The 144,179-nt window shown below is 28.9% G+C and overlaps 10 protein-coding genes across 14 annotated transcripts; 7 read left to right on the top strand and 3 right to left on the bottom strand.

Annotated features, from left to right (window-relative positions):
• The first annotated feature begins 1,986 nt into the window (after positions 1–1,986).
• Positions 1,987–5,800, top strand: LOC107172450 (uncharacterized). The gene is made up of 5 exons (XM_089215042.1): positions 1,987–2,482; positions 3,538–3,978; positions 4,144–4,320; positions 4,366–4,658; positions 4,730–5,800. Exons 1-5 carry the CDS (start codon positions 1,987–1,989, stop codon positions 5,798–5,800), a joined length of 2,478 nt encoding a protein of 825 aa, XP_089071168.1.
• Positions 5,801–27,758: 21,958 nt separating this feature from the next.
• peng (Pumilio and CPL domain-containing protein penguin) lies at positions 27,759–39,256 on the bottom strand. Its single transcript, XM_015515961.2, has 12 exons — positions 39,098–39,256; positions 34,688–34,987; positions 34,402–34,616; positions 34,106–34,336; positions 33,194–33,402; positions 31,738–31,921; positions 31,541–31,669; positions 31,310–31,464; positions 30,617–30,762; positions 28,290–28,457; positions 28,136–28,226; positions 27,759–28,059 (listed from the first exon to the last, which is right to left on the bottom strand). Exons 2-12 carry the CDS (start codon positions 34,959–34,961, stop codon positions 27,912–27,914), a joined length of 1,950 nt encoding a protein of 649 aa, XP_015371447.1. The 5' UTR covers positions 34,962–34,987; positions 39,098–39,256; the 3' UTR covers positions 27,759–27,911.
• Positions 39,257–39,445: 189 nt separating this feature from the next.
• LOC107167071 (small glutamine-rich tetratricopeptide containing protein) lies at positions 39,446–44,100 on the top strand. The gene is made up of 7 exons (XM_015515960.2): positions 39,446–39,763; positions 40,663–40,875; positions 41,070–41,188; positions 42,622–42,771; positions 43,262–43,495; positions 43,583–43,648; positions 43,857–44,100. The coding sequence occupies exons 2-7, from the start codon at positions 40,663–40,665 to the stop codon at positions 43,993–43,995; spliced, it is 921 nt and encodes a 306-aa protein (XP_015371446.1). The 5' UTR covers positions 39,446–39,763; the 3' UTR covers positions 43,996–44,100.
• A 580-nt stretch (positions 44,101–44,680) lies between these two features.
• LOC107167070 (pickpocket protein 19-like) lies at positions 44,681–75,330 on the top strand. Its single transcript, XM_015515959.2, has 10 exons — positions 44,681–44,877; positions 44,968–45,171; positions 50,926–51,085; positions 54,018–54,160; positions 55,413–55,569; positions 56,834–57,128; positions 60,991–61,044; positions 61,731–61,866; positions 62,588–62,709; positions 75,188–75,330. The coding sequence occupies exons 1-10, from the start codon at positions 44,783–44,785 to the stop codon at positions 75,328–75,330; spliced, it is 1,509 nt and encodes a 502-aa protein (XP_015371445.1). The 5' UTR covers positions 44,681–44,782.
• A 3,583-nt stretch (positions 75,331–78,913) lies between these two features.
• LOC149061586 (sodium channel protein Nach-like) lies at positions 78,914–106,268 on the top strand. The gene is made up of 10 exons (XM_089217269.1): positions 78,914–79,119; positions 79,788–79,991; positions 82,184–82,346; positions 82,466–82,608; positions 93,027–93,180; positions 102,972–103,266; positions 104,501–104,554; positions 105,146–105,281; positions 105,588–105,706; positions 105,996–106,268. The coding sequence occupies exons 1-10, from the start codon at positions 79,022–79,024 to the stop codon at positions 106,241–106,243; spliced, it is 1,614 nt and encodes a 537-aa protein (XP_089073395.1). The 5' UTR covers positions 78,914–79,021; the 3' UTR covers positions 106,244–106,268.
• A 76-nt stretch (positions 106,269–106,344) lies between these two features.
• LOC107167073 (uncharacterized) lies at positions 106,345–114,598 on the bottom strand. 3 transcript variants are annotated; one of them, XM_015515963.2, is made up of 16 exons: positions 114,459–114,598; positions 113,835–113,877; positions 110,591–110,767; positions 110,470–110,515; positions 109,996–110,201; positions 109,842–109,932; positions 109,680–109,768; positions 109,434–109,570; positions 109,181–109,364; positions 108,915–109,111; positions 108,695–108,854; positions 108,523–108,609; positions 108,350–108,442; positions 108,188–108,282; positions 107,470–107,618; positions 106,345–106,619 (listed from the first exon to the last, which is right to left on the bottom strand). In XM_015515963.2, the coding sequence occupies exons 3-16, from the start codon at positions 110,747–110,749 to the stop codon at positions 106,561–106,563; spliced, it is 1,752 nt and encodes a 583-aa protein (XP_015371449.1). In that variant the 5' UTR covers positions 110,750–110,767; positions 113,835–113,877; positions 114,459–114,598; the 3' UTR covers positions 106,345–106,560. The 3 variants fall into 3 exon arrangements, with proteins under 3 accessions (XP_015371449.1, XP_015371448.1, XP_015371450.1); XM_015515962.2 differs by lacking the exon at positions 113,835–113,877 and having other exon boundaries at positions 114,459–114,597; XM_015515964.2 differs by lacking the exons at positions 113,835–113,877; positions 114,459–114,598 and adding an exon at positions 113,924–114,058.
• Positions 114,599–114,630: 32 nt separating this feature from the next.
• Positions 114,631–125,266, top strand: LOC107167075 (uncharacterized). Of its 3 annotated transcripts, none has more exons than XM_089217285.1 (6): positions 114,631–114,778; positions 119,472–119,538; positions 119,614–119,774; positions 119,854–120,006; positions 120,089–120,217; positions 123,045–125,266. In XM_089217285.1, exons 1-6 carry the CDS (start codon positions 114,631–114,633, stop codon positions 123,191–123,193), a joined length of 807 nt encoding a protein of 268 aa, XP_089073411.1. In that variant the 3' UTR covers positions 123,194–125,266. The 3 variants fall into 3 exon arrangements, with proteins under 3 accessions (XP_089073411.1, XP_089073417.1, XP_015371452.1); XM_089217291.1 differs by lacking the exon at positions 123,045–125,266 and adding an exon at positions 120,407–120,791; XM_015515966.2 differs by lacking the exon at positions 114,631–114,778 and adding an exon at positions 114,791–115,235.
• Positions 125,267–127,105: 1,839 nt separating this feature from the next.
• On the bottom strand, positions 127,106–136,642 carry LOC107167064 (uncharacterized). The gene is made up of 5 exons (XM_089215041.1): positions 135,485–136,642; positions 133,949–134,089; positions 133,535–133,814; positions 133,274–133,399; positions 127,106–127,829 (listed from the first exon to the last, which is right to left on the bottom strand). The coding sequence occupies exons 1-5, from the start codon at positions 136,640–136,642 to the stop codon at positions 127,267–127,269; spliced, it is 2,268 nt and encodes a 755-aa protein (XP_089071167.1). The 3' UTR covers positions 127,106–127,266.
• LOC149061585 (uncharacterized) lies at positions 131,491–132,958 on the top strand. Its single transcript, XM_089217303.1, has 3 exons — positions 131,491–131,790; positions 132,403–132,622; positions 132,790–132,958. Exons 1-3 carry the CDS (start codon positions 131,532–131,534, stop codon positions 132,803–132,805), a joined length of 495 nt encoding a protein of 164 aa, XP_089073429.1. The 5' UTR covers positions 131,491–131,531; the 3' UTR covers positions 132,806–132,958.
• Positions 136,643–140,855: 4,213 nt separating the features above from the next.
• On the top strand, positions 140,856–143,666 carry LOC149061584 (zinc finger MYM-type protein 1-like). Its single transcript, XM_089215039.1, has 4 exons — positions 140,856–141,137; positions 141,659–141,808; positions 142,206–142,298; positions 142,710–143,666. Exons 1-4 carry the CDS (start codon positions 140,856–140,858, stop codon positions 143,664–143,666), a joined length of 1,482 nt encoding a protein of 493 aa, XP_089071165.1.
• The last annotated feature ends 513 nt before the right edge of the window (positions 143,667–144,179 follow it).

The raw sequence follows: 144,179 nt of genomic DNA, 5'->3' as shown, positions 1-144,179 counted from the left end.
TAATTCGCCGAGGTATTTGATTTCAATATATATATATATATATATAATAATAATAATAATAATAATATTATTAGATAAAGAAGTACATAGGTGAATTTAGTTAACCAGTCTTAAAAAAAAGGGCATGGGGGGATACGACACCCAAATCCCCCCCGTAATTACGCCACTGTACCATAGATAAACTATATAACATGTATGCGTTTAAATACTGTTTACGTTAAAATGTTTTGTAAAATTTCAATTACCTTACCGTGGTTGTCAAAAGCTAGGTGGTTACCTGCATAGGTTATAAACATGAATTTCTGATGTATAAATTTTTGTTTATCAAAAATAAATGTATTCTTGTATATATTTCAATAAAGGACACCAGCATATTATCCGCATTGTTAAGGGGATTATTAGGTACTAGTAATTTCAAAGAAAACTTAAATTTAAAAATTTAGTAACCTATACATACATTATAGATACCTTTAATGGTTCATAGATGTTCATGGAATATTATAAATATATATATTATATAATATTATATATGCATATTTGAGAATTTTCCGTGAATGATAAATAGGTTACATACTTAATAGGTATATAGGACTCTTGACAAATATCCAACTTAGATAATCAGATGATAACTTAATTAGTTCAATTATTGTGACTTATCCAATTGGGGATGGTTTATTCAAACATGAATATGTACTACCTACTATTTATCAACTTTGTATCACCTAAAATTTAAAATATAAAAATTTATAGGTAGTTGTATAATAATAATATTAGTATTAGAATATCTACTGAGATATTAATATTATTCAAAACAATAAATTCACGAAAGGTTGAAATATCTTATTTCACATTATATGACTGCAGATGATTAAAAATGTGTCTATCATACCTACATGTTTTGATGTCCCATTATTATACCTTTTCGAGAATAATCAATAATATTCACTTATTGTGCAGTTTATTATTGGACAATCGCTAAATCTAACTGATAAAATATAATCACACTATTAATAATTATTTGTTTTATTATAATTATTTTTATAGGATGAAAATATGTATATCCTTTTTTCAGCCTAAAATATGTTACTCGTTGTTATACCTATTCGTATTTTATACTTATAGGTGTAATACATATATTCACCACAGAAACATGATTTTCCATTCTTTTATACTGTTTTATTATACATTTAAAATAGTTTCATTTTTTCAAACTCTTTCGTATTTTTACATTTGTTACTATCGTTTCGTTTCGTTTTTTTCTTTTTGAACACGCATAAGTCTTATTGTGCAAACATTTCAAGGACATTTAATACGATTTTTTAGATTTGGAATACATTACGTTATAATGCAAAATACACTCTCATGGTTACATTTTGAATACATCCAAGCACGCAAAATAAAGAAAATATAATTCGTCATTTGAATTTTCTGACAATAGATTTTCTGACGATTTCAATCACGAATACTGCGTCAAAATATTCTAATATTCGATGTTTTTGTGATTCTCAAGAACATCTAAAAATGTTTCAACAAAATTAAAGTGAAATATAATATTTTAAATTTAGTTTAAATTCAATATTACCTACTAAACCCAACAGTTCTTAAATACCTATATATTTTTATTTTAAATAAAAAATGAATCATAAAAAAGTATCTACTCAGTAGTTATGTATCATCCGTATATTGATTACAGGCAATGTTTCCTATTTATATACTTAATTATGTGTACAGTAAAAAACAAATTATAAATTTACGAGAAATCACACAAATTATTACTAAGAGTCTAAGACATTAACAGTTTTTCATTTACCAGTGCTGTTACTTGTTTTATATTTATTTTCGTCTATATCTCGCACATTCAGGTATGAATTTATTAATATAACCTCGATTCATATAATCAGTACCGAGTGAGATCTCGGGAACAAAGAAACCGATTATTAGTTTGATAGGATTTTGAATTTGGTAAAACGACTATATCATGTTGCAATGATTACTAGTAAATCATTTAAAGTATTAGGGTTCATAATGCGTCTATCTAAAGACTTTAAATTGTCAAAATCATTTAAATCTTTATATTGTGCTTTAGTTCGTCCTATTTTAGAGTACGGGACCGTTGTCTGGGATCCATACACTGTTTCTGATATTAATCAGCTGAAACGTGTTCAACATAGATTTTTGAGATATTGTTGTTTTGTGTTAGGCATTTCCCATTTAGCTCTCAATTATACCAATATCGCTAACGTTCTTAGTCTGCCTACTCTTGCTAAACGAAGAAGAACATTAAATATAAAATGTATTCGTCGTATAATTACTAACCACATTGATTCCTCTTGTTTGCTATCCCAAGTTAATTTAAAAGTCCTTTCGCATGTATCTTGTTCTCAAGTGACCTTCTATATTCCTACTGGCAACATAAATAATCTGCAAAATGAGGCTCTAAGGCGGATTATGTCACTTGCCATCGAGGACCCCTCTTTTGATGGTAATTTGTTCTAACATTTCTCCTTAAACACTGTTAATAAAATTTTAAGTTTAAAAGCGTTTTAATTGTTTACTTAATTACTGTTTTATATAATTGTACTTCTGTTATTTACATATAATATTTATATTTCTTTAATTTACTAATTTATCTTAATTGTACCGTTACTTTAATGTTTTAGAGGAAACCCGTGTATTAGTAAAAATAAAATAAAAATAAAATAAAATAAATTAAAATTCCCTTTGACAAAATACGCTCATTAGATTTTTGAATTCTTCACGGTGGTAAGTACAAAATGTTTTTGCTTGACTCCAGCCACGGTAATACTATTGTATAATATTATATTCATTGTCATATTATTATGTAGGTATATATATTTATTCTGTACATAGCATGTACCTAATAATTATACTATTACGGCATCCAATAGCTCGATTCGGAGTATATTAATATGCATAGGTTGTGGACAAAGTAAAAAACTGGAACTAATATCTAGCGGGCATTGTAAAATATTGTTATGGTATCACTGCATATTCAGTGATAATAGTTTTTATCTTGAACTGGTAGTCAGCCAGTTTTGTAATATTATATAAGATTCCATGTTTTCATTACAATGTGTTAATGGCACGTTTATACTGTATTGTAAAATATAAAATGATTTAAAAAGCAGATTTGTGTTCTTGTGTTTAAAATATACACTTAAGTATAGTTGTCATAATAATATGAGACAGGACAACTATAACATGGCGCAGTCGATTATGAACCAAATAGAGGATTGAGTGGATAATTGAAGATAAAGACATATAGTATCTACAAAGAAATGTCGTTGGAGTTCAACAGACCGAGAGGTTTATGCCTTTAAGGTAATATATCTGAGAATTTTAAAGTATTCAAACAGGAAATACTAATATATTTCAAAGCAACGGAGACTGATAAGAAAGATACCGAAGTGCAAGTGGCTCGGTTATTGAATTTATTGGGTCACGATGGACTAAAACTGTATAATACAATTAAAAAAGAAGAAAAAGAAACAGTTGATACCATATTAAAATCATTAGAAACATATTGTATTCCGAAGACGAATGAAATTATTGAGCACTTTAACTTTTTCAAGCGTAAGCAAGGTGAAGGTGAACAATTTGATATCTGGTACACTGATCTGAAGAAATTAATAAAAGGATGCAACTTTGGTGAAGCAGAAAACAAAATGTTAAGAACACAAATAGTTTTGGGTATTTTTGATAGAGAAACTAAAACAAGATTGTTAAGGGAAAACGTTACATTAGATAAAATTGTGACGTATTGTCAATCAATTGAAAGGGCTGAAAGTAACAGACGAACATTAGCTTCAAGTAAGGAAGTGGACAAAGTTGTGTATGGTGTTGGAGTCAAATCAAAATGGGGAATCGACGATTCACGGAACAGGAACAATTCATATCAAAATCGATGGAAAGCTAATGATGCAAATGATCGTCAAATGGATAATACCGAAGAAAAAGGTAAGGTGAGTATTAAAATTAATTGTAGTAGATGTGGTCTAAAACATATGTATAGAGATTGTCCAGCGTATGGCAAAAATTGTAGAAATTGTAGTGGTTATAATCATTTTGCAAAGATGTGTAAAAAAAAAAAACAAGTTTATGAAAAAAATAAAATTAAAAAAGTGCAAGAAATTAGAGTTGAAAGTATAGATGAAGAAGAAAGTGTATTTACAGTTCAGTCTATTCATAGAGTATGTGCAATTCAAAATGAGTGGTGTAAAGTATTTCAAGTAAATGGAAAAGAAGTGAATTTTAAACTAGATAGCGGGGCTGAAGTGAATACATTAGCAGAAAGAGATTGTGAGAAACTGAATTTAATGAAGTTAATTAAAAAATCAAATATAGTGTTAGAAGTGTATGGAGGTTTTAAAATGAAACCAATTGGTGAAGTTAAAGCAATATTGACATTAGGTAATCAGAATATTGAAACAGAGTTTGTTATAATAGATAAGACATATGACAGTAAATCAATAATAGGATTACCAATGCTAAAAAAATTTGAATTATTAAAAAATGTCAATGTAATAGATAAAGGTAAAAATGAGTTAGATAAAAATAATTTTATTGAAAATAATAGGGATATCTTTGAAGGAGTAGGTTGTTTTCCTGATGTTTGCAAACTTACAGTAAAAGAAGGAGTAACACCAAAGGCATAGCAAGAAGAGTGCCAATAAAAATTAAAGATAAACTGAAATTAAAATTAAACGAGTTGGTAAAAAAAGAAATAATTACACCAGCAGATGAACCAAGTGAGTGGGTGAACAATCTGGTAATAGTACAAAAGCCAGATTTGTCATTGAGAATTTGCCTAGACCCACAAGAATTGAATAAGAGTTTAGTCAGAGATCAATTTTTAGTACCGACACTAGAAGAAATTACTCCGAAGCTAATAGGAAAAAAATATTATAGCGTTTTTGATTTAAAAGATGGTTATTATCACATAAAATTAGATGATAAGTCAAGTAAATATTGTACATTTAGTACTCCATTTGGTAACTATAGATTTTTGAGACTAGCATTTGGGTTGAGTGTGGCACCGGAGTTGTTCATGAAACAAAATGAAAAATATTTTGGTGATATTGAAGGTGTGATAATTTATTTTGATGATATACTAATTGCAGCAGAGTCGATACAGCAACATCAAATAATCATAAATAAAGTTATTGAGAGAGCTAGGCGGTATAATATAAGGTTTAATGTAACAAAATTACAATATAGTCAGAGAGAAGTAAAATTTATGGGATTAAAATTTAATGAAAATGGTATGAGTCCTGATGAAGAGAGAATAAAAGTTATAAAACAATTACAAACTCCACATAATAAAAAAGAGTTGCTACAAATTTTAGGAGTTGTGAATTTTCTAAGGCAGTTTTTACCTAATTTGTCTGAAATAATAGGACCAATAAGGGAATTGTTAAAGAAAGAAGCTATGTGGAATTGGACAGAAGAACACTCCAAGGCACTGGAAAAAGTAAAGAGTTTAATTAGTGAAAAATCCTTGTTAGTGCATTTTGATGCCAAACAGCCGGTACAATGTATACAAATACAGTGTGATGCTTCAAAAAACGCCATTGCTTGTTGTTTGTTGCAATCGAATAAACCTGTGTGGTTTGCATCCAGATCATTAACGGAAACAGAGCAATTGTATGCGATAATTGAAAAAGAGTTGTTGGCAGTGACATTTGCAGTGAAAAAATTTCATTATTATATTTATGATCACAATGAGGTAAAGATTTACACAGATCATCAACCATTAGTATCAATAGTAAAAAAAGTTTAGATAAAGTTGAAAATAATAGACTGAAGAGGTTAAAATTAAAGTTAATGAATTACAGATTTACATTAGAATACTTACCTGGTAAATATATGTATATAGCTGATTTATTAACAAGAAATATAATTTATAAAGAAGAAAATGAGGATGCGTCATTAAGAGATCTCATTCATACAGCAAGAGTCGCAGAAATAAGATATAGCATAGATAAAATTATTGAACTAAAATTAGAAACAAATAGAGATAAAATATTAAGTAGAGTAAAAGAATATTATTTAAATGGATGGCCAAAGAAATTGAAAGAAGAGAGTGAAATTAATCATTTTTATAAAATAAGATCAGATTTAACAGTAGAAGACGAGTTAGTATATTTTGATAATAGAGTAATAATACCAACAATTTTAAGATATGGCATGTTGAAACAGTTACACAACAGTCATCAAGGAGTATGCAAGACAAAAGAATTAGCAAAGCAGCATATGTATTGGCCAGGTATAATATCAGATATTACTAACTTAGTTCTGGCATGTGAAATTTGTAATAAGTATACCAGAAGTAATAAAAGAAATGAATTACTAAACCATGAAATACCTGATGTACCATTTGACAAAGTTGGAGCAGATATAGCTAGTTATGGTGGAAAGGATTATCTAATCATTGTAGATTATTATTCAAAATGGGTTGAAGTATGTAAGTTGAAATGGAAAACAGCACAAGAAATAAGCAAAAAGTGTAAAAAATTGTTTGCTAGATTTGGTATTCCTAGTGTGTTTGTTGCGGATAATATGCCGTTTAGTAGTATACAGTTTAGGGCGTTTGCAAAAGAATGGGGAATACAAATAAATAATAGTAGTCCAAACTACCCTGTGAGTAATGGGTTAGTGGAAAAATATGTAGGCATTATAAAAAAAATGTTGAAGAAGTGTAATGATACAAATGATGAATTTGAGAATTACTTATTAAGTTATAGAAATACTCCTTTAATGAATATTGGTAAATCACCTGCAAATCTACTACAAAATAGAATTTTAAAAACTAAACTACCCATAAAAATTAGGATGGATGATAATGATACTAAGTTGATTAAACAAAAAATGGTTAAAAACCAAGTAACACAAAAGATGTATTTTGATAGTAAAGGGACGGTAGAGGAAACTGATTATAAGGAGGGAGAACAAGTATGGTTACAGAATAAATTTAATAAAACTTGGAGTGAGGCAAGAGTAATAAAGAAATTAGATTTACCTAGATGTTATCTAGTGAAAGATAATAGTGGAAAGGAATTAAGAAGAAATATAATATTTATGAGAAAAAAGAAAACGCTTAGCATGGAATTAGACGAGGAAGAGGATATGAGTGATTAAGTACGAAGTGGAGGATTGATAAATAAAGATATTAATGGTGATATGGTGAGGAGATCTGGCAGAACAATTAAGATACCAAAAAGATTTGGATATTAAGTATTATTATGAATTGATAGTTTTTTATATTTGGTATTGTAAATAAGTTCAATCTTATTGGGAACTACCTATTAATTTATGTAGGTACTCATTGTTTTAAAAGAAAAAATATATATTTTTTGTAATATGTTTAATTAGTTATGTAATTCTTTTCCATATTGTTAAAAAAAAAAAAGAAAAGATTTTGTATAATTTTGTGAGTATGTAAAAGTTATGTTCATATATATAAAAAAAAAATTATTTAGTATAACATTATTAATTGTTATAAGCATAGTTATAATATTGTTACAAATTAATATTTACTTTAAATATAAATAAGGAGGATGTTATGGTATCACTGCATATTCAGTGATAATAGTTTTTATCTTGAACTGGTAGTCAGCCAGTTTTGTAATATTATATAAGATTCCATGTTTTCATTACAATGGCACGTTTATACTGTATTGTAAAATATAAAATGATTTAAAAAGCAGATTTGTGTTCTTGTGTTTAAAATATACACTTAAGTATAGTTGTCATAATAATATGAGACAGAACAACTATAACAAATATCAAGTTATTATAGATTATAATTTAATTTAATATTTAACCACATCACTGAAATAATAATAATGATAATATTTGGGAGGAGGCTAAGCTCCAGCTTACGTGCCCCTATGCTTGGATGACTATAATATAACCTTTTTCCTTATTATCAATACTTATATTTATCCTTCATAGTTTACAGTATATGTAACGGAGTCACACATATGTGATCCACTACACATTGCCACATATTATGTGTGGTTTTTAGTGTCTGTACACGATAAATTATTAGAAAATTGTTTACAGATTTAAGATGTCTTCAAACAGTGGCATCATTTCAGTGTTAGAGAGGGAGGGAATTTTTACCAACCCATAATAAAACTGAAAAACAACGATATTCTCTTATTATCTAATAATCATAAATTATAAATACATAATATGCAGATAGAAGATCCTTTATAGATATTTAAGTATTTATTAGCATGAGCCTCGGAATCATCATTAATTTTTTTATGGCAATGACATGAACGTCATGAACCATGTTTATGGACTTGCGGCCCAAAACTATCCAGACATCAACCCATAATTCGGCCTATTTATGATAAAAGGCAAATGGCTATACCATCCTCAAATAACGCCACTGTCTCCAAACAATGTAACAATGCAAAAAAATACACGGAGTAGCATGGAAATTTGTAAAATCATAGCCAATTTTGAGTTTACAACAAAAGTTTTGATTCATCAAAATGTCTTGAAAAAATCGATCAATCCGAAAATTATATTTAAAATAGGGGTTTCCATTTTAAAAAAAAATGAAGTAATGTTGCACATGCGCAATAAATACATGAGTTGTACATTGCTACCTAGGCACCTAGATATTATAATAATATAAGTGTTATTTTGGATTTTGAGAGTGGTAGATTTGATTTCAAACGTATCTTATAAGCTATATTATTAGATTTTGAAGTGAATAAAACATTGATAAGTTAATATAATATAAAGGCTATATTTGAAATACAAATTTGAAAAGTATGGTGTGAATAAATGATTAACTATAAAAGACGGAAAAGCGAGAATTATCACACCATACCTAAATTTAAGGAACGCTTAAATTTGTGTGACCAGAACATATTTATTAAAGAGACAAATCATAATTATGCACCAGATTCAGCAAAAAGAAACGTCTATCGCAATTTGCAAACACCTGAATTGAGACCACGAGAATTTCAAAGATCACTAATAATTAAGTAGATAAACTACATTTTAACTTTATTCTCATCTTATTATACTTTGTATAACTCATGGGGAACAAGCCATAGGAATTTATGATCGATTAGTCTAGTTTAATGTCCCGCAAACAGAATTGAAAGATATTTACAGGGTAATGATAATGAATGATGAAGACGTATACCCTTTTTTATGGGACACATGGTATAGCTAATTGGAAATACAGCTGGATGAGGACTTCTGGACCGATAGCTTGGCCTAAAATACAAATTTAACTCTAACTTATTTATTCATAAATAACATTTTCAGTTCTCTCTTCCAAGTACCCTATATTCAATCATAAATAGTTTTATTATAATAAAATATACACATTTTTACAATTTTTACAATTTGGAAAAAATCTTTTTTGTTTCAAGTGAGTTTAAACTCTCTGTAAATCATTGAGTTTTTGAAGTAGCAGTAAAGTTTACTTAATAAAGCTGCTTAAAATATTTTTTCGAATCTAATGTTACAAACTTACAAATACATATTGTTGTTAAAAAAAAAAAAAATACAAGTTATATTGAGCATGCGCACTCTAAAAGGACTAAAAATTTGAAAATTATCAAAAAAGGTGTAGGTATTCCAATATTTTCTATCACTCCCAAATTACTCCATTTCAACCCGAGGTCACTGAACAGATGTAATATTTAGTGTTACCATCTGAATAAAATACACCATAATATAAGTCAACACATAATTATCTCCTAAACGTAGTAATCTACTCGCTATGACTATATTATTAAGTTCATTATCGTAGTATATATTTTATACGTAATATATTATTCATATATATGTAGACTCCTACTATGCGTGCTGTCTATAAAATACAATGAGACATGAGTCGAGTCTCCTTTAAAGCGTAGGTGAGCAATAATTTATACAACGAATGTACCTTTATAGGAATAGTTCTGATGACTGTGATTTTTAATTCTTTCCAATTTTCGTCTGCGGTATATTATATTATAATAATATGTTCATGTGCAAATATGTCCCAGTTCAACGACAGGAAATGATTATTATTATTATTATTAATATTATTATTCAGCTTTCAGCTTTCGAGTACTTTATATTTGAAAACCGGCAAACCGAAATACCAAACACTATAAAATATAATAATGCTGCCTACTGTTTTGACTCTATACCTATATAATATAATATTATGTTATGTTATATCACTTTGTACTATCACGTATAAACGCCGAAATAATGCCGTTTATTATTATTAAACCATTAGGTACGATTAAGTAATTTATTAATATTTGTCCTGTGCACTATTACCGCGGGCTAGAGACCAAATCCATTGAAGAATGATGGTGGGCGGGCCACACTAAGTTTTTTTATTTGTGGGGCACTTGTTGACTAGTCGTCGTCGGCTGTTGTCTATTTTCCCGCAGTCGGCGGTCATGCTGAAATTTGTCTACTTTACGATTATCTTATATTATTATGTTTTTATCTCAAAAGATTGTATAAAACTATTTCCGCTTCGGGCAATTGTCGTTAATCGCCACGTATACAAACTACAAAGGTAGTAATAGAATGTTACGGTATGTCTACATGCATACTGAAAATGAGAGACGACTCTTCATATTGTATTACTATTATTTAGACTTTGATTTTTCCTTTATATGTTGTAATAACTAATAACAGACTTGAGGACCTCAAGTTGAGGTAGTATTACGATTAAAGTAAGACAGGTACTTATTTGTCTTTTAGAATACAACTGCAGTTTCCCAAAACATTTAATATTGTTGTACAATTGTACCTACCTATTCTGAATAAGTATCTACTTTTTAAAATATTTTGAATACTATTTAGGGATTCAGATTACTTATAATATCTATATTAAAATAACGTTTTTTATTTTAATACTTGTCGTATTATCAATTAACGATATGTTAAAAATTATATAAATTATCAGAGTCATTTATGCAAATGATATATACTCAATAGGTATAATTTTCAAAAACAATGTTGTACCTACAACCTACTACTATTTTAATATCAAGATGATGCAAGAAGAAAAAAAATGTTATAGGTATTTCGAATATATTATAGTATTTGGAATAAATATAAAAATTGAATATTTAAATACATATTCAGAGTAATATTTACAACAGTATTAGAGTATTTAGGTACTCCAAATACTTTTGAAAAATATCCTGTCCATGTCTGTATATTTAGTAAGTATATTATATTTTAAACATTATCATAATCGCATAAAATTAAAAAAAAAAAAACCTACCTATGCGATCTACCGACATTTTTCAGCTCAGATATGAGGTTTATATTATTATGTATACTGTGTAGTAAGTTATGCATAGTAGTACGAAGTACCTAAATAAATAAACAAATTAAAATAATATTTAAATATTATAGTTATTTGTGTATTAACAAAATAAAAACTAATTAATTATACATCTATTATAGGTACGCCTATATTACGCATAATCGATTATCGAATAAAAATTTGTATCTATAATATTTTATACTCACGAGTAAATAAGGTACTATATGAAATTTGGATCATATAAAGTACCTATCTATTGTAATTATTGTTGCAGGATAATGAATATAACCTGTTCAGAAGTGTCCTGCGTTGATATAATATAATTGCATAAAAACAAAACGTTTATTATAATAGTTCGATATAGCATAGGTTTCGTATTTTGTTTATAATGAATTGTAATTATGTTTTGTTTGCTTACTATAAATAATATTATGTAATAATATGTATGTATTATATTATGTGTATATCTATAGATAAGCAATTAATGCGTATACATTGCGCTTGCACAAATGAAACTATAACTTATTGAGCTATTTTATGTAATTATTAATGTTTAATTGTGTTATATAAGTATAACTTATGTATTATACATACTTTCCTAAAAATACAGTCAACCGTTTTTAAAATAATCCTCTCCCTCCCATCGTTTCTTAGTGTTAGCTCTGTGATGCGATATCAACCACCAAGGTGTAAAAGTTGTCTTTATCTTATTATTACACTGTTATTGCATATATGTATGGCATATAAATAATATATTTAAGTCCATTAAACATTAGGTATACCTATTATAATAGATGGAATGTTATTGGCTTATTGCACTTCTTTCCGATGCCTATAGTAATATTACGAGCCCGAATATCTGTTTCGCGTTTATCTAAATATTTTGTTCAATAATCTATGCATATAATATAATGTAGGTATATATAATATACAATCATAATATATTCTTGCACTGCTTAAATATATACGCACTTAAGTGAGTAACCAGCTAGCTGTATAATGTGTGTACCTGCATAATATTTAGACTTTAAAAACGGTTTAATTTTGTATTAAATATGTACTTTACAAATGACAGGCAATAATCGTTCGACCGGTAAACACTCATCGTCAATAAAACGTCTCAATAGAACCTATAGCCTAGTATGTACAATAGTATACCTATACAATATATTAAAATTATATTATTATTATTATTATTATTATTATTTGAATATGAAGATATATAAATATTCGTTTATGTTCGTATTATATTGGACACTAGACAACTACTGTCGACTGACTCATTTATATACCTGCAGTAATACACAAGATTTTAAATTTATGTCGTACGTATGCTATATACACAATACACATTAAACATTTATACCGTTAAAATTACAATATATATCGATTAACCGTCAGTCACGGGACTATTAATATATAGATATAGGTTGACAGGTTGTATAGGAAAATGTCAATCCGGCAAAAGACTCGTGGTAGAGTTGGTATTATTTTGTTATGAACTCGAAGTGGCAGGAAATAAGTATGACAGTTCCATACATGAATATTTTTTAGGAATAGTCAAATTAGGTATGTATATCACTGATCTGAAATTGCACTCACGAAGCTAACATATAAATATCACAATTCAAAACCATTAATAAAAAATTGTTCTAACACAACTTCAAAAGTTCAAGCAGTAGCGTGCTCGCCTTTTTGAGGATATGAATTTTGACTATAGTCTCGGGCCACGTCTTATATTTTTATATGGGTTTATCACTAAATACAAGACAGCTGCCTATCACCAGTGCGGTACCCATCGTCAAAATATACCTATATCTAAGCCCGCGGAAGTGGTATACCTACGGGTTATGGCATATGCTATATAGTTGCTCGAGAATACACAATAAGACTTCGGGTTGTCTGTGGCTGCACATGTGTGACTACCTACCATATTGGTAGGTGTATGTGTAGTTTATATCTACAGCTATTCCGTAATATTACCGTGCAATAGGTACTTGCACATCCGTCTAAAGACAATATTCATTATAATATTATACGAACCCTCGCAGTTTCCGGCCATGCGAAAGTGTTTGAACCCTAAGGGACGGTTCCTATATACATAACCTTCACTATAATATTAGAATAACACATATTATAGTGTTCCTCGAATCCTATCGTGGGCGCCAAACAAACACCTGTTTGGACCGCGGACGTCGGGATGCTGCTGTTTCAGTAGATACTCATAACAAAGGATGCAATTTCAATGAAAAAGGTACTGATTTCCTCACAGTTTTTTCTATTAGTTGTAAGATCAAGAATAACACAACGAGCCACTTTCTCTCCTCCATATACACACATAATTTAATAATCATAATAATATATACCATAAGCAGCATGATAAATACATATCATAATATACATATAACTTTATTAATGTGTAATAAAACTATTGCTGAACATATACATACGTATTTCATACATTTATTACGAGAGTGCTAGCTAATTTCAAAACTGGGAGCTATGCCTGCAGCCGTTTATGACATTCATTGTGACAAATGCCAATGGCTAGGTATATAAGACGCTTAAAGTTGTGGCTATTATGCCCCGCACACCAAAAGACTTTTTTTAAATATCAGAATTGTTCGAAACAATTGTGAACATTTTTACTCTTCTTTATTTTTACTGATATGATTATAAGACGTACCTACTACCAAAAATTTAAAATATTATATGATGTTATATTGTAAAATAAGTATTTTTTCTACTATTTCTGTATTGACACAAGGCACACAAACGTTTTTTTCACTTTTTTTAATTTTCAATAGTTATAATAAAGTGTGTTATAATGTTATATGTTATATGATTGTATTATTGTAATGCGCTTTAATTCCATCGACCCAATTGAAAAATAAGATCGCCTAAAAATGCACAATTGGCTACACAACACGCGTTAGTTACTCTTTCAGGTATAATAATCATTATTACAGGAACTCGAACAACATCGTATAGTCGAAACAAATGTTATACTGCAATACCTAACATTTAGTGTCAACTACGTAACTGGAACATTGAATATTATAATTTATATTTCCACTTATTGTCTATTATTGGTAATGAATATTAAGTATCATAATCAAATATTTGTATAATAAATGTCAATAATACTTTATTGGAGCAACTAGTATATTGTACTATTATTAATACAAATATAATATATATTGAATCAAATTAAAATGACAATAAAAATAATTAATAATGCATTTAAAAAAAACAAATGACGTATTAATGTACTAATGACAACAACTTAAGGTTACACGATTCACGAAAAAAAATATTAAGCAATAATAACGAATTAATTGTACATAAATAATTTAGTTTGAAAATACAATTATCTAATTAAAAATGTAGGATAGAAGAAAACGCTGCAATTTTCAAATTATTTTGAACAGTGTCAACGGAGTTAAAAGCCCATTCAATAAAAAAAATTATTGCAGTCTATTTTAAAAAATGTATTGGATAATAAAATAGCTCCTTAAAATACATACATCTGCAACACAGCACGCAACCTTGCAGAGTAATTGCAGGAAGTACCTACCAAAAAAAAATCATTGAGAAAGCATATAGGATTTGTAGTAAAATTTATTAAGTTTGAAGATATATTACACAATAATCACATTATAAATTCTCCGTTGGTGGGAATAACACTACACTATTGAAATCACTGCAAAACCAATTTATGTATTATGTATTTTTTATGTTCCTCAATAAATTATATACCCATTGATAACTCAATATCATGTAGTTGATTGTCACATAAATGAAATTAATTTTAAAACCTATACAGAGACATAATAATAATAATAATAATAAATAATAATACAACAAACATGGCAAAAACCTACTGTTCATTTAAAAAAATATTGTAATGAATACCATTACAGCATAATACAAGAAGTATGACGTATTTCGCAAATACTTGGTAGTTGATAACCGATAACTGGATGTTTCAATTTTCCAGAGTCGATGTTCGCCCCTCACAGAACTTCAGTGTATGCACAATGCACATAGGCGTGCGCAGGCCTCTTTTTCAGGATATGCAGAAGGCTGACAATAGCTGCGTTTAGACCAAGAAGATTAAGGACAGTTTTGGAACACGCCCTGAAAGTTATTTTAAGCTCGTAAAATTCTGATAATATGTATACACAATTCACAAATATTGAAAAAACCTACTGTTTAATTAAAAAAATATTGTAATGAATACCATTACATAATACAAGAAGTATGTATTTTGCAAATACTTGGTAGTTGATAACTGATAACTGGATGTTTCAATCTTCCAGAGTCGATGTTCACCTCTCACAGAACTTCAGGGTATGCAGCTGCATACCCTGCATACCCCCTGCGCACGCCTATGACAACAAACTATAAATGAGTAATATACCAACAAAAACAAAATTACATAAGTCTTTTAACAGCCATAGAGATCATTCATATTATAATAGTCTGCTAATAATTAAATTTAGTTTACAAAACTATACTATAATTCATGGATGTTACTCGGTATTTTTGAAAGGGTGGGGGGGGGCTTAATTTTTTATCATGTAAAATATGAGTTTACATGAATAGTGGAGACCAATATAAGGAGAGAATATTGTAGTGGCGGTCGGGGTGTGTACCACCAAATTCTACCAAATTCCATCTATCAAAATGTGGTTATATTTTTTTTTTTTTTTATATATATAAAAAATATATATTATTTAAATTTATCATTTTTTTTTAAAATCATCATAACTTACAAAAATTTAATTATAAAAATTATTCATGATTATTTATCTCTTTTAAGCTAAAAGCTGGTGTTAGAGATAGAATAAATAATAAATAATTAATACAGTCTTAAATAAAAATTATAAACATATATCAGTATATAACAAATTAAAAGCAAACAAAAGGAAACAAGTATAAACAAATAGTAATCAAATTAAATACAGCAGTAGATTTTGAAATATTTTAAATTATTTGAGAGAACAACCAATTATACACTAACTTTTTATTATTATTTTTAGACAGCTGAATATTTTTTTTATACTGACATGGCATAGAGCTAAAAAACACAGGTCCTAAATAGTTGACAAAATATTGACCAAAAGATTTGTATGGGTAATCAACAGGTATATTATACCGTTTATTTTCTCTTTTGTCCACGATATCTTGACCGTCAAGGCCTTTATTGAACTTTTTAAAGATGAACAGAATAACAAATTTTTTATATAAAAATTTAACAGGAAAGACACCAAACTCTCTATAATTATGCGAGATAGAACCTGATAAGGAATGTTTATTTAAGCAAATATATTATTCTGATTAATTTGTATTTGATTTAAAAAACAATCAGCCGATCCTCCCCAAATTAAAAACCATATTGAAGTATGGATTGGTACAACGCAAAATAAACTACACACAGTGGCGCCGAAGTCCTAAAAATCTAGTAGGACGAAAAATATTTCAAGAGGCCCAACATCTTAATATCGGATAAAATAGCATACCGTGGAGAGGAAAATGGTCAATATGAAGCGGCCCTATCTTACATTTTCAAAATAAGTCGCGCCATGGGACACATACTAGTTGCAGACGAAATTATTCAGGTCAATATTGTAACATAACAAATTGCGGACACCAGTTTCGTTATCGTAGTACTAGTTGCGTACAGAGTTTTTTTTCTCAAACACATTTCTCAAATCAGGTGAGTTGCGGACACAAATATTTCCCTTCAACACTTTTTCAGGACTTAGAGCAAGCTACCAAAAAGTTGGTAGGTGGGGTTAAAAATATTTGTGTCTTGTAAAAGAGCAATCGTTGTTATTAAAATGTTGTTAAATTATTTAATGTTTTAATTTTGTAACAAAAATTGTTTATAAAATACTTATAGATTATGGTCATTATTTATCGTCATAGTATTTATAGATCTTTTGGTAAAAACGTTTTTGAAACAGCCTGTATATATGATATTCTACTGATTTCACCACGTGAATATTGCAAAATTTGATTGCTAATAAATGCCTCTTTTTCAACAGTTATTTTTGCTCGTTTTAAATTTCGCACTGCAGAACAATTCATTTTCGTATAGCTACTATAGTCTGTACTTCATTTAGGGCATCAATCAATTGATATATATTAGGATGACTTAAAAATAATAATAGGTAATTTGTCCGCAATTAGTATCTTATATTTGTGTCCGCAATTCGTATGTTACCTTTTTAGATTTCGTCCACAACTCGCATGTTTTTACGGTTTTTGTCCGCAATTCGGTAACACCGGGGCCATGGCCCGACCTTAACATAGGGTTCGGCGCCACTGACTACACACATTGTGTGTTTTGGTACCAGATCTTTTAATTTATAGAATTTATAACGTAACTTTCCTACCAAATTATGAATGTGAAGGTTCCAGCGTAAATTATCAAAAATTATACCTAAATATCGCGTAGGTACTTGAAACTTCTTTAATAGTTAAGCAAGTATTAAGTCACTACCTACAACTCTTATCATCGTTACATCTATGTATTTTAATATGATTAAGTGTTTGAAAACTTTTGCAAATTGAAAAGGTCATAAACATTGATTTATTTTCGTTAAGCGTCTGATTTCTGTCACATAGGATTCGGTATATATTATTTAATCCAACAGTTGCTTTATGATGAACGCCGGTCCAAGTTTTATCGGTAAAAAGTAAGCAGGTATCGTCAGCGTAAGAGATCACCAAACCATCAATAATTAAATTACTTACTGCGTTGATATAATATAATAAAAATAAAATTGGACCTAAAACGCTACCTCGAGGGACTCCATATTCAATTGAACCTACCTGACCAGTAATGTCATTGATCCTGACCATTTGTTTCCTGTTCGTTAGGTAGCTTTTAAACCAGTTTAAGCTATGATTATTAATACCGAAGTTTGGTGAAATTTGATATAAAATTTTATGGTTGACAGTATCAAATGCCTTAGTTAAGTCCAGGAAAACGGCAATTACCTACTTTATTACTGTAATCTAATTCTCTATAAATAAATTGAGTTGTTTGATATAAAGCATCTTTAGTACCTATACCTGGTCTAAAACCAAATTGGTTTTTTGATAAGAGTTTGTTAGCTTCTAGAAACGAAATTAATCTTTGTTTAATAATTTTTTCAAATATTTTCGCAAAATTAGTAAGCAATGATATAGGCCTATAGTTATTAACATTTTTTTTTATCTCCAGCTTTGTAAATAGGTTTGATCACTGATAGTTTAAGATTATCCTGAAAAATACCTTGCTGTATACAAAACGATTTGTAATTTGTATGTTACCTATCTATGTTACACTAATATTTTGTTTCGAAATGGCGACGTTGCATTTAACATTATGAAGAATCTTATATGTATATCAATGGTTATTAAAATCTTCACGAAATTGCGGAATCGTTATCCGTCAGTTTTCTCGATCACCAATTTACGCCAAATTTACCTACGTAAACATGACTTGGTAAATTCATATATTTTAAAGATGTTGTGTCTGTAGCGAATAATAGAAAAGTTATTTTTATAAGTAAATTTTTAATTTTAATTACAATTATAAATTTATAGGATGATATGTTAAAAAAATCTTATTTTATATTTTATTATAATTTATAAAAATGTGTGAGTAATTTAATTCATGATCGAGAGAAGTGGCATGAAGTTGTGATGGCGGCAAAAACTCTTGTAGAGTAGATAAAGCCAGAAGAAGAAAACCTATATACTATATTATAGGTTATATAGTCTATAGTTTTTATAAACAGTTTGTAAAATATAAATACAATGGTATTGGTTATTAATTATTGTTGTTATTTTATTTATTACTATTTGAGAAAGAAATATATTACTTTATTACAATTATATGTATTACCTATCAGGTAGATTTGGCACGAATGGACCAAAAAAAAAAAACAATACCTTTTTTTATTTTGGCACAAATTATCATCTATACCCAAAATGTATTTTAGGTGCAATTGAGTGATTCATAGTGACTCGTGTTTTTATGTTTTCTTCTGAACAATAAAAGTAATTCAATAATGTGTATAAGTGTCGTCTTATAATGCGTGTAGCGTCAAGATGCCTAGCGTAATTAGTAATTTACCACCCAAATTTCGTTTTAATATTTGTATTTGCGTTTTTATTGTTTTTATCACAAGTGAATTTTAGTGTGTTTTACACATATCAAGTTTTAGACATTTTTCTTCAGATTAGGTATAAACTTTTACGACCGAAATACTTTGTGCAAATCGTGCAATGGGTCTGTTGTTTTATACATCATTCGATGTGAACGTTTTTAAGTAGTGTATGCGGTTTTACACTTAGCATTTTACAAATTTTTCATCAATCAATTTTTTTTAGTGTTAATTTTTTTATATTTTAACTTTAGTAGGAGTAACAATTATTTCATTTATTTCAGATAAAATAATCAATTTAGTAGGTAGTATAAATTTTCTGATCAAACACTCCTAATAGGTACTTTAGTTTTCTTACTACCTATAAATTTAATAAAAATTCTTTCTAATTTAAATTTTCTGTAATTTTAAAATAGTGGAAATTATATAATTTGAGTTAAGAAATAGTTAATCAAAAATAAAATTGTATTACGTCCAAGAAGAAATTTAGGATTATTTAATTGTTATTTTCAATTTTATAGTTTAATGAGTCGACTTAAAGACCCTAAATCGAATCTTCAAGTTAGATATCTCTATTATCTCCAAACACCATTTCTTATAGAATAGATATTGAAAAAACGGAAATCTAAAATGTACAGGAAATACTGTCAAATCAAGTAAATAGGGAGAAATCGATTTGGGCGTATGTAATTTGCATCAAAAGCAACACCTCAAAAAATTACGAATAATTTTTGTATTTTGCGCCACATAAACTAAATATAAAGACATTATGTAATCTGTGCTATTTCACAATTTAAAAAATTATGATTTGCGCCGTTATTTGCCTTACTTCATAGAATCTAAAGAGATGGACGGTGCTTAGTGAAAGGTTTTGAACCACGATGTAGATAATTACTGCCGATAATTTATTCCATGCGATATAATGGTTTCGCGATGTTTTAGTTGCGATAATTTGGTCACGTGATATTTTGTCGACGATTCTCCCAGGTGTAGCGCCACCACTGTGTCTATGCTTTACTCAAAATTTGATTTGCACCACTTCCAAATAACTAAACAATTTTTTTCAACAGATTAAATAATTAAAACTGGGGTGCAAATTTTCGTTAGAGAAACTTTGGAGGTGGAAGAATAGCAACCTTTGGCACTTCTTCAGCAATAGCCATCCGGTTCAAGGATCGGGCTCCATTAGGGTAGGACGAGGCAGCTGCCGGACAAAACTGACTGAAAATCACTAGACCAGATGTTATAGGTGCCAGCAGCTCGGTCACGTGGCTTTGAACTGTACTGCAACGATCGAGAAAAGGAAGTACTATCGCTATCATCTGACAGGACACAACATCGCTGCATGTCCAAGCAGGTCAACACGAGGTGACATCGTAAACAAGGTGGTGACTGATACATCAAGCACCCAAGGTGTAGAAGTCAAACCCATAAGGGAGAGCAGGGTAATAATTAATTCTTACAAGTAAACCTGTACCACAGTAAGATGGCTCAAAACCTCATGGAATAGACAGTGGTCGAGAGGATGATAGATGTAGTTATAGCATCTGACGAAGCAAAAGGAAGATGGCACATCAGTGGTGGGACACATAGAGCGGCCATTGGAATTCAGCGACCACATCACTGTGGCAAAAGTCAACACCGATGATGAGTTCGTTGTTGACCAAATAAATGGAGTATACGTATTCAGCTGCTATACATTCCCAACGCCCAGATGGTCTTTTTCCGTGCATTCTTAAACTGAATGTCAGTGTGTCAGTGTCCCAGTGTGCGACAAACTGGGTAGGAACACTGAAATCATTATCGCAGGGGACTTCAACGCGAGATCGGCTGCATGATGAGATTGGCAAAACGATGGCAGAGGAGAACTACTGCTGCTAACCAAGCAGCTTGGCCAAGTAGTACGAAATATGGGCCAGGAGATCACGTTCATCGGCAGAAGGGTAGGATTAATAATTGACTTAACTTTTGTGTCGGAATCTCTAATACAACGAGTTAAACACTGGGAAGTGTTAAATGAGGAAAACCATCGGAGCATATTGTTAACTCTCGAGTCGGCAATCACCATACAAGATTGGTCGGCCACCATAGAACGAAAGAGTTGGATTACGACATTGATTGATTGAGATGCATTGGCCTACTGCTAGTGGACTGGATATCGGAAGCAGCAGCCATCAATTATGACAAAGAGGCTAACATCTTAGTGAAGAGGTTCGAGGACAAACTTACAATAGCATGTAATTTTGCTCTGCAAAAAGACTAGGAATGCCTAAAGGCAAACAGCCGAAACTTTGGTGGACTGTCAAAATTGCAAAGCTTAGGGCAAGCTATACAACAGTAAGGTGAAGGGTTAACGCGCAGCTATCAGGACAAATAGGCGCAACATAGAAGACGCGTCAGAAGAAGTTGTACTTGAAGAGGCAATATCCAAATTGAAGATAGCGAGAAAGGCTCTCAAACTTGCTGTCGCCCGGACCAAGAAGGACCAATGGAAAGAGCTTCTTAATACAATGAATAAAGACGTGTAGGGAAAACTTGTAAAATCTGGTGATGAGGCGTCTAAGAGGCCAGCAACGGTTAATCTCGAAAAAGCAGCTATGAAAAGAACCGAGAGCACTCTTTTCTCTAAAGGCAACGAATTGGAGGGAATAACGAATACCCCTGAAGACCAAAACACTCCCCCGTTTACGTCAGGAGAACTCGAAGAGGTGGTTCGGTGGATGGCACCAAAGAAGAAGGCCCCAACCCTGATAGGTTAAACAGCGCCATCTTGGTAACCACATATAGTACCAACTCGCATGAAATAGCTGAACTCTTCAAAGCATGCTATGCCGAGGGGAATTTCAACAGAGGTGGAAAATGGCACACCTAGAGCTACTCCGTAAAGGAACGAAACCGGTGGGTAAACCATCATCTTATCGTCTACTATGTGTCTATGTCTATTAAACAACATAAGTAAATGGTTTGAACTACTCCTGGTCAGGAGATTAGAAACCCACGTCAAAAGGAGAAATGGACTTTCCGAGCTTTGATTTCCGGAAATCATGCTCAAGGCAACCATCAATACAGTGCTAGAGAAATACGAGCTATGCGTAGCTGTGTGCTTGGATATACGGAATGCTTTTGACTCTATCGGCTGGAGTTAGGTACTAAAAGCACTGGATAGCTGTGAAACTCCAGAATACCTGATACTATTGTTCCGCTCGTATTTCAGCCAAAGATCGGCAACGACGGTATGCTCCTAGGCCACTAAAGAATATCTTAACGTATAAATACCTGCGGCGTCTCGCAAGGGTCAGTCGTGAGACCCACACTGTGGAATCTCATTTACTATGGCGTTTTGCGAACTAACTATCCAGAGAGCGCGCGCATAATAGGGTTCGCAGATGATACTCTGGTGATGGCATGGGGTAAGACGACTGAGGAAGTAGAAGAAAGGGTGAACGGAATGGTATCAACACAAATTTGAAGTCTGGGCCTCGTGCTAGCAGTGGAGAGTCTGAAGCAGTGTTTTAAGAGACAATATAAAAAAGAGTCTGGAGGAGAAGCCAATTCATATCACCAATACGATGACGTCATATTTGGGTATAGTGGTGGACAAGGACCTCTTGTTTAAGGAACACATTAAGAAAGCGTTGGCAAAATCCCAAAGAGTGCTCACATCACTGTCGAGGCTAATGCCTAACATAGGTGGTCCCACCGAATCACGTAGGAAATCGCTGATAAATGTGGCTAATGCACTATGAGGCACCGGCTTGGTTAGAAACGTCGGAATATATTTTAAGAGTCAACAGGGAAGAAGTATTGAAGGTTCACCGTCGTGCAGCACTGCGTAGCATTTATGCTTATTGCACTGTATCCTACGATGCTGTCAACATACTAGCCTCGATCCCCCCCCCCCCCCCCCATCGACCTGCTAGCCAAAGAGAGGACCCGGCTCTACGTGAAACGTCGGCAGAGCGTAGAGGAACTTAAACTGGATGATCCAAGAAAACGTACTATCATAAAGTGGAGTCGCAGGGCGAGGAGAGTCACAAAAGGCGAATGGACTAGATCAATCATTCACAACCAAGTGCATGGGTTGGGACTGTTAGAAGACACCATGGTGAACTGAACTCCCATTTGATGCAACTTCTCTCAGGACATGAATTCTACTGTTGCGAGAAACAGCCATTTTACCTATACTTTTTTTCAAAAAAAAAAAACAGAAATATAAAACACAACAAGTACATACACAACTATTGAATTTTGTCGAACTTGGATATTATGCTGAGTGAGCGTAACCGTGCGGCACCTGCAGGGGTTCACAACACCCCCGGGGCTAAACGAAAGCCCTATTGTCCTATGGGCTTCTTATTTTTAAAAATTATTTCGGGCAATAGGTTTTTCGCCTTTGCGCCTGTCGTTGTGCAAGCTATAAGCTTAGCCTCTGTATTGGTGCTCACTGTTGAAGATAAGACGTTAGGACTTCCGGTGCCCCGGGTCTCCATTTATTTTTTAAAGTACTTAATTTTATATATTATACTAAATATATTATAACTAATATAATTAGTTATTATTATTACAATTATAGTCACGGTTGTCGTTATGTAAGTGTGTCTTTGTTGATTATTATTGCTAATTAGCTCGGTGTTTATTTGTTCCTGTAAGGATTTAAAATGTTCCGCGTCCCTAGCTAAATTCATAAAATTATACTGAATGACATTATTTGAAACATGTCGTCTACCGACGTCTGCGGTATTATTAAAATTAATTGGAATTGCATTTGAAGAAATATTAGGGAAAAAGTCAATGAAGACTTTTGATTTGAATTTTCGCGTGGGAATCAGTATAGTATTTTTTGTGTATAGTTTACATATTGGGGTTGATACTTATTTTCCAGATGTTGTTTAGCGTTACCCTTATAGGTTGTATTTCATTTTCACATGGTATTGTAATGGCTTCGTTTTGGATTACGAACAACTATGTATTTTCGCCAGCTAGTCTGTGCCCGACTGTTGATTTTGAAAGGAAAATTTTTTTGTTGCAACTACTGGGTATACTATAGGTGGACTATAAAAAAATATTTTGCTCACAATTTTGCAATTGGTCATTGACATCGATGGGGTGTTCGTTTGGACAAAATAAAGCGTCTTTTAGAACTACAGTAGAGTCCCGCTAATCCGGTCGTCGCTAATCCAGACATCCGGACAATTTATGTTTCGTATTTAGTACACATGTATAATATTATACAATATAATACCTATATATATTCAGGATATTTATTTATTTATATATATGATTATGGTATTAAAGATATTATCGTTTCGATTAGGTACATATATGTATTGTGATATTATTTCGTTTAGTAGTGATTGTGTACTAGTGTAGACCGTTACGTTTATTTTTTCCTCTGCTTATTATAAAAACAACGTAAAATAACAACTTCGGTTAAACGTAAGAAAGTGATTGTAACAATGGAACAAAAACTCCAAGCTTTATTTCGTATTGAGGCTGGTGAATCATTAACAAAAATCGCGCAAGAGTTAGCAGTGGGTAAGCAAACCGTTTCTGATTGAAAACAAAACGAATAGAAATTGAAAATGTTTGTGCGAAAATTTTGAGCACGGGCAGCTTAGGTAACAGACGCACGTTAAGAAAACCAAACAACGAAGCTTTATATGAGGCTTTGTACATTTGCTTTTGTCGACAACGTGAACAAGGAGTTCCGTTGTCGGGTGTAACGTTACAAACTATCGCGATAAAATTTAATGAAATATTAAAAGGAGATCCTACTTTTGCTGCTAGTGTAGGATGGTTGTCTCGGTAGAAAAATCGACATGGCATTCGTGAACTTGGTGTAAGTGGTGAAATTTTATCAGGTGACAATGTTGCAAGTGAAGACATTAAAATGAAATTTGAAAAGCTTATTAGCGATGAAAACTTAATGCTTTGTCAAATATTTAATGCTGACGAAACTGGGTTGAACTGCAAAATGCTTCCAAAATAAACATTACTTCAAGACTAGATTCTGTAGCCAAAGGACATAAAGTAAAAAAAGAACGAGTAACTTTACTTCTTTGCAGTAGCGCTTCTGGTGATTTAAAATTTCCACTTTTGGTGATCGGAAAATCAGCTAAGCCTAGAGCTTTCAAAAAGTTAATATGAGTGCATTTCCAGCTTAATATACTTCACAACAATCTGCTTGGATGAACGGAAAAATTTTTAAAAATTATTTTTTTGAAACATTTGTGCCTACAACAAAGACATTTTTGAAACAGGAAAAACTTCCAGAAAAAGCTGTATTGTTTATAGATAATGCTCCGTGTCACCCTAGTGAAAATTAATTACGAGATGGTGAAATTTTTGCCACCTAACGTGACGGCATTGATACAACTAATGGATCAAGGTGTGATTGAAACGACAAAACGGCTTTACAGAAAAAAGTTGATCATGTTTATTTTATAATTTATAGCAACAAGAAGCGAACTCGTCCGTTAACTTAATGGATATTTTAGAAAAAGTAACAATAAAAACTGTTCTTTATTTAGCCGCAGAAGCGTGGGAAGGAGTTAAGCCAGAAACACTTCAAAAAAAGTTGGAAAAAATTGTGGCCTAATATTCCTCAAGAAAACTATAGACGAGATGAAACAACTTCAAATGAAGACACTAATTTCATTCAAATTTTTCAAGAGTTGTAAGGTTGTGCCGATGTAGGAGCAAATTATATTTATGAATGGATAAACGGTGACACCGATGTTGGTCATCAGCTTCTAAGTGAAGATGAAATTTTAAATGCATGTATTGAAAACATAGAAATAGAAGTTGACAGCTCAGAAGATGAAGACGATGGTACAGATCAATCAACGGGCCCAACACATGGTGAAGCAACTTCAATGCTGTATCAGTTGATGACTTACTTCGAAAAACAAAGTGAAACATCTTCTGCTGAATTACTGACTTTAAGGCGTCTAAGACATCTCACAGTGAAATTACGTCAATCTTCATTAAAACAAAAAAATCTCACGGAGTTTTTCAAGTCTTAATATGTAATAAAAATAATAATATGTACCTAATGTAAAATTGTAAATCAATAAATTTTGAATTCGTTTTAAATATTAAATACATCAGGTGTTTTTTGACAGTATATTTATTGTGTTATTATTTAGTGTTTATTAAATTACAAGTAAAAAAAAAAACGTCATTTCGTTTAATCCGGATTTTCGATAATCCAGAGAGTCCGGATTAGCGGGACTCTACTGTATATTTTTTATCAGCTGATGTTCCTCGAATGAAATAAAATTCTTTTGCGTCTTGTCCACTGCTAAGTATGCTGATTTAGCTTCGATTATAATCACTTGATCCTGGGTTAACTGCATAGGTAGTGGTATGACTTCATAGATCATAAATCTCATTCAAATTGTGATGTGAATATTATACCAGAGAACTAACAAATGTTGTCTAATGAGAATAACATAATAATTTAATAACTAAAAAACGGAGATATTGTATATTCATACAGTTTTCTGCACATTTTAAGCTACATGAAAATGGCCAATGCAATTAACGACACCGTCACACCGCTACACAATTTGAATTATGAAGAGTCTATTGAATTATATTTGCAGTTCTCTACTCACAAATAAAAATATAAGCAAAATATAAAATAACTAATCACTTAATTAATTTATTATTTTGTTTGCAATTTGCAAAACTAGAAGGAAAAATATGAATAAAGTCCCAATATCTAATCTGACCGTAATATAGATCATATAAAAAACTTATGACAAATCATGATGTTTGATACTTATTAATTAATTGGCAGAAAAAGACAATATTATGTATATAATTATTTAAGGCTTAGATTTTAAGTATAGTGTGTCTAAATATAAATTGTTCTATAATATTAAAACAAGAAGTTATAATACAAGATAAGGGAAAATAACAAACAAAAAACTACAGCGCTCATAACATATAGAGTACAATGAAAATTTAAAAATATTGAAAAGTATAAATACAATAACCAATTTGTAAATTAATTATATTGTAAACAACATTAGTTTTGAGGGGATATTGTAATTGCAGTTAAAAAATCATCCGTGATCATTTGAAATGTATTTAATATTATAATGTGCATTTAAAAATGTATAATAATTATTGTAGCAGTGACATGTATTTAAGATCAAATAAGTGTTTTAACTAACTTATGGTTCAATATTGACCAATATTTTATTTAAATTCGAAATTAGAGGGACAACATATATATAAAAAAATAGATGTAATACTTTATGTCCAATTTTATTCGTTCAAAAATAATTTTACATTTGTATAGAATCCTTAAATAAAAGAACATATATAACAAAAGAAAAACGTACATTGAATATTCACGAATAAATATTTTTATACGTAGATGTTTTTGAAAAAGTAAAACATTAATTTTTGATAGAAGCTTCGGGGTTTAATTTGGTCACTAAAACTTTAGCACCAGAAAATTTTTGTTTCATTAACAAATTTAACATCGTTGTTGAAATTGATGATTTAATTCTTTCTACAGCAGACTGGACATCTGATTCAATCATTCTGAAATAATTAAATCAAATTTATAATACATATCAATTCCTAAATTGTGTAGTTAATTTAGCATGCTATTACTCACGCGATAAGCAAAAAACAGGCACGGTTACATTGAATCCATAATTGTAAAGTGTCATCAGTAATAATTGATGACAATATTTCAGAAAATGTAGCTAGAGAAAAAAAACAATCAAATATTAATAGGAAAACAATTTTAACAGTAAAATGTAGCATACTTTCGTTATTTTTCACTAGGATCTTATCATGACCTATTATCTTTCTCAAAACCATATGAAGACCAGAGTGTTCATACACAGGAACTTTAACATCTTTATCTTCTACTTTGTTGTTAGGATCAATTAGATAGTTGGCTACTGATGTCATAGCTTCTTTCAATTTGTCTCCTAAGCAAAATATTATTAATCACATAAATAAATATAACATTTTACATAACATAAAGATTGTTAAATAAAAAAATTATATAGGTTTTGGTTAATTTAGGAGCAAGGCCCTAATATAATCCTTGATTTGCAGAAAAGTTATATAAACATTCATCAAAGATAAAAAAATATATATCTATATAATATATTAAAATGTTATAAAAAGTTACCACCACATTGTTGCTAATAAACATTATTGTACGGTAGTACCGTGCAACCTATAAGTTAACATGCCAATTGAACACTCAGTTTAATTAAGTTGCATTGAGTTGGGTCCAAAAATCATTACTATTATATATTGTGTACAAATCGGGTCAAGATATATAAACTATTTTGTACAAATTGCTTACTGGAGTATAGAATTAAGTAATTCACAATTAAAAACACTAACAAAAGAGAAATAAAATATTTTTAATCATACCTAAAATAATTAAATTAAATACATTATATATATAATAGGAAGGAAAATATTTTTTTCTCAGATCCAATTAGGTAGTGTAGTATTATTTATAATTATAATACTGGACTCAACTAATATAGTAAGAATTTTCACATGGTTTTCAATTTTAGTTCAACATTTTAATATATTATAATCTGGAACTCAAATAAAAAAATTACTATAAGATAAGTGATTAAAACTTCTGAGAATGATACCTTTATATAATATTGATAGATGGAAATATATTGAAAAATTTTTCATTAACTTTAGTAAGATAAGTGATTAAAACTTCTGAGAATGATACCTTTATATAATATTTGTAGATGGAAATATATTGAAAAATTTTTCATTAACTTTAGTATTAATTTATGTAAAATAATATATGTATCATGATAATATTACTGAATTGAATAATGTACATAATAATATAAAGATGTACTAATTACCAGATCAAAAATAAATAACAAATAAAAATAGGTTGTAGCAAAAACATAAATACATACATACAAGAAAATTGAGGGGCGAATTATTGAACGTTTGAATTATCAAGAGTCGACTGTATGTCTACAATAGCAGCATGCATAAAATTAATCCAAATATTTTGAATGTGTTATTATGAACATTAAATATAATAATCTACATAAGATTCAAATTTTAATTCCCCTAAAAATTATTTTTGATTTAAAACAAAACATCTAATTTTGTTATTCTTTGTTTAACTATTTTCAGTTGATTTTTTTTAGAATAACACTAAAAAAATAAAGAGATTTTGTCAAAAATTGGTTTTACATAAGAATTAACAGAGGAGATTTTCATTTTCATTTTTTTTTCTCCCCAGGAATTTAAAAAAATACTTAATATTGTCAATAAATTCTAATTAACTATTTAAAGTTATGCACAATTAGCCATTTAACCAATAATTATAAGCCATTATACTTACTTAAGCTAGTGAATAACACTTTGAATAACCTAACCGGGTGATTCTTTTATCATTGAACACTCATTATTTCAAAAATTACTAATGTTTTTGAAAATATTTTTTTACATAGTTTCAAGTTGTTCAAAAACCAACGTTTTTATTAAAAAATTATATTTTTAAATATTTTTTATCCTTATCATTTTTTAAGTTTTTTACTTTTTTGAATGACAACCTAGAGTTTTAATTTCATATTTCAAAGCAGAATATTTTTCTAAGTATTTTGATACTTAAAATTCGAATTTTGGACGAGTAGTTCATGAGTTATAAGCATTTAAAGTTTAGATTGGCGGAGTGGGGTGGTACGGGGTTACCCCGCAAATGTTTGTCCACTACTCCGCTTGTCTTAACTTAAAATACTTATCTCATAAACTACTCATCCAAAATTCGATTTTTACGTATCAAAATACTTAGAAAAATATTCTGCTTTGGAATATGAAATTAAAACTCTAGGTTGTCATTCAAAAAAGTAAAAAAATTATAAGGATAAAAAATATTTAAAAAAATAATTTTTTAATAAAATCGTTGTTTTTTTTAACAAGATGGAACTTTGTAAAAAATATTTTCAAAAAGATTAATATTTTTTGAAATAATGAGTGTTCTATGATAAAAGAATCACCCGGTATATAATGAGTGCATATTATTACAAATGTTCATATAACAATTATTTAATTACTTTAACAGACTATCTATTAACTAATTAATTACCACTGCCTGATTTCAGGATTGCTAGTAACACCATTGCAATGGATCCGTTACTTAACCAGAAGTTTGGATTCTCTTGGATATGCTGTAGAAAATGATCAGAAACTGTGTTCAAGAGTTCTTTTACTCGAACATTATCATCTTTTTTACTGTTAAATATTAAAAATAAAATAAAATTAGTATAGATGGTAAGTAAATAAAATTCAAATAATTAATTTTTTGAATTTTTATTATTTAACAAATAATCAAAGTTAATTTGTCTAAAGACGTAAAATTAAAAATATTGCCACAATTTTATTGTTTGGAAAATTGTTTTTTAGAAAATGAGAAGAGATGAAATCAAATTGTATTATTTTGTAAAAAAAATAATGTAATAACTATTGATAAACCAAATTAATATATAAAACAGTATAAAACTAAATGTATTCCATCACTTCCTTAATTCTTAAAAATGGGGCATTTCATAAATGGTTCCATGAAGTAAAACAATTTATCAATTTGTACAAAATAAATGTTTGTAAATATAGCATTAATATGCTTATAATTACAATAAATATATACAAATTATTACTAAAAACTATAAAGATAACAATTAAGTTTAACTGAATAATGCTTATATTAATTATTTTCCAAGGAAATAATATAAAATGTAAACTAAAAAATAATCATAAATTATAAATATAAATTAAATATTACCATTCTTTTATTGATTCTCCTTTTTTTAATAATTCAATATCTCGAGGATGGAAATATGAAGTATCTCTCCAAGCTACCAATGAAAATATAACCCTTCGGCCATATTCATCAGTGACAATTGTATCAATATTCTTTAAAATTTCAGGAATAATTGTCTGAAACCATAAAAACCCATTATTCTATTGATTCAATAAATTATTTTTTAAGACTACCAGAAGATTCTGTCTTTACCTTTTTTACAAGAACTGTATCATCAACAGAGTCAAAAAGAGCTAATAAAATTAAATATCCATGTTCTGATGTCGCCAAATCACGAGTAGAGGCAGTAGTCTTGATTTGTTTTAATATAGATTTTTTTTCCTTAATAAAATATTGAAATTTATAGTTTATACATCAAAATCTACAATATTTTATTAATCGATTGTTACCTTAGAGTTTGCAGACCATATAATGTACATAGCAAGGTGACAACCACTCTTGGATGTATAAAATATTTCTATTGGGAATTCTTTAAGTGAAGTGAATAGTTCATCACAATCTTTACCACCAGTATATAAAATGTATTCATATATTAAGGTATGAACTAATGTTGTCTGCATAGAAGTCTTTTGCCTAAAGCAATACACAAGATATCAATATTAAGTTATAAAAATCCCCTTGTGTTATTTAAAATAAGTAGAAAACGTCATACATGTAATTATTGTAGAGATTTAGTTAAACACTGAGCATTAATGATAAGTTTATTTCATCTTATCAACTTAGTATCTAAATGTTTTTAATTCCCTTAACTTTAACTAATTTGCATCCATATACACTAAAAATCAACTTTTAATTTTTATAATATTCTCAATTAATTTAAGCTTTATACTATCCCAAAAAATAGTTTTGTTTATGACAATTTATATTCATAATTAATCTTTAAAATATAGAAAATAAAATGTTATAGGAAATTACAAACAATTCAAATAATTTCATATTTATATATTTTATAGATAAAAATAATTAATCCTATTAATTACTATTGATATAGAGGTGTAACCTAAATAAAGATATGTTTCCCACAAATAGCATATGTAATACAATTATTGTGGATTAAGGGAGTCTAAATTTATATTTATCTATTATAAAAGTAACTTTAGTGGTATACTATAGAGTTAAACAAATTTTTTACTACAAAATTACTACACTACAGCAGTACTAAATAAGTATTCACTTTTTATTTCTAACTGTGATCAGTTAGTCTACTTATTGTTTAATAATTTTGAAATACATAGTAATGTTTAGTTTTAATATTTACTTTAGTAATAATATTTGATTAAATAAATCATTTATAGTTTCATATTGTTAGCTATAAAAGGGACAAAACTATGTAAAAAAAATGTTTATAATTAGTAAATTAAGATTTTTTTTAAAAATAATATTTGAGTTATTTTGTTAATTTTGTTAAATGTTTAAGAATTTAACATAAAATACATATGTCATACATAATAATAAATACATTCATATTCATTAGGAAAATATACTAAATTACTGTAAAAGTGAGTATCAAGTCTTATTTTAAAACTTAATGCAATTATTTGTTTTTAATTGTCCTAACTTATTAATCTTATTAATTTGAGTTGATATTATTTATCACCTAATTTTTAACTATATCAATGTGTTTAAAATGTCTAATCATATTACTGGTGTAGGGATTCAATCCCAGGTGTTTTATAGCAAAATATATCTATTTTATTTTTAAGTTTAAGATTTAAGTTTGTAAAAAAATATATATTTTTACTTGTATACATATTATAAAGTAATTCTATAATTTATTTCCAGCGTGTTCAAAAAATAAAAAATTTTTTAATAAAATAATATGTATTGTTAATATTTGATAATTACTTTAAAACAAATTTTTTTATGTGATCTTTTGTCTTAGCAAGTATAATGTCTTTTGTGTTTGGTGAATTCTTCAATACTTCAGTAAATGATAATACATTGGGCGAATCACACAAAATACTAGATGCACCATATAATTCATGCATCATCATATTCTGTTGTTCCTGTGTTGCATAAGTTGTATAAATCAAATCCATGATCTTAGCAGAATTCTATACAACGGTAAATTTCGAAATGAAAATACATTTTGTACAATATATTGATCACTTGGGATAGGATTTATATGCAATAAAAAATGACTAAATATGCATTTGGTTTATTAAAAATATGCAAAAATATGCTTAAATAAACCAAATAAATATTAGTTAAAAAACACATTTTCTATTTTTTTTTTTTAAATACCAATTAATAAAAATAAATATGTTTAACACTTAAAATAGAAAACATTAAAAAAATTCTAAAATCTTAAAAACTCTAAAATATTAATTGATAAAGCTACTCAAATGAATTACATGATGTTTTAAATTTTCAAAAATGAACGATTTTCTGTTAAAATATTACGTATCGTAGACATAGCTTTTAGCCTGGTATTTTTTTCTAACACATTTTTATATTTTTCGCCCATTTTTTCAGAGATCGGTCCTTTGTTTTGACCAAGTTTATATTTGGTGTTTTTAACGATTTCCAAATTGAAATATACTATAAAACATGCACTTTTTGTGTTTTTGTAGTCGAAATGTATAAAAATATTTATTTTGTTCAAAATATGCGAAAATATGACAAATAAAAATATCACCATTTACCTCAGAAAGAGCTAATTCATGGCCATTACTTACAAAATAAGTAATCAGAAGTTGCAAAAACAACATACCAATGCATATAAATCCTAGCCCTATTGATCACAATTATACTTACAGTATGTAATGTAAATGCATAGATTTTTCCCTTAAGGGAATTAATTATGATTTTACGCTGTTCTGCATCACCTTTTTTCAACATATTTTTAACACACAAACATGCATACTTGGAAAGTAACATTTTCGGAACATGTTTTATTAGCTCATTTATGACTTGTGAACGAATTTCTGGTGTTCCTAATTTCAACATCCATTGAACAATACGAGCAGTGTCATGAGAAAAAACCATCTATAGAATTAAAAACAAAATTTTTATAAATCAGATACCATAAATTTAAAATATATTAATCTTACTGTTTCTAAATGTGATATAGAGAACTTAAAAAGTTCATTCATTAAGGCTTCTCTTTTTTCCTTAGGACAATCATCACGGCGCACAGTTTCCCAAAGTTTTTTAGCTTTCATAACAGCTTCATAAAATGGACATTTTTGTGTCTTACGTTTAAGTCGAAGTTCTTGTTTTTCTTTTTTAAACTCTTTCCAATTAGGTTTTTCAGTAGGCTTATCATCTGTAAAATATAAAAATACATGTTAAGTTTTAAAAAAAAAATGATCTATGTACTAATTAAAATATGCTCACCATTTGTACTTTTAGGTTTTCCTTTAATTTTCTTAAATGATTTATTTCCTTTTTCAGAATTTTGTTCTGTTTTCTCGATGGCTGGAATTTTTTTTTTATTAGTTTTTATTTTCCCAATGTTTTCAGCAATATCTAATTCTTTAAATCCCGATTCAACTGTTTCAATATCTTCAGATGTTAATGATTTAGTATAGTCGATTGTATCTTCAGTATTTAGTATTTTTGGTTTTTTTTTAATACTATTTTTAGTAGACGAAGTTCGTTTCATTGTCATTTTTTTTTTAAATAAAACACAAAAAACTGAAAAATAATAAAATATTAATTCATTAAATCATAAAGTTCGTAAAAATAGTATTTTTTTTTTCTTAAAACAAGGTATGTAACTAATTTTTCTTTTTCAAATTTTCATACAAAAATTATGAAAATAAAGCGAAATAACTATAAATAATTCTGAAAATATTTACATATTATTCAGTTATTTTTTTTTTTTTCATATGCATAAACAGTTGGAGAAAAGATTGTTTATAATTTGTATACATATTATAGTAAAAAAAAAGGTTGTTTGTGTATATTCACATTAAGGTATCATCTAAGAATCCATTTAATTCTGTAATTTACAATACTAATGTAAATTAACCTATTATCAAATATTAAAGGCATACATTTACCTAAATTTTCTTGATGTTCTTATTTTGGATCAAGTTATTAACACCATTAAAACATAAAAAAAAAAACTCCCAAAATAATATACTTTGTTTTAAATGTGATAATAGGTTAATTCACTCTAATATTTAAAATAACATAGATTTTACTTAACACAAGAAAGATTTGGTACTTTTAACGTTAATGAAATGGAGACGGCACATAAAAATATGTATTTACTTTAAAATCTGTTCTACTTATAACTTATAAGTAACAAACTACAAATTATAATACAGATTACAACTACTGCAAATCATATCAACAGCACTATAATATTATAATAGAATATAAATACTACTAATGAAAACTTAACTTTTTCATCACTATATTAATTGATTATCAGTGCTTGGGACTAAAAAGTACTTAAAATCATTAAAATAAGTGCTTAAAAACACTTTAAGACTTCATTACAAGCACTTGATAAGCATGTTTTTTAATATTTTTTATCCTTATAATTTTTTAAGTTTTTTTACTTTTTTGAATGACAACCTATTGAGTTTTAATTTCATATTCCTAAGCAGAATATTTTTCTAAGTATTTTGATACGTAAAAATCGAATTTTGGACGAATAGACTATGAGTTATAAGTATTTAAAGTTTAGATTGGCGGAGTGGAGTGGTACGTGGTTACCCCGCAAATGTTTGTCCACTACTCCGCTTGTCTAAACTTAAAATACTTATAACTCATAAATTACTCATCCAAAATTCGATTTTTACGTATCAAAATACTTAGAAAAATATTCTGCTTTGGAATATGAAATTAAAACTAGGTTGTCATTCAAAAAAGTAAAAAAATTAAAAAATTATAAGGATAAAAAATATTTAAAAAAATAATTTTTTAATAAAAACGTTGTTTTTTTTAACAAGATGGAACTTTGTAAAAAAATATTTTCAAAAACTGATACTTTTTGAAATAATGAGTGGTTCATGATAGAAAAATCACTCTGTATTATATTATATCATATTTATATTTTATTGAATAAAATGTACCTATAATTCTTAATTCTCAAGTCACATAATACAAAATCACGTTTTCGATACAGCATTACAGCATTAATGACTAATAAAATAAACTAAATTTTTATAAGAATGCCTATATGTTATTTGGAGCTATATAACTATTTTGATAAATCTCTGCGGAGTATGCTCTATTCTTAACGAATATGGATAAAAAATGTATAACTTAAGGACAGACTTAGCTCAGAATTTTTTTCAGTGTTTTGAGCCTTTAATGTAGACTTTAATTTATTACTGAATTCATATTCAAAAGTTCTGGTCCTTGATACCTATTACCAATTACTATCAGTTTTTGACAAAATCAATTTTTTATTTCACAGTAAATTAAAAACAAATCATTGTAAATACTTGAAACCCAATGTTTATAATAGCGTTAGCTATTTACAGTAAAATTTTCAAAATTGTTTGACTTTTTTTAAGCTATTTATAGACAATTTAAATTTTTGATTTTTCTAAGTTTTTTTTTGAAATGCCTAAAAAAAAATGCAGGTGTCCAAAATATCTTAAAAATGTAATACAAGGTTTATTATAAGTTGTACTTATCGTAGTAAAAAAAAATAAAAAATCGTTGACCACAATATTTGTTTATAAGCCTTTAAAATTTAAATGTTTATAAAATATGTCAAAATCGTGAAAATTTACATGGAATCATGAAGTTGAAAATTCATAAATTTATTGTGATTTATATCTGAGTTTAAGAAACCCAAAATAAGGTTAGTTCTCCATAATTTTTTCTTCAAATAACTGTAAAATAAACTATAGATTCAATATAGAAAACATTTTGTGAGCACATAAAATATATTATAATTTAAATATAGTTAATATAATATATCTTAGACTGACATGTCTGTATAAATACCAGTTTAATTATTGAGCGTTTGGACTTAAAATTAAAATGTATAGTAGGTACTTTTGTTTACGTGTGACGATTTCACATCACGAACATTTATTAATAACATTTCATAATAATATTTATACCAAATAGACATAAAAATATTTATTTTTATGATTTTATTATTATACACAATATGTATTTCTTCAAATTATTAATTTTAATATTATAATGAATTATTGAATTAGTAATCAACATATAACTCATGAGTAATAAGCAAATTCGGAAATTTAATTTAATTATTAATTTATTAACAAACTTTATTAAGAGCCAAAGAATACAATGGTTAGGTCACATAGTGAGAAGAAGAGAGAACGAAGTAGTCAGAGTAGCATTGGAATGGAAACCACATGGGAAAAGACCTAGAGGTAGCCAGGTAGGCCTAGGAAAAGATGGATTGACGTGGTAGAAGAAGATTTAAAAACACTTGGAGTTGAAGATTGGAGAGAGAAAGCCCAAGCCAGAGATAGGTGGCGAAGTGTAGTAATGGCGGCAAAAACTCTTAGAGAGTAGAAATGCCAGAAGAAGAAGAAGAATTTAATATTACAGTGTTATATTAGTTATAAAATAGTCTAAATAAACTGTAAGTTGTATAATGTATACAATATCTAATGTGAATACGTCATGTTAGCAGATAGGTAGAACAAACTATTGCCCAAATTTGGATTTTTTAGAAATCAACGATATTTATTTGTAAACTAATTCATTTGATCACAGGATTATTACTAATTCTTATTCTAAAATCTAAGAATTCTTATTCTTTAATTTTTTCTTTTAATACTTATTTACTTATTCTAGAATCTATCTACCAAAAAATGAACCAAAATCATAAATTAAAAAACTAATTTTGTATTTTGAAAAAAGTACATCAATTAAACGTCTATTCAAATTAATTGTTCTTTATACGTTTGAAGACGTTATATATTGTTAATTTTGTTGGTATCAAAACCATACTATTTTATTTTGCCGGAATTTATCACAGACAAAAAATAATTAAGTAACTTGAACTAATGTTCATATTTGGTCAGAAGTTTTAGTTAAAGTATAGCTCTATGGAGTTCAATAAGCGGTTAGTGCTATATAAAAAACATGATTTTGTTTGAAAACTTGAGTATAATATTTTCCATTTACGTAAAAAAAAATTAAAAATACAGTATACATTCTTCATATTTAATCCCGTATCGCAATATCGTAGCGATTTTGTTGTTACAATGTCATTTAATAATATAAATAGCATTACCGTATCTTTTCTTATTTTCATACGATCACCATGGCTATAGAAACTACAATTATGTTACTAGTACATTAATATTAAATTATATACCTATACCTAAATTTCTGATGACTTAGAAGTAAAAAACAAATTTTTGGCCTAAGGTAAAAAAAGTTTGGCCACCACTGATCTAGGTGATTGAACTCGTACACCTAAGTATTTTGTAACTTAAAATACCAGGTTAATTAATGCAAAATTACTTGACTAGTTACATATAGTGTCAATTCAAATTATCTTACTATAATTTATGCCAAAAAAAAACGGACAAACAGCATCTGAATGGAATGAAGTAGTGATACTAAATGTATGATTGTCGTTACTGCAGAGCACATTTTGAATGCAAAACTCAATACCAAAACAATACAAAGCAAACAAATTATCCCAAAAACGGTCAATAGAATAGTTTCTACATACTTTAATGGTTAGATCATAGGTACCTGTATAGACTGTAAGTATCTACAAGTCTAAACATATGATGTGAAGTCCATCACAATTAAAATTAAGGAATGAACACGTTCAGTACTTACTAGACAATCAAAGTTTCAGTTTAGATGCGATCGTTAGCACTAGTATTTCAACTTTCTAGTCAGAACAGCGCAGGCAACGAAAATTTGTTTACTCACAAATTCTGAATCATCAGAGCCGACAGCCGACCATGTGGATTGTGGTTGTGGATGTTGAAGAAATGTTTATCATTATCACGGGCACAGCGTGTTTCGTGAAATTCTGTCGTTTCGTATTTGTGTTTATCGTCAAAACAGTCTGATAAGATCCAGTGATAATGTTTCGGTATCCCTTCGGCGACCAATTATCATGGCGACTACTTCAGATCAAATTGGTCGTGGTTATACGTGGTCGAACAACGTTTGTCGATCGCTATAAAAGTATTATTATTACTATTATTTTTATGTCCAATCAAATACATCACTGAACTTACCCAATAACCAACTCGTTATCATAGCTATATCACTTAAGTAACGAGTCATGACTGTTCACTTATTTTGGGGCTCTTATGTCATGTCCTAGTGTTGGCCGTTTGGACACTTTTGTTGTTGCCGTCGACGAAGTTATGTCAAGTGTCAATAGAATTCTGATATAATATTTATAACAACGGAGGACATCTGAACGGTTAAACAACACTTCCTATTGTTGTAATAGTTTAATAGGAGTTATCGATTAATCCATCATTTAAGGTATGTTGAATTGAATTTTAAAGGTGGTGTACATGTCGTGTGAATGACGCCATTATGTATACATTAAATTTGCTGTTGTTGTGTAAATGTTTTAAGGTCAGTCATTTCGAGATAAAATGTATGTTATTAAGGTATTATTTTCTTTTATTTAAACTGCGTTTTCAATACTGCAATCCCAAATTGTTGTTCAGACTTGATCAAAAGATTTAACCATTTGAAATCTGCGGATATTTCAATTTTTTCTACAAATCATAGGTGTATTACCTTGATTTTAAATACTCCCGATTCCCACAGATGTCATCACATGATAATGTGTGATCTACACCAGGGTGAAGAAATATTCTGGATTGTGAATGCCCACATTCAAAATTTTAATGGGTAACAGGGAAGCTTACTTTTTAGGCTAACAAGTGAAGTCAGGTGTTAGTATGGTAGATTTTTTGAGTATTGTGCAATACTGGCATTAGTTAAAACGCATATTGCTTTACAGATGATTTTCTCTGGTCAACAAAACTTATAAATTTTATCGAAGAAATATTAGTTATATTTGACTTATACTATTACTAGACTTATTACTTAAATTACAAGGTGAAAAATAAAATGTTTAAATGCATTTTTGAGTCTATATCAGTGTATAGTATAATAATTATAATAAATAAATATTATACCTAATATTAAGATGTCAAAATAGATATCATGAAAATAAGTTTAAATATTTAATAAACATTTATGATACCATAAATACTTGATTATTTAAATTAAAAATTATAAGCATAGCTATGGTATAAATAGTTACTAGTTACTAACATTACATTACAGTGCATGAATACATATATGTAATAATTAGGTACCAATTTATTTTATTAATTATTTCTATCATTAATGTTGATTTTTAACAGATGGAAGACAAAAAAAAAATTGCTCTTCTTATTGTAAATCATTTGAAAACCCAACTAAGTAATGATAGCTTCAATGATGAATCGTTGGAAAGTATGGAAGTAGCAGTTCAGTGCATTGAGTCAGCATATAGTTTAAATCCAACTGAATCTGATAATGTTGAGGTTAAATTGGAAAGCATTGTGAAAGAATATTATCAAGTTAGAGAACAAAAGGTAAATTATATATATGAGATTAAATCAACATAAAGATTATTTTCTTGCATTCAATTTATCAACACTATATTATTTATTTAATGTAGCATGGATTTAAGTGTTTTAATAAAATATTTATTTTTTTGATAATCATATTAATTATATTAATTTAAATATATATATATATATATATGTATATTATTATTTTATTATAGCCAATCCAAAAGGCAGAAATAAGTCAAGCACATAAAGAAGAAGCTGAAAATCATAAGAAATTTGGGAATGAGTACATGAAAATGCAAAATAATGATAAGGCTATTGAAGCCTACACTATGTATGTTAAAATAAAAACATAAAGTTATTAAACTCCATGATTAATACTTTATAATATTATGTTTTTTTTAAGAATAGAAAAGATATTGCAACTTAGAATGTTAATTGAAAACATTGTTTGTTTTTTATTTTTAATGTTCTTATGGTCACTCTTAAGAGGATGTCAGTGCATTATTTGTTTTTTCTCTCTGGCCCGCTATCAATTTAGACAAAATACATTTAAGTAAAATCATTGTTTCCATGTTTTTAAGTTATCTTAGAATCAAGTCACCTGTTTCAAAAAATATAGAAAATAACACTTTTGTGGAAATGACTTATTGATTTGTCTAAAATTGTCTCCAAACAATACAAACATAATTTAAATTTACAGCATTTTGGTGCTTATTTTGATAAACGAATACAAAATCAAACAAAAATATAGTATAATATCAATGTCATTTTATTTTTTTATTAGCTTTAAGTATCAATTATTATGGCTCGACAATAATACTATATAGATCGCGGTTCAATTAACAATACAAATATGTCAATTTTACTCAAAGATTACTTACAAACTTGGAAAAAATGATTCTACATCAATGTGTTTTGTCTATGTTGAGCATGGGCCAGAGAGAGAAAAAAAAAAGTGTGTTGAAATCCTTTTAATTTTAACTAAAACAATACTATATCAGTTTTGTTTTATTGTAGTACATAATTTACAAAAATAATTTAAATAATAAAATAAATACATTATTGTTAAATTCTAACTGTCAAAACTAATAGTTATTTGTCAAGTTACATAAATTAAACACAATTTTATTACTTATAACTTTTAATACAAAAATAAGAATTCAAAGAGTGTTAGCTTTTATGCAAAAGTATACTACTTAAAATATCAACTATTATTATATATAATTAGGGCCTGGATTTAAATGCACTAAAACCATAGAAATATTCTCTAAAAAATAGCCAAAAATGACATTTATATATTTTTTTATACAATTTGGAATTTAATATTAAAATATATTTATTATTTATTATTTTATTAAAAAAATAAGTAAAAATAGGAAAAGTTGACTTGATGCTGCTGTGTTGTTGATACTCATATTTTTTAGGGCAATATTATCTATTCTAAATATAGATACTAAAATATATATTAATAATTACGCTAAATTTCTATAGTATAATGAACAAATATGCATTAGAACCCATAAAAATGGCCCAAAATATGTAAAAAGTTTTAAATAAAATTTTAACTTTGAAACACTTGTTACATGAAACTAATTACGTGCTTGAAAAGCATTATCTATGATTTACCAAAAAAAAAAATGCACTTTGTATTGAAATCCAGGTCCTATATATAACGCATATTAACACTACATTCCCTACACATTTTTTTAACACTTATTTCTAATCAAATGCAATTATTAATTGTTATAATTATTTAAATTTCAGAGCAATTAAATTAAATCCATTGAATCCAATTTATTATTGCAACAGAGCTGCTGCCTTTAATGCTATTGGCAAGTATATTAATGCTATTCAGGATTGCCAGAAAGCGATTGAACTTGACTCAACATATTGCAAGGCATATTGTCGTTTGGGGTGATTATAATTCTTGTTTTTAATAATTGATTTTAGTTTATAATTAATATTCAGTGGACAATTATTATTATGACAACATTTAAAAACTACATCAAATTTTATTTAATTAGGTGTAATGTTTTAATATAATATCATTATAATATTAGTATATTATATTACACTACTCGTACAATGATATTTTACCAATTTTGAAAATTAAACTTAAATAGTTTGTATCATAATTACATGTATTATACTGTAATTTTCAGTTATTAATCACTTTAAATTATTTTAAGCTTAAAAGAAGTTAATATCTATTAATTTAATATGTTAATTGGTAAATTATTTATTTATATTTATTTAAATTCATGTTAAAGATATATTTTGTTATAAGGTTATTATGAAATATGAAGACCTCTCATTATAAAATATTAGAATTATTATTTAATTTTTTGCTTGGTAAAAAATTAATTCCTTTATAATATTATGTGTTTTATATTTTATTTTATAGATTAGCTTTTTCTTACCTGAAAGATTATGATAAAGCAGCGTCATGTTACAAAAAAGCATGTGAATTAGATCCCGATAACCAGGGTTATCAACGGAACTATCAGCTTACATTGAATAACTTGCAAACAGTTTCTGGAACACCATCACAATCGCCAAATGATCCTATCACAGCTACTCCAAATTTAATGGAAACTGCTGCACGTATTATGACTGATAATCCAGATGTGTCATCAGTGTATGCCATAATTTTTACTGGATTTTTGATTTTTTGCTAAATACCAATATTTAAGAATTAAAAAATATTACTGTAATTCTTTTATAGGTTAAGCAATATTTTAGGAGATGTAACTAGTACTGGCAGTGATGGACTAGATAGATTAATGCAAGTGTGAGTACATTTTTAATTATTATAAATAAATATTAATTATTATTATAATTGTGTCATTTTATGTTTGCAATATTTGAATTAAATTACTATTTAAAATTACTTATTCAATATCAAAAAGCTAAAAACTATGAATTTAAGCTTTAAAGATAATCATATTTACTTAAGTTATTTAAATGTAAGTATCTATGATTAATATCTTGTTTTGCAGTGGACAAACTATAGTTACTCGTCTGCAAACAGCCAATCCCAATCTGTTAGATGGATTACGGATGCAATTTCAGAATGCTCAAAACGAAGGACAACCGCCACCACACAATGGATATCATGATGATGAACCTCAACCTTAGTTTAGCAAAATATAAGCTTTAATTTCTTAAATATTTTTCTTATTCATAAACATTGATATTATATTAAAATATAATAATTGATAACCTTTTTTAAATTAAAATTAATTTGATCGGTTTGTTAATCATTAGTCAGATAGAAGTTGCCAAATGTGTGTGTGGTTGTTAAACCAAGTGGCAACAGTTGTTGTTGAGATGTTTAAAAACAAAGTAACCTATTCTCATACTTCCTCTTTATTTTTAATCTCAAACCTTTAAATCAATCAAATATTTACCAGTCTACTTTGTTTACTATAAGGTCATACTATATTATATTTAATATATTCATACTCTTTTGGATTGTGAACCTTTCCTAAAAATACCAGGAGGTAGAGTCACCAACCAAACATTTATTTGGCAACGACAATAGTTCTTGAAGTACAGTATAAACTATAGATTCTAAAATATTGGCCATGGTTCTCTTAGTTAATGAATTCTTAATATTTTTAAAAATTATGTTTGCATTTTCTTTTTGTTGTATACACATTACACAATATAACCGTTTTTTATTAATTTTTTTTTAATATTGCCCATTTCTTTTGAGTATAAACTGTTTACATTCCTTATCGAATGATGTCATCTCTCTCGCAACCCTTCCATAAATATTTAATTATTGATATTTCGCATTTATATTTTGTTAGAATCCCCAACATTTAACACTTATCTAGTGTGTAGTGTGTGTAATACATTTTTAACTTCAAATAAAATAATGTATGATATTGTGTAACAATATTCTAATATTGTTTTTATCATGACCCTAAAATCTATTTGGGTTGACTACTGTGAAAATGGTTCAATACATGGGTTGAGGCACATTATTCAGAAAAACGAAACACCATGGAAGAGGTAATATTTAGTTACTAATACTGATGTGACTGATTTAATATTCAACTAATATTTTAGAGGGTATAAAATTATTTAAAATTATACATACAGATTAATGTGGATACTGTTGCTGATTGTCGCAAGCATAGCTATAGTAGTTTTGGTTTCAGCATCTTGGGAGAAGTATTCTTACTCTTCAATGGAAATCGCTGTTGATGATCCTCATTATCCACTCACCAAGATTGATTTTCCTGCTGTTACTATTTGTCCTATCAGCAAAATCATATATTCAAAGGCTCTCAAATTAGTGCTTAAGTATTAACAGTTAATTTAGTTTTATTATTTTTGAAATACGTAAAATAGAAATTATTTTTGCAAAATGAAGCTTGAAAATAGTTCATTTCAGCTGTTAAAAAAAAAGTGTAAATCAGAATTGTGGAAAAATTATATTTTAAAGACTATTAAATAGCTTCAGTTGGGATTGAAATAATCTATTGGTTTGGAAAAAAAAATAATCCCTATTATAGTTATATCTCATGTATGACACATCTTTGAATAAAGAAATATCAGAATATTTAAAAAAATCACTTTTGACTTTCTCAGAAGTTGTATTATGTATAAAGAGATAGAACCATCCAATAACGATGAAAAAAAGCACGTCAGATACTTAAATATAAACTAAGTTCAACTGAAAGTCGTTTTTTTAAAGCTACCTATTTGCATGTTAACTAATTACTTATCGAGGATAAATTCTGTATTTTGCCCATCTATTTTTGAAATTATTGTGGTCAGAATAACTTCTTGCAATTATCATAATTTTATGGTGTTTTATCATACATTTAAATTATTTTTGTATTATTGTACTTAAATGAACATGAAACAATATGCATATTTTAAATTTACAATTACAATTTTTTCTACTTATAATCAATTGAATATTATTAAATACATTTTAACTTGTTACATATTATTACTATTTGATTTAATACATTAGTTCAAAACACGTTAAGAATTTTTGAAAATACTTTTGAAAAGTAATTTTCAATTGTTAAAAAAATGTCAAAAACAATATATCTTTTAAAAAAATTTTTTTTCATGAAAATATATATATTAATTCCTTATTTCAAAGCAGAATATTTTCTGTGATACCTAATCAATTTATAAAAATTGTATTTTGGACTAATAGTTTATGATTATAGTAACTAGGTATTAAAATTTAATGTTTAGATGAATGGAGTAGAAAATGGATACCCCTCAAAATGTTGGTCCACTTCTCTCTTCATTTACACCAAATACTTTAAAAAATAACTCATTCATTCAAAATTTGATATTTATAGATAAAAATACTTCAAATAATATTTTGTTTCAAAATATAAAATACAATATGTAAATATGTTGTATTTCAAGAGTAAAAAACAAAAAATTATACTGATAAAAAGTAATTTTTTCTAAAATGTTTGCTGAGTAATGATTAACAATTGTGTAAAATAAATATTCTCAAAAGCTATTGTTTTCTAAATTAATGAGCATCTTACAATGAATGGATCACTCTGTATATGCCATTTGTATACTTCTGAATTTCCATGGTTACCAATTTACATTACATACTTTTTATATTTTATAACTCCTTGAATAAACATAAATTCAGCATGACTGTTGATAATTTAATATATTAAAAATTAATTTATTATCATGTAAACATGTAATATTAGTTACCTACATTATATATACTTAAATGTTTATAATAATTTAATGTAAAATATTGTATTAAATGATAATAGGTATTGCATTTTTTCAATAGTTGGGTAATGAATAATATTACCTATATCAAATTATCAATAATAAGCTGATGAAGGTTTACATGCTGTAGTTTTGTGAAGACGTATCAAGAAGTGATTATAACTTTAGGTACAATTTTTGGAACAATTAAATAACCCAAATTATAACACTAAACTTAATTATATTATTTAATATTTTAAAATTATAAATTAAGCTACCTATAAAATATTTAAGCATTAGAAACCAGAATTTCGGATACCCTATTCCATGCTCATAGAGTGATTTACCTACCTCAAATTAATAATCTGTATCTGTTTTATTGTATCTTAGCAAAAAAATATTAAGTAGGCAAGTGGCTAGTGGGTAACGCTTTTTAATTCATTAAGGCATTAGATGTCTTGTGGAACTTACACTATGAATATTGGATAATATGATCAAATAAATCAAAAACAATAAAATTCTAAATAAAGAAGATCAAACTTAGCTGTTAAACTATAAGACATTTATTTTATATTATTCCTATTAAAGTAATTTATTTTACTATTTGACATTAGTCAAACTACCATAGTAGGTTATATTCATTTTTTCCAAAAAATTTACATTTAAAAATATGAAATTTAATAATATCTATAGTTTTTGATTACGGTAAATATTGACTATTAACTATAATATTCTATTGAATTTTAAATCTTAGGCTATAAAAATTGAACATTTTATAAATTTTTTACAACAAAATAATTTTTAAGATTTTGATAAATTTTGTCAAAATTTGAATTTTAATACTTATGACAAAAAAAATGCCCATGAATCTTTTATATTTTCTCAACTGCTATTATAACTATTAATAAGAATCTTTTTATTCAATTGTTAAATTTTTTGAACCATGTATCCAGTGAATACAATTTTAATGACATTCATAGACAAAAAATTAAAAATTAAGTTAAATATCATGTAAAGAAATTCATTATAATATAAACATTTTGTGAACATTTCAAGTATACCTACAAGGCTACAAATAATAGTTTATACATTTCAACAAAATAAGAAATCTTTTTAAGAGAATAAGTTAATTTACGGGTGAAAGTCCAATGTCTAAATTTTAAATGCTCATACAATTTTTATTTTACTTTCTGATAAACTTAATTTTTTTTTCAAATCTAGTATATGTGTACTAGTATAGTATACATCGTGTATCTTGCGTTACATTTTCAAACCTTTGATTTATATCATTTATACCGAACCTTGTGAATCTTGTTAAAATTTTAACTATTGTTGATGTACGCAAATTTTTTTTAAATTGCCATTAAAAACTTGAATAATATCTTGTATTACATTTTCAAGTTTTTTGCAGAGTAAGTAGTTTTTATCAACAATCATTTTTAAATAAAAATCGAAATCTTATAGCCTAAAAATAGCTAAGAAAAAATAAAAATATTTTGAAAATTTCATGGTGAATAGAAAATGCAAATATTCCATAATCTGTATCTGAGATTTATTTTGTATAGAATTAAAACTAAAAATCAAAATCAATTTTGTCAATAACTGCAGATTTTGCATAAATATATCCACGTTTTTCTTATTTTTTTTTTTAAATTTTATCAAACGCTTTTGAATACTACTGTAAATACTGTGTTATATTTACTTTTAACCTTCCAAAATAACTACTTAATTAACATTTTGTACCAGAAAATATGCTTAGGTAAGTAGAAAATAAAATCAATTGTGTTGCCCCAATAACAGACACATACAAAAAATAAAAATACATTATTGTAAAATCAATATATTAGATGCTCCGCTTAGAATCTAAAAAGAGAATATACAAGATACTATAAATACAATTATACAGTTAATATTTATTAAATATATCTATCCAAGTTTAAAGTTTTACATCTTTTCTGAAAGGTACACTATATTAAATATTTAGTTACCTACCTAATAGTTAAATAGGTTTTTTATTAAGTGATACCCACTTGTCAACTTACCTATCTAAAAATACTGAAAAATAAATATCAATAATCTGTGAAAAATTAAAGAATTACATGTGAAAAATTATCATATTGGTTGGATATTATACTGGACGAACGAGTCTAGGGGAACTTATCCCCCAAACCCCGTAGGTACTTCTAAAAAATGTACATTATTTTAAACAAGACTAGAACAAATAATCGGTAAAGTGCGATTTAAGCACGTTAGTCCTATTCGTTCCACGCCTTTTTAGTTTTTGGAAAAGCAATTACATACGTTCGACGTTGATCAAACAATTGATTGTTAAAATTATCCCAAAGATAAGTAAGTACGATTTTCTATGCAAAAACCTTTTATTGTTTTATTATCAATTATTTTCAATAATATAATAGGTTTGGTATTTATTTAATATTTATATAATATATACTCTATTCAGAATAAGAAACACAGTCGGCGGCCGACTACTGCGCATGGGCGTGGTTTCATTCAAAACGGTCAAAACCCAATACTAGAACAACGCCGCCGGCTAGAGCGTCGCATTAGTCTATTGTCGACCAGCATTGTGAAAAAATAACTTAAAATATACTGTTGTACACTATTTTGATCTGTCATTGTGAGTCAACCGGTGGTTGTACCTGTACGCATCGAGATAAAGAATAACTGGAGTGATTACTTCTTATTACGGCTACACTGAAAAAACGAGCCGTTTGAATAGTTCATTACCCCCACTCCGTAAGGGCAAGAAATGTATTACACCCATTGAAATCTACATACAAATTCGTTCGCTTCTATTATTATTATTAAAACTGAATACAAAATAATTTTTATACTATAAATTAAAATAATAATGATCAAATAATTGAATAAATACCAACTAATACAATTTATTATATAAATTAATAAATGAAAAGAATACAAAATTATTTTAATAATTTAATACAATAAAATATTTCTATTTAAAATAAATTATTAAAATGAATATAATAATGAACCTAGTAAAACAAACTAAAACAGCATAGCTAGGTATCCAAGCTTTGTCAACTTGGGAGATATTTAATGAAGTAGGTACAATGTACAATGTACTTTAACTACCTAAGTGCCCATAGGCGCAATTAGGTGGGGGCTGAGGGGGGGGGGGGCTAAGCCCCCCAAATAAAGCCATGACTTACGAATTTTTTATTCGTCATAGAAATAAAATTGGAAATTTTTTTTTTTTGAATCAAAAAAAAACCTGAAATTATTATTATTTCAGTTATTATCCAGGTTGCACATTCCATAAAAAAAATATACACGAGTTAAAGGCATTACAGTCACACTGATTATATTTGTTGTCACCTAGTTGTCACTTATCAGCTAACATTTATATTAAGGATGTAACACATACGTCAAAAGATTTTCTGAAGTCAGAGATGCTTATTGCCAAAAACTGCCTGACTAGAGTTAATGAGAACTTTGATATTCATGATATTAAACAAGTGGTTACTGAAGATGTGTACCCTAATTTATATAAATTGAAACAGGTAGCTTTCACAATACCTGTTAGTTCCGCAACGTGCGAATGTTCGTTTTCTTCTATGCGTAGATTAAAAACATGACAAAGGACGACAATGACACAAGAGCGATTTTCAAATTTATCAATAAAAAATATTGAAAGGGATCTAACAAATAGTTTGGAGACAAAAACAATTATTGATAAATTTGGCGCAGCTAATAGAAAATTAGCACTTTATTGAATATTAACTTAATTAAAATAATGTAATATCATAATATCATATGAATTTATTTATTTGTCAGTAGACATCCGGTTTATAAGCTTTTGTGGGTGTGGGGTGAAGCCCCTGCGGGTTAGTGTGACTTATACAATTCTAGCCCCCCTAAAAAATTGACCTTAGTTGTGCCTATGCCTAAGTCAAACGTCAAATATCAACCTACGTTCTACGTAATGTTATTGAAATCTGAAAACATTGAACTAAAATCTTAGGTTTTATGTCCAAAACGTACAAAATCATGTGCCTTAGGCTTAAAGGCTTAAAATGTACACAATTCCGTTCGCTAATAAGGACTGTATAAAATCATGTTCTTTCCAAAATAACATAGCCACATAGGTACCAACCATGTTATATAGGTATACTACTGCGTAGGTATGTGCATAGAAGTATGTAGTATCTACCTATTATTATTTATGCTATGAAGTATAAGGATATACTATGGTATGATCATGATATTAAGTTTAAAACATTGATTGCGTAGCACACCTTTTAGAACAGACCACGAGGAATAGGTGCTAAATATTTTGATGAAAAAGCCCATTTTGTTTATTTTCAGTAAACACTCCAACGATTCTGACTTGAGAACTAGGTGGACGAATTCGTTAATGGCACTTTCAAGAATGCAATTCCCACACAACACAAATTTATATTATATTCTTAAAAATATTCCCACGATCAAAATACCTTTGGACGATATATCTGATCTCATGTTAAAAGTAAGTAACGATGAGTTAATCATTTAAAAATAAGTATATAGTACTACCTACAAAGTTAGGAATAATACTAAAAAAAAAATAAGATAAAACATGCATTTATTATAGTGTATCTAGAATCTAGAATTCTAGATGCAAGATACAAGACCTGCACATATTGTGATTGTGAAAAATATACAAGATGCAAAATACATTAGTCAGATATTATATTGATATTTTTATATTTTTTGATATAGGTGCTAATATTATATTATCAATTTATTTTATTTTATTAACTATTAAAAATACTGTTTGATGTCTACTAATTTACTTACAAAGCCATAAATATTGCATATTATAACACAATAAGTCTATAGTTACCTACATGTTATAAGTTTATAACTAATACAATATCACTATTTTTAAATTACATAATCATTTATCATGAACTCATAACTGAAATCTGATTTAATTTCATTGAAAACACACAAAATTGAAAATTAAAATTGTTTTATGTGGTTTTATTATAATAGACAATTTACAAAATGCGATGATACAAAGATACCGAGCAACATGGCAGTTGACACCTTGACGGTGTATTTATTATGAAAACATAATAATAATGTCAGTGTTGATAACTATAACATCTCTCTTTTTTTTTACAAATATAATTGAATACAATATTAGTATTTAATATTATAATACAAAATTATTAGTAATACAGTTTGATAATGATGATAATAATAATACAACACATAATATAATGATCATAATAATAGAACAGTTTGATAGGTATAATATAATAGGTTACATTGGCTTTAATGGTTTATGGTTTATGCTAATTTACATTACAAAATCTTTAAATCTGTTAGGTACTTTTTTTTTTCTTATGGGTCTGGTTAATTCTTCTTTCACAGAGACACTTTTGTTAGACTTATTTATCGCTTTTGATTCCTCCCCTATGTTTCCCTCATTATACTGTTTCCTGTTACATTATTTTTAGTATTTTTTAAGTGTTTACTATTTCTTCTGATAATTTTACCATTATTGTTTTCAACAAAGTATGATCTGGGTGCATTTGCCTTAGCTATGACCTTCCCCGGTAACCACACTTTATTATTGTGACATATTATACATGGGAATATTCTGACTCTTCTTTTTCCCCTTTGTTTATTATTTCAATTTGATGTTTAACATTTTCTGATTGTTTAAGGATTTCTATAGTTTTTTCTAATGATAAATCAGACTTATTGATTAATTGTTCTTGGAGTACTACATCTGAAGTATTAATAATAATTTGATCTCTTATGATAGAGTCTGTGAGTTGCCCATACTCACACCATGCTGCTAATAATTTTAATTGTGTAATGAAGTTTTCTAGTGACTGTCCGTGTTGGCGATTGTATTTAAGAAAATTAAATCTTTCAAATACAATATTATTTTTTCCTAGGCAGTACTCATCGAATGCCGCAATTACTTTTTGAAATATTGGGACTTTCTTCTCGTCATAGATTTGCTTTTCATCAAATGTGTTATAAATATTGATGCCTTCTTCTCCAAGTAACATGAGTAGTATCGCAGTTTTTGTTTCGTCCGAACACGTGTCACGATTACTTGCTAGTAGATATAGTGACAGTCGTTGTCTCTAGCTTTTCCAATTGGCTTCAATATTGCCGCTGAAGTTAATTTCTTTTGGTATTTTTGAATCCATTTTGAGTTTGTAGTGTATTTACAAATTATAGCAATCGACAAACAAGTTTAACCACAGCGCCATGTTTTATGTGGTTTTATTATAATTGACAATTATTTACAATGCGATGATACAAAGATACCAAGCAATATGGCAGTTGACGGTGTATACCTATATGAAAACATAATAATAATAATAATAATAATAATAATGTCAGTGTTGACAACTACAACAAAAATTGTATAACTACACCAACAAATACGTAAACAATGCATAGTTATTTACATTATAAAAATGCAAAAGTTATGTAAAAAAACTTTGAATTCTTGATTATTAAAAAAAATAAAATAAATGTTACTTATTTGAATTAAAATTGATAATTATATAGATACGTTTACAAATTATGTTCATTGACATTAAATCTTGTGTCGTTTAAAATAGACGTTCGCATAAGATAAATATATCGATGTATAATAAAAAAAAACCTATTCTACATCTATATACACTGGTTATTGGAGCTATAGGGGTTATCTCTAAATTAACATATTTTTTACTTGACATGACTCCATAAGTACCTAGTAGGTTAACTAAAATTATCCATATGATCATATTTGATAACACTGACGATAATAAAATTATGGATAGGTATATTGGTATAATATATTGAACAATAATGGATAATTAAAAAATTTCTTAACACGTTGACTGCCATGTGTACATTATTTGTGCACGGTAAAATTGTCGTTCATATGTAGATATTTTTTGTATGTTTGCCATACAAAAATTGGTCAAAATAAAAAGTAGATTATTACCTATAGGAACAAGTCATGCAATGAGTTCGTTAAAAATGCAGAGATGGTTTTAGAGGCTATGAAATTCATATTCTTATCTAAAATCAACAGTACTGTGTCAGAATTTTGTATGCAGTGATGATGAGTTAAAAAATGTCAGTGTACCTACCTACTTCATAATGTACACAGAAGCAAGTTTGGTAATTTATGGCGTGTACTCTAAAATGGTTTATGGAACAACAACACTACAACAGATTATCTGTGATTTACCATCCTAACCAACAGTGCATACATTCATATATTTTCTTAAATTGTGGCCTGTTAAAACTGTGGCCCCCTCTTGCAGCCGATCCACAGTTACTGCAAGTAGTAGATAGAAGACGTAAATAGTAATTTTTACCGTATCGTCGTTTGATTTTTTTTTATGTTTTAACGTGTGGCTACTAACACATTGCAAATAATTTGTAATATATAGTTGGCACCATCCATCGAAGATATATTTATAAAATGCTTTTGGAGAGGAGTGACGTACAAATGCAAGGATATCCTGCGGTTTCAACGTACAGAACAAGGGTTTTGTTATTCATTCAATAGCCAAACAGCCGAGAGGAGTACAAAGTAAATACCACTAACTTACTTATATAAGCTACAAGTTAAAACTAAATTCATGGTGACTATAAACTATAGAAAAAAATATAATATAAAGCTAGGATAAGAACAATTTCCATGTCCAATAGAACATGCAATGTATTTAAATATAATCAAACAAATACGTAAGAACTTGAAATTTTGTAGTTTTTAAAATTTCATGTGAGTAAGTGAGTGGTATTTGGAATTTATATGCATAGATGTTTAAATTTTTAGATATTATACCTGCAATTTGGACACTATGTTTGCCTTTTGAGGAATCAATATACGTAGATATCTTCAACTCATAAAAATTTTATCCCACAAATTATTTATTATAATCATACACAAATTTATGAATCTATTAAATAGTATATTTTGATTTCTCTGTGCGTTAATCTTTCTAGATCCCAGTATGGTGTGTTTAAATATGTATGCTTTATTATGTTAGTGAAATTTAATTGGTATTTATTCAAAATCTGTGTTATATATATGCTGTATACAATTTTCCTGTTGACCTGTTGTTTTTAAATACTTTAGTTACGAAGATGAGATCGATTTTTATTCTTCTGATCTAGAACAATTAAGTAAAAAATTTCGATTATACCTACTGGATTTGAAAATACTTGTAGCTAAACATATATTTGTACTGTATAAGTTCGGTTAATTATTTTTTATATATGGTTTTCGATTGAAGGTTTACTGATTTTATGTCTTAAAATTTCATTTAAAATTCACAAAATAAATCCATAAAAATTTATAGAAATTTAAAACTCAAAATATAAATATTTATGAAAATACAATTTTTTTAAATCTACAGTGGAGGAGAGGGGGATTGGAGAAACGTACGTTTAAGTAAATTATATGAAAGCTTTGGAACTGTTACACATTTGCGGTATAGTAATAGGTAAGCGTGACTTATCGTCTCATAAACATTCGAGCGATTCGTTTTTTCCATAATATCGAGCCCGTCTCCATTAATAAGTTATATAATCCTGTTTCCTTTTTGTAGATTGATTCTCATTCTTCTGCGTCATATTTAAAGTTACCTATATCTAGTATCTACTCCAAGTCAGACCTGTATGTAGACGTAATCAGTGAGGTTGCCTAACAAATATTAATAAGTGATAAACTTGAAACAATTTAATAGTAGTAACATTGTTTTTAGACATCAATGATTAGTAATCTTTCGTATATTATCTCTATTATGCACATACAATAACCATTATCGTTTTTATTATAGCAACGAAAGCAATATTCACCCACCATTTGATGGACGAGATGGAATACTCATTCCACTTCGGAACAATGCCGCGGGCAAACATACCGGACTAAAATTAATCATGAAGAATATGAGCAATGAATTTTTTCCAACCGACTACCGTAGGAGAGGCTTTAACGTAAGTAGCTGGTTAGGTGTACCCTTACATCTCTGATGTAAATCTGATGTTATCTTAATTACATTAAGATTATATTTGTTTCGAGTTAAAGTTTTAAATAATTAAGAAATTGATTTTGAACAATAATATATTATATATCCCTGTTGACTTAAAATAAAATAAAAATAAAACAATTTGGCCTGATGGCACACTAGCATAGTACCTATAATATACAAAAAATAAAACAGAAACAGTAGTGTTAGCACTATTAAATATAAATAATGGGGTTAAGTGGGTACCGCTCTGCTTTACGGTAATTATTGAGCAAAATATTGTAAAGGATATGCTAAAATTGAATTCAATGATAAATCATTACCCATGAAAAACGATTCTGAGTGAAGAAGTCTTAAAAAGAGTCGAAATAATCGAAAAATTATAATATCAAATTAAGAAAATATTGGTGAAAAACTCTACAGTTTGATGAATTCATTTCTAAAACAATAAAATACTTCGATTTTCTCTATAACCGTGTTTGCGCAAACATTTCCCTTTCCATCCCTTCATTTTTTCTATGATGAAAAGTGTCTTTGAAAAAAACTAATAATATGAAAAACACATGGCTAATTAGAAAACTAATAAATACTCATTCATCTCTCAGCTTAGAATTTAAAATATAACTGTTATCCACATATTAATAAAGAATAAATACAACTTAGGTATTTAAATATGTTTATTGTATTATTAATTTTAATTTTATATAGGCCATATACAATTGAAAAACATTTCAAACTAATTCTAAAATATGATTAAATCGTGTTATATATGAATTAGTAAGGAAGGTATCTGATCTAGTAATCTCTGCTTCAGTATTGTTCTTACTTCTTAGATAGTTCAATATAATATTCATAATGTTATCCCACTTATTAATTGTTATACATAATTAAATAACAATGTACATATTATTATATATTTTATTCATTTAAAATTAACATTTTATAAATCAACATATAATTTATACAGTCAATGTTCTTTGATCTACACTAATTTTCATAAAAACAATTTTCGTTTTAGACGGTGAATATTATAATTTACTCTATAAGAACGTTTATGGTAAAAAACCATAACAACTGTAAGTTATACAGTCTTTAACTCTAACTATATTCCGTATATTATCGTCATAGTATGTATGTAATTCATGTGTTACCATAATAATATTGAAAGTTCAAATCGATTTTTAAACAGAGGTGTAAAATACGCTTTATTAACTGTATTTTTTTCCGAACAGGTGTTGGTACATCCTCCCGATGGTGCTCCGGACGTGGCGTCTGCCTACAAGGTCCATGCAGTACGCGATCGCATCACGCAGATATCGGTAAGCGTGGCCCAGGTAGAGGCAGATGATTCACTCAACCGTCTTGACGATTGGAATGGCCAGTGTTATTTGTACAAAACAAAGGCAAAAAATCTCAGCTCACTGCTTCACAAGAGCAGCAATGAAGACACGTGCTTCATCAAGTGTAGGATGAAGGCCATCCACGAGGCATGCAACTGTACACAGTACTTTTTCAAATTGTACCAAGGTTAAGCGAGTTGTTACAATATTTCAAATTCATTAACTATATTAATTTTACATAGGTACCATAGAAAAAAACTGCCTTAGCTATAATAAACGTGTAACAAACTTATTCATATTTTTCGTAATATTTTACATTTTAGATTTTGAGCGTAGTGAATAAAAAAATGTATTCTATTCACTATTGTCAAAAATGTGTGTATGTAAATGCTCCAATTTTCGTCATAAGCATCTTTTCTGACAGAAAAGTGAATCTAGTTGACACTTTTGAAAGATCAAAATTGAATATTCAACATTCGTATCAGTGGCGTTACTAGAATTTCGTAATGATTGTCTTATTTATAAATATTGAAGTGAAACTTTTTTACAGAGTACACGAAAAATAAATCCGTCACGGTTAGTATTATGGTCGGTGGTTACTACACGACAGATAGGTAGCGTAATGATCAATACTGCGTTGATGTATCCAAAGTTTATTGACTCAAAAACTACTAGACTGTTTTCATTAGAAAGTTGTAACAATAAATTCCACGACACTTAGATAATAATATTAATAGTTTATTTCAATCTTACATATGCATTTTTTTCAGCTCATTTAAATAGAATACCTACTTTTTTTTGTTACCGATAGGGTTGCCATTAATCAAATATTATATGACTTGTTATTATAATAAAATTATCTGAAATACGAGTGGGCAGCTGGTTAATTATAAAATAAAATAAATATCCCTTTATCATTTAATTCATGTAATAATTCTATGCTACATGGATTAACAGAGAGGAAGAGGCGTCACAACTCCCGCTTAAAAAAAAAAAAAAACACTAACTCGTAGGACGTACAAGTCCATAAACTTGGGAAAATTGATTTTCCCAGAGTGGTAATCGTTTTTAGATCCGATTCAAACTGATAGCAAGGTACCTACTTATAAATACTTCATATATAACAGCCAACAATAAAAATATGTACATAAGAGAAAACTTATTAAAAAAAAAAAAACTATTAGGTATACACTTTTCAATGTTTCGATTATCAAGACCGTCGTATCGTCCATCTTATATACTCCGACATAAATCTTGTAGAAGAGAGATATTATCTATTTTTGATGTTCTTATTACAATAATCTAAATTGATACCCAGTATAAGCCGTATTGAAAACTTCAGGTTAAACAAACAGATTTTTTTTTTTTTTTAATATGGTTTAATAGTTCCATGTTATATAAATTTTTTTTTTTTTTTTTTTTTGCTTTACGCGCCATTTAGGCGCTTCGCAGCTTCTACCAAAGTTCTCCAAAGTTCTCGATCTTCTGCATCCACAATACTTGCTCCATTGCTTAATCTCTTCAGGTCGTCTTTTACTCGGTCCAACCACCGTTGTCTTGGCCTTCCTACAGGTCGTTTTTTATTTGGTTTGTTAATGAGTACCTGTTTTATCAATTTACCCTCTGCACGCCAAATATGGCCAGCCCACTCTAACCTTTTCGACCTTAGAAAATCTTTTAAATTGGCTGTATTAAACAGACTGCTTAAGTCAGCGTTTTTTCTTCGCTCGTATACACCAGTATTCGGGTTTAATATAGGCCCATATATTTTCCTAAGTATTTTTCTTTCGAAAGTCAACAGTTTATTCTCGTCACCCTGCGTCGTGGACCATGTCTCACATCCATACATGACAATGGGGCGCAAGTAGACAATGTATAGTTTTTTCTTTGTGTCTCTAGATAGCAGTTTCGATGTGAACATTTTTCTCATTGCATGGTATCCACGGTTTGCTGCACTTATCCTGGACTTAATCTCGTTATGCATATTATTTTTATGATTTATATTAGCGCCTAAGTACTTAAAATTTTCGACTTGCTCAAAAGAGAAATGATCAATGCTCACATTTTGTAACGGAGTAGGTCGTCTACTCATTAGCATATACTTAGTTTTATTTTCATTTATTTTAAGGCCCATCTTTTTACTTGTCAGTATGAGCTTTTGTACTGTCCCTTCTAATTCTGTTTTTGATTCTCCAAATAACACAATGTCATCCGCATATGCTAAGAGAGATGAGCGCCCCAGTACTTCCATTTCTCGGTCTCCCTGCATATCTCTTACGACTTTTTCAAGTGCTAGATTGAAGAGAGCGGGAGATAGCGCGTCCCCTTGTTTCAATCCACACCTGACCTCAAACTCCTTTGATGTTTCTCCAAGAAAGCGCACTTTGCAAAGCGTGTCAGAATTGCAGCACTTTATTAATTTAACCAACTTTTTTGGTATTCCGAAATGTATAAGTGCTGACCATAGCCGGTCTCTAATAATGCTATCATAAGCTTGCTGGAAATCGATGAAAATCATGTGTAGATCTTTGTCATACTCATAATATTTTTCCATAACCTGTCTAAGGGTGAATATATGGTCAGTAGTGGACTTTCCTTTCATGAAACCACACTGGTATTCACCGATTATTTCTGTTGAATATTTTTCAAGTCTATGTAAAATGGCTATTGACAAGACCTTGTAAGCAGTGTCCAAAAGGGATATGCCACGGTAATTTTCCACTTTCTTGGGGTCTCCTTTTTTGTAAATCGGGCAAATAATAGCGGTGTTCCAACCCTTTTCTAGTTTTTCTTGCTCCCATATAGTTGAGATGGTTTTGTGTAAGTATTCCAGGAGGTCTCGGCCAGCAAGTTTGAGTAACTCCGGATTTATGTTGTCCTCTCCTGGAGCTTTGTTGTTCTTCAGTGACTCCACTATTGATTTAATCTCCTCCAAACTAGGTTCCGGCACTTCTGGTTCCACTGTAACATATATTTGATCCTCAGCCGGTTCTCCAGATCCATCTGTATTGTTTGTTTCATCGTCTGATTTATTATTTAATAGATTCTCAAAATATGTTTGAAACTTGTCTATGATCATTTTAGGGTCTGATATGAGGTTGCCATCGTCATTAGTCATAAGATAGGTACGAGATTTAAAGCCTTCTTTTATTGATTTACATTTTTCAAAGAACATTTTCGGGTCCTTTTTATATGACTCAATGTCATTTAGGACATTTTTTTCTGATGCTCTTTTCTTTTGCCTAATTATTCTATTTGACCTTGCGCGAAACTCTGCATATTCCTGTAAATTTGAAGTCGAAGGATTTTGTATCATTTTAGCTCTTGCTGCTTTTCGGTTTTTTATCGCGTCTCGACACTCATTATCAAACCAGTGATTCTTACTTTTTCCCTTGGTAACTCGGAGAGTTTCTGCTGCTTTATTTAGTGATTCCTTTATTTGGGTCCACTCTATGACATTACTCAATTCTTCTTGTATTATGTTAAAGCTGTTCAATCCTTCCTTTATTCTGTTTTGGTATTCCATGATTTCCTTTTGATCTCTTAATTTACTTCTATCTAGTTTATGTGCTGTATTAGGTTGTTGCTTTTTTCTCCATATCGTTGACAGTTTTAACGATAGGCTTGCTATCACTAAGAAGTGGTCTGTGTCCCCATCCGCACCCCTATAGCTTCTGACGTTTTTTATGCTTGTTCGGTGTCGCTTGTCAATAATTATATGGTCGATTTGACTTTTCGTCTTACCGTCTGGGGCAGTCCACGTGTGCTTATGGATGTTCTTTCTAGGAAAATAGGTGCTGCTTATAATAAGGTTTTTCGATTCTGCAAAGCCAACTAATCTCAACCCATTATCATTAGATACTGAGTGCCAGCTCTCTTGGCCTATTGTTGGTCTAAGAAATTGTTCTTTACCGACCTGCGCATTCAGATCACCAGCAATTATCTTGATGCAGTTGTTTGGTAGAGAGTCAAATAATCTCTCTAGATCCTCATAGAAAATATTATATAAATACATTTTTTAAATTTGAAATATGGTTGTTATTTTATAGGCCTTGGAAGTCATTGTGGAATTGAACACATACCTTGTTTGATTGAGAACGATGGTAAGGGCGTGATTTTAATGATATTACCTATCACTACTTTAATAATTATTGTAGCTCTGTTTTATGAGCTTAACTTTGTTATAAACAAGTATATTTTAATTTAACGATTGAAAAATTATAATATTCAAAAACTTATTATGCCTTATGCCTATATGGCCATACACGCCCAATGCCCATTATAAGTTTTAATTGTAATATGATATTGAAAAGACATATTAACAACTAACAATATTATAGTCAAGCCACTTTTGAATATTATAAAATAATATATATAAGTATTAAATAATAATACTTTGTTGCCAGTATACCTTCTTATCAGAAATTAATAAATTAAAATTAAAATTTAATTTATGCATTTAAAAATATGAAATGGTTATGCCTAAAGGTATCGTTTAGTATTTTTATTTAATAATATGGCATTATTGTTTATAGCACGTGACTTTAAATTAAAACATTGCATTTATTGATCGATTATATTTTATGTATTTAGTTCCATAAAAAATATTTAGATACCTACAATTGAACACACTCACACTGCAAATACCTGTCTGAAATTCAATACAATAATCTGCATCATCTTTGTATCAAAATGTATTTGATAATAATTACTGAACAATCAAAATCAATAAAACATAATCTTTATTGGCACACCATTGACTATACCAACGATATTTTTCATTATTTAGTACTTCAACGAAACGCCAAAGTCACGGAAGACGAACCAGGGTTTCCAGAATGGAGCATACCATTTTCCATGCATTGTGATTGCAGACCGCCTTGTTCATTTATTACGTATACGACCGAGCTCAGGTATGAAATTAGGTAAGTTCATCAATGTGAAATACATTACATATTATATTGTTATTATTATTATTATTTAAGACTTCAAATTCGAGATTTATTAGATTATAGTAGTTTAGATATATTGAGGTAAAATTTAGCTAAAGGTATTTTGGTTTTACTTAATTATTTATAACATTTTATTTTAAATATTAATAACTATAATCTGGTATCATTATCTCGTTATCTTATATACTCGTTTTCCTGGTTCAAATGATTCTTTGAGTAAGATGGTAGTTATGTTTGATTTTTATCAAAGTGTTTAAAAATGAGTTTACAATTGCACGTTTCAAACCTGGGTTTGGGCTTCTTATACACATAAGATGAGTATGTCGAGATAAACCTACGTCCAAAACGTACGCTGGTGACTATGGTCTCTTCGTGTCATGTAAGCCTGATTGGCAATTTTTTAGGTAATGGTTTTATGGATTATTTAAATATTGTATATTTACTTATTTTTTCTAATCATCTAACCTCATGTTAATATTCTGACGAAAAAGTCAGATCTTTGTATTTGTGCTAGTGTGGGTGTTGTATGACATATAGCACTCCGTAGCCCCTACACGTCCACATGCACTACCCAAAGTGTGTATTTTACTACATGTAGTATGTAGACCAGATATTACACAGTAAAATTACACTAAACAAAACTTATCCGTGTGTAGACGCAATCTAAATAATATGACTTAATTTTTTTTTTTAGACAATTTATTAATAAAGAACCGTTGTCCTCGAGATACGATGTATTCCTAGAAGTAAATTACAGAGAACTATATGCTACAAGCTATCGTCGATCCATGAGATATACCACTCAAGACTTGTTGGGTAAGTATCCTAGTAGATAAACTATAATAGATACCGTAATATTTTGTATAATTTTTTTGATGCTAAGAAATCACATCTTAAATAGTTTTAAAACTATTTGATGCATTTCATTTATGCTGAAACAGAAGTATATATATATATATATAGTTGAAAAATTCACTAACTGATTTCTTGATTCTTACACGTGCTATGTACTGACGTCCCGCTGAGACATCTAAACACGCATATACACGTAGATATGTATAAGTGACCCTGGGGCGTATGATTTCGCCAACCAATTATATTGTGTAGGACCTCAATAGTTATATCGAAGGCCAAACTTCTAGCCTTTCCAAAATATTACCATAATTGGAATTAAATATACGAAATATTAAATATGAAATCGTAGTCTTGGCAGGCGTATCTAGAGATATGATAAATGTCGTCGGGTTATGGAGATTACGTATCGCGAATAACCAGGATGTGGACCGACCGGTCGCATGGGCGTGGGAAGCTGCGATATTAAAATAATACACGCGTACGCTTTTGCACGACTCGGCCATGGACACATACGTATCTTATCGATAGGAGAGGAAATGCAGAGAGTAGGACTATCTGGACTATATAGGAGAGCCCCGATTAGACCCAATTCAGACGTGAGCCACCAGAGTCAGAACAAGCACCTTCACGCCAGACACCAGTCCAATTTAATTATTCGGACTTAGAATATTTTGCAACCAAATCATTTTGTGCAGTAAAAGTGTTTTATTTACATAATAATCAAATAAATATCTAATAAATTAATCACAAATCAAGTTGTTATACTTATTACACCCAATCCATCTACCTCAACACCAGTCGTTTGTCCTCCTGTATGCTGGGACGCTACAAATTTGGCGCAGTCGGTAGGATTTTCCATCAACGGGAAGCTGAAAATTTTTTGTTTTCAACTTCACGGAGGCAACTCACCCAAGAGTCACGTTTGGAGGACTGATCACCTTCCAGCAACTCCGGGAAAAAGAGAATCTACGTAGCAAGCAGCTAGAGCAGTCAGGACAACAACAAGAGCAACAATGGAAGCAACTCAAGCAGTGACAGTATTGTGAGTTGTAATTTAAGTTTCGGGGTATTTATTTATGTAGGAATTTTAATTATAAGGCTCTGTCACGTCTCCTTTGGATCTGTTAGGACCATCGTATAAAATTTATTGTGAAGGTGTATATATATATATTATCTACTTAAAGAAATAATATGGTAGGTAATGTATAAAAGTGTAGGAAAATTTTGAGAAATATATATATGTTATCTACTTAAAGAAATAATATGGTAGGTAATGTATAAAAGTGTAGGATAATTTTGAGTATATAAAGGGTATATGTACCGATAAAAGTGTTATAAAGAGAATAAATGAGTATAAAGTGAATTTAAATAAATGTTATATGAGAATAATTTTGTGGTATAAATTAATATGAAATGAATATAAGTGAAAATAAATGAGAATAATATTGAGATATAAAAATGAATATAATATAATTGAGAAAATAATAAAGAGTATATATATATAATTGGAATTACGCGCGTAATGTCCTATAATGTAATGTCATATAATGCAATGTCATATAATAGATTGAATTGAAATAAAGAGATATTGAGTTAAAAAAATAATTGAGAGTTTATTAAATGGTAGTTAAACCATAATTTTTGTGATTTTGAGATATATTGATATAAATGGATAATTGAGTTTTAAAAAGAAGAAATAAATAAGTGAATAAATATTTGAAATAAATGTGCGCACATACATATATAAGTTGAATTAAAAGAGAAATATTAAGGAGTAAAATTGAATAAAGTGTAATTGAGAAAAGATATATAATAGAGTAGCTTAGGGGCCCTAGAATAAGCATTATATTAAATAAATTAGTGAGAAATAAATCGTAGTGAATATTGGAGTATTGGGTAATAAATATAATAGTTACTTTTAGTAGGTAATTAAATTAAGAATTTCAAAATAAATATTTTGAACAGTTATAGAATTAATAATAAATAGTGATAGAATAGTTAGCGACATTAGAATACAATTTAGGTATTTAAATTTTAGGTACATAAAATAAATAAATAATTTTATTTAAATAATTTTACTAAATGAATAAAATATACATTGATGAATAAAAATTTGGGAGATACGTCAGAGAATCCGACAGGGAATTTAACGGAAATAAATAACGATAGTACTGCGGACATAGGCGTACAGGTAGGAGAGGCAAGCGGTGCTAGCGTAGTAGCTGCCGAAACAAATATAGTAAAAATCGAAGAGTTAATCGATTTGAATAAAACAATTGAATACCCGAGTCCACAATATTCTGACCAAGATAGGTATTTAAGAACAGCTAAGGGAATAGCTTGGGTAGATTTAATTGAAACACCGAGTAGTTTACCTAGAAGAGGAGGAACTCGATCTGATCCGGGGGTAGTACACACGGAATTAGTCGCAGAAAAACGAACTAGAAAAGTTAGTAACGCTACACTAGAAATGGAATTCGATAAAGCTACGTCCCTTATACCGATATGTACGGGCGCGAATAATGTCGCGGAATTTATTAATACGTGTGATATTGTTGTAAAAGCAGTAGATAAGGATAAATTAGACTTGTTAGTTAAAGTAATAAATTCGAAGTTAGCCGGAAATGCTTTAGAAGCATGTAAATACCGCGAGACTAGTACGTGGAATAGTATAAAGTCAATTTTAAAGGGAGCTTTTGAACATAAGTCATCTGAGAGGACACTGACTTTAGGGTTACACTTTGCGCGTATGAAAGAAAACGAGTGCGTCGCGGAGTACGCGAGTCGAATCGAAGAAATCTATTATAAATTATGTACAATTGCAACAGAGAAATTAAATGAAGCCGAAGCCAAAATCTATAAAAGTCAACTTAAAAATCAGGCATTAATAATTTTTGTTAACGGGTTACCGAAACATTTAAATCTTGCACTAAAAGCTAGGGATCCAAAAACTTTAGAGGATGCTATGCAGGTAGCAAAAGACGAAGAAACCGAATATAACGCTAATTTAGATGTAGAAAAATTACGGAAAAACTTGGAAAGACAAGATTTAAACGGGGGAAATGTACTTGAAAATAAGTTTAGGAAACAAGGAAATGATAATAATAGTAACAAACAAAATTTTAATCGCGGAAATAATAGATATAATAATTATAACAACGGGTATAACGATTCTAATAGGCGAACTAATAATAACGTATATAATAATACATTCGATAAAAATTTTAATCGGAACGGATATAATAACGGAAGACAAAACCAGAGCAATTTTAATCAGCGTAATAATAATCAAAACAGGATATCGCCAAGTAACGCAGGATGTTATATCTGTGGCGGCACAAATCATTTCGCACGAGACTGTAGGCAGGCAGGTCAAAATCTGAGACAAAACATTAATATGAATAGACAACAAATTCCAAATTTCAATCCGCGTAGAAACAACAATAGTAATAATAACGTAGTGGAACCACTGAGTTGCACCTATTGCAATAAAAGAGGACACGAAATTTCGAGTTGTTACACAAAACAGCGAAACGATAGGAATAACGCAAATTCGTCGGGAAACGCTCAGATGCCAACCTCGAGTGGGGTGAGATTGGTACATCAAATAATCGATTCAGAACCCTCACAGAGCGATGCTTACGCATTTCAACAGCTATAATTCAAAATCATATAATGTTACAATCACCTAGTTTTAATACAGAAAACGTTCAATTACTATTAGACACGGGTAGCGATTTAAATTTAATAAAAATAAATAAATTAGCTAATAACACGATAATAAATGAAAATGAAAAAATTTATCTAAAAGGCATAAACGAAAAAATAGTTCCTACAATTGGACGTACAATAATTACATTAATAATAGATAAAAACGAATTTAAAACTGACTTTTTTGTAGTAGATAAACAGTTTCCGGTCGATAAGGACGGAATACTAGGACAGAAATTTCTGATAGAAAATAACGCTATAATCGATATCGCAAATAGTACATTAACAATAAAAGATAAAAATGACTTTAACGAAAATAAAATATGTTTCACATTAAAACCGCGAACGGAAACGGTGGTTTGCATACCGATTGCAGATCCCGATATGGAAAATAAAAATATTTTAATAAATAAACAACAATTATCAGAGGATGTGTATTGCGCAAATATATATAATACGGTTAAAAATGGCAAGATTACAGTTAGTGTATTAAACATATCAGAAGTAGCACAGGAAGTGAAATTAGCGCAGATTAATAAAATATCATATGAATATGACGTGGATACAGATAATCACGAAATAAAAAATATAGTTCATGATAATACACGCGTAGATAAAATAAAAAGTCTTATTAGGAGTGACCATTTAAATACAGAAGAACGCGAAACGATAATAAAAATTTGTGAGCAATATGCCGACATATTTTATTTAGAGAACGATTATTTAACTATGACAACAGCGGCAGAACACGTAATTAAATTACCTGTTGACCAAGCCCCAGTTCATCGAAAACCATATAGGCTACCGCATGCGCAGTTACCTATAATTGAGGCAGAACTTGCGAAAATGGAAGAAAACGATATCATAGAACGGAGTATGAGTCCGTTTAACGCACCACTCTTATTAGTGAAAAAGAAGGCAGACGCGTCAGGGAAGGAAAAGTTTCGAGTAGTTATAGATTTCAGGGCATTAAATAATGTTACCTTAAACGAATTTCACCCTTTACCGAATATCACAGAGATTCTAGACCAATTAGGTCAATGTCAGCTTTTCACTCTACTCGACCTTCGAGCGGGATACCATCAGGTACCTTTAGCAAAAGATTCTAGAGAGCTTACGGCCTTTTCAACAGGTCAAGGTCATTACCATTTTAAGCGATTAGTGATGGGATTGGCGTCAGCACCCAGTACGTTCGCACGTATGATGGCAAACGTTTTATCGGGACTAATTGGAGTAAAGTGTTTAGTTTATTTAGATGACATAATAATATACGCGAAAAACTTAAGTGACCATAACAATAAATTAATTAGCGTATTCGAAAGATTACGTATACATAATCTAAAAATAGAACCAGACAAATGTGAATTTCTAAAACGAGAATGCCTGTTCCTAGGACATATAATTTCGGAACATGGAATTAAACCAGACCCAAAGAAAGTTACTGCAGTTCTAGATTTTCCAATACCAAAGAATGTAAAACAAATAAAAAGTTTTCTAGGACTTAGTGGATATTACCGGAAGTTTATAGAAAATTATAGTTCGATAGCTAGACCGATGACTAGGTTGTTAAAGAAAGATGTAAAGTTCGATTGGGACGATGATTGTCAACAAGCGTTTGATAAATTAAAAACATTACTTTGTTCAGAACCAATTTTGCAATACCCAGATTTTACGAAAGAATTTATACTTACGACCGACGCGAGTGGGAAAGCGCTAGGAGCAATATTATCACAAGGAAAGATAGGGAGCGATCTACCTATATCATACGCGTCTAGGACGTTGAGTCAGTCGGAAGCGAATTATTCAACAACGGAATTAGAATGTTTAGCAATTATATTTGGGGTTAAACATTTCAGACCATATCTCTACGGTAGAAAGTTCACGATTCTTACAGATCATCGACCATTATCTTGGTTGTTTAACTTAAAAGATCCTTTATCTAAATTAGCAAGGTGGAGAATCGAATTGGAACAATATACATATGAAATTAGGTATAAACCAGGTGTACAAAACGCGAATGTAGACGCGTTAAGTCGGATGTATAATATTAAAGAAATAAAAGATGAAAGTTACGCAAACTTTCTTGAAAAATCGGAAACTATGATAATAACCAATAGAAACGTGAAAGAGGTACACGGTGAACTAATAGAGTCACCAACTGAATACAATATAGTGTCAGAAATAGAAAAGTATTATAATTTTAGGTCAGGAATAAATTACGAACTAAAACAAAGATTCGGAAAGGATAAAACACTAAAATCGAATAAGGATATCGGGGGCGTTGTAAAATTTAAAACGGACGATAGATATATAATATTTTTGATAACGAAAAGTAAACAAAAGCAATTAGCGACGTATGAAAATATGTATCTGGCATTATTGAATTTAAAATATTTCTGCGAAAAACATTCATTAACTAAGTTAGCTATGAACCAGTTAGGGCGAAAAGACGGTTTAGATTGGGCAAAAGTTCGATCTATGATACGATATGTATTTCGTAACACAAACATCGAGATAATAATCTGTACTAAATTAGAATACAGTAAGGAAGAAAAATTAGTTATTTTTAAACAATTTCACGATTCTTTACTAGGAGGTCACGCAGGAATACATAGAACATATAAAAAAATTAAACGGCAATTTAACTGGCCAAATTTAAAACAGGAGGTAAAAGATTACATAAAAGGTTGTGCTTCATGTCAGGCGAATAAAACTACTAACAAACATCATAGAAGTCCCATGGTAATCACTACGACAAGTTCTAAACCATTCGAAAAATTATTTATGGACATTGTAGGACCATTAATAGAAACTGAGTCAGGTTTCAAGTACATACTTACTTTTCAAGACGATTTGACAAAATATTCGTTGGGAGTCCCGTTACATGACCACACGGCGAATACGGTAGCGAAAGAATTTGTTACTAAGTTCGTATGCGTGCATGGAATACCTCAAACGATTTTAACAGATCAGGGCACTGATTTTCTTAGCAAAATCTTTTCCGAAGTATGTAAATTACTGAAGATTAACAAAATAAATACAAGTCCTTATCATCCACAAACCAACGGTAGTTTAGAAAGGTCACATAGAACTTTAGCTGAATATCTAAGACATTACGTAGATAAAGATTTAAATAATTGGGATCAATTACTACCTTACGCACTATTCGTATATAACTCAACAGAACACACCGCAACTAATTACCAACCGTATGCGTTGTTATATGGAAGAGATTTAGATATACCAGTAAAATTAAAATGTAATCCAGAACCTAGGTATAATTATGACGATTATGTATTCGATCTAAAACAGAAAATGCAAGAGTCGCATAAAATCGCGAGAGAAAGGTTAATACAAAAGAAAATAAAATCTAAAAATCATTATGATAAAAAGGTTCACAGTGAGGACTTCAGGATAAAAGATTTAATATTACTTAAAGATAAAACCCAAAAGAATAAACTAAGCGCGTTATGGAAAGGACCATATGAAATTCTAGAAGTCCTAGATAGTGAAAACGTGGTAATAGCGCGAGGTAGACAGCGGGTCACCGTGCATAAGAACGATGTAAAGAAATATTATGAGACCATGGCATAAAGTAAATAAAAAAAATATAAAAAAAATAATAATTAAGTATAATTCGTAAATAAGATATAAGTATAATATAATAAAGTATAGTATAAAATAGGGGGTAAAAATAGAATTAAAAACTATACATATTAAAAATAATGACCTATTAAATTAATCAACAGAAAGGAAACACACAAGTTTGTCATCATGGATTTTGAATTTTCGATGATAAATAAGACTGATATGGTTCTGATATCCGGGGCCATATCCAATAGTTTGGACAGATACAAAATAAGAAAATTGGAGGGAAGACCGTTAGTACTACCAACCAACACGGAGGTCAGACCTATATTGGACCGAGAGGTTGTGGTAGTAAGAAAAGAAATTAAACGTATTTTTAGATGTAAAGAAGTGTTGAGAGATACTTGTTTAGGACAGTTAGAGTTAAGTTTAAACACAGAGTTAAATAATTTAGATAAGGAATATATAAAGGAATATTTAGCACATGGAGATAAAATTAATATAATCGTACTATGGAACGGACATTCGGATGTAAGAGTATTACATAAATTAAAAATAGACCAGGTTCCGATTCTTAACATTACTCGTTACGACACGAGGTTCGACCAAAATTTCAGCATAAGGTTAGAAAAACTAGCAAATAAAGAGATAATATTCGAAACCAATATCGGAAAGTTCGATAAAATAGGGAGATTGCTGAACCTCCAAGAAACGCATGATGCAGTTTGTAAAAAGACACATAATATAACACATGCCCACGATCCTCGGACGGATGTACAATTTACAAAATGTATATTCGACCACGTAGTAAGAAAAATGGGGTATGATAATTTAATTAAACATTTTAGATAACTATAGGTAGAGAATAGAAAACTATGGATGGACCGCTACGACTTGAGACCTATGCAAAAGAGTCGTAACGGATATGTCCATAGGTTGGAATAGATAAAGAACACCGGAAAAACCGGATAGTACCTATAAATTAGAATATATATATATACACTTAGAACGTATAGAATGTATGGTTAAGGGAATTAAATTAAAGGGATAAGTTAGTTAGAGGAACTTTATTAATATTGTTATAAAAAAAAAAATGAAAAAAAAATTAATGTAAACTATGGTTATGGGAAAATATTATTATAGGATAATTATGTTAATCAAATAAATAAACAATTAATGGAATATAAATGTACTACTAACACATTCTTTATTATTATATAAATACGAAAAAAAAAATATATTATTAATATAACTATTAACAAAAAATATATCATATTATATAAAACATTATTATTATTGTAATCTAATTATTGTAAATGCGATAAGCATATAGATATATTATACATTCTAATCATTGCATGTAAAACTATGAAATTGTAAGAACTTGTAAAACATATAACATTTGAATTTGTACACAAGCTAAAACTTGTAAATGTAAAAATGTAAAGTAACTGTTACAGATATTATTTAAAGATTTCTGTCTTGAGGACAGAAACCTTTTTTTTAGGGGGGAGGTGCTATGTACTGACGTCCCGCTGAGACATCTAAACACGCATATACACGTAGATATGTATAAGTGACCCTGGGGCGTATGATTTCGCCAACCAATTATATTGTGTAGGACCTCAATAGTTATATCGAAGGCCAAACTTCTAGCCTTTCCAAAATATTACCATAATTGGAATTAAATATACGAAATATTAAATATGAAATCGTAGTCTTGGCAGGCGTATCTAGAGATATGATAAATGTCGTCGGGTTATGGAGATTACGTATCGCGAATAACCAGGATGTGGACCGACCGGTCGCATGGGCGTGGGAAGCTGCGATATTAAAATAATACACGCGTACGCTTTTGCACGACTCGGCCATGGACACATACGTATCTTATCGATAGGAGAGGAAATGCAGAGAGTAGGACTATCTGGACTATATAGGAGAGCCCCGATTAGACCCAATTCAGACGTGAGCCACCAGAGTCAGAACAAGCACCTTCACGCCAGACACCAGTCCAATTTAATTATTCGGACTTAGAATATTTTGCAACCAAATCATTTTGTGCAGTAAAAGTGTTTTATTTACATAATAATCAAATAAATATCTAATAAATTAATCACAAATCAAGTTGTTATACTTATTACACCCAATCCATCTACCTCAACACCAGTCGTTTGTCCTCCTGTATGCTGGGACGCTACACACGTTATTGAAATAATACATTCAATATTTATACCTATATTCAGGGCCGGATTGGTTAGGCGAGCTACCGAGAAAATCTCGGTGGGCCGCTTAAAGTTAGGGCCGGTAGTGTCAGAGTGTGGGTGAAAATAAATACATGTTAGGATAAATAAATAAGTTCGTAACGATCTGTGGAAAAAGATATATTAGTTAATTTAAACAACAATGAAATAATAAACGAATTAGCCAAAAAGAATTATAAAATTGCAAATTTGTTAAATATGCAATTTCAATATTATTTCAAAAAATATAATCATTTAAAAAATGACTATATTTTTATGCTAAAAATATAGTAAAAAATAACTGCATTATTATTATATATATATTATAATACATAAATACAGAATATATTCAACTATATAAACACATGATAAATTTCTTAAAAATGGCATGGGCAGTTGAATATTTAGAACCATAATTTTCCGGGGGGGGGGGGGAGTTATCCCGGCATTAGTACCCCATTTGTCAAAAACTTCCCATAGGTACAAATTTTGGGCAAGTGAATATGTAAATGGGCCGCCTAGAAGTGAAAATCTCGATGGGCTGATTTATACCAATCCGGCCCTGCCTATATTTACCTATTCCTTATTCATTATACCTCAACCTTCTCCTGTTTTTAAATAAGCGAAAATAAAATTTCTGAGTTATTCTTCTGTAAATATTCCAATAGTCGATTCGTATTGTATTTAGAATATATTTTGTATTCAATCCTAACCATAACTTTTTTTTGTGCATCATTACATGGAGACCATACTGTTTTCACATGACTTATCCCTAATGCAGCATCGCTTATTTGTTGAAAAATATTTACAACTTTTATCTGGTACCTGATAACAGTAAATAGTCTTCCTCGGTGACTACTGGTATATATGCGCATATCCCAAACCATCTGATATCTCACTATTATTATTACATTTTTTGATTGAAAATAGACGGTGCATGCCTCGACTTACTCGACTATTACATGAAATATATTAATTATTCGTATAATTGATTTGTTCTGTCTTGTCTGGGTTTTCGCAGGTTGACCTAAGTTCACCGCCCTAGACATCTCGTTCATTAAGTCCTTTTTTCAGACTGACCAAGCTCGCCATTTTAGACTTCGAGTCCTTAGAACCCTTTTTTCGAACCGACCTGAGCCCGCCGCTCTTGAAATCCGTTCTTGGCAGGCACTCATCTGCAGCCTCCGCTGCTGGTCGAGATCTCTCCTCTTTCTTTTTGAGGATCAAGATCTTCTCCACCATTTTATAGAAGATCCAGAATATCTCTTCAGCTTCGTAAAGTGCGATCGTCTTCTCTTGTTGATCAGCTCTGCGAAGTCTTGGGGGTGACCCAAGCGCTGGTAGATCTCTGTAGGAGGCCATTCCAGTTCTTGCAGTAAAAGATTGTGTGCTCCGCAGTATCTGAGACGGGCAGTGCGAGCAGCGCGGACATGCAAGTGGCCTTGGCGAACCCCTGGTTTGGGGGTCGTTCTTTTTTCCCATCTGATTATATCAGGTATCATATGGCGGGTACAGGTGGCCTTGTCCGTGCGAGCCCATTTCCTGTACCACTCTATGATGGTTGATTTCCTCTTAAGTTTCTTCATTTTCGTCTGGGAAAGAGATAGTACTCTCGAGAGCGGGTCCTCTGATAACCTGATATAATTCCCGAGTAACCGAGTTTTCGGATCTAGCTGTCTCGGCTTCGTCTGGTCCGAGCCTCCTTAGGGAGGACTAGTATACCCTCCCGAGGGATAGCGCTGTTAATCTGAGTTCTGCTAGTTAGACATTCCACCGATACATGGGCTCCTTACCATCAGAGGCATTCAGGCCTGTAGATTCATTCAGAAATGTATCTAGAGTTGTTTTCCACTTTTATCTCTCCTTGTCTGATCTTAATAGGCTTTGACTTAACGTAATTGTAAAAAGCTTTCAGGTCAAACTTCTTTAGCCTTCAATCTGGGTCAGTGGAGGATGTTGTGTCAGCCTAGCACCAGCTGGGGAGGCTCTGTAGAGAAAGCCACGGAATCGTGGTAGCTCATGTTGACTACATCAAGTACCACCCAGTAGTAAATGGTGACAGCTTTGGAGATGGTAACGTCTATTATGGATGTCGTCCGGTCCCCACCCCTCTAACGAAGGTGGGCGTATCGCCCATGTTAGCTGCTGGGCTCACTTGTTTGCGATTCCGTGGAGGTAAGCTGAGTGGCAGCTGGTGTTAAAAGGATGATTCCTATGTTGAGAGCGAGCTGGTTCTGGGCGGCCAAAATGTTGTGGAATTGAAGAGCTTCAGATTTTACCGGGTTACCGGCTAATACCTTGGCTACTTCTTCTAGTCTGTTTATTGTATCTTTCAGGAGGTTCCTGAATACGAGATTCTCTGGGTTCGCGCCCATGCCATTTTACTTGGATTCGGAGTTAACATAACTATATACATAAACTTAAGGGCTTTCTAAGGAGGTTACAACGCCTGTCGACAATGAATTGCGTTCCATTGTCAACGGGGTATATCTCGCCAACAATGCAAGTTTTGCCATCAATATCCCTCTTGGTATATTGGGGGGGGACGCCTGTACTGTAAAGAGTTTTGGTGTTTCCTTCTTTAGGTTGCTTGCGGTTCTTCATGTCTTGTGGTTCCATTGCGTGCCGTGGGGAAGGGATTACCCACCACGCCCGAGAATGAAATTCGGGTGCCGCAGTAGCAAACCTTAACCATACCTAATCTAACTTACCTCGGTGCAGAAATGTTTGTAATAAATTTGGAATCCCGATGAACATAAATATTTGGTACTTTTAAAAATGAAATTCAGCACCAACAATTTTTGAACGTTTTATGGGAGATCTACGTGTCGTAATTGCTGTTCCGGACATGACATAATAATAATATTAATGATAATATTAGACAATCTTATATTTAACAGTGTCGTTTGGTGGAGTGGCCAGTCTATTCCTTGGTTGCAGTCTAGTCAGTATATTGGAAATCCTTTACATCATCTACAAGTCATTCTTGGTTCTTGTGCGAAAACATTACAACAAATACGAGTTAAACAACAACGCATTTTGAGGAGATGCGACTGCGATATAAGTGGTTTCAATAACCAACACTTGGAATCATATAGACTAAAATATCGCATAATATATTCTTAAAAATAACTATTCATATATTCTAAATATTTACAAATAATATGTTCTATAATGTCATGTTCAAGAAAAAGAAAATTATGATTTTGATTTCAAATTAATATAAAGAAATTTGCAAACTATCAATTGTGTAATTTTATTTTAAGTATATACACTATAGTCTATGTAGGCATACAGTATTTATTTATGCTATTTAGTTTTCTAGAATTACCTACCAAGAGTTGAAAAGTCAAGTGGGTACTGCAAATACTCATGGGTAATGCATTTTGCTAATTTTATCACTCCTAATACAATTTAATCTTAGTACCTGATTCTTTAAAAAATAAATATTATTGTTATAATTATAATAATTATTAATACTAAAAAAAAAATACTGCAAATGAAAAAAAAAAATAACAATGTGAGCACAGTTTTTGCTATGTCAGGTTATATTTTTGACGATGGGATCGGAAGTCAGGTTGTACGTTGAGGCAGTTGTAGTATTTTGTTTCAGTTGCTTAATATGATGATAATTCTGACACACATAAGTAGGTAGTAGCAAAGGGTAAAAGTTATGTTTTCACTTTATTGCTTAAACCTTCATAACTTGTGTTTTTTAAACTTAACCAAAATTCGGCGTACGAATTTCTGTTGAAAGAAGATATTAATATTAAGTCAAGAGTCAAATTGATCAAACTTTTTGCTTTTATAATCACTTGAAGACAAACTTGTAAGTTGCACACAAACTCAGGATGAATTTAGTAACCATTCGTGTTCTTTCAAAAATATCTCCTTGATCTGACAATATGATTACCAAATTGATTACCATATTGGTGCTATGGACTAGCGTCCCGCATTGTATAGTTCACAGTCAACTAGGTACCAGCTGCACCAGTCTGGGGAAGGGTGCGACGAACTTTATAAATGTAGGAGAGACAGTATTTCGTGGAAATCATTAATATTAGGGAAACACGAAATCATGTGATCATACGACTATAAAAGATCATTGATAGGGGCACACAAGGTGTGGGATTATACATCGATACAAAAGTTCCAAGAACCAATGTTATAATGTAATACGTATCATTATACAGGGTGATTCGTTTATCAAACAACACTCATTATTTATAAAAGTATTGACTTTTTTCAAAATATTGTTTTACATATTTTCAAGTTGTTAAAAAACCAACGCTTTTATTAAAAAATTATATTTTTAAATATTTTTTATCCTTATCATTTTTTAAGTTTTTTACTTTTTTGAATGCAACATAGTTTTTTAATTTCATATTCCAAAGCAGAATATTTTTCTAAAAATTTTGATACATAAAAATCGAATTTAGGACTAGTAGTTTATGAGTTATAAGTATTTAAAGTTTAGACAAGCGGAGTAGTGGACAAACATTTTGCGGGGTAACCCCGTACCACTCCACTCTGCCAATCTAAACTTTAAATACCTATAACTCATAAACTACTAGCGCTAAATTCAAAATTTTAACGTAATAATTAATTAAAAAAATAGCTTTATTAAATTATGAAATTTGAAGTATAGGTTACCATTTGAAAATCAAAAGTTGATGGTGGTGTATATAATAAATATAAGGGTGAAAAATATAAAAATAATAAACAATTCAAGAAGAGTGTAAATCTACAATTTTGAAAAAAAAAAATTGAAAAAAGTCAATACTTTTTTAAATAATGAGTGTTGTTTGATGAAAGAATCACCCTGTATATAGTTTTACATAATAATAATATTCATAATAATATAAATTATCGAGGTCTGCAGCTGCACGGAATGCACCTTTTGACTTGTATGTGGGCGAGTAACATTTCCCGTCAGTCTAGATAACTATACCACATCCGTGAGAACAGCGACAAGAGCAAGTAGACTATGGTGAGTAGAGGGTAGCACTATATAAGGGGCCCCGAAACGGCCTGTATTCAGACGCGACTTGACCAGACTAGCCAGAGCACCTTCACGCCAGTCTGTTGTTTAATTTAATTTATTGGACTTAGAAAATTTCTTATAAACAATATTTTGAACTTAGAAAATATTCGAGTCAAACCGAATTAATTCTAATCATTCAGAATACTTAACTTACATTCAGCTTTCATGTTATAAATAAATATATGTTTTACCACAATAAATAAACAATTAATCTAATTAAGAAGAATTCTACGTTGTGTAATTAACTCAATAGTCACCTTCCAAACATCATCCTTGACTACTGATACCTGTAGGCGACGTGATCACTACATTGGCAATATCTAATAATATTAAACTGATTAACTCCAAACCAAAAAGAATTTTGTTGTTTTTTCGCCAGTGCTGTAACGCACTGGGCCAGCTAAGTAAATATGGATAAATTAATTTTAAATATCAAACAGTTTAAATCATAACTAAATGTATCCAATAGATATATAAATAATTCATTTGATTAATTTATGATCGAACCTTACAGCTTATTATATATTAGGTATGTCTATATGTAATATCTATGTAGGTATTATAAATTAATCGATTATACCATACTTACATCCTATGCAAGTATATACGAGTATATTCTAATATGTGTAAGGCATACACCTGAATAAGTATAGGTATCAAGAAAAAAAATATCCATGGTAAAAGGGGTGAAATAAAATGGGTTGAGACAGTTAAGGCCGTTTATTGTAGGATTTATACTATCCCAGTAGACCTCTGATACAACCACAAACAAACAAAAGACATCATTAATATTTCAAATAACTTCCTGTAATCACTCATCACTCATAAACATAATGCTACTATTTATTACAAAATTGATGTAATGTAAATTATAATAGTACCTACAAATAAAAACGGATAAGGTGGAATAAAGGTTTATGTAAATAAAATACCTAGTACCTATTTATATTGACAATATATTGTATAAAACAAATGTATATAGAAAAACAAACAAAAGGGTCTACTTATCGATAAAAAAAAAAAACTGTTTATAAATTATTAATTCGGCGTTTATTGAAAAGTCGTTTAATGTTACATTATTTTAAAGTTTATACACGTCAATTACAATATATTATCCACAATAACCATTAACCACTATGGCACTATTATTCTTATCGAGATGTCAAACAAATGCTAACCGTATTTATGTACGTATACTACACATACGTCGGTTTAGATTTATTGTATACTGTTTGCAATGGAAATATCAAATACAAAAAAAAAATACCTATTCAAGACTGCACAAAAATGTTTGTTTATATACGCCCCAAAGTCGCCAAAATCGACCATCGTCCAAAGAATCAGTGTATAATTATTTAACACGACAGTCATATCTGATTTTAATAATCATAATCGCTGTATTTATATTTTCTTTTCATAAAGTCAAACATAATTATTATTACGTATAATTTACGAGTACATACCTATGAGCTGTGTTTATATATACATTGATATATTAAAAAATAATGAATGTCACTTTATAATTTCGTTTCCGATATAATAGTCCGCGCGCAGTGTAATATTTTTATTTACCTGTAGTACCTGCAACTCCCATGATTAATAATGTATGGTTCCGCATTATTATAAAATGTACGGATTATCAAGACGTCGTTTCTAACCAACGATTTATTATTATTTCCGTTCTTCCGTCATGAAGTCTGTAAAAACTTTTTGGAGCGAATATTGTGAAAAGAGTTCATTACACGGTCTTCGGTATGTCGTTCACAAGAATGCAACTACTTGTGAGAGGTAAGAACTGCAATTTTATGATAACTATTATATTTTTCCGAAATTTAACAATTATTTCAGTCCAATCGGATTATTTGTTGACATATTAGGCACGTAAAAAAATAAAAAACTACAATTTTTATACGTACACTTGGGAGGCCATATAGGATTTATATTATAAAAAATCATGAATAGGAGTTAAATAAAAAAAATACACCTAGATAATTCCAAACAACCGAGGGAGGTTTATTGTGGTTAAATATTCAAATTATTATTACAACTATAAGGAGTATTCTGTACAAAGTATGAATGTGCCTCAAAACCATTAACAAAATTTTAGTCCAATATTTATTTTCTCTCTCAGATCCACACACAAGATATATAGGTAATAAGACACTTTTACCAAAAATCATTTTTATGATTTTAGAATAATCTATAGAGTAAAATTATCTATGGCAAAAATTATAGTGAATCATATTTTTGAAGGTGTGACAGATCAGTTTTATATTTTATTATTATGATTCTTAGGAAAATACGTTATGATTATAAATTGTATATGTATTCTGAAATACAAATTATTAACGAAAATATTAATAAAGTGATTATAAAATTCTTAGATCATTATGATCTAAGATAAAATTATTTACAATATTTTTCTGTTTTTTGTTTTATTTATACGTGTGTAATAGATTATTGTGGGCTGTGCTGATGGCCGTCGCAAGCATCACTATACTTGTGCATCTGTATGCTTCGTGGAAATCTTTTTCATATTCGTCTATGCAAATCGTAGTGGACAATCCTCGATATCCGCTTAGCAAAATTGACTTCCCAGCAGTAACTATTTGTCCCATGAACAAAATTCTATATTCGAAGGCTAAAAAATTGATTTTAAGGTATGAATTAAATTTATTTTTTATATTGGTAGGTACCAAAGGGTCCAAAGGTATAATATATTATAATTTATAAGTCATATCAATTATGTTTATATATCAAAGTACCAGAGTATACAATATACATGTATGAATACCTACACACGCACAACTTATTTTGTATGTGATAAACGATAAACGTGCCGTGGAGGTAGAGGTAGTACATGCAGCTATCTTCCGCACCATTATTATATACAATTATTTATTTATATAAACTTTTAGCTTATATTATATGTATGAAGATGACAATTTCAAAAAAAAAAGTCTATAAATCAGTACAAAAATTCATAATTTATACCTTTTAAAAGAAGCTAAACACGCAAGTTTTCAACCTCCGTATTTTAAAATATACAAGATACCAAAAACTATTCTGAGAGAGATAGCTATATACTGCCTCTGTATTTATAATATAGGTATAGTAGTATTGAATTACTAAAATTACATAACTCATAAGCAAGAACTCTATTTATGTCGATGCGTTTTAATTTTTTTGAAAGTAATATATCCAACCAATAATTTTTAATAATTAAATGAAAAAATCATAATGTTTTAAATTGATAACTTTAATTGTATTTATGTTATTCAAATAATAAAAAAAAGTAGGGTAAATGGATGTTAATCTACTATACAGTAGGTTACAAGTGGGTTAATGTAATGACTAATGAATGGTATTAAATTTAAACTCGATGATATAACATCATAACTGTATACGAAAAACGATTCAGATCGGAGACGGTTTGTCAGTCTAGTATATTTTGTAATATATTAATTATTTAAAAATGTAGGTACGTACCTATAAAATAAATTCCAAGTCAATCAAATCAGATTCATTATGTACCCGATTCACTCGGTAATTCACAGTATAGTATATACAATATACTACATAAGTTAAATATTATAGTAAAAGTCGTTAACAACATTAACTATTATAATTATATTATACTTTAGAAATTTCAAGTAACCACGGTCCACGAATGACATTACAACAATGTAACTAAAATTGTTATTCTTTGTTACCATTTAATATTTAAATTCATCTAAATATGAATTTAAAATGACTGTAAAAAAACACAGTGTTTGTATTTAGTTTTTAGATGTTTTTTTTTTTTTTTGTAGCGTTAATTATTTACGTGAAACCTTGTTTTGAAATGTCAATCTTTAACAGTAAAAGTTAAACGTTTTATACATTTTTAACAACTACATAATTTGTAAATTTTCAGTTCATCAAATTTTGTTGAAATTTCAACTTTAAACGGTTATAAAAAAAAACATGCCTATGTATTTTTAATATTTTCCAACTGCTATTATATATCAGCTTATAGGGAATCTTGCAATGTATTTTATTTTCCAACTTTTTTACTCGAGGAACAAAATTTTATAGACATTTATAGAAAACAAAACCAAAAAATTGGCTTGGTGAGGCGCGGTCGTACGCTCAATCTGCGGAAACGCACTGAGCGTACGTACCGGCCGCAGTTGCTAGCTCCCGAATGGGTGACCACCCGGGATTTTTAGCAACATATCCTTGCCACAAATACACAGACACGTGTTACAACCCTACCCACTTAAAAACCTACAAAGAAATATACAAAAATAACCCCTACCGTACCACCTCACACCCAATGGCATATGTTACCGCGGGTTCTCCTTACAAAAAAAAAAAAAAAAACCAAAAAACAAATAAAAATGTCTTATGTCTATATAAATAACTTTAAAAGATTTGAAATATTTGAAAAGTTGTTTCAAGTACCTACAGAATATCTCAATTTAAACATTCAGTGAAAATATCATGAATTTACACTAAATATTTTTAGAGTTACACCAATTCCCAAAATCGATTTTCATAAACATTATAATTTTGCGTAAAGATTCCCGTTTTTCCTTAATTTGTTTCTTGTTTTTCCTGGCGCTTTTAAATTTGACTAATATATCAACTAGATTCATTGTCCCACCGGAAGAGCTTATGAAGTTGAAAATTGGAGTGTTATTTCGACCACTTTATAGTGTACACAGACAACTTTTTTTTTTTTAACATACACATCATTGTAAAATCAATACAAAATTCATCGCTCCGCTCAGAATCTAAAACGTTACGACAACTAGTAAACACACTGTGTATGAGTTGTATGTGTATAGCATATGCGATTTGTTTACAGTAAGTACGAAAATGAACCGGAGTTGAAAAAAAAATACGAAAACTCGTTATACATTATGGCAATGCTACAGTATCCGTACTACAAAGATCTATCAATTTTTGCTGAAACTAATCCAGGAACAACCGATTTGTCAGTAGACAATATCACCGATATCATGTTGAAAGTAACACGTCTTATATAGTTACCTTATAACTTATATTATAATATAGTTCACAAAAGATTTTAACGCCATTGCTTACTATTATTAAAATAATTATCATCCACTGTCACGATGCGTTTTAGCTTATGCCGACTATTGACGAGGTGTTCTATGCGTGTTATTGGAGAGGCTCGAATTTCAACTGTAAGGATATATTACGGTTGCAACGAACTGAAGAAGGATTTTGTTATTCGTTCAACAGCAAGACATCAGAAAGACTGACAAAGTAAATACCTACTAGTTAATAATCATAGCATATTAATCCAACGGTCTTGTTAGTAGTATGTTTTGGGGAGTTCTGGATCTCCTCCCCCTTAAATTTTACATGTAAAAGCATAGGCTCCTCTGTATAGGCAATTCGTAGTACATGCTCCTCCGAAACTAGTACAAATTACTCAATATATGCAACCCGCAATACACATAAACCTACATTAATCACGAATGTCGGGTACGTGCGCGACATATATTATCATATTATTACAGTTTTCCCGTTATGACTTATCATGTTATCAGTTATCATATACATTTTATCAACGCCAAAGAAGTCCAACTCAAATATTAACGCAGTGGAAAAAACTGCAAAATAACTGACCGGGAATCGAGCCTCAATCTCGACCTCAACCCGCCACCGATATAACAACAACACACACATACAGACACAGACACAGACACACACACACACAAGCGTACAAAATATAGATCATAACCTAAATATATACGTAATATTTACTTAAATTCACGATTAAAGATAATATGGTTGCCCAATGAACCACAGAATAGATAAAATCAGAAAGGACACTCAATGCCAAGAACGTTTTGCGTGGAGTGGGGACGGAGGCCGCCATCTTCTTATTTATGCTGTTTTGTTAGGTTATAAAATTAAGTTGTTATGAACACTATGAAATATTGTGTAACTCGTGTATGTTTAGTAAACATTGTTTACCTTTCGCTGACTCCCTATTTTAAAAATATACAATTTTACATATTATTCTTTGCTAATTCTTAAAAAATTGTGATTTGTATTGATATTTTTGTTTTTGTCAACTGTTTATAATAGTTGTTGTGTTAGGTCAATTTTAATTTTTACTTTTTTTCTATTTATTATTATTGTTCCAATTAATTAATTATACTAATGAAGTATTGTTTTAAAAACAAAAGTTTTTGATCACAATAAATAAACAAAATTGAAAAATAGATATACTATATTTGAATTAAATTGTATTGTAATTGAATAATATACTTACCTATAGGTACTATTTATTATTTAATTAAAAATAAGCCGAAATTCCAAAAAGCTTGAAGTAAGTCTATGGCCAAAAGTTGGACTTCAAGATTTTTAACTTTAACCGTATCATTTTGTGATTTTATTTTTTAGTTAGGTAATTTATTTTTCATTGTATGGACACACTGATTCATAAATAAGAATATGGCCGCCACGTTTTTGTGTGATAAGTATGATTACTGTGTTATAATTTTTAAGTGTCCACCCCTTGAACGAACTATGATAAGAAACAATTTAATGGAGCTCATAAATTCTTTTATTATCAACGATACCCTAGAAACTTTCACTAGCGCTCATAGAATATGAATTAAGTACTAGGCATCTGAAAAAAAAAACAATCAAAAAAAAAAAAAATCAAAAAAAAAAAAATAATGTTCTGTGACAACAGTGATAATATGCACAATGCACAATATTTTCCCGCGAAAATATGAAAAAGTAAACGTGATTAAAAATACGAACTTTTCAACGATTTTTACAATTGTGATTTCGTGATTCGTAATTTTAATGTTACAATTTGAAGTATTTATACGAATCATAATATACCATCAAAATGAAGTGTTGTGTCCCTAATTGTACTTCTAGTAAAGAAATATCTACTTTTGGTGTTTTATTTTGACATTTGAATGTAACGTGCATCAAACTGATATGCTAACTGATATATGGGTACGTTTGTCATAATGAGAATGAGACAGTATACATAGGTATATTAAAAATCAGATGAATAAAAAACAAAATAAAACTAAAAAAAAATTATCAAAACTCGTAGGTAGTTAGCTAAAATTATAATTTACATTACATACAGAAAGTGACGTACCTACCTAAGTACTTTATTAATTAATCGTTAAAAATATATTGTTTTTAATTTGTGTCATAACATAATATTAATAAAATATAAATGTGTTACAGACTTACAGTATCTATCATTCTGTGTTTTTAATACTTTTTATAACATACATAAATTACTAAATTAGTAATATGAAGATAATATGATGAAAGGTAGTATAATATTATCAATTCAAATTATTCAAATTTGTGATTCAATATTTTAACGTTTGGAGCGCCAGTTCTCGGTTCTACTTGTTGTGATAACAAGGAAACTCGAAGAGTCACTTTATTATGCTTCGTTGTGCAACCATATTATCTTTAATCGTGCTTAAATTCAATACATACCCCATGTCACACGCATATTATTATACAATTTACATTTATACTTACATAGCAATAAGAAGACGTCGTTGAAGCTACATATTATAGTTTTACCTAAACACATAAAATATCAATACCATTGATTTACAGGCAACAAGCCATATAGTACACATTAGTTTTCTATTTAGTACATTATAGGTAGTTAACCAGTCCTTTGTTCGTTCATGGCACACACACACACACACACACACACACACACACACACACAAATTCACACATTCCATTCTATCCCTACCACCCTTTCTCACGCCTTTACCTCATTAAAGGTACGGTTTGGCTAGAGCGACAGCGACTGCGACTGAATAATAATCGCGATCGCGGTCGCGGTCGCAAATCGCCAACATGGTTTATTTACAGCGATAGCGACCGCTTCTAAATGAAAAATTCTGTCATAGAGGGGATGATAATTGATAACAGAAATAATTTAATCAATAATCATAGCCGAATACTTATATGAGAATTTATGTTTGACTTAATAAATTCGACTATTTAAGTTTTGTATCGAAGTATAAAATAATACTAAGAAAACCTAACTTATAATTTCACAAACGCAAACATGGATAATAACCAATTAATTCAATGGTTATTACTCGAAGAAGCAGACGACGATGATATTTATTTACAGTATTTAGTTAATCCAAAGCCAAAATCAAGACCTAATCCATTATTTAAGACCAGGAGAGAAGAAGGGTATCATCAAATACTGATCAACTGACCTACCTACTTATATTACTGGTACGCCTTATAGTTAATTATACAACCAATTATAGTAGAGCTGTGAATTAGTTGGACATTTACTTTTATAAGTTAATATTTTATTATTTATTTGAATGTTGAAAAGTCCAATTCATTAATTGTTATTTATGCATTTGCACCACTTATTCTGCGAGTTTCTGTTGTACAATATTTACCTAGTTATAATAAACTAGTATTAATATCAATCTACTTAGGTACCACTTCTGCCTACTGATTTACTGACTTCTGCCCAAATCGCTTCTTTAATATTCAAGTCCTTGTGGTCTTGATTTTGAGGATTGTATAATGCCGGATGTTTTGAAACATTTTCGGCCAATGCCTCGTCTTCTTCTTTTGAAAATTTTAGTGTTTTGTTCATACTTGTTGTTTACTTACTTATATAACAAACGTACTTACTACTTTTCAATTTTAAATTATGAATATTCAAGTGACTGTTTGTGTTATCACTTATCACGCATTATTTTGTTTACAACACGCACAATGAGAAAAATCGAAAAATCTATTTTTAACCATTGGATGTTAATGTTATATAATAATGGTACAAATTGCCATTAGGTCATTAGTATGCTGACAAATAGATCACCTCATCGAGATCCTACCCTGTTAACAATTTTTACCATTGCTACCAACAGATGTTTAATAGGAAGATTTGGTCATTTAAAGCGAATTATTTTTTTTTTCTCCAGATACTACCATATTTGTGAGTGAGATTCGTTTTAGGTGATTTTTCTAAACATTTGTCTTAAGTTTAGCAAGTATTTTTTTCAATGAATGAGCTAAGCTATTGTACGTTTGCTTGTCTTTTTTAATGAGGGGGGCAGCAGGTAAATATTTTTTTTCATGTGCTAAAGTTTTTTCAACAAATACTAAGGGTTATAAAATTAAATAAAATTTAAATATTTTCATAATTTTCGTATCATATAACTATTATAGCTATATATAGCTATTATTATATTATATAAAGTATACAAGTTCTTATATTCTAAAATTTCTGAAATTTTTCTGTGGGGGTTATTAGGCCCACCTTGCCGCCGTACTGTTTTCAATCCGAATATATGTGGAGCGACCGCGATTTGACCGCTCTTGTAGCGACCGAAGTTATAATCGCCGCGACCGATCCAAAATCGCCGGTCGCGGTCGCCGTAGGTAAACCGGGTACATTTAATTTCATTAATGCAGTAAAATCGCGGTCGCGGTCGTAGTACGGTCGCGGTCGCTGTCGCTCTAGCCAAACCGTACCTTAACCGTCTGTACGACTACACACCTGTAGACATGTCCGAACATATCCGAGACATGTCCGAGTATTGCCGATGATTACCAGACAAAAAGTAGTGCATTAAGTAAAACGAAGTCAGTCCGTGTATTACCGTCTATGGCTATTGTCGTGTTTTGTCGTCCGAGTTCTAAAGTGTATACAAATATTTTACAAGTGTTTTAAAAATTTTATTTTTCTTAAGCAAGCACCGTAGTTCATTTTTCCACCACTAGTTTGATATTAGTTCATGCGTCAATAATTCGCTTAGATAAAACTATTTCACACTGTTATTTAAAGTACAAGATATTTTTCTATAATTCATTACCCATCTTTTAGTTGAAGGGTAAAGTCTTGTTTCGCGATTTCGACTAGTGTTTTAAACGTAATCATGTTCCCGTGTAGTATATGTGGTATAACCTTTACAATGATTAAAAATCTACACAGACATGCCAAGTCACATGATGTTTCCAAAAAGATTTCATGTAGTTTATGCTCAGACATATTCACACGAAGAGATAACCTCATAAGACATACCAAAGAAAAACACCGTAAGTATTTTTAAATACAATATTCAGATTTATTAGATAAATTATTCATAGTTAAGGTTACGTATTTCGTGTTTAATCATTACAATAAAACATATATGCATTATAAATGCAATATATAATTAAGGTGTTGATCTAAGTGTAATTTGTTCAATGAATTATTTTTTTCAAGTATCTAATTAATAATAATACTATTTTCAGGTTCAAGTATTGTAATTCAACAAGAACCAACCATAACCAAGCGAGAAATTCAAGATTTTTTTAAACCAGCTGAACATATTTACGATTATAATGGTAAATATATCATTCATATGTTTCTTCACCTCCTATGATATAACAATAATATAAATATATATAATAAAATAATATTATAAACACCCCTCATATATTTACTAGTAATATGTACAAAAGTAAGTATATATATCTAAAATAATCTGATAATATTTCAAATAAACATATTTAAAGTTATAATTAGTTCCTTATTATATTATTAAGAACGTAGGCGTTTTAAACATCTTATTTATTATTACACAAAAGAATAATGTATATTATTGCTATATCTGAGACCTCTATATCATTTTTGTTTTTGCTTTTGCATAATATATACACACTTCATATACATGTATGTAATACTATAGCTTCACAACTATCTCATTTTATTAATATATATTTATAAAAATCGTATTTTCTATATTTTAAACATATCACTAAAAAAAAACTTTTTAATTCTTAATTTTTCTTCAGATACTTTTATTAAAAAAACGGTTATATTTATAACAACAATTTATCTTTACACACATATTTCCATAATTTTTAGCATTATAATAGTAAATTATTTATTTTATTTCAGTTCCTTCGGCTTCAAATCGCAATGATCTTAAGCGTGTACATGCGGAAAATTCGAACGAAGCAGTAAATGCAAAAAAAACACGCATGACTATCGTTAAAACCCCCGGTTTTGTTAAGACTGGGTCATCGCTCTCTAATAAAATTATTTGGTATTATAAGAAAAATACAGATAATATGAAAAACTTCAGCGCATTTTTAGTATCAGCAAAAAAAGACTTAATTCAATTACTTAAAACATCTTAGACAAAACACCCAATTAAATTTAACCTGAAATTGGAAGCGACATACAGCCGGCCAAACGTAGAGAATTCAGCCGAGAACCGTGCGTTTAAAACTTCAGCTAAAGAAATTTTTAAGGATACGGATATCGACGCAATAGTAGAACAAGCGTTCATAAAATTATTGGCTGAAGAAGATGTACATCTAAAGGAAGTGGCTTTACTTTGGAAGCCATAGACGGTTTATTATTAGGAGTATACAATTACATACCTATGGGTGGATCATCCTACATTCCGTTACCAAATTACATTAAGGATAAAATGGCAGTCATCAACCCCCAAAACTCAGACCAACAGTGCTTCAAGTGGGCAATCTTAGCAAGATACGTTACAGGTAATAACAAAACTATTATGACTGAAAATTATACATCGCTCGAAGATAAATTTAATTTCGATGGTTTAACATTCCCAACACCTGTTAGGGGAATAAAAACATTTGAAAAAATAACCTGAACACATCTGTCAATGTATTTGGATTAAAAAAAGAAAAGAATAAAAAACATATTATTTTCCCACTTAAAGTTGTGGATGAAAAAAAAAGATCATTTCGATCTACTATTAATTACCGACGGTGATAAAAGCCACTACACCTACATCTCTAATTTTTCCCGGCTTATTAGATCACAAAAAACTGGACATAACGACTCTGTTATATTTTGCAAACGTTGCTTCACATCCCATGATAATCGACCTTTGAAAAATAAGCTATGTGGGCAAGCAGCACTTGATCAGCATAAATTGATATGCGGATCGCATAAACCAATTTCACCTCTGATGCCTGAGCCCGGTTCAATGTTGGAGTTTAGTGCATGGAACAAAACACAACGCCACCCCATAGTTATTTATGCCGACTTCGAGGCGCTTCACGTTAAATTTAACGAGAAAAAAGGAAAAAATACAATTGTAATTCAAAATCACGAGCCTATGAGTTATGGTTTTTTCGTAAAGGCAGATGATCACATACCAAAAGAACGGTTTGAAGAATTTGAAATACCAACATCACCAGTTATATACCGCGGAAGTAATGAAAATAAAGAGGTAGCAAAACATTTTGTACAAAGTATTGTGGAAATAGCAGAAAAAATAGACAAACTGCTCAAAACCAACACGCCAATTATAATGACACCGGAACAGCGACGCACACATGAATTATGTAAGGCATGTAATTTATGTAAAAAGAGATTTTCCAAAGAAAACCATAAAGTGGCTGATCATTGCCATCTATCGGGAAAATTTAGACAAACTTTATGTAATTCATGTAATCTCATCTGCCTTTACGAAAAAACCATAACTCATAGGCTCGTGATTTTGAATTACAATTGTATTTTTTCCTTTTTTCTCGTTACATTTAACGTGAAGCGCCTCGAAGTCGGCATAAATAACTATGGGGTGGCGTTGTGTTTTGTTCCATGCACTAAATTCCAACATTGAACCGGGCTCAGGCATCAGAGGTGAAATTGGTTTATGCGATCCGCATATCAATTTATGCTGATCAAGTGCTGCTTGCCCACATAGCTTATTTTTCAAAGGTCGATTATCATAGGATGTGAAGCAGCGTTTGCAAAATATAACAGAGTCGTTATGTCCAGTTTTTTGTGATCTAATAAGCCGGGAAAAATTAGAGATGTAGGTGTAGTGGCTTTTATCACCGTCGGTAATTAATAGTAGATCGAAATGATCTTTTTTTCTTCATCCACAACTTTAAGTGGGAAAATAATACGGTTAAATATTACGGTCAAACTGTCACAAGTAGAAATAGGGCATCTCCTAAGAAACTATTGTCATAGACAGAAGTAAAGAATCAATAACACACGATTAAAAAATAGCATGTACCTTCTAGCAACGGTAAGTCGTATATTATAGGACGTATGGCTTTCATATATACCCTCAAAGTAAAGGTAATGGCTGAAAGTCTTTGCTTTTTCCCCAAAGAAATCAACCTCCCGGACGCATAAAGAAACCTTTTGATCGGGTCGGCCGCCTCTCTCTGCTCAGTGTAGGCCTGTGTCGTCCCTTCAGGGAGTGAATGAGCACCAGCCATAGCGCACTAACAACCTCTCAATTACCGAATCCTGCGAGTGACGATAAGAGTAAAGGCGAGTAAACTCCTTATGACGAGCTATAATTAGTGCGTTTAATTATTTCGATTTGAGTGTTTTGAGTAACCTAATTATTACGTTGTGTCACCTACTATCTACTTCTATAGCATAGACCATATAGGCAGCTGCGAGTCAGGTAAGACATTTAATATTATATTTTATATTAGACAATTGCGATTATTTAATTGTAGTCATATTTTACATGCAATTATATTGTATGGTGTATTTGATAAAATTCTCGAATACGATATCTCGAGATCCCTCCGAACACCTGGAGGAATGTAATATCGCATTTTTAACATTTGCATTTGATACTTATATAAGAGTAGAGAGTGATACAGGTCTTTAACTTCCGATTATAATATAATAATTATTGTCAGGAGCCTTATTTTATAATATTTCCTTTTTTTATTTATATTTATTTTACCCATTTTTTTATTTCTATTTTTGTGTTATTAAAGTTATTTACTTATTCGTGTGCTGTGTGTGATTTTTTACTTATACCCAATCAATGCACTAAGATATTCTTAATTCAATATTTTATTTAGGTACATTTTTAATATAATATAATGTAAAATGCACTATTTTGAAGTTTTTTCATCAAAAACAACATTTCCGTAGAGAACTTATTATAAATATCTACCTGACTAAATAATTTTTAATTTAACTTACACAAACTTTTTAAAGTATATAAATTAATTCAAATAGGTATGTTGATATCAATATTGTTTTTTAAACAATAGAAGTTACGACATGTTGTTCTTAAACTTCTGAATGTATCACAATACCTACATGTATTTAATAATAAACCATACCGTAACTTATAAGTTATAAGCAATTAATAAAAAATACTTCTAGGTATATGGCAATGATATTGCTATTTAAACATAAAAGTATAATAAATTAAAAACGCTAAAGCTGATAGGTATATAATCTTCATCAACTGATACAAACAATTTAACAAGTATTTAAAAATAGCTCGGTGATAGCATCTGTGTAAAGTTGATTTTTTTTAATGATATTATGAATTATTGGCTCATCATTAATGTTCCCAGATTTTCTTATGAAATAATTCTAAATGCATAAATACAGTTTAATATTTTGCCAACATTCAGCAACCAAAAATACTATAAGCCTACTTTTTTTGGCATCAACGACTGACGTGTAAACACTTTGTAATGACGATGCCAAACTGGTAAGTAGGTTTTATATTAGAATTTAGCATAATAATCGACGGTTATAAATTATGATAATATTATAATTGTATTCTTATGAAAATCTGGTATATATTTGCAATTGTGGATGCAGCTATAAAGTAACTATGTAATATTATATGGTACCTATCTATATATACTACATAAGCAATCAATATCTAAAATATATTTCTAATTTAGAATATTTGGATTTTATATCAAAATAATAGTTTTTTTTTTTTATATCCTACCTATATAAAAGAGTGATAGTTAAATATTTACAATCTAGCTATTACTACACGATTATGAGTACCTTGACCTATATTAATTTCATTATTTTAATTAATTATAAATTACCGTCAATGGATTGAAAGAAGAATTGTTATCTTTCCAGTTAGGTAAGTAGGTTTTTATATCAATTATTGTGTTTGTCTTATAAAATGACAGATTATCTGGGAATATCTTCGAAGCTAGCTGTGATATGAAACATTTGGTGTTTGTTTGAAGTTCACTGTGAAACAACTTGTAAAAGATTATAGCTGATACTCAAATGGTTATTTTTTTGTTGGTCGTAAAATAGAAGTTTGTTCGTTAATCGTTGCAAGCTAAAGGACGTTAGTCCTCAAACAAATACACTGTAAAACTAGAATTTTATCTGAGTACTTGGCATCTACTTAATAGCTGTGCTCCAAAATGTGATACCGTAACAAACCGAAAAATTTATTTAGATTATAAATATTGTAGATCGTATAAAAATAAAGGCCTTAGAAAATGAAGTTTACTATTTAGCTTCTTTCATTCCTTATTTCTTGAGGTTAGGACCCGAAGTGAATCTTCTGTCCAAAATAAAACAGCGATATTGCCGATATTTTAGGAATGAACATGGAAGTAGTGAGGTTAAGATATCAATGAAATTTTGGGTCAAGTAATTGGTAGTAACCATGGGTTCGTAGTGAATTCTTAAAATAATAATTACGTAATTATTCAACAATTACGCATACATATTCATTAATTTATATGTCAGTATTTTTTAACTTTAAAATACTGAACGTTTTAATGAAAGAATCGGTTTTACAATGGTGTATTGATGTGTGTTTTTTAATATTAATTATTTTAAGGACAAAAGTTACATCTACGTTTAAACATAGGTACCTATATCATGATTGTCTTTTTGTTTTCAGTGACAGCGACTACAACCCACCAATCGCCCAACCAAACGGCAGCCTGATGCCGCTTAGAAACAACGTTGCGGGGAAGATGACGGGGCTTGAATTGATCATGAAGAGTTTAGTCACTGAATACTTCCCGAAAGACAAGCGTTCCAAAGGATACAATGTACGGTAGTAGTGTGCGTTTTAAGAACTCAAAGTATTGCGACGTTGGACGTGATATTATATATTTATACGTATACGGCATACGATATACAGTGTCCCGCGAGAATTTACCCATTGCAATATCTAACGAAATAATGGAGATATCAAAATTCTGGTTTTATAATAAGATTCACAGGGATAAGGACTACAATTATTTCATTTTTAAATTTATTTTAATGTTTTGGTAAAAAAGTTAAAAAATATACTTTTCTATTTAATTATTTCCAAAAAAATTAAAGATAGCCATTTTGTAGTTTATTTTTCTGAAAATATTGACGTTTCAAAATTTGATTGTCATTAATTTCTTGATTTTTAATATTTTTTCTAGTTTTGAAGAAGTAAAATATGATTATAGATTTATAACTATTAGGAACACGGAAAGTATTCGACCGGCCGTATGGGAATACACGTGGCGCGGCGGGTCACATGTTTGATAACATTACGGTGTTAAATAATTCGCAATTTTTCTCGAAACTAAAAAAAAATTAAAAATCAGGAAATTAATGAAAATAAAATTTTGAAACATCAATATTTTCAGAAACATAAACTCAACAAAATGGCTATCTTTAATTTTTTTTTTTGAAATAATTAAATAAAAAAATATATTTTTAACTTTTTTACCAAAACATTAAAATCAATTAAAATATGAAATAATTGTAGTTCTTATCTCTGTGAGTCTTATTACAAAATTAGAATTTCGATATCACCATTATTTCGGGAAATATTGTAATTTCCTCCAAAAGTGTGATTAAATGCAAATATGCAGTAGTGAGAAATTAGAAGCTTTTGAGGAAATGTAAAAAATAATCTAATCCACACGTGATAATTTTCCTAAAATTTATAGTTTATTTTAGTATATTATAATACAAAATTTAACAGCGTGATTCACGCTGCGTGAGATTTATTTCTCATAATCATGTGGTTTTCAAGCTTCTGTATATTATGAAAATTAAAAAAAAGTTGAGCGTAAATCCGCAATATTTCAGATTAGGTAAGTTAAAATTTTTTTGATATTGAATTTTCAACTATAAATTAATGAATTCTCATCGAACGATTTTTTAATTTTATTGTACTTCATATTAGATTCTGAACGAAGTGATGAATGTATTGATTTTACAATGATGTGAGTGTTTTTTTTTTTGTGTGTCTCTATACATCATAACTAGTCGAAATAATGCTTCAATTTTAAACTTTGGGGGTGGTTTCCGATGTAAAAGTGAATATCCTTGGTGCGTTATAGAGTCAAAAGTAAACATTTTCCAACAGTTTTCAAAAAAATCGATTTTTTCATATGGTTGTAATTCAAAAACTAATCACTGTAAATACTTAAAATTTTCACCAAATGTTTATGTTAGTGTTATCTATATGCAGTTTAATTTTCACAAATTTTTAACTTTTTTTGAGTTATTTATAGATCACTGAAATTTCCGATTTTGTTGAGAATTTTTTTTTGAAGTGCCGGTAAAAAAATGTTAACCTAACCAAAAAACTTGAAAATTTAATACAAGGTTCCTTGTGAGTTGTTCTTATTGTAAATAAAAAAAATTAAAAATCGTAAGTCACAATTTTTTTTTAATAAGCGTTTACAGTTCAAAATTTTACGAAATCTGTCGAAAACGCGAAAATTTGCAAGTAATTTTGAAGTTGAAAAATCATAAGATTTTTTGTGCTTATAACTAAGGATTATAAATACAACACTAAGTTTTCTATTAGTTTTCCTTCAAGTAGCTATAGAGGAAACTCGAAACATCATTATAGGAAAAATTTTAAGTGCGTTTGAATTTTAAATTTTTACGAAATAGCCTAACGATAACGATTTAATAAAGAGTTGAGATGTTTTAAACATTTTGTTTTAAACACTCGTTTAAAACATGTAAAATATATAAATTAATCAAACATGGTTTTATTTAAAACGTTTAAAACAAATGATTTAAACATCATAAAAAAAAAACAATTGTTTAAAACAGAAAAATATAATTGATAATTCATGATAATTGATATAATATAAATTGGAAATAAATAAACAATTTAAACAAAATAAAGATGAATAAAATTGACAATTATGTCCGAGATTATGTCTTATATATTGTATTATTATTTATTAACCCTTTATAGGGCAAGGGGATATATATTTCCCACCCAAAAAAAAAAATCTAGCACCGTGTGGTCAGAGGTAATATTTTTCCCACTTGTTTGAAAAAAACCGTTATTTTTTTCTACATACGACAGTATCAATTACATGTATTTGATAACATTTCAAATAAGAGAAATAAATCAAAAACGATCAAAGTGGGAAATTATCATCCCATTGCCCACCGGCGATACACGTTTTTTCCCTCTAATAAATTTCCTATCAAAATTGTTATTTGTTTTAATTTTGATAAATAAACAGTTTAACTTATAAAGTCTTTGGTGGTATTAATTGAAAGATAACATTTTAGCGCGTTTTTTTGTGTTATCTTCATAGATATATAATATTAATATTATATATCTATGGTTATCTTACAATCCATTTGAAATGTATTTTCTGTGTTATCAATTTATAAAAATAATTGAATATTATTTTCAAATATGTGGTTGTGATTTTGAACTTAAAAAAAATACTCTCGAACTTCAATAAAAATCTTGAAGTAAGTACATTCTGAATCATCATTTAATACTCTTTCGATAAATATACACTTTCGGGGCCAAAAATGACCCACTTACAAAATATTTACGAATAATTATCAATTTTTTCTTAGATGTTATCAGAATATGAGATTCTAGAAGAGTTAAATGCTATTACCGATGATATGACATTCGATTCGGAAGACGGTGGAGATTCTGATGCAGAAGACTATACCACCAATGTAAATAACTCTCTAAATAAACAAGTTTGGCATTTATCTACCAGATCATCAGGTAAATAAAACTAATAATATTTTTTAAATTTCTTATAATATTTAATTAGAAATTTTTTGTGCTTGCAGGTTCTAGTATGACTGAAACTGAAGTGCATGTGCCTAATGTAGAAAATATCGAACAAGCAAATAGTAACATTCCTTCTACTTCTCAAAGTAAATTTTAATTTATAATTATTCAATATTTTGAATTAGATTTTTATATGCATTTGTTCTATATGTTATAAAAAGTGAAAACGATTTGGCACAAAAACATTGTATTATACAATTTAGTATATTATGTGTACCCTATTTACGAGAAATTATTGGAGATTACCAGGGAGGGTTTATGACAGGGAAGTCAACCCAGGATCAAATACATGTTATTAAGCAAATGATCGAAAAAAGCCATGAATTTGACAAAGATATACACCTCCTTTTTATTGATTTTAAGGCCGCATATGATATGGTGAATAGAGAGAAACTATGGAGCGCTATGTGCCAATTGGGTATACCTGAAAAGTTTGTAAGACTAGTCCGTGCTTGTGTACAAGGATCAAAGTGTAAAGTGAAGTTCGGAGATGCCGTATCGTAGGATTTTGAGGTGGTGACAGGGCTTAGACAAGGTGATGCCTTGTCCCCAGCTCTTTTCAATTTAGCATTGGAATCAGTCGTAAGAGATACCCTAGTAACTGCAAGTGGAATTAAAATTGGATTTGACAAACAACTAATTCTAGCTGCCTATGCTGATGATTTAGTGATAATGGCAGAAAATGAAGAAAATCTAAAGGAGACAACGCGAAATCTGCTGGAAAACGGAAAGAAAATAGGTTTAATTATAAATGAGGATAAGACAAAATATATGGTCGTAACTAGGAATAACCATAGAGGGGGACACCTGGATATTGGGGAATATAAGTTCGAAAAAGTAGATGATTTTAAATACCTAGGAGTGGACATCAACAAGGATGCAAATAGCCACGAGGAAATAAAAATTAGATTAGCAGCGGCAAACAGATGTTATTTTGGATTGGTCCCTCTATTTAAATCAAAGATATTATCATGGAAGACAAAAATAACCCTTTATAAAGTACTAGTAAGACCTATAGCTTTGTATGCATGTGGGACGTGGGCCACTACAAAATCGGATGAACAAAAATTGGCCACCTTCGAGCGGAAGATATTAAGGAGAATCTATGGTCCGAAAAAAAATAACGAAGGAGAATACAAAATAAGAACAAATCAGGAGATCCAAGACCTGTACGGAGAACCGAATATTAACGGAATTTTAAAAAGTAGTAGGCTGAGCTGGGCCGGTCACGTGTGGAGATCGGAGGGGCCAATTGGACAGGTTACGAAATGGAAGCCAAATACAAAAAGGCCTAGAGGACGTCCTAGACAAAGATGGAAGGATAGAGTGGTCAAGGATTTGAGGGAACTTGGAATAGAGGATGGGGAAGAGCTGGCAAGAGACCGAGACAGGTGGAGGCAAGTGGTTGTTGCGGCAATGGGCCTGAATGGCCTGTAAACGCCTAAGAAGAAGAAGAAGAAGAAGTATATTATGTGTACCTAGGTTCTGAATTTTATTATTTATTATTTTCTAACATTTTTTTCATACACTATTTGTGGGTACCTATATAGGTATTTACTAAAATAAATTTGTACCTACCTATATTTATGTAAACTTACAAAATATGTTCTTATAAACAACACTGCAATAACTAATATTTATTGTATTGTAAAAATAAAACTATGATAAAAATATTAATATAGTACCAATAGTTATACATAAATAAAATGACTATTAATTTAATTTAATTATATAGAGTAGTATTCTGATTAAATATTATAGCTATTGGTAAAATATATTGATAGATAATTTTATTTTGTCAGATATACATAACGATTTGGAGTTGCTAAAAGATATTATGTCCAGCTCAGATGAGGAAATGGATGACATTGATAAAGATAAAGATTATTTACCAACTCAGCAACAGCAACTGTTTGTAGATTTAGATGAAGTTTATATTGATGACTTACCTATTGATATAAATATATTTCTAAATAATGATTATCTTGAAAACGAACTCATAAATGTAGAAGTTGACAATGTTTCAAATCCAAATATAAGTGGTGAATTTAATTTTGTAAAATCAGGACAGTCTCCAAAAAAATTTAAAAAAGTTAGATTTAGAGAAGAACAAGGTCCAGTAGACAAAAAAATTTATAAAATGTCACCTATAGACATATTTCAATTGATGATTGGTCCTATATTTCAAACAATTGTTCAACAAACAAATTTATATGCTCAACAAAAAAGTGTTGATATCAACACAAGCATCGAAGAAATAAAAGCATTTATTGGAATATTGATTTTACCTAGCATCAGGTTATATTGGTCAAATGATCCTAATTTTTTCTGCGAACATGTGGCCAAAATCATGCCTGTAAAAAGGTTTTTGAAAATTCTACGGTTACTTCATCTTAATGATAATTCCCAAATGCCATCAAGAAATTCTTTGGAATTTGATAAGTTGTATAAAATTCGTCCTATGATAACACACTTGAAAGATATTTATCAATCTGTATATCGTCCGTCAAGGTACTTGGCAGTTGATGAAAGTATGGTAGCATATAAGGGCCGTTCCACTATGAAACAATATATGCCCATGAAACCTATAAAAAGGGGTTTTAAAATATGGGCATTGGCTGATTCTTATAGTGGTTTTTTATTGAATCTCGACATATACACTGGAAAAAAATCAAATGGAATACCTGAGTATGGACTAGGAGAAAATGTTGTGTTATACTTGACCAAAAAATTGAAAAACTTATTTTATTGTGTTTTTTTTGATAATTTTTTTACAAGTATACCTCTAATTTTTAAACTTTTGTGTGATGGTATATTTGCATGTGGGACATTTAGGGTAAACAAAAAGTATTATCCAAAACACCTTATGAAAACTGATGGCAAATATAATTCTGGTGACATTGAATATGCCCAAAGTGAAGATATTGGTATTATGCGATGGAAGGATAGAGGAAGTAAACCAGTGACACTTGTTAGCAATATGCATAACTCTTCAGATACATCTACAGTACTGAGAAAAAATGGTAAAGGGGAAAGGATTCAAGTAAAGTGCCCTACTGGAATATCAGATTATAATAAATACATGGGAGGAGTTGACAAATTTGATCAATATATGTCTCCATATTCAATTTCCCAGAAGTCGAGGAAGTGGTGGATTAAACTTTTTTATTATATGGTTGATACTGCTATTGTTAATTCTTATATTTTATAAAAAGAAAGTTGCAACAAGAATAAAAAAAAATACATTACACATTTAGAGTTTAGATCAAGACTAACAGATGAACTTATTGGAAATTTTTCATGCAGAAAAAAGTGTACAACTTCCCCCCACGAACAAAGAAGTAAAAAAAAAAAAACTTTCCATCAATCATAATTTTACAGGTGTTGATCATATGCCAAAGTTCATTGATAAGTATAGAAGATGTAAAATGTGTAGCACGAAAGCTAAAGAAAAAAGATCAAATATGATTTGTTCTACATGTGAAATAACACTATGCAAACAATGTTTTGAACCCTATCACAAACCTACCTAGAACTGATTATATTTTATTACTTTTCATTATTTCAGAAGTGAATTGTTTTATTATTAATATTTACATAATTATTATTTTAAACCAATTTTTTTTCTTACATTTATATAAAGAAATGAAAATACTGTGATAATATTGTGATTTGTAAACTATACCAAGTAATTGATAATGTTTTTTTTTTTTAAATTAGGTTTGTTTTTTAATTTTATTTCATTAGAAATTTATTGGTTGATTTTATTGAAAGGATGTATATTTATTATTTATTTTTTATCAATTTTTTGTTCTTACATTTATAAAAAGAAATAAAAAGACTGTAATAACATTATGATTTGTAAACTATACCAAGTAATTGATTATGTTTTTTTTTTTTAATGAGGTTTGTCTTTTAATTTTATTTCATTAGAAATTTATTGTTTGATTTTATTGAAAGGATGTATATTTATTATTTATTTTCATCAATTTTTTGTTCTTACATTTATATAAAGAAATAAAAAAAACTGTGATTTATGAACTATAGGTAAAAAGTAATTGGTTGTTTTTTTTTTAAATTTATAAAAAGAAATAAAAAAGACTAACATTATGATTTGTAAACTATACCAAGTAATTGATTATATTATTTTTTAAACGAGATTTGTAATGTTTTATTTTATTAGAAATATATTGGTTGATTTAAATAACATAATATTTATTTACTTTTTTTTTTATATTTATATTAGTTTGAATGAGTCTTATATATTTATCTAAGTAACCGCATAAGTGGGAAATATATTATACCATTGCCCGTTCAGTAAATCCCATGGTCGTAAAGGGGCAAAGGGAAACTATTTCCCACCACTTTTCCAACCATGCAAAACAAATAAAAAATTTTCCAATATTTTTCCCAAAATCAGAGTACTCCATAGTGCATGTACACCAATTTTTAGAACAATCTGACGATTTTTTTTGTTCTGCCCTATAAAGGGTTTTAATATAACTTGAAATATCATTTCATAACAAATCTTCTAATTAATATAAAATTACATAGGTAAGAATAAATAACATAATAATCAATAATTAGTTGTCCTCCAACAAAAATAAAAATAAAAATTATAGCTGTACTAATTCTAATGGTATCCAATGTAAGTAGACATCAGAATGTCGCATCGTGTTAGGTTATATTATTGCCTTTTGGTAACTGACATATTATTTCAAGTGGACAAATACCAATTACCAATAAATGAATAAAGTATACAATTTTCTAATTGTTACTTATACAGGGTGTTTCACGATGAACTGAAAATTGCAATAATATTTGATCTATTTAACATCTTTTACTTTTTTTTTTAAATATAAATTGTCGTCTGCGCTACATTTAAAATATTTTTCGATTTTTTTTAAACATTTTGTATGTAAAATTAAAAATTAAAAAATTTGCTATTTGATAGTTAAAAAAATCAAGATAGCTATTTGGTAAATCCGATTTTTAGAAAAAATATGGTGTTCAAAAATTTTACTAAGGTTGAATCAATAATTTTTAAAGTTTGTTTAAATTCAAATTTATTTCTTATTTATCAGTACTACAATGATTATCGATTTTGAATTTTTTTTTTTCCGAGAAATTTGGTATCACGAATAATAAAAAAATATTATACTAAACAGTAATACAATATTAGGTACAATTGGTACAATGTACAATCAACACGTACGTATGTGAACACGTGATTCATATTTCGATGCTTGTCAAGAAAATATTATTTGGTGTTAACACGTTAAGTGCTTATAAAATAGTAATTTATGCGTAATAATATAATATCAATATTAATTATAAGTATACAACAATAATATGATCATTGAATATTATTCAAAAATGACTGATGACCAGTTACCACCTCCATATGCGCTGGACTTCAATATTACTGTAATAATTTTAACAGTTATTCATCCAGCAAATAAATGCAAATTTCATCAGCAAAATTCATATTTTGTTTTAAACTCGATGAAATTTTTATCAACTCTGGCCGCCGCCCGGGGTTGGCGGGCAGGCGGATTTATCCTCAAACGATTTTAAATATTTGTAATTATTCAAAATTATAAGTCGTAGATACTTGAAAATTTCACAAGTTATTTAGATTGGCATTTTCTTTACATGATTTAATTTTCAAAATATTTTGACTTTTTTTGAGATATTTTTAGGCAACTGAAATTTTCAATTTTTCTGAAAATTTTCTTTTGAAGAGTCGATATCTATATTATATCCTAGACAGATAAACCGTCTCCGTTCAGAATCGTTTTTCGTATACAATGATACCTATCATTATATTCAAATTTAACCTACCCTAGTCAGAGGTCCACCCCAACCCCTATGTACAGCAGAGCAATACCCACTTACCCGCTTTTTTTCTATTCATAGTATAATTTTCAAAATATTTCGTCTCACTTTAGACCTATTTATATAAGCATATTCAATTTTAAATTTGTTTATTTTATTTCCTATAAATGATAAAACAATTTTGGGTCAAAAAGTTTGAAAATTTTATTCAGTATTTTTAGTATGTTGTTATTATAACAGTTTAGTAACATTAAAAATGCATAGTTGAGATTTATTTTATAGGTAAGCATTTAAAGTTAAAAAATTGACAGAATTCATCAAAATCCCGAAATTACTTTACAGTTATAAACAAAGTATATGATCAATATTTCATACTGTCACCAAAAATCTAAAAAAATATAAACTAACATATTTTTTTATAGACTTAAAGGTACGTTTTCCTAGGAGCGCGTTTTTTTGCGTCGTGTATGACGTTTACGCTTAGTACGTCATCCACTTATTCTTTTGAAATTAATCACACTGTTTTCCTACAGAGCGCAACACGTTGCGTGTCAGCGCAATTCGCCGACTGACGAGATCCTACTTGTAACATATTCTACAAAAAAACGATACCCACATGGTCACCTTTTTATAAATTTATCTTATATCTTTAATCTTAATACTTCTTAATTTTGTATGACCACTGTTAAAAATTCTTTAATTTATAGATTTTAAAATCAAATTTGAGAGAGATTAGAGACGAAATAAAACTTGAAATTTAAACTAGTCGTGGAATGATCAATTTCAAGTATATCCTTTAGGTACCCAATAACAAAATTAAATTTATTTTCAAATATCTTATATGTTTAATTTTTTGTCGAATAAATCCTCTTCACAAAAGGTGAATCTCGAATCAGATGTAATGTCGACCAACTACTCAACATTCAGGTACCGGTTTTCTTGTAGATAATGGTTCACACACCCGAGGACTTCCCGGACATTTCAAGTAGCTACAAAGTGTACAGCGAACTAAACCAATCGTCACGGATATCAGTGAGCGTGAGCCACATACGGGCGGACGAATCGCTAAACCGACTCGGGGAAAAGGACCGTAAATGTTTCCTGTACAAGGAGAGAACTACGAGAACTAAGAACTTCCCAACATCTAGAAGCAACGCAGAGGACAACTGTTACAGCGAGTGTCGGCTGAGGAACACTTATAAAATGTGTAATTGCACGCCATATTACTTCGACATGGAAGGTAAAATACAATAATTAAATAATTAATTATAGTCATTATGAACTATCTTAGAGTTTGAGGGTTCACTTCAAAATTGAACTCGTCTCCCTTAAAATGCATTATTATAATAATGAGTGTTATAATAATAATAATAATACCTATTTGATTTCACAATAATGCATCTCCTTGTCTCAAACCGGTTTTACATTCAACATTTTCAGATGTCTCTCCCATGAAGCGTACTTTGCAGAAGGTCTGTTGGTTACATATTTCAACTAGTTCACGATTTTCTTTTAAAAATTTAAAAGTTTTCTTTGAAAGGCAGCTTTCTAATGGTAAAAATAAAATTTGAATCAATTAAGTATAGTTCCAGAAAATTAAACTAGACAAATAGATATAACTTCGACTTTCGAGATTCTTCGATATATTATAGATCGTGACTTGAATAAAAAATTATTATAAAACTAACACGCGTGAGACGGTATTTCGTGCGATCAGACGGAATTTACTAAGATAATAGGTACCTACTCCGATATTAATATAAATAATATGAAAATTAGTTTACGAATAAGATAACATTATAACATTTTTGAATAATAATTAACATTTCCCCGGAACACGTGCACTAAACATAAAAATGTATTTTTGACGATTTCAACCCCTTAAAATCAAAATGCACGGTGAAATTATATAATAGGCAGTAATAAAGTCGATAACATGAATAGTTTCGGTCGTTTCGGATCTGTGTTAATTATGAATCAGGAGCAGACGGACACTTTCGTTAATATACGTAAACCTAACTTAACCAAGCATGTATCCAGGATAAATTTTCGGAGGGGTTTAAACCTTGACACCTCCCCCCACTGTATACGGGCCTGATAGATACTTATTAATTATAAATGTATTAGATTTTATTAATTATTTATCACACAAAAAAACAATTCATCACAAAAATGTATGTAATTGGTAATCATCAAGTAACTTTTTCTTGTTCTTAAATTTGTTACAACTCGAAGCACATTATTTCTATCCAAGTTATAATTTTTTTTAAATACCTATACCAATTCAAATTTTAAAGTTTCAAGCCCAAGCTGTAACTATACACCAAGGTTTTACAGTATATACATATACATAAATATATATTGTGGTATGGTACCTAATGGTTTTAAACTGACCTTCAAACATATTGGTTTGTGTACAATTAACAAAATAAAATGACGAGCCAGGACTATACACTCAATTTCTGCGAATACAGGGAGCACACAACATTGTGGAGTTGAACACATACAATGCCTTAGCAAAATCAAAGGTAACCTACTATTAGTATATTACTGATATGATTTATAATTAATGAGTTGTCTACGCACAAAAAATATTGTTAAGATCAGCAAGTGTTAGGTAAATATTTTTGGTCTCTAAATTTTTTTTTAGCTTTTCTATATAATTTACTGGGTAATATTTAGAAAAAAAAGGCACTGCAAAATTTCACTTATAATTACTAAATCATCAAATTAATAGAATTATTTGTCAGAAACCATCAGCAACATTTAATGCTTCAAAAGGTAACTGAGCGAGGAGACTTAAATCATTGTAAAACTTTATACCATTAAGAACCTATAGATACATTAATTGCTAGAATACAGAATTTTTTGTACACAGATATGTATGATTATAATTTAGTATGGGGATAATTAAAAATCAAATAATGTTAATCACAACATTTTTATTGTTCTATTGTTCAAATAATTAAATACCCAAAAACAAATTTTTTGTTTTCTAATTAGTCCAGCTGGTTTAAATTTGAATATTATTTTGCACATAGTACCTACAAATCAGTAGTTTATCTAAATTAACCAGGGATTAGTTAACAAACTTAACAGTTGTTGATCACATTTTATAGTGCTTCAGCGCAATGTCCAGATTTCAGAAGAAGAATTTGGATATCTCAAATGGAATGCAGAAGATTTCATGAACTGCAGTTGCCCATACCCGTGTTCATTTGTTGGATACACAACAGAAATCCGTAATTATGCAAAGTAGGTAAACTGGGACACAGTAATAACTAGAAGCAAAAGTAAGTCAGTGGAAACATATGTGACTCAATTTCCATAATTCTAATACTTGTTTCAAGTACTTACAACACTATTAAATATCATGAATTACTCCAACAAATAAATCAAAACCACCACTATCAGACTTACTATTTTGGTTCTGGTAATAAAGAATTTTTGTTTTAATTCAATTTAGATAAGTACAAGATAATACCAATAAAATATTAATACCTATCCGTATAAATATATTTTTGTGATACTGCTATGCATAAATTATATTTGTTGTTTTAGGGACTTTTTAGCTTACACAAAACTTCCACATGCTTACACACATATAGAGGTACACTACAAAGAAAGATTTTCCATCAGTTACCTAAGGTCTATGAAGTACACTACACAGGATTTATTAGGTGAACTCAAAAGATTTTATAATTTAAAAGTTGTAGTAAGTGTGCAATGCAGTCTGTAAACTATATATTTTCATTATCTAAATCAATGAATTTAATAAAAATCAATATTCTTTCAATGCTGATTTGAAATCTTTATAAATATTCTATGAGTATTGTATTTTATCAAAATGTATCATTAATCATTATAAAAGTTTGTTGCATAAAATAAACTATATTTTACAGAACTTTGCGCAAACAATAAGATATAATGTCAAAAAATAAATTTAGCACTTGTTTTACATTTTATTAGTGACATTTGGTGGGATGGCAAGTCTGTTTCTTGGCTGCAGTTTGGTCAGCGTGGTGGAGATCATTTATGTTGTCTACAAATCGTTAATTATGCTTAAACACAAATACACAAAAGTCCAAACAGTTTCAATAAAAAATCAACAACTCATTTTATACCGTCGCCATCATAATATGTATCATTTTTGCAAACCTCTGTACAAGCCACCTAGCATCACTTTACCAGCAATCTGTGAGAAAGTTATATATTAAGCAACACATAGGTGATTTATTTCATAAGATAATACTCACATAGCACATTAATATTATGTTTAAAAATAAAAAGTTTTAGAACAAGAAAATACCACCATCAATTGTATGTATACATAGCATAATAATACTGATGATATTTATATTTTTTTTTAAATAAATATTTTTTGACAAATAAATTAAAACTAATATCAATTATTTTAAAATATAATATTACACTATTGTATTTTATCACACAGTAAATTTGGCATTGCAGTAATATAACATAATAATAATAATAATAATAAAACAATAACTTAACTTAAGAAAATATTTGGAGATTAGTTGTCTGAGTTATCTTCTTTGCTATCATTGTCTCGGAATAAAACATTTTCAAGTACTAAAAACAAGATAATTTTTAATTAACATTGAAATACAAAAAAATAATAAATTAAAACTAAAATTCAGAAAATTAGTAATTTTATAAAATTATATTTTGATTATTAATTTGTATAAGTTATAAAATTAAAAGTAGATCTCACATTCTAATTACATTTTTTTTTTTTTTTTATCATTGGAATTATTTCTAAATAGAAGATTAATAATACATTTATAAAACTTGTATTACAATTTGTGAAACTTATATCCATTTAATAAATATTTGATCATTTAAAATCATTTAATATTAATAAATATTATTCACATATAAATAACATATAATGTTATATATTTTTTAATGTATTTTGTGATTTTTATGTTAAAACAAAATTGAAAAATATGAATAAATATTTGCATAATTTATCAATATTGATAATTTATCATTTCTATCTAAACTATAGTTCAGCTCAAAATAGCATTTTACTATCTAATTTAAGTTCAAGAAAGTAGACAATTAATCCTTCAAATTTGAAATGATATAATTTAACAGTATAGTCAATTTGATGAAGAAATAAACAACATTTTAAATGAAAATTAACAGTAAGTATCTGCTGTGTTGGAATTAGAATATGCTCAATTGTGCATGTGGATTGGGACAAAACAACATAATCTACTCACGCTCAATCATTACCACAAAGCATATATATTATAATTGTTATACATTGTGCTTGAATAACAGAATAACACACAATCAATCAGAAACTGGTTATGTATCACTAATGTAAAAATATCGGCCACCAGCAGGTCATATTCATATTCTTATTCCAGTACGGCACAGACTTATAATTTTGATTAACTTAAATTATTCTTACTTCTGAATATATTATCGACACAGTTAACATTAGTAGCCGACACTGACATACCCCATGATTTCATCGGAATATGGTATGAATCATCCATTATATCAATACTTGCAATACCCCTAGTAAGTACTATATCATCATATTCTGGTAACTCTTTTCTAAAACACAAAATCAAATCACATTAAATGTTACATTATGTAGGAAACAGATTTCAATATAATTAAACATTTTTATGTAGTTTTAACACCAGAAAGTTTTTTACATATGTAATATGTATATGTATGTATGTGTGTTTTATTAATTTAAATAAGCTGATCCAAATAGTTTTTTATTTTAAAAATAAAGACATAAATTATGTATAATTATAGAATATTTTACAAGATATTTGTATTCTATATTATTGTAGAATTTTGGATTTTACTTTACTATTTTAGTATCTTACAATGTACAGTGTGATATAGTAATTTTTTTAAATTATGTCGTATACAATGAATATTTAAAGATAATATGTATCAGATACTATCAGATGGTTTGTATTAACTTAAGAGATTAAAAAAATTGTTATAAATTTAGATTCCAATGCTAATGTTGCAAAAAAAAAAGTTGATTTAATGAAGTAATAAACAAATATACATTAAAATATTTTTAAATGCATACCAAACTAAAAATTCATTCCCTAGTTATAAGTTATAACCATCATATTATCAAAGGTTTAAGTATTACAAACCTTATTCTCTTCATAAGTTCAATACCGCGTTTTTTTACTTTATATGATAACTGAACCATATCTAATGTATCTTTATCATCAAACAAAGCATCAGGCTGTAATATTAAATACAATATAAACATTAAACACTTATGTTCATAAAAATGTTATGTTAATTTTTACCATTGAACTGACATCAAGAGAAGAACTCGTTGAGCTATTAAATGCAGACAACGATTTGTGCAAAAACGTAGGTGAGCCATTATGTGCAGATATCTACATAAACATAATATAAATAAAATATTTTAGATGATTTTTATCTTTAAAAATCTATTTACAAAATATTATTGACTAACCAGAGTAGGCAACATAGCCAGTGATGAATTTGCTGATGAAGAAAGATTTTCGTTCTTCGACGGCGGCGGTGAATGATCTCTAGATGTCTATATTATCAACCAAAATCAAAAGATTTTACATCACTAACAGTAGATTATAAAAGGTATAAAAATATTATTAAAAAATATTTACAGCAGGAGGTTGTGGTAATTTATGCCAATCGTCTACATGATCATAGAAATGCAAACTCTTTTGTTCCCATCCATCGCTATCATCTTCTTGAGAAAATCCATCTCGACCATGAAAAGATGCTGATCTTAACACTGGATTACCAGAATTTTCCACACTCTTTCTACATTTGAAAATTAATTTTTAGAAAGAGTTCACATAAAATTAAAAACAAATTACAAACTCTTTGGAAAATGAGGATGGTTTTTGATAGTCTTTTTTCTTTCCTTGTGCAGCTGCTTTTAATGGATCATAGTTTTTACGTCGCTTCCAATTTTCCAGTTCCGTTTCCTTATTTGGAGTTTGGACTTTATTGCAAAGTATACTCGAGTTCCATTTTTTTTTTGAAGATAAATTTTTGCGAGCAGACAACAACGGTGACTGAAAAACATAAAATACAATTTTTAATTCTATGTTTCAAAATAAGTGTAAATGTATAAGCCCACGTACTGAATTTGGTTGAGGCACTCTGGATGTTCTCAAGCTATAACGCCCACAATCAACTCTAGACAATGATGAACTTAAATTTTGGCTTGAAGGCTTGTATAAGTTAGATTTATCGTTGGTAGTCTTTGAGTCTAAATTTTTTTTATTTGTGTCTTGTTGTGGCTTTGCAAATCTATCACGTCGCAAACTAAAATGATTTAATACATAATTTATTAAAATTTCAATTTATATTGGAAAAAAAAACAATGATCTATACTTAAAAGTTCGATTATATTGGATTGCAGTGTGACCAGTTTTTTCAACTTTAGCTTCTAGCATAGATACACAATTCTCAGCATCTTTTAAAAATAATCTGGTATCATCATCACTGCTTATAGTTTTAACACTAATTTCCTATAAAAACCAGATATATAAAATTCTTTGTCACCAAGTTAAATTTGACATGCAAGTATAAATATAAGTTAAATGTATTCATTCATATTATTTTAGCAAAGCATCATACACTTAAGTCTTTTATACTAGATGCATTTGGCAACGGGATATTTGATTTCCTTGTAGGTCTCATTAAAATTGGTGATTTAGATTTGATGTCTAAAAATAAAAATAGATTATTTTCATAAATTTTATTTGTGACCGCAAATTTAAGGTTCAATAGTAATCTCACCTGATTTTAAAAGGGGCATTGGGCTTGAAAGGGATGATTTATTTTGATTCAATTTTGAATGCCATTCATTGACCCAACTAGACCGTAGTTTCTAAAGAAACAATTACAAATATGATATAAATCAAAAATAAAATTTATATTTAAAAATAATTACCTTAACCATTGAATTGGACTTCTTAAAATCATCAACACTATCGTCAATATCTGGTGATTGTTCAGATTTGTTATCGATAGATGTATCATTTCTCTCAATGATATAAGTACCTGTACTACCAGTATCACTATTTGAAGAGGAATCATCACAGTCATTGGATTCTTGGTAATTTTTGTGGACTGGACTAGAATAAGATATTCCGTTGTCTGAAAAAAAAAAAAAAATGTTTACCTTTATTCAAACATATTACACTAAAATAATAATTTATTAATTGTTTTATACGTACTTATTATTATTATTTTTTATAAAAATATTTTTGGACATAAAAATATATATGCATATATTAATAAATTTTACTATGATTAGATAAATTAATATTACATTCAGAATATCTGAGTTTTCAGATAATTGCCAATATTTTAGTAACTTTAAAATTTGTATAAAAACTATACACATTTATCTATATGGACTCACCTTTAGAATTAGACATTGTAGTTATAGACATAGTGTCACTTTTTGTCTAAAATTAAAATTAATAATTCATTAAAGTATATTCTTTTAAAATTTTAAATGTGATTATAATATTATGCATTACCGTTGTTGGCTGAAAAACATTATTGATGGGTAATGATAAATTGCGTTGATGTTTACGAACAATGTTATTCATGGTAGATCCATTTTCACCAGAATCTCTTGCTTTTGACCCATTCAGTCTTGATGATGTTTGCTCTCTCCACTTATAGTCTGAATTCATATTTTTTATTTATAAATTCTAGAAAGGGAAAAGAATCATTAAATTTAATAAGAAATCTTAACATAATATATTACACTATAATTAAATTTTATAATTATTTAGTAAAAATGTGTGATCTATTCTCTTAATGTCATTGTCATATTTATTTTTACATGTCGAGAGAATAAGTCCAAATATAAAAAATACTTTTTCAATGCTCTTTGGTCTAGACTAGAATAACCACAATGAATCTAAAGAGTTATGCCACTAAATGCAACATATTTATCAAGTGCTTTTCAAAAAATTTATATTTTTTGAAACATGTTTAATGCTTACCATTAATCTAAATATGTATAAAAAAATCCATTTTAACATTATGTAAAAAATTATATTAAAAAATTGTTATGATAATGGCAGTACTAAAAATTAATAAATAATCGATTATACCTAGTTCACTGTTATAAATTAAAACCATAATAAAATTGAAAATACCTAGTACCTAAGTAGATCACAGTAAATGAAATTTTTGATTATATTAGTACAAGTTTTGTATAATATATTTAAAAAGTTATTAATTTACTACTTCTTAAATCTACAACTATATTTCAATAAAAATATGTAGAATTTGTTCTAGTAATTCAATAGGCATATTCCTAGATTAATTTCCTAAATATGTAATAATTGCAAAACAAAAATTACAACATATGTATGATTTATTTGCTTTTAAACAATCGTTTAAGAATAACAATACTATTTTCAATGATAATAATATGTATACCAAAACTTCTAAATTATATGCAATTTAACATAAATAAATTATATTTTATGTTGTATTAACATCATCTAATTTTGTTTTTTGTTATCAAGTATGTTCTAAAATTTCAATAACAGTCCTTAAAAATAGTGTAATTATGAAAACTTACGCAACTTTTAAATATGACAAGACCATATTCTAGATGTCAAGTGTTTAAATCATAAATAAGTTTTAATTTGTGGGTCATTTAAATAATTTACAAAATCTACTTAAGAACTTATTTTCTTAATTATACTGGGGTGAGCGAAAAATAAATAATTGTATAAAATTTAAATACAGAAAATAGTAACTCATAATATTTATTAGTGGCAGTTTATGATTAAATTGTTTAGTACCTATTGAACTACTTTGAAACAATTTTTATCTTTTTTAAACTAAAACAGATGTTAATTGACGTGAAACAGGAAATATTGGAATTGTAGAACAGACAAATTTAATTAAGAAAAATGATAAGTTGTCTGTTGCTACATAACTTATTACCAGGGTAGGGACATATTATACCTAACATATTAAACGTCCAATTATACGTATATGTTTTATACACGAGTACAAATTTTTTTTTTATTAAACCTGTTTTCTGATGTTAACAGTTACAGTAATTAGTCATTACTATTATTAAACTAAATTATCTCATTAACCACATATTACATTAAAAAAAAAACAATGTAATTAATAAGTGTTATTTACTTAAAAACTGTAACTTTTACTTATAATTCTATTATATTATTTTTTATGAATGTATTCTGTACTGTATAATATATTTTCTTGTATATGCCAAAATCAACTAATTAAAATATGAATAAATTAATTATAAATTCAACCTAAATATTAAAATAAATTAAATTACCTAGACAATTACATTTGTATGAACAAATAAATACATAAGCTTGTTGGGATGTACAACCAAATACAATGACTATAAAAAATTATATTATTTTACATATTTAATTATTTCATAGTTGATAAAATATTGCGTAAATTATGTATGTCAAATAAACATAAGCCAACTGAGTAAAACTCAATAAAAAATATAATACTTAATAAATATAATATACCAAAATATACGATTAGCTTAAAGTAGTTTTTATCTTAACTAATTAGGAGATATTATATAAATTCTTTACAAATGTATAATATTATTGAAGCAATGTTTTTTATTGAAATTGGTACTGATCATTTGTATTCCATATTATTATGGAACAATACACTTTTTATAATCTAACTTATATTATTAGTGATTGGAGATTAAACATAAGTCTAACTTACTATTTTGTACTAAATTAAAAAAAATAAATGCAAAAGTTAATAAAAATAATAAATTTGGATAATTTCTTTATATTTAATTATATATGAATATGTACCTAAGGTAATGTCTTTATAAACTTTAAAATAATAAAAGGTTATTATTTGAATTGTAGAATAATACAATTTTTTAGTATCTGTATAATTATGATAAATTTCAAATTATAATTTCAATGTAATAATCATAAGCAGAAAAATCCTGTTTCAAGTTTTTTAATGGTCCAAAAAAATACTCATATATATAAACTACGGATTTGAATCATTGCCCAAGCAATTGAAAAATCTACAGATAATATTATCTTAGAATAAAATATAGAGCAAAAAATATTATAAATACTACACCCATTTGATTATTTATAGATAAACATATTATATATATATCATTATATTTAATTTGACAACTCTTATTTTTTTTTATTGTTGTACTTGATTTCAGTAAATTTTAATATAATATAACCTTATAACTTTAATCAAAATATTTATATTACTAATATTTATGATAATTTGTCGTTGTTAATGGAAAACTAGATAATTAGGTATTAGACAAATTTACCTTAAAATGTTTTAAGTATGAGTAATAAATAAATAAGATAGTGCAATTTTTTATTAATGTTTTTAAATCAATAAATTATTAATATTTTATGAAATGAAAATTGTTTAAACAAACGTAGATTAATTTTAACTACCAATAAAAAAAATGTATACATAACTTAAATATTTAAATTGCTCAAACTATGTACCTATATAAATTTGAATACCTTGAGTAAATATGAAAATGGTATCTAAAACGTAAAAATATTTGATTATCAAACACATAGCGTCACTACCTAACCTAATCTAGAGATAAATATTTATAATTTATTATTGCCTATACTATCTAGCTATTATGTTTGAATTAAAAATTTCAAATTTCTGTTTAACCAATTGATAAATAATAAAATTGACAGTGAAATTACAATCTAAAAAAAAATTAAAAAGTAAATGACTAACCAACTCATTTTAATCCAATTTGAAAAGGTTTCCGATCGAAGTTCTGAAATATAAGATAAAAAGATATCTAAACATTATTCTACACTCACTTTATGAAGTATGTCTGAAGTTTTCTTTCAACAGTTTCAAAAAATTATATTTTATCTTTTAGCATCGATACAGAGACACAAGAGTTGTAAAGGTTGATTTTAAAAAAGGTAACGTTTTCAATAAAATATTAAAAAAATAATCCTATAGGTTATTTTTTTAAATTCGGAAAAGATGAAAATATTATGTAATAATTAACACCATACACGAAACGACGTTCCTCGGGCATCTATTTGAAAACAGCGCGATTCCAACTTGGCAACAAAAAATAAAACATTTTGTCGTGACGGGCCAAATGTCAATACAATACAGGTCAAGTCCAACTGGGTCTTACAACGCAAGTAGTAGGTATGTTTTGTTTTAAATATAAACGCATTTTCAGTTTACGCGAACGCGACATGTGTGGAATTTTTAGAGCGTGGGATCGAAGGGCGGGGAGCAGCGAGTAGGAAAACAGTACGGAAATAGTCTAGGTAGGCCGCCGCCGTAAACGGAAGGGCCGAAAATCTACCGTCACGACGCTCGAGACCAACTCACCGGAATCGTAGGCAACTCATCTACGCGGTCGTTGGCAGCGACATGATCGTGGATTGCAGATCGTAGAGCTGAACACCGCGACCGAGGATCTTGATGACGGCGACGATGATATGCGTGATACGAGTGCGCCGAAAGACGGGGTTTAATCGCTGTCCGCTGATCGAAAAACGCAATGACGGTCGATAACAATAATAATAAATACAAAATTCTAATTACTAACACTATAATTCCTAAGCGGCTACGAAACTCTTCGTTGTCTTATCAGTTATCAGCGCATGACGACCACCAACTTACTCCGACGGACCTAGCTTATCACGAAGGTAGCGCGCGCACGCTCCACGGTCACGAACTCACGACGTGTTGTTCCGTTGTTCGTGAGTGCGGTGTTAGTGCAATGCCGTCGTGTCAAAATTGTTATTGTTAGTTAGGTACCTATCGCAGCTGACGTCGACGTGGACACTGGACTGTCCACGGTGGACACTAAGTGACCGGTGTTCAGATTTTTATTTTGTGGTAATATTCGGACATTCGGTATTTCCGATTCCGTGGCGGCAGAATCTACTGCACTTTACATCACGACTACGGACTAAACGCGCCTTAGATATGAGTACCTAGATACATCTTGTTCCGTGATCACGCCAAAATCATTATACCTAACATATCTTTGATGCTCGGTACAAATAGCATAAGTCAAAAATGTCTAGTTTTCAGGAGAAGCAATTTAGAGTTTGAAAAATGTTGTCAAATCATGAGTGAAATAATGAGTTACTTTTTATGGTTAGATATGATACTTGTGTGACTTATTATGTATATATATATATGGTATTCAATGCAATTTACTTAAAATTTAAGGTTTTTTTAATGACTTAAGACAATAATATCTGACTTCTACCATGACTTAATACTTTAAGTCCATAATATTACCGATTGGTGTTATTACTTAGTATAACAAATTTATTAACAACTTACTAAAATATTGTAATGGCACCGACCCACATTGTTAAAAAAATAAAAATATATACACATACTATTATAAAAAAAACATCACTGTATATATATTTCAAGAAAAAAAATGCTTTTACTTTTAGCAAAAAATAATAATATGTCAACAAATACAAATTATAATAAAATGAATATCATATTTTCAATAAAATAAAATAAAATAAATTAATGTTTCAATTAAAAGATAACTATAATATGAATAACACTGTTTTTTATGTTTAATTACAAGAGCAAAAAAATTATACAATAAAAACTTATTTATAAAATTATGAAAAAATCAATTTTAATAAAACTAACTAAATACAAAATAATCTCAGTCTTAAAATTACATTTTAGTAATGACTTATCAGCAATATCTTAATATTTTATTTATTCTCCATCAATACTAACTTCATCAAGATCTGGGTCATTATCTTGAGTCTCATTTGTCGTTTCCAACTCACAATAGAATTGATGAAATATTGGTGGAATTAGAGGTAGCAGATCTAGTAAATCTTCCTTTTTTTCTTTTGTTATTGCTAAAGGCCCATTGTATTTTTTTTTTTACTTGTAATGTAGTACCACTATTTCCTCTGCATAGAAAACTTAGTGTCTTAAATGGTTCATTTTCCTCAAGAGTAGTTTTATAGTTTAAAACCCCTTTCTGTGTTTTTGTATATTGCAACCAACAAACCGGTTGCCATTTAAATTGTTCTCTATCTGTATTTAATTTATGAATCATTAAAGGCCCTTTAAGTAAATTAGAAAAATCAAAAAAGTCATTTTGACTCATTTCTAGTACTTGAAATTTGTTTGCTTTTCCTGTTCCTCTTACAAGTTGATACCAGTCGTGGGGATGGTAAATAGGAATACTTGATTTCTTCTTTGATTTTTCTATCATTGAGTGATCTATATCACATTCCATATGTGTATGGACAGCAACTAAAAATTTGTGGTTAATAATTTTTAGGTGTGGCAGTTCTTGAATGGCTTTTATAAACATTGCGATACATATGTGTTTTTATTTTGACCACCACATGTATCAGAATAAAATGTTATTTCGGATTCAATTGGTTGAATATTGTGCTTTAAATGAAAATAAAAGGCAAGAAGCAATCTCATTTGCTCCTCTTCCTGCTATTCCCTCATGCCACATATAATTACATGATTTTCCAGTACATTTGTCATGTATAGTTAAATTGAATGTCCACAACTGCCTTTTATAAAACACAACTGAGGATTGTAAAAAAGGAGTAGGGAGACATTGTTGTAAATCAAATGAATAACATTTTTTGGTGGAATCATTTTTTGCAATTACCTTATCATTAGCTTTAGTTGAGTATGCCAGATCAGCAGCAGACTGATGTAAATTGAGACCATTTTTTGAAGCCAATAAATTTTCTTCATCGTTTGTCACATTTATGACATGTATCAACACTTGGTTTTTTAAAAGCAAGTTTTAATTTGTGAAATTCTCTTTCATAAATTACTCTTGATACAGGTCCATCAATAGTTTGCTTATAAAATTGATACATTTTTTGTAAATTTAAATTAGTAGGTAAATATTTCTTATCATTTAATTTCCTTGTATAGTGGCTCTCATAGGATGGGAATGAATTTATACGTTCAATAACTTTAGTTAATTTATCATTTTAGATCTTTTTTGTTGGACATTTCTTACCTCTATTATCCAGATTTACAATTCCAGAAATATTAAGAGCTTTATTTTTAGTAACAGACCTAATGAAACCCTCTTTTTCATCCAATGTTTTTGAGAAGCAATCTTTACAGACTGAATGGCGTTGTCCGTTTATTTCAAAAAAATAATTTAATGTTAAAGTTCTGTTTTTATTACTATGTTTTTATTAAACTTTCTAGCACGAGAACATTTTTTTTCCGATAAGTTTATTAAGCCAGGTAGAAAAGACAGTCTTCTATCATAAGTACCTAACTCCAATACTCACTAAAAATTGTATTTCTTACATTATCTGTTTAAAATGTATGACACATTTTTCTGCATTTTTTCAGTGGCTGAATTTGTCTTCCAGCTATAGACTTACCACTAGAGTTAACAAATGGTAATCCTTTATGTAAATTAAATTTTCTCTCTTTTCTTACAGATCTAGACCATTTTGTTTTTTTCTTTTGATGCTTATGCTCATCTTCTATGTCCATATCTAATAAACAAATTTTAAAAAGTAATTTATAATTTATTTTAAAATGTACTATTTAAATTAATTGTTCTTACTTTCTGATCCAGATGTTAAAAATTGATTCACATTTCCCTCCTCAGATACCAAAATCTCCCTGCATTCATCACCTGTACCTGGTTCGTAAACCTCATCGGACTCATTAAAAACTTCAACACAATTTTCATGAATTATTGTTTGTAATTCAGACTCTGCTAAAACTATTTACAAAAAGATTACATTATTTATGTTAAATTTATTATATATTTTGAATTTTCTCACTTTGATTGGAATCAACTGATTCGTTGATATTATTATCAATATTATAATATTCAATGCCTTCAAAACTATTTTCTAGCAATATTTGAAATTCAGGTTCTAGATCATACAATTCTAAATTGCTAACATTTTCTACAAGAGGATTGCTTAAAGATGGTACTTTGTTTCTACTATCATTATAAGTAACCAATGGCAAATCTTTACTTGAAAAATGTCTATTGGTTTCGGTAGAGTTAGTTGAGTCTATTTTAATATAAATACAATAATTATTTTTTTTTTTAGGTAGGTATATAATAATTAGTACCATTTCAGAACAATGATTCATAATATAATAATTATTTGAAAACAATAACTTAAATATTATATACTTACTAGAAGAAGTTGAATAAAAGTTGTGTACATTATCAAATGTACTTTTTGGTCCAGAAAATTCAGATTGATTACCTATTAAAGTGTTTAACAGTGTGTTTTTAATTTTTATAAATTACCTTATCAATTAAATATTAAATCAATAATAATAAATTATATGTTGATTTTTATTAAATTGATGAATCATATTACAATTAATCATACTTACTTGGAGGTTCAGAACTTGGTTAGGTTTAGTTTTGACACTAAGTTCGAGAATTTTTTGGCTCTAGTCGTCATTTTTTAAAACACAAGGAAAACAAAACATAAAGTAATATTTTGAAAATATTAAAACTTTGGTATAGTAGCCAAGAGGTACAGATTAAAAATTGTGTACTAAGTGTTATCATATTTTAATTTTTATATGATACATATTAAAATGTTCAGAAGTTAGATAATGTTACCAAATTTTATTTACCAAAAAATAGGTTGAAAACGTTTCATTTTCAATATTAATTTTAATCAAATAAGTTACTATAATAATGGGAAGGTATACAATAATAATATTATAATATAGTGTCTTTACTGGGTACGAATATCTTAAGTCGTATTATATAAAGATATAAATAACATATGTCGAAATAAGTATATTTTATCTCTGAAAAAATGTATATTGTAAGTGGCTATAAAATCGTAACTTGACTTAAGTGATTTTTACTTTTTCATACGTTTGTATTTAAAAATAGTATAATCATAAGTCGACATGAAATAGTTGTACCAAACGATAATTCAACTACTCGAAAATACTACTATAATACCACCTAATTTAAGAGATAACCGTTATCAATACGACTTAAGAGTATTGTACCACAGAATAGATGAAATCAGAAAGGACACTTGAAGCAAACACCGTTTTGCATGTAGTGGGGGTGGTGGCCGCCATCTTCTTTTTTATGCTGTCCGAAAATTTGTTAGGTTATGAAATTAAGTTGTAATGAACACTTGTCTATCAGATATCACTTTTGTGTATACTCGTGGCCTATTGCTATTTCGCAATTCATTTTTCACAATTTCACATATTGTTCTGGGCTTGTGTTAATTGTTATTTGCATTAATTGAATTTTTTTTCGTCAATTGTTTGTGGTTGTTGGTGTATTCATTTTTACAATGAATACATTAAATATTCCAAAGAATTACATCAAATGTTCTTATTCAGGTTGTCAAAACAAAATGGCTCAAAATCCTAACGTTAGTTATTTTTCGCTTCCGAGGGATCCAACTAAGTATGTATAATAAAATAAAATAAATTCATTATATTGAAAAATGTAATAAAACTAAAAAATAATTCTTAATCATAGCCGTGCCAAGTGGATTGAAAACTGTGGTATCACAACTCCTGTTGATTCCATAAAAAAATCCTTAAAGGTGTGTGGCGAACATTTTGAACAAAAAATGTTTTTAAATGATCTTAAAAATAGACTTCATAGTCATGCTATACCAAGACATTTTATAATTGAGTGTACAGTTTCATTTTTATATTAGATTGTTTTATTATGTTTGAGAATGAAATATACTGTATAGTTTGTATTATATTTTAGATGATACACCATCATCTTCCAGCAGCATTTCACGTAAACTTGATTTTTGTTCTACTGTTGACAATAATATATCAAATGCTCCAGCAGAATGTGAAACAACAATTCTCTCTTCTCCAAATGTGTTAGCTCTACCATTGGATTCTAGAACACCAAGTAATTATTATATTATTTATTTATCATGTGTATCATTACCTACTCTACCCATAACATTAATGTCAACAAATGCATTTGTTAGGTAACTTGCTTCTAACTGAGAAAATGATTTCACACAACACCATAAGCAGTCCATATACTGATCATTCCTATGTTTCACTTGACTCGGAGTCAAATTATTCATTTGAAACAAATGAGTCGGGGAAAAATTGTAAGTTATACTTGTACAGTTTTTACTTTATAAAATTACAATTACCTACTGTTTAATTAGTTTATAATATTTTATGTTCAACAATACATTTTTATCTTCTTCAATGTGTATTGACAATGTATCGTTGCTTGTTTCATTCTTCATTTCATCTATTCTGTGCTTGACGCTTGCTTGAAATTTTTACTACAGACAGTTATCACCGCCAAGAGTGCTATATGTCCTATGAAGGCCGATAAATGAACACTTGTGCAACAAAGGCATAGAAAATTGAAAATGTATTATGATTTAAGGAATTAAATTCAACATTTTATATTGTATAATGACTTATATTATGTTCTAAGTTATTTGTATGCATGTATTTAAATACTTTCTTTTTTCAAATACAATTATTAATATTATTAAATACTGTCATTTTTAAATTTCCTATTTAAATGTTATACATATTTAATGTTTAACGTTATTCAATATTTTCCTTTTAACGTTATTACATTTTTAAACGTTATTTTAATTTTTAATTTTTTGTTAAATTTTATAATTTAAAGAAAAATATACAATTAAATTTTTTTTCAATAAACTCTACTGTTATTTTTGGCATAATTATCCACTCTGTTGTGCAAGAATTATGAAATAGGTAGAATTTCCTAGGGTTTTTAGCAAAGAGCTAACTGATAAGTTATTGTTAATTTAGGTGTATAATTCACAAGATAATACAAATTGTGTCACATAGAAGTTAATAATTATTCAAACAAACTTATATTTAAATAATAAATAATATAGGTACATTAATAAATTATTGGCGGTTTTCTTGTATTATTAAAATATTTTCCAACATTTGACAGGATAATGATGATCTTAAGTCAGACAAAATTAACTTAAGACCAAAAAAACTGCATTCAACACTCACCTAAAATGATTTATTAATTAATATAAATATAATTAGAAACAAACAACAGTGTTTAATGCTTATTATATGACCATTTCAGTCAATTCATATTACATAGGACATACATTTAAAATTTTAAAAGCACAAGAAATATTTACCTGAGTAGCTGGTACAGCCATAACAATTTCTGCAAGCTCAAATCACTCTGGCATTTCATGTTTCTTTGCCAACCAATACTGAACCACATTTTCTTTGTAATTAACTCTATCGATATTTGCAAAATCTTCAATTTTTGTTTTTATCTCATTATAAGAATTATTGAGATTAATAGTTGGAGGTATTGTTTGAGCTTGTGAAGTTGTTCTCAGATACTCTTCAAAATCATCTGTGATAACACTTATTTCTAATGAATTAGAATCGTCTTCTTGGGCTATTTGCTCAACTAATTCTTGATTGGAATTCTGAAACCAAATATTTCTATGTTTGAAATTGCATTCAAAAATAATATTATATTTGTTGTTAAAATGTATTAATTAAACTTGTTAAAGCTAAATTCTAACAAAGTAATTATGCAAACCATTTACTAAGATTTCTATGAGGTACTTTTATTTAAAATTAATATTGATTATTTTACATCTAATATATTTTTACAATTTTGTCTAGAATCAGTTAATGTATTGCATTTTAACTTTATTCAGTTTCAATTAAAAAATAAAAATGTACATTTTTTGGAAGCAGCATTTAAAAGACACATAACGAGGGTCTAAATAAATGGCTGCAAAATAATTCATTATTAAGAAATTTGTTTTATATTTTAAATTATAAATCATAATAGTTACAAGATAATATTTCTAGTAAACTTATCATTCACATATAGGTTATAAATATATTAGGTTGTAACTCACTTGCAATACAAACATCAATTTCTAACAATATTTGTCTTGGCGAATCATCATAAAATGTAAGACAGATTTTGAAATAGATGTATTGATAAGATTTAAATTATTTTGTGTTAAAATCCAAATTCCATAAAAATCACCCAGTGTTAAATCTCTTTTTTGGAGTAATTTAGTACACAAAAATGCTGGCTGAAGGGATTTTACCTAAATATAAATTAGATATAGACATGAATAAGTGAGTTAGAACTTAGCAGTATAAATTCATAATTGTTGCTTTGATTACCAAATTCTCAATACGATCCCAATCTTGTGTACTCAAAAATTAATCTGTATTAATCAATTGGTGGTCCTTACAAACAGGTTTTAACTCAATTAAACGTAATAACATAAGATATGTAAATTCCATCTTAAAACTACATCAAGAATACATAATTTCATATTTTCTTTTTTTTAAAGGGCGGCATATGATTGAGTACTAAGTACTTTTACAACCTATACAAATAATTTAGTTTAAATTAAAATAGGCATATTGTTAAGTTTAAATTATTGACATTTGACTAACTACTTATGCAAAGTAAAATATAAATAAATATGTAATAAGTATTAAATATGGAACAAAAAAGTTTTAGCATATTTACTTTACGTGTTTTTGTTAATAGTTTTTGAATTGAGGGTTCTTTCAGTCCACTTTCAACACACAGTTGAAATGTATGCACAGAAAATCTTATACATTGAGTGATACCATTTACATCACTATTATTGTTTAGAGCTGTAGCTACCTTATCTTGTAATACATCAAAATTGGATGTGACATCTGTTTTTGATACAGTTGCATGAATAGCGTTTTCACTCAGATCAATTTTTTTCCATTATAACGTTATATATAACGAATATCCCGCACTCTTTTGTTCTTGAAATCTTTTTTGCTTAAGCCTTATGCAATTAAAAACGCAATTTACGTCTATGCGTAATTAATATATTGATTTTAAATTCAATTCATGTTTAATCTTATAATATATTCTATATTCTATATATATTTGTTTAGCATCGTCAGTAGCTGTTCAAACATTGAAATCGTGGTCTGACGACACACCCAGAAAACAATCCTTGAAATCAAAGTACAAACTTGAAAAGAAGGCAAGGATTGAAGCACAAAAAACTATTGCCACTTTGAGTCAAAGTTGGCAGACATAAACAATGAGGAAAACTATATGCAGCAATGTGAAAAATTTTTATCTCCAAGCTTGTTAACCATTGTTAAATCACATATTCGTTGTCAGAAAAAACGTCCAAATGGTTACAGGTACTCAGATGAATTAAAACAATTTGCACTGACGATATACTTTTTAGGACCAGCTGTATACCGTTTCTTGAGACCTACTCTGTGTCTTCCAGTACCAAGAACTTTAAGAAGAGTTATGAGTAAATATGAGTTGAATCCTGGACTGAATGACTTTTTATTTGAATTTTTAAAGTTTAAAATTTCAAATTTTAAACCAGAAGCACTTGATTGCACTTTATGCGCTGATGAAATGGCACTTAAAACACATTTATTTTATTCATTGAGGAAGGATGAAATTATGGGATTCCATCAAACAAATTCAACAAAAACTTATGATCCGGCTAAATTTGCATTTGTGTTGATGATTTGAGGAATTAATGTTCAATGGAAACAACCAATTGCATATTTTTTGGTATCTGGCAGTTGTACTGGAAATGACTTGTATAACATTATTATATCTACTATTGCTAAACTTCAAAATATTTCTTTGAATGTCAAAGCATTTATAACTGACCAAGGCTCCAATTTCCTGAATTTCAGCAAAAAGGTGTTTGTCAGTCCATCACGACCTTATTTTTATGTCAATGAACAAAAGGTTATTTATATGTTTGACCCACCACATTTGCTGAAATCAACTAGAAATATGTTTTTCAAACATAATTTCATCGATGGTGAAAATTACATAGACAATAAACACCTCATACATTTCTATAACGAAGACTCTAAACTGAATATACGAACAGATCCAAAATTGACACATGCCCACATATACCCTGGACCATTTGAGAAGATGAGGGTTTATCTAGCAGCACAAGTGTTCAGTCATACTGTTGCTGCTGCTATGCAAACTTATCAATCTTTGGGAAAACTATCATTTGATTCTTTGCAGACGATTCAATTTATTGAAAAAATGGACAATTTGTTTGATATATTTAACTCATCAAAAACACCTAACAGTAAAGACTTCAGGAGACCTTTTAAGAACACGTCAAATCAAAGAGAATATTTACTTATGATGGTATCATTTTTTGAGACTTTGCGAGTTGTAACAAAAATTAATGGTTCTGATGTTACAAACCGAATGAACTTCATCAATGGCTGGTTGATATCCATAAATGGTCTATTATTATTGTGGAGTAACATGAATCCCACAAATGATTGTAATTTTGTTCTCTATACATCGCGTTTAAATACAGATCGTCTTGAAAATCTTTTTGGTATGTTTCGACTTCAAAATGGGAATAATTTAAATCCGACACCTGTTCAGTTTTACTGTGCCTTCAAAAAACTCTTCTGTTTAAATTATTTTAAACATTCACCAAATGCAAATTGCTTAAAAGATTTGGATAGCATTTTAAGTCATTCAAATGTAGAAGAGACTGGAAATTGCAACACACCGGTAATACTTCCAAAGCAGACAGCAAATCCGATCAATTTCATTCCATATTTGAAAATTGAAGATGTTGATTACCGAGACCTTAATATACCTGAAAGTAATGCATTAAATTATATTTGTGGATACTTATATATGAAATGTTTAAAAAAGCATACGTGTGATGAATGTATCAAATATGGGCACAGTCAAAAGGCTTAGACAAATCATTTCTATTCTGCCACTTTAAAGCATATGAAGACAAAAATAAGACCATCTTTGGACATCTTCAAGTACCGCACAATGACTTCCACGATTTTATTTTTGAACTAGAAAATATATTTATTGAACAATTTCCAATCTTAGCTCTAGACAAAAACGTAGGCATTAAAATGAAAGATGCATTTTTCAATGTACCATTTAATCATCCTTGTCCATATTTTGATCATGTATTCTTAATTAAATTATATGTAAGATTTAGAATTTTTTCATCCTTAAAGTTTTTAAACAGAGAACTTTTGACTGAAAGAAATCGTACAAATAGAAAACTCAAAATTTTAAAACATTTGTAACATTATCTTTTACATTAAAATAAATATCTGTTGAAACAAAATGTTTCTCTATTTTTTATACCTAATTACATATTATTATTGTCCTAATTTAAGTAATATTTATTATACTTACGGAAGTGTTATTTACAAATAGACAAACATTGAAAAATATATATAATATATTATATTTGAATTAAATTGTATTACAATTGAATAATACACCAGATACACCAGATAAGTACTGTTTAATTAAAAACAAGCCAAAATTGCAAAAAACTTTGACTTAAAGGCATGGTCTTAGAATACGTTAGGTTAGGTTTTAAACTTTTAACTTGAACCAGTTGAACCGAAATAATTTTGTGATTAAGTTTTATTATATTTCATCTATTCTGTGTTATATATTTACACAATATAATTGTAGATATAATGTTATTCCCGTTGTGTGGACAGACTGATTCATAAATAAGAATATGGCCGCCACCTTTTTGTGTGATAAGTATGATTACCATGTTATAATATTTAAGTGTCCACCCCTTGATTGTACCAAAAAAATCTACTTTTTTTTCTAAATTTTTCAACGTATTGTTTGTACAGAGCATCAAAGAATTATATTCATGTTATGCAATTTATTAAGTATAATATGATCAGCTAAGACGTATTAGGACTAGATTGGGACGATTGGGTACAGTATGTACCATTTGTTAGCATAAAAATGTAAATTGTACACCAATATACAATATACATATTTAGGGTAACCAGTCCAGTTATTGAACAGTTTAAATATTATTAACCTTCAAATTGCATTGATAAATTCAGTTTTAATAATTAATTCTCCTAATTCAGATAAAGGAATTTCTTGATCTGCTACTTTGTAATAAACCTATTTATTAAAATACCAACTTATACACATTTCAGTGAAATTAATTAATTTAAAAAAATCTGTAAAATAATAGTAATTGAACAGTCTGATATAGTCTTTGAACATTTTAAACCCAGTATTTGAATACTTTTAATTTAAATATTTAGTTATGCTGAAAACAATATAAATGACAAATGTATTACCTTAAAGATTTTGTAAATGTTTAAAGGCAAATAAATTATTAGGGCACAAAAATTACAAGTTTAAAATATTTAAAACAAAATATGGTTTAATATAAAACCAATAACATAACAAAAACTTAATTTCTAAAATACCACCCTGGTATCAGTTTAAAGCATAATAAGTACATAATGTCATAACATTTAATTAGTATAAAAATTTACGCTGTGGCTAGAGTGTAGAGACCCGGACGCGAAATTTTAAAACATGTCACGGCGCATTTACCATCCGACTATCTTATCACATACAAGATATATGATAACAAGTTGACATTGATAACAAATTTGAATTTTGTTAATTACAGTGCTAATTATTGTTAATTAATAATTTTATTTTCCCTTTACAATTATTAGTTATTACAATACTTATCATTAACCTATTAATTTCAATTAAGAATGGAAGGTTTAAATTCTAAGGTACCTGTCGTAACATAATTAATATGTATAATATTTATTTATAACAGTTATTGCAAATAGTTAGCACAAATTTTACATGTCAACATTTCGGTGGTTTGTCACTAACATTAGTACGTTTTTGTTTTTTAATATTTATAGTGCCCTGTATGACTGTATTTAAGTGTGCATTTTACTCATATGCATATTGATGTAGAGGCTGCACAACATTCTCATATCTCACCTTCAACATTATGTTTTCTAACAACATTCAATTATAGCATATATCAAAAGAGTGCAAGACGTAAGAGTGTATGTGGAATAAATTATTTGTTTAATATAATTAGGTATAGGTAAAGTGACCATATATTTTTTTAATCAAAACGGGACAAAAAAAAAAAAAATCATAATTATTTGTTACAAATAAATATTTTTAATTTAATAATATTATTAGCAAATTTCTGTGGTACTTACAATGTTTTTAAAGCACAAAAAAATTAAATTAACTTATTACACTTCCTAGGTAATTTTATTATTATTAACAAAATGTTTTCGTGTAATAATTACAAAATTAAATACTTGTATATTTTTCGTTTGAACAAATTTGTTGTAGTAAATCTGGCGATGACTTCAGGAACGAGTAAAATTCTGTACAAGACATTTTAAAGTTAACTTTTGTTAGTAACATTGCTTTTAAACTTGACACTTGTAGCTGTGTTTTTTCGGCCGTCCATAAATTGTTCATTAATGAAAAAATTCGTTCGACTGGTGCATTTGTAGCAGGCATGCAAAGAACATACTCAACAATTTTTTGAAAAATGGTGTGGTTTAAATTGTTGTCTCGGAAGTACTGAAACACTTCTATCCAACGATGCTCCGCATATTTATTCGAAGAATCTGAATTCCACTCTTCCACTTTTTTATCTGATACATACGATGAAATTAGTGTAAATTCATCAAATGCCTCAGTGTCCTGCTCAGAACCGATTAAACCTTTTTCAATTAGCACATCCATTGACTTCTGTACTTCTACCCACGTTAAGATTTTCCTCAAATCGACCCATTTAAATACCTGCAATTCAGACTGATTGTACGAAGTCCACTGCTGAAGGTATTCAGTAGTTGTCTTATAGTCTTATAGTCTCAAATATCTCTGCAAAGGATGGCTTGCTGCTGCAGCACGGTCAGCATTTTTATGTTTTTCAGATCTTAAATGTTGTTCTACATCACTCCCACCCCCGTGTGATACAGAAAATTGTGTCGAACATTTTTCACACAGTACATCAGATGGGCAAATGCCTCTTAATTTTATAAATGGATATTTCTCTTGGAGAGTTTTATTAAATATACACTTACGTTTCGGCATCTCGAATATATAAATGTACGAGAACACAGTACAACTTATTTAATAGTTATATTATTTAATATACTTATACGATTTAAAATAGGTACCACACAATATAATTATAAGCAAGAGCATCTAAAACAGTTGACGGTTACTATAATACTAATACTACTAATACTGTAACAGTGTAACAGTAACAATAAGGTCAATACTCATAGAAAATATTTTGGGAATTTTGTTTTAGTGCTGATATCACAGCGATTATATAATACATTAGATTAATTCGTGTTAATACGTCGCGACAGTAATTATTTTTATATTTTACCGTTGTCTCGTTATCTTATCTAGATGCCATTCACGGTCAATAACGTCAAACACACACCACACACGCACACATAAGAAATAAGATATAATAAAAACGATATTTCGTCAACGAACATTTATTTTCATTATTTTTTTTGTCTACTTTTTGAAAACGGGACATTTTAGTGTCCCCAAGATTTCCCAGGGGACAACGGGACACAGATTTAAAAAACGGGACTGTCCCGTTCAAAACGGGACGTATGGTCACCTTAGGTATAGGCAATAGCTCAATCAACAATAAATTAATAACAATTATAAGCTTTAAGTATAGTTCCAAATATACATAACCAATACTAAAACTATGTAATGTGATTCACAATAGGAAAATAGCAATATTTATTTATTTGCAACTGATATTATAACCTTACCATTTAATGTTTATGTTAATCATGAATTGTACATTGTATTTTAGTTTCATTGGACTAGAGTTCCTTAATTTGTATGTTAATGTGATTGATTTTATCATATCCTATGTACAAAATAAATTAAATTTGTAAATTTGTAATTTATATGCTATGTATCAAGTAAAATTTATGTATGCCTATTTTGTAGGTATTTGTACTACTATATGTTATACTGTTATTTGATTATTTCAATAAAAGTGTTGTAAATTATAAATTTATTGTACCTATTATTTCTTTTCTTTCCTATTCTGTGTTCATAAATAAATAAGTCAAAAACAATTGATGTTGTTGTGTTACATGGTGGATTGTTGGACAATAGTAACCTGGTTAGAATGTGTAAATCAAATTTGTGTATGAAACACTACTATTTAAATTTCTAAGTGTCTGTTTGACACATATTCAATGGACAAAATGTTTGATCACTTGTATTTCAGATTTTTAAATGTACTATTTGTAACACAACATATAAGTACAAACATGCTTTAAAAAGACATTTAGAAGGAAAGCATGGCATAGTCGATGATAGCATAAGCCAAAAGAAAAATGTCAAGTGTGAGTTATGCGAAACTATACCTTTTTTACGAACTATGTCAAAATCACGAAAATTTGCAAGTAATTTTTTTGGTTTGTGCTAATTTAATCTATAGCATTAAATTACTGTGACTGTAATTAATATGTAATAACTAGCTTTAAATTTAAATTTTACTATTTATATAAAAAAAATATATTTATATTTACCTTTATATTATTTTAACATTTTTATAATAATATGTGTAAAAGTATTTTGTTAATTCAATCCCTTAAATAACTGTTATATTTTGAATATTATTATAAATTATTATAGGTTTTACTTACTTTTAAATGCTTTAATTGCTATAATATTATTTAGCCATGACTGACAGAGTACTACGGACTGACACTAAACTGACTAAACTACCAATGTCTAATTGTCTATAATGATTAAAGACCAAAATCAAATAAATAATAATGAATAATAGTAGAACAGCACTTAAAATATACTCATTTGTACCTATTACACAATCGTGTAATCGTGATATTAAATAATTAAATAATAGTGAATAGTTTATAAATAGCACCCCGTATTTATATAGAATTTAATTAAATAAATCCACGCTAAAGATATTCGTGGAAATGTTAACGTTCCGTGTAGGTACATATTTATAGACATCAAATTTAATTTTTACCTATATAATATATATTAATTATTAAGTGATTGATATAATATTAATATATTGTTATTATTAATTGTATTGTAATAACTAATAATTGTAAAGGGAAAATAAAATTATTAACTAACAATAATTAGCAGTTAGCACTGTAACCAGAAATTCGTTACTTGTAATCGGTGACTATTTCCCCTTAAAATTGGAATCGGTGATAAAAAAAGAAATTCGTTTTATCACACTTTTTTCTGACCATCTCCAAAAGATGGTTACATTTTATAATCCCCTCCATAATTATTACTTCTCCTAACTAATGGCACATATTATCAATATTATTATTTTAATAAACTATGATAACAATATTATACAAAAATACTAAAAATAGAAAATACAAATTTTAATTTTAATTTTAAATAACTAAAATAATTTCCACTTGGTAGTTGCCACTTTGCCAGTTGGTGTTAATCTTGTGTATGGTGTTAATTGTGTTAAACTATAATTAAACAATTAAATCTAGGTATATTATATTTTCAAAATGAGTTCAAATCAAAATCTGTTTGAAAATTATATTGAAGGTGAGTACAATATAGGTAATTTATATACATTTATTTGATATCCAGTATTCTACAGACTTAGGTCCATTCCAAGGCTAACCGGTAGAATTCTATTAGTAACACAAAATAAATTCTGCCAGTTAGCATTAACAGACACTTAACCGGGCATTGTAAGAACGGCCCTTAATAAGTTAAACAAGCTAACATTTCTCAACCTCAGTGTCGGCCTAGCACATCATTGACCACCCTGACAATTTTTTATAAAGGCCATACTAAACAACTCCCCTAATAAAAATATCTGATTGATATGACTGACCGTCTCCACTCTGAATTGTTACTATCATAGGTAGGTATATAAAATTATATGTAAATTGTATGTATATTATACATTTTACTTTACACAATGACATAAAAATATTTTAAGCTATTGCCTATTAGGTACATATTAATATCATGAACCTAATCTCAAAAGTCAATAATATAATATGATAAAAATATACAATATTTTAATAATAGTTATAATAAATTTGGAAATTCATATGCTTATATATATAAATATAATTGTTTGGTACAAATATTAATTAATTACTCATGTACAAAAGCCAGTCAGTACCTAATTACTGCATGACAATATTTTATACATTTTGGATCCCCTAGAGACAAACAATGAGGATAAGGCAAACACTGCACAACCCATCGCTAGCAACGTTATAATACATTTTAAGACAATATTTGATTAATTTTTTCTCATAATTATAGAGTACATAGTTGAAAAAGATACTGATGTTTCCGTTTTTGGTGATGAACCTATTGGCTTTGACAACTTAAATAGTTATACTGACATTGACAACCCAAATAGTTCTATTAAAGAAAGTAAGTAGGACAAATAATAAAATACATAATGTAGTATCTGTTAACTAAATACTATATTATATATAGGTTCACCCTGGAATGATAAATCAATAAGTCTGCTTTTAAATTTAAGAATGGCTTATGACCATAAATTTAAAAAAGGAGGTCAAGGGGAAAAAAATATTGTTTGGAAACAGATTGCTGCAGACATGCATAAAAAAGGAATTAGTGTTGATGGAAAAATTTGTGATGAGAAGTTTAGAAGAATGAAAACGAATTACACTAAACTGCATGATCAGTCCAAACAAACTGGAAGAGGGCCTGTAAAATGGAAGTGGTTCAAAGATATGGAAAATATTATACATACCAAGGATACTGAATCTCCTCCAAAAGGTAGTTGGTATTTCATGTAATTAGGGCCAGATTATTATTTTTATGAACTCATAGATACTTTTTTTACTCTCCCTATTTTCCAATACCTATGGGGCTATGTGCAGGGGAGTCATTTCAGTTTTTCTTAGGATGGGGCTAAATTTTTATCAGCCATGTGTTATTTAGTTAAAATAATATGTGTTATACAAGCTTGTTAAAATAATAACAAAACAAATTTTGTTTAAAACTAATGCTTTGTCTATTAAGCAAGTGTTTTTTAGAAGAAAAATAAATAGTATATCTAATAATTTATAATAGATGCATATTAATTGCTGAATAAAATAATACTTTTAATTCATTTGCTGAATTATTTAGAGTATTATTTGAAGTATTCCCCTACAATGATTCAGTATAGTAGTTTTTTATTACGCTTTGTCTAGAGCACCGGGCTCTTATATATAAAAAATAATGCATTTGCCTAAAAATCTGATCCCTAGTAATAACAAATACAGATGAAGTGAATGTTATTGGGCTATACAGCCTATACAATTGTATGCTATTTGGATATTACTATTTCACTTGAAACTATGGTTTTTTTTTTAAAGTTATTACAAATATATCTATTATTTGCAGATATGATATATGAAACACTTATAGCAAAACCTATTCAACAGGTTAATAATAATAATAACATAAGCACAGAGTCTCAAACTCTTACTTCTCCAACACAGACTATACAAAAAATACATCCTTTATTGAAAACTACTAAACCAAGTTGGGTTAAAGAAATGATGGATGCTAAGGAAAAGCAATTTGAGTTTCTAATATCTCATGGGGAAAAAATGGAAATAAGGTAACTTTATCAAAAAACTTTTTCACAGTTTTAAATTAAATATGTGGTTTTATGAGTTAGCATTGCCATACTTATTTTTTATTTACATTTGAATTTTAGCGGTGCACACACATAATTTTATTTTTTATATATATATTACATAGTGTTGGTTAACTTGGTTATATAAGTGTTTCAGAATGTTAGAGATAGGAGAAAGGATTGATGAAGATAGGGACATGAAGGCCAAGCTATTGAAATCCTTAGAAAATTCAAATGCTATTGAACAACAAAAATTAGATTTATTTAAGGAAATGTTTAAAACAGATAAATAAATCAAAATAGTTCCTAATAATAATTTAAAAAGTGATCTTACTATGTATTAATTGTTAAATGATTTTAAGTACTATTAGTTTTTTAAAATGTATATTGTATAATATGTTACAAATATTTTACAGTTCAATGTATGTAGAGATAAGTTCTTTTATTTATTTTATAATTTTAATTATTAGTTGCTTACACAAAGTTATTTTGAAATTTGAAAGACTAAAAAGTTCTAGTCTGAAATGAAATATATGTGATATTTAAAAAATGTTCTTTAAAATATTGTTTACATAATATACCTTTGTTGATTAATTTTAACTTTTGTTTGTTAGTGTTCATAATTTAATGCACATAATTCATCTCGTTTATTTATTCCATTTCCTGTATCAGGTACTGCAGGTGGAATATACTGTTCATATTCTTCAACTTCAATGTCATCACCCTGAGACATGCAGATATTGTGAAGAACACAGGCAGCTGTTATTATCAAACCACAATAACTTTTATGGTATACATCTAATAATCTGATATTAAAGTTTGTAAGAATGAGATGATAAATTCCAAGTCAAAAAAATATATACCTTAATTTTCGAAACCTGCCAATTAGTTTACCAAAGCTTTGTTCAACAACTACTCTAGAACTACTGAGAGTTTGGTTGAAAAATATTTGTGCCGGAGTTAAGTAACCATTATTTTTATAAGGTGTCATAATCGCTTCGGTTAATGGATAAGCACTGTCTCCTAAGATAAATGATTCTCGGGTTAGTATTTCCCAGGGGTTATTTAATAGTCGGTTTCCTATAACACTCCGCCTTAAAACTCGTGCATCGTGTAATGAACCAGGCAATCCACAAAAAATGTTGATGAATTTCTGTTCAGCGTCAACTATACCCTATAAAATAATTTGAACAAATCTAATAAATCATATTAATATTTATAATTGAGTCAAAAAATAAAATAAAATTGAAAAATAAATAAATATTAAACATAATAAGAATAATTATTTATATGTACTTGTAAAATTACAGTTGGTACTTGTTTCCTATTATAAAACATAGACTTATTAAGTGGAGGCATAACCGTTCTTTTTACCCATGGTGCTAATATTTTAATATGACATCCATCTATAGCTCCAAACACCCCAGGTAATACTTTATTCTGTAGATTCTGGAATTTTTTTAATGTCAAACGTTGTTCATTATCGCATGGCCATTTTATTACGAGATCTGAAATACTTTAAATTAAATTGTTATTCCAATTACAAATCATTTCACTTATTTGTCCTAATAAGAAATGAGAAATAAGAACTTAAATCCAATACATTTTATTTACAATCTATACAATATAATTAGTATAATGGGTAAATTTGAATAGATAAATAGGTGTAGTACCTCCCTACCCCAACATATACTAATACTAAAACAAATATCAAACTATACTGTCTATACTTATGTCTTAAAGGTAACAGTAAAGAATCATCATATATTCATATATTTTGCTTATTAATAAAATATTTAAACATTTTCTCATAAATCATTATCTATTCACTATTCACTTGTGTTTGTATGAACATACAATTGTACAAAGTATACATAAAGTTATTAATTTTATGAGTATAATTTTGTCAATTAATTTTTAATAATACCCCTTTTTGAAATTCCTGGCTACGAGCCTGTCAGGGGATCAAGTTTATGAGCAGGTACTCAGCAGTTTTTTGAGTCTTCTACGTACATTACAATGAAGTGAGATGGAGGATAGTTGTTACTTGTTTGATTAATGGGTTACTGTGGGAGTTCAATTAAGTATGAAATTTAAAGTCATGTAATTATTTTTCTAATTGATAATTGTTTGGAAATTACCAAGAAGCTGTTAGTTGTTACTAGTCATAAGTAGATGGATTGAAACGCTTTAAGCGTTTTGCAGAACCCCATAACGACCATAACTGAATACCGCATATCCAAATTAGTCGAATTATTGACTTGTACATGGTAAGTTTATTGGACAGTGAGAGTTTGGATTTCAAGAGTGCTCTTAGGAGGAAATCTAATAAAAGAATAAGAATTTCTTAATACTGTTTGTTATTTAAAAATAATTTACCATTTCTTTCATTTTGTAAAGCAAACACTGGTACAACATAATTAATTGAATTATTTTGCTTCAGAAAATATTCATTTAAGATTACTTTTCTTTTTATATCGCTTAGTTGATCCATTTTTTAGGGATTTTTAAACTATAGTTTCAACATAAGGATTGTGAAAATAGTAAAAAAAAATCAAATTTCTTTATAATAAATTTTAATCAGTAGTTGATAAGAATATATCCTTTCTCTTATATTTAAAACCTCTATCCAAAACTCTTGGGTGCTTTTTTCGTCAATTGAAGTAGACGACTCACAAATAACAGCGTAATTTAAAGATGTTAAATTTCTCCACTGTATTTCTAAAACCTCTAAATCTGTACTGCATCCTACAAAATATCATATAATTATAGTTATTTAATATAAATAATTATATTGATTTTTATTACTTATAATCTAAATTTAGGTGGAATAAGCGATAGAACCATTTTTGGATCAAAAAACCGAAGTTTTTGAATAGTCTTAATGTTATGTGGTAGTCGTTTTAGAAGCTCTTCGCAAAGCCGTAACAAAAATTCAAAACGACGATTTTGTACTGCTTTTAAAGAGTCCGGTGGAACAATGTTTTTGTTAGCAAGCTCATTAAATGCAAAGCCAAAATCTACAGCATCTAAAGGTAAACGTGCAAGATGGTTTTTCAGTGCTTTTGATATCCTTTCAATTTCTTCGATAATTAAAGCACCTGAACACATCTCATCACGAAGAAAAACTGGCTTTATGATTCTTTTAGCTACTGACATCAAAAGAAATTTTAAATCACTGTATACTTTTGTAATATCTGTATTATTGCTTTGAAATTGCAAATTGACATCAGTAATTTCTTTTAAAATCGGTTTCAGAAAGTTAAAATATACTAAATTAGAGTTATCTTTATACATTTCATATAATGTTCGTGCACTATAACATTTTTCTTTTTGTGCTGCCATTTGAAAACAGGTTTTCAGTTCAAGCCATTGGTCAAGAACAACTTTTATACAATTATAAAAAGCCAACCATCGAGTAGCACAAAGTTTGACCAAACGCCTTTGTTTACATTCTGCACCGTTTATTGTCGCATAAAGTCTACTGTATTCTATTTGACGAAGAGGGCTGTGCGAAAACCAAGAAACAGATTCTCTTAGCATAAATTCAATGTGACTAGGTAGACCTTCAGATGCCTTAGATGAACAAGTATTAAGTGAATGACAAACACATTTAATTAATTGAAGTTTTGGTGATTTTTCTCGTAGAAGTGTAAATAGAGAATGATTAATACCACACAGATTACTAGCGCCATCAACACCTAACCCAATTAAATTTAGGGGATTCAGCTTTAAGAGCTTCAAAAATTCAATTGTTCCATCATATAACGCTACAGCAGTAGCACGTTCAACTACAACCAAGCCCAAAAACTCATTTTGTATTTGGTTTGTTGATTTACTAAAATACCTAATACAATATGCCATGTACTTCATAACAGAAACATCAGTTGATTCATCTACTATCAAGGAGTATCCAATTTCCCCAATGTCTGTTATTAGATCTTCAATTATAGCTGGCGATAATACATTTAATATTAGCTTAGAACATTTAGTTCTATGCATTTTCAAATTTTCTAGTTTCGAGCCTTTCCCAAATACTTTCAACATCTCACCAAGATGATCAATACTACGAATTGATGAATGAGTAGCAATGTGAATAGCAAGCATTATATCTATATGTTTATTTTCTCTGGAGACATTACTTACTCCTATAATAAATATGTACCTACATAATATTCATGCAATAAATATAAAAACAAAATTCTTACCATAAGTAATTAATTTTGGTTGTGTTTTAACAACTAAAGATTTCATTTTAAAAACATGTTTTGAAGTCTTACTATGGCTAATTAAATCACCATGGTGTGCTCTCAACACTGTATTACAAACAGAACAATACCCTTCTTTAAAATCATTGTTCGCTGATTGTTCATCTGTCGCCTTCTTGAGCCATCCTAAATTAAATTAATTAATATTTAAGTTATTAGTTATTAAAATCTATACTACACTTTACTTAAGTTATAGGTACCTTTAAATTCTGCTTTATTTTCCCACTCTTTGACAAACTTTCTGGTGTACTTTGCCCACTTAGGCATGATTTAAAATATGATCAGATGAAAATTAATTATTAATCAACTGCAGAGTGCAAAGTGCGAATCGCAAGATAATTGTTGAGACTTGAGAGTTTATTATTTGATATAATATAATAACAGGACAATAGGTACAAAATTTTTAAAATGTTTTATGTTTGATATCACTTGTGACTTGTCAGTTGTCAATTAAAATTTATTATCAATGGTATCACAAGTCCATGATAGCAGCCGCAGCTCCTGATGTTCTAGACACCAGCTGCTTAGACTGTTAATATTATCTATAAACCTTGGTTTTAGACACGGTTTCAGAATGATAATCGTGGTTTAAATACAATATTTTTGACTTTTGTTAATGATAAAAAAAAAAAAAATTAACAAAAGTCAAAATTATTCATTGTACAATTGTTTAAATCTAAAAGCCCAAACACGCCAATTTGGAATTGTCAAATCGCCCAATTGGCGGTAACCCACCAATCTATTATTTTTGGCAGTGTTTGGTCACTAAAGATAGCCCAATTGGCGATAAACCGCCCAATCTGGTAGCACTGGTATCTAATGCGTAAAAATTATATCCCCGGACATGATATGCGCATGCGCATTTCTGCACAGAATTTAATAATTTCTGCGCGACGTTATCACTGTTATCAGTTATCAGATTTAAATAAATTTAATTGATATCGAATACCACGTAAATTTAAATTATTAATTTTTATATATTAATTTGAATATGAATTCAAATGTTATGTTAATGTGTATTTTAATTCTTACCAAAATAAAATTTCTAAGTATTTTTATAAATTATAATATTATGTTAGAAATATAATGAAATACATACTCTTCATACATACAGAGTATGATGAAATTTATACTCTACAGTCTATAATAGTCTATTTATATTGTGGAGAATGTAAACTGATTCTGATAACATTTGATGATATCAAATTTTCTTTATTTTTATGGCTGGTATTTTTGTCGTTGTTGTATTTTTGTATTTAACAGTAAAAGGTGAAAAACTGTTATTATATTCATCAAAAGGTAGTGTTAATGGTTTTTTTTTACATATTTGGATTTAATAGAGTAAAAGGTGAACAATCGTGTAAATTAGTGTTTAAATTATAATAACCATATTAAGATGCAAATAGGCGATACATTCAAAAGCTATGCAGAATTTTAAAAAGCTTTAAATTTTTTCAAAAAAAAAAAATAATATATGTTGACTTTTGCAATAAAGACTGCAAGACTATATCGTCACAAAAACAAAGGTATCCTAGATTGGCAAATACAAATGAAGATTTAAAATATTATTATGTGAAACTTATGCAAATTGACAATCTTTCAGAAACTGATGGTAAAGTTTATTGAAGTGTATACATGGGCCATAGTAATTACTATGTGATACAATTAATTTAAATGATAAAATGTAATAATAATTATAATGTATATTTGCACGTACTTGGATTAGATTTTATTGAAGAGATACGTTTCATTCGAGCAGACATGCTCAAACACTGTAAAAACAATTGGTACTGAATGTAAATATTATGGTGGTTCTCAATGAGAAATTATTCGTTGCTTGAAAAATATTAAGTTACAAATTCTAAAAAGTTGGTTACAAATGGTTACAAATTGAAAAGACAAGGTTACAACCATTTTTGAAAAGGTCTTATACACTGGGGGGGGGGCTAACTTCACACACATCCTATATTAAAAATATATATAATATATATATATATATATATTATATATATACATTAGCAAATAAAAAAAAGAAGGGAACAAAGTCCAATAGCCATATACCATATGTAATAAAGTAGGTACTCCAAGTTCTTCTGACAAGATCACCATCATACACCATTTTCCAGCCAAAGATCTTTTCATAAACCTAATACCTATTATATTACGAGTACATATTAACAAAATTATTGAAAATGAACTGATTATATATATAATATATAGTTTGTAATAGTTATAATTCAGGGGCGCATTTAGGGGGGCAAATTTATAAGAGTGGCAATTTTTGTACCTATATATTTATTAAAAATTTTAAATTATAAAAAACGTATACGTCTATAATACACATTGTATATACTTTCTGTTAAAAATTTATAATTCTGTAATTTGTTCTTAAGTAATGTAAAGGTGCGTACACACGAGCGCATACTCTGCGGCGAACAAAGCGAGCACCTTCGAACACGAACAAGCTCGCATGAGCATTTGGAAGAATGTATTCTTTCGTGTGGACATAGTGCGTCGCACACACATCCCATGCGTGGTTATTCGACCAAATCCCGGATTTTTCCCTGCGCTTTTTTCAGTAGTAGATTCGCCATGCGAGAATCGAGTTTACTTTATGTTTAAAGGTGTTTACATTTTAATTTAACTAAGTAATAGCTTATAAACTCTGTCATACTAATACTGTCATACTCACTTCGAAACTGCATTATCATACATTTTATTGGTGATTTTACTGAATCCATTAATTTACAAACCACGGGAGAAGAGAAACTTTTTAATAACTAACATAGGCGGCTCCAGGAATGAATCTCAGGTGCAGTCATATGTTACAATTTAAAGGGGGGGGGGAAGTCTTGAAACTTCTACAAATTAAAATTTTTTACAGAAAAAAGAAATACTAATAATTAGTTATATTGGTTGCTAAGGCCAGACTCTGCAGGTCACTTTAGTATGAGTAATGCTACTTGCTAGCCACCCTCACCAACTATTCAACCAATTATGTCCACCTACTGGAATTATTTGTATTTACACACACACACACACACACACACACACACACACACACACACACACACACACACACACACACACACACACACACACACACACACACACACACACACACACACACACACACTCACACACACACACACAATAAATGTATTCCATAATACATATAGTATAGTTGGGTATTATATTAATCAAAAAAATATATCCACCGGAAATTCAAATTAAATTTTTATTAGCATTTGAATTTCTAATATTGACAAATTTTTGTTTGAATATTTGCGAATTATTTTGTAGTTCAAAATGTATAAAATTGTTTGTAATTGTATCTAAGGTTAAAAAAATCGACACTAAGTTTTCCATAAGTTTTGCTTCAAATAGCCATTTATTTTCGGTATTTCAGAATACCGGTATACCAGTGGCGCCGAGTCCTATGTTTAGGTCAGGCCACGGCCTGACCACATGTTTAAAAGGGGGCCGGCGATCAGAGGGGGGCTGGACGTCTGCAATATTTTAATCAACATAATAAACTACACTTAGTTACTTGATGAAAATAAGGGATATATATTAAAACTAATACTTATTTATTTAGGTACCTAGTTCGTAGTTCAGAGACTTCTCTATCTCAGTTAAATACTAATAGCCACAGAAATTAAATATAAAAATAATGTTAAGTGCGTTGAACAAATGAGTACATGATGGTGCATTACGTTATCGTCATCATCGATGTTTTTTCGAAACCATATTATTATATGGATTATGGGTTTTTCAAACATAATTTTCAACGTCGTGATTAATTGAGACAAAAATAGAATTTCCCATTGTCATTTAACATTAGATACAGCTGTTATCTTAATATCAAGAAGAGACTAATAAAAACATATGTATGTGAAACTTGGGTAATAAATGATATCGAGAAGAAAAAATTAGAAGCGTTCGAAATGTGGTGCTGGAGGCGTATGGAAAGGATAAGTTGGATAGAGCGGAAAACAAATGAAGAAGTACTTAGAACAGTGGGAGAAAAACGTACACTCATAGATGCGATTAGAGGAAGACGTTGGAAAATGGTTGGACATGCCCCGAGACACCCGGAAGAATTGCATAATTTAATATTGGAGGGTATGATAGAAGGAAAGAAAACTGCAGCACGTCCGCGGAACTCGTATATAGGACAAATTAAAATCGATGCAAAAGTCAAAACCTTTAAAGAACTCAAAGAAAAGGCAAGGAATCGGTTAGAATGAGAATTGGAGTTGTAAACCAACCTTCGGGTTGAAAAAAAAAAAAAAAAAAAAACAGCTGTTATTGCCTGTTATTTCTTAATTATTTTTGATACAACTGAATGTTGGGACGTATTTACTTTCTAGTATATTATTATTATTAATTAATATTTATTTAATTGTGTTGACGAATATTTAAAAAACTTAACTTTGTTTGTGACTTCACCAGTGACACCAGTCCACCATATACATAAGATATCGGAATCGGCGTGATTACTGTAGTCTTTAGTTTTATTTACAGTGTTTTAGGTAAGTAGCAAATAATTAAATATTTGAATGTTGTTAAGAAATAAAATTATTTTTAAAGATATAAATGTCTAAAAAAATAATTAAGTCTTTTTTTATTTTAATATCATTAAAATTTATAAAAACATATTTATATGAGTGATTATGCAAAATTGGTTTAAGACATTAAGATAAAAGAACTTTATTTAGTAAATTTGTTTTTACTTATATCGTATAAGGATTACATCTTATTAAAAATGGAAGGCAAAAGAAAATACAGCGGAGGGGCTGACAAAAATAGAGAGAAACAACGAAAGTTACTCAAGAAGGAAGCTGGGAAGTGTAAAAACATTTCTGATATGTTTTATCACAAATCTAGTTGTTCTAGAGTAAGTATTTTATTTTGTAGGAAATTAATGATCAATATTTAAATCTGAATTTAAATTTTAATCTTAAAATATATTAGTATAATATGCATAACTGTAAAAACAGCATATTATTATTTTCTAAATATTTATTCATTTTGTGTAGGAAATTCCTGTGTAGATCAAGTAATTCAACCAGATTATAGTGATGTAAATAATTATTCAAACATTGCATGGCAATAATTTATTTAATTTTAAAAATATGTCTGAGAATTATTTAAATTTTCAATCTAAAAAATGTAGGTATTTAATAACTTATAAGTTATAAGCCATAAGGTGGTAATGTGTAATATATTAGAATACACATATTATTTCATTCAACATAATATATTTTTTCTAAATATTTATTCATTTTGTTTAGGAAATTTCTGTAGATCAAGTGGTTAAAGCAGCAATAAATGATCCATCTTTTGAGAATGATAATGATCAAGTAATTCAACCAGATTATAGTGAGGTAAATAATTATTCAAACATTGCATGGCAATAATTTGTTTAATTTAAAAAACAAAAATTGCAAATTTTGATAATTTGGTAGGAATATTAAAAACAATTCAAAATATATTTAGTATTATTATACTTAGCAAAACTTTGTTTTTAGAAGAAAAAGATATAGGATTAAATCTTATCTTATTTATTAGATTATATTATATTTATTAAGCTAAGCAATTCTAAAACATTTTTGGTATTATATTGTCACCTTTAAATACTGGTATAAATTTACTCCGTAGTAAAAATATTAATTTTTACTCGTTCCAAACTTTATCTTTATCTAGGTACCTACTTAATATTTTATAACTCATAAGCATTGCTTTTAAAATATATGCCATAAAACAATTCAAATTACAATTGTTTTTACTTTTTTCAGATTGTAACTTCAACAGTTCAAAACAAGTTGTTTGAGGAAAATACTGTATTTGAAAATGATCCTGCTAGGTTTATTAAAATTAAATCATGGACCCCAGAGTTACGAAATATGGTTCTAAGGTTAGGACCATGTCAGCCAAGTATATATGAATTGGAAAACAAATGTTTTCCTAAAAATACTTCAAACAGAAGTTTTCATTGCTCTTGGTACTCAAGAAAATTAATTGACAATACCTATGTGAATAGGGAATGGCTGTCATACTCACCAAAGCTTGACAAAATATTTTGTTTGTATTGCATTCTTTATAGTGCCAAATCATATGATGCTTGGATAAAGAATGGCTTCAACTACTGGAAAAATGGTTTAATGTGTATAATCAATCATGAAGTATGTGAAACTCATATTATGGCTTCACTAAAAATTAAATTAAGTACACATTGTTTACCTATTTTACCATCATTAACTGAAGAACATAATCGTCAAGTCTCTTTCAACAGAGATGTTGTAAAACAATTAATAGAGATAACTATATTTTTAGCAAAACACAATCTATCTTTTAGAAGACATGATGAATGCTGGAAAAATGAGTTGAAAGGAAATTTCAAAGATATGGTAGTTTTATTAGCACAACATTCTCCTAAATTATCAGTACACATAAGTAATTTGAAGAGCAATGCAAGAAAAGAATATTCTTTTATTTCATGGGAAAGACAAAACTTACTCATTGAATCTGTTGCTGAATATGTATTATCAGTAATTAAATCACAAATTAATTCTGTTGAACTTTTTAGTATATGCATAGACTCAACATTTGATGTGTCGCATAAAGAGCAACTTTCATTCATTGTTAGATACATTTTTGATGGAAAAATCCATGAAAGATTGTTAGCGTTAATCGAGTCATCAAATACTACAGGTGAAGCACTTTTTCAATGTTTTTATATAATTTTCTTATAATATTTTTAAGAACCATTTAGCATTACCCAGAGGACACCATGAGTAGGCGATTCTCATTATCCTCCAAAAATTTTTTCATTTTCGTATTATTATTCATTGTATGAAAATCGTTTATAACTGTAAAATGTATTTATGTAAATTTGTAATTGTAAAAAGTGTAAAAATATAATGTATACATTTATTTTTTTAAGTTAAACGTATTCACTTACTGATATTTCCTTATTTTTTTTTATATTTCGTAAGTGTTCTTTCTAAGAGTTATCTTTTTTTTTTGGTGCATCTAGGCTGTTGATCAATTTAATGTACGTTTCTGTTTGTATTTCTTTTAATTTCGTCATGACGGAATGTATATTGGGGTGAGTGGAATTGAAACTTGAATTAAAATGAGCATGAAATTTATCGGTAAATATTATCGAAGATGCCGAGATTACAACCGACCTTTTTTATCACCTGAAATTTCCGGGCCGAGTTTACATCAAAAAAGGTAATCGCGGGCCCAGTTTACATTTGTCC

Source organism: Diuraphis noxia, unplaced genomic scaffold, assembly GCF_037042655.1.
Source record: "Diuraphis noxia isolate RWA-SAM2 unplaced genomic scaffold, SU_Dnox_SAM2 contig0001, whole genome shotgun sequence".
NCBI lineage: Eukaryota > Metazoa > Arthropoda > Insecta > Hemiptera > Aphididae > Diuraphis > Diuraphis noxia.
The sequence above is the reverse complement of the archived record's forward strand: the minus strand, read 5'-3'. Positions and strand labels throughout refer to the sequence as shown.

Coding starts and splice junctions, on each gene's coding strand:
- LOC107167071 (XM_015515960.2), top strand. CDS start 40,663: ATGGAAGACAAAAAAAAAATTGCTCTTCTTATTGTAAATCATTTGAAA. Junction 40,876..41,069: donor ATCAAGTTAGAGAACAAAAG/GTAAATTATATA, acceptor ATTTTATTATAG/CCAATCCAAAAGGCAGAAAT. Junction 41,189..42,621: donor GCTATTGAAGCCTACACTAT/GTATGTTAAAAT, acceptor TTTAAATTTCAG/AGCAATTAAATTAAATCCAT.
- LOC107167073 (XM_015515963.2), bottom strand. CDS start 110,749: ATGAATTCAGACTATAAGTGGAGAGAGCAAACATCATCAAGACTGAAT. Junction 110,516..110,590: donor ATGTTTTTCAGCCAACAACG/GTAATGCATAAT, acceptor TTTTAATTTTAG/ACAAAAAGTGACACTATGTC. Junction 108,283..108,349: donor CTCTTGATGTCAGTTCAATG/GTAAAAATTAAC, acceptor TTAATATTACAG/CCTGATGCTTTGTTTGATGA.
- LOC149061586 (XM_089217269.1), top strand. CDS start 79,022: ATGAAGTCTGTAAAAACTTTTTGGAGCGAATATTGTGAAAAGAGTTCA. Junction 79,120..79,787: donor AATGCAACTACTTGTGAGAG/GTAAGAACTGCA, acceptor CGTGTGTAATAG/ATTATTGTGGGCTGTGCTGA. Junction 82,609..93,026: donor ACATCAGAAAGACTGACAAA/GTAAATACCTAC, acceptor TTTTGTTTTCAG/TGACAGCGACTACAACCCAC.
- LOC149061584 (XM_089215039.1), top strand. CDS start 140,856: ATGTGGTGCTGGAGGCGTATGGAAAGGATAAGTTGGATAGAGCGGAAA. Junction 141,138..141,658: donor TTAAAGAACTCAAAGAAAAG/GCAAGGAATCGG, acceptor ATATCGTATAAG/GATTACATCTTATTAAAAAT. Junction 141,809..142,205: donor ACAAATCTAGTTGTTCTAGA/GTAAGTATTTTA, acceptor CATTTTGTTTAG/GAAATTTCTGTAGATCAAGT.
- LOC107167064 (XM_089215041.1), bottom strand. CDS start 136,642: ATGCATAGAACTAAATGTTCTAAGCTAATATTAAATGTATTATCGCCA. Junction 134,090..135,484: donor GGTTTTTTGATCCAAAAATG/GTTCTATCGCTT, acceptor AAAAAATTCCAG/AATCTACAGAATAAAGTATT. Junction 133,400..133,534: donor AGTTGTTGAACAAAGCTTTG/GTAAACTAATTG, acceptor TGATAATAACAG/CTGCCTGTGTTCTTCACAAT.
- LOC149061585 (XM_089217303.1), top strand. CDS start 131,532: ATGGCTTATGACCATAAATTTAAAAAAGGAGGTCAAGGGGAAAAAAAT. Junction 131,791..132,402: donor TACTGAATCTCCTCCAAAAG/GTAGTTGGTATT, acceptor TATTATTTGCAG/ATATGATATATGAAACACTT.
- LOC107167075 (XM_089217285.1), top strand. CDS start 114,631: ATGACGGTCGATAACAATAATAATAAATACAAAATTCTAATTACTAAC. Junction 119,539..119,613: donor CTTCCGAGGGATCCAACTAA/GTATGTATAATA, acceptor TCTTAATCATAG/CCGTGCCAAGTGGATTGAAA. Junction 119,775..119,853: donor AAGACATTTTATAATTGAGT/GTACAGTTTCAT, acceptor ATTATATTTTAG/ATGATACACCATCATCTTCC.
- LOC107167070 (XM_015515959.2), top strand. CDS start 44,783: ATGACCCTAAAATCTATTTGGGTTGACTACTGTGAAAATGGTTCAATA. Junction 44,878..44,967: donor AACGAAACACCATGGAAGAG/GTAATATTTAGT, acceptor TTATACATACAG/ATTAATGTGGATACTGTTGC. Junction 55,570..56,833: donor ACCGTAGGAGAGGCTTTAAC/GTAAGTAGCTGG, acceptor TTTTCCGAACAG/GTGTTGGTACATCCTCCCGA.
- LOC107172450 (XM_089215042.1), top strand. CDS start 1,987: ATGATTACTAGTAAATCATTTAAAGTATTAGGGTTCATAATGCGTCTA. Junction 4,321..4,365: donor TACATTAGCAGAAAGAGATT/GTGAGAAACTGA, acceptor AATCAAATATAG/TGTTAGAAGTGTATGGAGGT. Junction 4,659..4,729: donor AACTTACAGTAAAAGAAGGA/GTAACACCAAAG, acceptor AAATTAAACGAG/TTGGTAAAAAAAGAAATAAT.
- peng (XM_015515961.2), bottom strand. CDS start 34,961: ATGACAATGAAACGAACTTCGTCTACTAAAAATAGTATTAAAAAAAAA. Junction 33,403..34,105: donor ATGCATTTACATTACATACT/GTAAGTATAATT, acceptor ACCGTTGTATAG/AATTCTGCTAAGATCATGGA. Junction 28,227..28,289: donor CCTAGTGAAAAATAACGAAA/GTATGCTACATT, acceptor TTTTTTCTCTAG/CTACATTTTCTGAAATATTG.